The following is a 134777-nucleotide window of genomic DNA, read 5'->3' as shown; positions in this document are numbered from 1 at the left end:
TTTAATCAAATAATTCATTATAATATCTTATTTCACATGAAAAATTTTCATGCATATCACTTTTCTTGTTTCAATTATAAATTTTATAAAATTTACAATTTAATCCTTAACATCATGAAAATTTATTATTTATTATAATTTCACCTTAGCATTACTTTGTAATCAATTCACTACTTATCATAGTCTCAAATGTATGTTTGTTTCATTGAAAACAACTTTTGTGTAATATTTTCAGAAAATTTGTCAAACAATAAAAAATATTTTACACAGATTCATCCAAACACTAGAAAATATTAGCTTTTCTAGAAAAGTAAGTCATTTTTCGAAAATTATTTTCAGTGAAACAAATAGAGCCTAAGTGTTTAATAGTGTATGTGAGATTCTTTTTCTAGTTTGCGATGCGTTTTTTATTTGCCTTTTAGGGCATGTAAAAGGCTTTCATCGATGTAGTGGGCAGGGTGATTTAAAACAAGGTTTTGGCCACTGGGAGTAATATTGGAAAATTGAGTATAGGAACTATTATGGGACTTTAATTATGAGTATTATTTGCTTTATGGATTCACTTGATAGGATACAGGTTGCTTAAAATGATGCATTTATAGGTACAGGGGGTGGACTAAGATAGAATTAGTCTTGTATTGATAGTGGATGTCACACCCCAAAATAGGGCCTAGGAGTTTTAAGGGTATTTTAGGAATTTTAACCTTAGAGTGTTCGAAATTTTGTGACATGGCATATCGGTAATGTTTTCAATTATGATTTTTAGAAAATTAAATCAATTTCTAAAAATGAGTTTTAAATACCTTTAATTTTAAAAGTAGGACTGATTTGTAAAATAGTCAAAATTGGGAGTTTTTATGAAGCAATTTAACCAGATTTTAAAATTGAAGCTAAAAACCCGCATTTTCTAAATTATTTCATGTAAAAACAACCTCTAAAACTAGTGTTTGTCATCCTTTGTTCTTTCTTGCTATTTCAATCAATTTCAAACTCAAAATCCTAATTCCTTTTGATTTCTATCATCTCTTAAGTTATAAACCTCTATAAAAACCAAGAAAATCACCCAAAAACTTCATTATCTTCTCCAAATGTGGGTTTTTCCGGATGAGCGACAAAGCTCATTTTTCTTCCGTCAAAGGTAACTATTCAACTTTCTATGAGTTTTAAATGATATCTAGTCCCCTAAACTGAATTTGTAGTCATTGAAACACATGTTTTAAATAAAAACCAAAAATTGGCTTGTTAATTGTGGATTTCAGGATTTTGCATAAAAAACGTGGTTTTAAAGTGTTTTCCAATTAGTTTTAATCTAATTACAAGCTATCTAAACTTACTTTGAAGTTTCATTAAAGATTTCTTGAGTTTTAATGAATTTTTGAAAAATAGCCATAAAACATGTTAAAAAAGTCGATATATTAAATTGAGTAGTTTTGTGTAGTTTAAAGGTTAAGAATTAGTTGTAGGTGAATTATAAGATGAACAAAAATGATTTTAGGCAAAAAGATTAAGTATAGATCGAGATATTCAAATTTAAATTTTATGTTATAAGTTTTGGTTACATGAGAACTTAGCTTAGGCTTATGTTTGTATGCTTGTAATGAGTCATTGGCTGATTTTTGGATGTATTGTTGTGTGACCTTGTTGTGTTGAAGTTTCAAATTAGATAAAACTTTCTACGAGTAGAGATAAAGGCAAGAAAAAGCTAGTATGAGCTTTCGGCTTTTCGATGAGAGCTTAATTGTAGCCTAAGCCCCTACTCTAAATTTCGAGTGTAAGTTTTCTCATACCTATGTTATCTTGTGAATAAAGTGCTTATGTGTTTGTGAATATGTGAATTGAGATGATATGTTATAACATGTGATATGTTGTTATGATAACTGTTGTGAAAGTGAAAATATGTACATGTTATGGAAATGTTAAATGTTAGCGACAGTGTTTTGCTAAAGATGCAAATATGCAGTGATTGTGCATGGACAATCGGTAAGTACGTGATATATGTTTGACTTTGAATATTTTATCCTTGTGATATTGAAACCGTTGGATATAGTTGGCATGCCATAGGATTGTGAGTACTTATCAATATGTACAGTGATTTTAGGCGTTGAGGCCCAGGGACATGTTGGAAGGATAAGAGAATGTGAGCTAAGCTCCATTCGACGGGACATGTGAGGGAAAATAATAAGAGTGTTAGCTTTATGCTTCACTTTTGGGACATGTTTGACTCTATGAGTCTATGTTTGGTGTGTTGGAGATCTGCGTATCCGGTGAGTGATGATAGAGCTCACTTTTATGTTTCATACCTTAAGTGCTAAATTATCTTAAAATGTATATATGTGTAATGTGATATATGCCTAAATGAGTATGTGGTTGCTATGTAAACTATCTTAAATTATGAATATATGTGTATTGAGATATGTGTTTATATGACATGTGATCATTATGCAATTTATCTATGAAGATGCTTTAGAGTATTGTGGTATATGCTTGAATGTTATGTGATTTTATAAGTAAGGTGACATATGCTCAAACATCATGAAATCTTATGAGTATAGTGATATATGCTTGTATGTTAAATGATTATATGTGTAATATGGTATGTGCTTAAAAGTGAACAGGTTTACCATGTAAATGAACTAGAAAACAATGCATAAGTAAGTTTATTATGACACTAAAGATGGAGCTGTTAAGGTTGTGCTATATGGTTGTTTCGTTGATGTTTGATGAATTGCTAGCATGGTAGTTGTTCTAGGCATTCACTGATATTGTTAAGTTAAGCTGCTTCTTTTAAACCATTGTAGATCAGTAGTGTGCTGGTGTTAGCGGTGTGGTTCCGAGGGTGATCTAAGCAAGTCTATTTGTTACTTCGTAGGTGTTTTATATTTATTTGCGTTTTGGGGAATGAAATAATGTGGTAGACTTGTATATAGCCATGTTAACTTCTAGACACTTTGTTGGTTTTTGGTTCGGTTTATAAGGATTACATGTTATTTTTATGCTTGAGTTCATGAACATGATGACGGATTGATGTTACTCACTCAAACACGATATTGTGATATTGAACTATTAATTAGGCTATTGAATGATTAACTGTCGAAGTAATTTATTACTGATGTTTAGGAACTAAATTGGAATAGATTAATTGCTTATGTATACTGCATTTTTGATGTCTAGAACAGTGGTATCGATAATCAGGTTTTTAAATTGATACCTCTGTATTTGTAAAGTACAGGAAGTGTAACACCCCGAACCCGAGACCATCGCCGGTGTCGGACACGAGGGGTTAACGAGACAAATCCTCTTAAAGTACCGACTAATTTGGCATTTCCAGACAGGCTGGAAAACTGCGTCACTGTCGCCTTAAAAATCATATCTTGAGTTTCAAAACTCAGAAACTGATTCCGTAAATTTTCCCTAAATTTAGACTCATATATCCATCCATGGATTTATTTCTAGAATTTTTGGTTGGGCCGATTGGTACAGTTTATTAGTTAAATTCACCCATGTTACAGGGGTCGACTACACTGACCTTCGCGCATTACAACTTGAATATCTCTCTGTACAGGGCTTTAATACTGGCGCCGTTTGTTTCTAATGAAACTAGACTCAAAATGGAATCTGCACACATAAGGCATGACTTCTAATTCTTTCTGGATAATTTATAGTAAATTTTCAAAGTCGCGTAAGGGGACCCAGAAACCGTTCTGGCCCTGTCTCACGAGAACTTTAATATCTCTCGGTATACTGTTCATATGATCGTTTCGTTACTTTCATATGAAAATAGACTCGTCAAGGTTCTTTTGCATAACTTATTCACAATTTAATACCCTTCCTACAAATTTTGGTGATTTTTCACATCCACGTCACTGCAACTGGCAGCATCTGTTTTTAAGGTAGGCCTTACCTATTTTGTAGTTTCCATGGACCAACTATAGTCTAGTCATACATAGGTCCACCTATGATCATGTTTAGCCATTCAAATGGCTGATCATGTGACCAACACTCCCATTCCAATCCATAATAACATCATGAAACCATATAAAATTACAAACCACAAATGGTCTAATTCCGTACTCCACTTTTACGAACCATTTTCGCATGGCCGTACACATATACATCACAAAAGCACTTGAAAACAACCGAGGGTAGTCCTATACATGCCATATCCAAAGTTCAACTAAAAGAGTACCAAAGGGGGTTTGATAGTGTGGATGACTTCACTTCAATGATCCCGAATCCGATCGCTAGCGAGCAAAATCTATAAAACAGAGAGCCAAAGCAACGGGTAAGCATGTTTATGCTTAGTAAATCTCAAGCAATGAAATCGGCTTTAACTAAAGCATTACATTCACATAGCCAAATGAATCATTTCATTTATACACATTCACATAATCATACTTACTTCACACTTCATCAACATATACATTCACAAGATATCAACCAATTCAAGAGCTGAAAATTCGTTAGTCGATTGACGAATATTATTCAAACGTATCGACTTTTCCATTGTACATGTAAACATACCTTATCCTTTGGGCTTTTCGAGCGTACTAGTTAAATGTATTACAGCAACCAACGCTCACCTTCAACCCAAGCTTCTTCGGAATACAACCGGATATAACCACACGCACGAATGCCTTGGTCTTAGCCGGATATAACGACTCGCACAAATGCCTTGGTATTAGCCCGGATATAACAACTTGCACGAATGCCTTCGGTATTAGCCCAGATAAAGTCACTAGCACAATTGCCTTCGGGTCTTAACCCGGATATCATTCAATTGCTCATGCACACATACATCCATAATCATTACACATTCATGTTTCATTTTCGTTACTAAGGCTCAAACACAAATATAATCACTAGCGTAATTGCCTTCGGGACTTAGCCCGGGTACCATTCAAATACTCATACACACGTATATTAGTAATCATTACACATCCATAATTTCATTTCACATAATTCAAGTAGGGTCATCACTTGAAGACTTACCTCGGATGTTGTCGAACGGCTTCAACGGCTATTCGATCACTTTTTCCTTCCCCTTATCCAATTGTGGCCCTCTAAGCTCTTGAGCTAATTCAAACAAATTCAATTTATTAAAGTCTTGCTTGCTAGCCTTGGCCGAATACACACATCATTGACTCAACATCACATAACTAAGCACTTTAGTCAATTTTCTTTAATTACGCACACATTCGGCCTTAGCTCACAACAAGGTAGCCGATTACCTAAGTCAAGAATAGGCACCATTAAGCTTGCCTCTAACCGAATGCATGCACAATAATTCCCCTCATGTGGCCGATTATACTTAGTCATACTTGCACAATATCAACAATAAATTGCAAGATTTTCACATCATATGTGTACTAGGCCGAATGTACTTGCAATTTCACAAACATTCTTCAACACTTTCTTCTTTAAACAAACATATTTATCACTTACTTCATAACCAAAACATCATGTGCAAACATATATACACATATAGGTGCAAGGCCGAATTTCAAGGTGTCCATAACCATCCAAAACACAAATTTTAACTAACATGCAAGAAGCATAAACCATGATCATGAGCATACCATGGCCGAATACATCACACACCATACCCCTTTTAATTTTTTTGGTCATGGTTAAACAAAGGATTCAATGTCTTACTCAAGAATGCTAAAAGAAATTTCAGGAGTAGTCAATCCATCATTGCATGCATCATCAACAAGCTTCACATTTAGCATGCAATGGCTTTAACACAATATCAAACTTAGCCAAATACCATTTCCATGGCACAACAAGGATTTGGACCATGGGCTAACATGAACATCAAGTTAGCAACTAAAACATGCATGAATCTCATGACACAACCTCAAACATACCTTAATCTTGATGCAAGTATAGCCAAATCTCCTTCTAGATCTCTTCTAAACCAAAAATGGAGCAAAAATCCCTCCTTCTTCCTTAGTTTTGGCTCAAAGAAAGGATGAACAAATTTTTTTTCTTTCTTTCTCTACAACTCACGGCAATGGGGGGGAATACCACACTCACAAACATTTTTTTTTTCATTCTTTTCTTACCCATACTCCTTTGTTTATTATTTCTCCCTAATGCACCAACAAAACATGTTTATGACATGTTTTGCCCATCCTCTCTTGCCATGGCCGCCACCACCTATAAAAGGGGTATTTGACATGCAAGTCTATTGTTTTGCATGCATGCTTTAATTAGTCATCACACATTTCCCTATCATACTTTCAAAGTTTACTACTAGGCCCTTTCTAGTGAAATTCACATTTATAACACTAAATCAAATCATCAAAAATGTCACACACAATTTAACACATATCATAGGCATCAAAATAAATTTTAAATTATTTTTATGCCTCGGTTTTGTGGTCCCGAAACCACATCCCGACTAGGGTCAATTTTGGGCTGTCACAGGAAGTAAGAATAGAGATTTGGTATCGATACCTTTTCTCGAGTATCGATACTCGAGGTAAATTTATTGATACTTTACGAAAGGTATCGATAATTTTCAAGGTGGTATCGTTTTTTCAGGTGGTATCAATACCACATAGAGAAAATATGGACACCCTAGTGTTAGTATCGATACCTACAAACATATTTTGGGAATTTTGCTAAATGAACCTTATGCATGTTTAAAATTGTTTATAAGACTAATTGTTGTGATTTTAGCATGTAACAATGGTAGCTATCTCGAATAATTAACTTAAAACCTATACGAACAATAAAATGATAGACGGTTTGTTTACAATGAGCTTTCTACTTGATGTATATGACATGAGACGGTAGTATGACGTCCCATATTCGGGTTTGGTGACCAAGCTGGGTATAGGGTGTTACAGTGGGAATTGCAAGTGGTATAGTTAGTGATATGGTAGAAGTTGGTAAGTTAAAGAACTTATTTTGTTTGATAATTTTGAATGGCTACAAGGGTTAGCTTGAGTGGCTTTGGCTTCTTATTTTGTTGTAAAGGATTAGCATTAGTGTCTTTGACTTGAATTCTAAGAAAAGGTGAATTGAGTAATTTTTATGACATGATACAATTTTAGCAAGATGGGCTTATCTTCTTAGAGGATTTGGTTGCAGCTTTTGATTTTGGCTTGGTTGACTTGGTTTGTTGTTATATAGTGAGATTGATACCTCTTGTTTATAGTGTTGTTTTATGGTGCATTTGGACAGATTTTGGTACGTTATGATGTGTGATCTTCTTTGAAGAAATCTATCTTTAATAAATAGTCATTTAACTTGGGGAAAAAACTTCTCTCTAGGAAAAGCTTCTAATTTCTTTCTTTTAAATCCATTAACCTCAGCTGCCAATCAAGGGCAGCCCAATTGACATTTGGATTGGGTGTTGCCCATCATCCACCGTCAATTGTTACCCCTTCCCTACCATGCCTTCATTTCTCATTCGTTACTTCCTTGTTCTTTTCTTCCCTCTGTTGAATTTGGTGTCCTAAGTGTAATATATTCGTTTTGTAAATTTATATTTTTCGAAAAATTAGTTTAATAATAACACCCATTAATTACATTAATACCCTTTGTTTATTGTTCCCAATGTTTTTGCACACAAAGTAAAATGAAAGCAAACATTGACTCAATGATTATCTAATATTTAATTAAATACTAAACGATATTACGTGGGTGGATCACATACGGAGAGACAAATTGTATTAGTGGATGAACCTAAACATTTCCTTAGTCTAATTGGAAATTAACAAATCAATTGAAAGACTAGTATGTTATCTATCAAGTCCAATTGAAAAAATGCTTTGTCTTGTCCAATTGAAAAATTGCTTTGTCTTGAGCATCGGAGTGGATGACTCCCAAAATATAGAGACATAAATGTGACTAATTGGATTGACAGTATATTAGACAAGACCCAAGTAGAATAGATCCTAGATCTGTTTATGGATTTATTCACTTGTGATGTTCATGGTGTGGCATACCTTAATACTGAGTGGATGATGGACTATGTGTGCATGACTCGTATACTTTGATGTAAATAAAAGCTTGAGTTTAAACAGATAATGAACCATAAGCTAGTGTGTTGGGTATACAACTTTTGCAATATGTAGCATCATTTACAATAGTAGAATTCATAGTCCAATTAATGGGTAAATGATATCTTTTCATTGGCCTTACATGGTAGATGACAAGCAAACGTGATCACAAGTTATTTTTCTTTATGATAAATGACTTAATTTCTATTTGATAGTAATTTACTTTTTATTAAGAAAAATATAATGGTTATCATGAGATAAAATAGAATCATATTGGGGGAATAGATTTATCCTAAAGAGATTAAGGATATCCTCTGAGGGTAACACACTAATGATAAGGTCTGGATGAGCACTGATTAAGTAGCTTTTGTAATGGTATGTAATTAGAGAGAGCTTATTCACGATAACATAGTGGAATGACCAATCGGTCCAATTATAAATTATTTAAGCCCAAATTATATATGTTCAATCGATCCTTTCGCAAGCTCATTGAAATCATAATTGAATTGCATGTAGAACCAAATTAACATAAATGATAAAATTAGAGAAATAGGTCGCATTCACAAATGAATGTGTTTCCTCACTGAGATATAAATGAATTGAGAATTGATTTAAGATTTTCAAATTATTATTTAATTAATTATAATTAAATAATTGGAATTTGAAAATGGAATTAAATTAAGTAGTCATTATGAATCCATTGAAAATGGAATTAAATATATTTCATCATAGATTCTTTTACAATAAAGTTGTTATGACTTTAACGAAATTAAAATTGAGTTGAAAAAATCATTTAATTGAGAAATTAATTTAATTTAATTAATTAATTAATTAATATCTATTTTGATAATAGAAAACAAATATTAAGTTAAGTTAAATTATAAAGTGTTGGATAAAAAAATCCATAAAGCACAAATAATGGACCAAATACATGAAAGACCCAATTTCCCTTATTTTACATGTGAGGGGCGACATTCCTAGTTTTTTTATCTATGGTGTGTCGGCCCCCTCTTCTAGGTAGATTAAGAAAGTGTTTTTTATTTAAATAAATATTATTTGTGTCATACTTATTTAACAAGGATTCTCCTGTCTCTCCCTATAAATAGATGACACTAGTAAAATTAACACATAAGTGTCATATATTGTTATTTTTCCAGAAAGTATTGGAAATTTATTTTCTTAGAATAAATTTTATCTTCTAAAAATAACATTTTTTACTGGTTTATATTGATAGAATTACTTTTTTACTGAAAGTAATAAATTGTTTTTGATTTTGTGTTTGGTTCTTGTTGTTTGAGCTGATACTTTATGCAATGTGGGATACGAGGATAGCAAAGAAGACCGTTTGGTTGAAAGGCAGGAATATTTTAGATCTGTTTCACACAAAAGCACATGTACTTTTCAGTAGAATGTATATTAATATAAATATCATAAGTCGGCTCATATTTGAAAATTTTTAAACTTTCATTGTAATGGTAAACTGTTTTCCTAATCGAATTTTTCAAACACCTTCCCCTCTTTTCATCTTTTCTTTTGTCCTTTCTAGTCTTTTTATGTTTTTTTCTGGAAGGAAAATGTTCCCTCTTGAGGTTTTGAACCTTCCTTTTCTGAAGCAGGGTGGTTGCTTCACCAAAACCCTTATGGTTTGAGATCCAATGCATTAAAGTTGAGTGTACTTTTTAATGAATGGAACCTTTGTGTAATAAAAGTTCAAGCTTTGTCTCCTTCTAAAGTTTCAACGGTTTTCTTAGCCTTTGCTTTTTAGAAGCTTCTTTAGAAGGTATCAAGTTGCAAAAGTTTTTTTATTTTGTTTTTTATTGTGCTAAGTGGTTGTTGATGCCATTGTTGTGCCCTAATTTTCTATATTGACTTTGTTTCCTTTGCTTTGTCTATTGGATTCTTATAATCTCTAATTTTCTCTTCTATAATGAAGATTATATTTTTAACCGAATAAAACATTTAGGGTGTAACCCCCACACTCGATCTGGTCGCGAATCTGAGTATATGATGTCACATTACATTACCAAAGCAACTCAAACTAATCCATTTCATAATCATAAAATTTAAAACATAACATAGCAATTAACCAATTTAATCATCAATCATACTCACAATTATTCATTTATAATGGTTAAGATTCAAAATAATTGTTAAATGGAGTTAAGAAATGTCAAATATTGTGTAACACCCCATACCCGACTTGATTGTTAGGCCCGAGTATTGGATGCCACAAGAACCCGTTAAACTTTACCATACACCCATAATTAAATTGTACATTCAAAACAACTTATTCACCTAAGCCTATTCGCCACTAATACATGCACTAAGAAAATTCATAATAATTTCCTATGACCTTAGTTTTGGTATACTATTACAATGTTCAAGTATGTTTCTATTTTCCTTTCGTAAGCCTCAACCCCCAAGGCAAGACCTCTGTGGGTGCCATTCTATACACACACACAACTTCTACCTCTAACAATAGTATTATTAGAATGCAAGGTTACTTAGCATAGAGGAAACACAATTCACTTTCATCACAAGCAGATAGCTTCTCGACTACTCTTTAATAACAAATGAAATGGTTGACTACATGACAAGAAAGAGCTTGAAAGGCAATATTTTTAAGGCAAATTTTAGAAACGCCTACGACATTATTGATTGGATTATGAGGAGAATGAGGTTTGGTGATAAATGACGAACTTGGATTAGGAGTTGCATTTGCTCTGCTTCATTTTATATTCTCATAAGCTAATCTTCCGCAAATAAATTTTTTTATTAAAAAAAGGTTAAGAAATTGGTGTCTACTTTCGTATTTTTTATTTAATTTGGTTGTTGAAGCTTTAAGTGCCTTTATTTCCAAAGTTGTCTAGGTCAATTTGTTCAAAGGAATTAAGTTCAAGCACAGGGATGTGATTTTTTCACACCTTCAATACGCTAATGATGTGATTTTCTTTTGCAAAGTTGAAGAACAAGTTTTGAACCTAAAGATAGTGTTGCGGTGTTTGCAGGCCATATTTGAATTGAAGTTGAATTCGCAAAAATACAAATTGTTTGGTATTAATGTTGAGGATGATGTAATAAACATGTAGGCTATCAACATTAAGGGTTGTGCTAGATCTTTTCCTATAGGTTATTTGGGTATCCCGTTAGGGTATAAATCTAATATCTGCAACATTTGGGATCCTATCTTAAAAAGGATGGAAAAGAGTTTGACAACATAGAAAGCGAGTTCGTTGTCCATTAAGAGGCACTTGATACTTATTTAGTGCCATTGAGTCTTCCTAATTTTTATATGTCAACTTTTAAGATTTCAAAATCTGTTGAAACAGAGATGGATAAGGTGTTGAGGGAGTAGAGGATAACATAATGTTGCAAACATAGAGCATATTAAGAATATTAGCACTTATTCATCTAGGCTCTGATATTGATTATTAGGGACAACGAGTAATATCTTATACAAATGTAGCTTCAATATTGAGCATCAAAATTGAATTGGGAACACTAATATCAAATTGAAACTACCCAAGTGCAGCAAGTAAACCCGACAAATAACTATTGAATATTAAAATACGATAGAAAAATCAACATATGCAAACAAAATAAATAAATGAGAGAACACACCAAATTTACTAGGTTCGGAGAATTGCCTACGTCCTCGGGATACTAACATTGAATAATAACTTTACAAATCTATTATATATATAAAAGCAATAGTTTAGATAAACTTTTGAACTAACGAGAATGCCCTTTATTTCCTATCATATTACTAAATTTACATTTAAAAGTAATTATAATCTAATAGGAGTTCTAATAATTATACATTTAAAAATAATTATAATTTAATTTACAGCTAACCTTTTACTAATTTTAAAGTAGAGTTATTATTTGAAGAGAACTCTAAGCTTTTACAAGGAAAATGTTTTGATAATTATAATTATAACTAAAAATAAAAGTAAAAAAAGTTTGACATAAAAAGGTTGAGTTAATTTTGTTGATGTAAAATATAGTTATTACTTGAATAGAATTCTAAGCATATTAATTATTAGTTTATTAATCTTAGAATTAATGATGTTAATTAGTTATTATTTTGAATAATCTTACTTTACATGAATCTATATTATAAATTGAATATGTTAAAAATACTATAGTTATATTTAAAATTTTCTATTATAATATTTGAATTGATAAGTTAATGTATTTTAATTATATTTAATAATTTAAATAAGAATTATTATTTTACATTAATTATTATAATTAAAAATATAATATTTAAAAATTAATTAAATATTAAATATGTAAAATCACATATATTTTATTTGATATTAAAAGCTAGTAAAAAAATACAAACTAAAAAACACTTAACTAAAAGAATTCCCACATATACATAAGTATATTAATTTTTAGATGATCCAAATAAAGGATTAAAGCCTTATTATAAAAGGGAAGGAGGAGGTTTAATTTTATCCCATTTCAATGTGAGAAATTTTTTTCCCAGTTCAATAAAGTGTACACTTTCAATAAAAATTCCTTCTACTTTTTTATTGCCTTTGTCATTTTCTTTTCGTATTAAGTTTTTTTTTAAAAAAATCTAATAAATTGGTATCAGAACTAGGCTAACTTCATTATCATCTTGTTCTGAACTTGATAAATTAAGATCGAATGGCTAAATAATAGATGGTGACTTGATTAAAGTCTTATTATGAGCAACCGATGGTAAGTAACCAAAATGAACTTTCTTATGGCCACAAATGCTTGACCCGGTTGAAACACCTTATCACAAAACGAGCATTAGCAGAGCTAAGTTAACTTCATTAACATGTTGTTCTGAAGTTAGTAAATTAAGATCAAATGGTTAAAACTTAATGAAAATCTTATTATGAGCAATTGGTGGTAACCAAAATGAAATTTTTTATGGCTACCAAGTGCTTGACCCTATTGAAACACCTTATCACAAAATGGGCATTCAAAGAATTTTATTTTTTGTTAAAAAAGAAAAAACAATATAACTAGTTTTATGCAGTTTGAGTCTTAGTTATAACATGAAGCATATGAATGTTTTAAAGATGTATTTAGAAAATGCCCACATCAAAATATGGTTGGTTCGATTGAAATTGAAGCTTTTTATAACAAGTTATCTTTTTTGTATTGATCTATTCTCAGTTGTTGCATGATTTCTTTCACCTATCTATTTTTATTCATTAATATTTTTATTTTCTTTCTTTATGTTTCATACTTGCTTTATGATCTATATTTGAAATTTATGATTCTTCGTCTCCATAATTTTTATTTTTCATATTTTAAATAATTTTTATTACTTTTCGCTCACATTATGACTTAACTTGAGTCTTGACCATAAAATTGTTTTGGAAAAAGAAAGCCAATCTAATGGTTGTTGTCAATTTTAAATGGGAACGCGTTAAAGGAGGTGTAACATTGGTGCAACAAAACAAATTAAACAATTGACTCATTCTTCTACTCTAACTCTGCTTTCAGACCACAATTAAATGGCTATAATATTTTTCACCAAAAAAAATAGAGGCTATAATAATAATATTATTAATTGATTCCCTGAAATTTTCTTTTAAAATGTATTTATATATAACTCATTTTTCCATTTTAAAATCTAACTTCTTCCACCCATCTATTGGGCAAAGATTTTACATCTAATCTTATTCAAATTAATGTTTATATAATGTCGAAACCATTTTTGTATTTTAAAAAAAAATGGGGATCGACTTTATATTTTGAAAAGAAAACGAAAATTGGGAGTCGCCACCAATCCTTTTTGTTTAGGTGTGATCGGATCACCTAATAAAACATTTTGATTTATTAAAATATCGATTTTGGCCTGCGAAAATCAAGAAAATGGGTTCGGAAATCAGTTACGTACGAGGAAGGATTAGCACCCTCGCAACGTCTAAAAATTGGTACCAGATTGATTAAGTGCTGTCCTTATGTCTAGATTTTAGAAAAATTTTTGAAATATGGTTCCCTTTTAAAACATTTGTGTGGTTCAAGTTGGTCGTCAAAATTCTCTCGTTTCAAAGGTATATAGTGTCACATCCAGCACGATTGGACACGATTTTTCATACATTTAAAAATACGATTGATTTTTTGACCCCCAAAAGCTGATACGTTGAAAGTTACAAAAGGATGTCCAATTATTTATCCCAACGAAGAATCGAAGCCCAGCATGGTAGGGCGCGGTTCTTCGAATTTTCAAATATTGAACATTGCCTTATTTGAAAATTTTTAAATAAACCATTGTAAACTAGCTCAAAACGCATTGGTTTGACTTAAAATAAAAGGGAATAATTTATCTTAGAACAAAAAGTTGAAAATTACAAAGCAACATTTGCAAATAAAAATGAAATTATAAACATGGGACAATATGCACAAACAATATACTATACTTAGTGAATGAAAATAGTATAAACAATAAATCAAATTAATAAATATATAATAGCAATGAGCACACATCTTATTTTGGAAAACATTAATAATCATAATGGAAATTAAAATATAACTAATTAAAGAAACATAAATAAATAACAATTGAAATGATGATACAAAAATCTAATAAACAACATATAATAATGCTATATAAAATAATATGAAAATTAAAACACAACACCTAATATACAAAACAATACGGCACTAAGAGCCAATATGGTACAAAACAGTTTAAAAAAAAAACTATTTGAAAAGTTTACAAAAGAATAACACTTGCTAGAATTTGAAATAACTTATATGTATATGAAAACTAGTAAAATATAAATGATTATTAAAATATATATTATGTAAAATTTGAAATAAATAATATATAGAATAATTTCAAATAAAACAAATTGATTTAACTAATGATATATATGAAACTGAAAACCTAATATACAAATATGCTAATTTGTGAAAGTGTTTAATATAAATAAAATATACATAAATAAAGATTAGATAAATAAATTTAAAGGAAAATATATATATGCACAAATAAATGAATAAATAATAAAATAACAATAATACGAGTGAAAGTAAAAAATAAAATAAAATAAACTGATTATAAAAAAATAGACTGATTATAAAATAAATAAATAAAGAAAAAAGGAATTAATAAGCAAGTGAACAAATAATAAAGAAATAATACAATAAAAACTAATAAAGTTTAAATAAAAATAAATAAAGAAACTATTTAAATTAAATCAGCTACAAATTATTAAAGTAGTATTAAAAGAATTAAAATTAATAATAACAAAAAATAATAATAATAGCGATAATAATAATAAGAGGATTAATTTGAAAGCCAAACAGGTTTTAGGGTAAAAATATAAATAAAATAAAGCCAAAGGACTGAATTGTAATGCGTTGAAACTGACAAGGACTAAATGGGATAATATCCCTAGTCCTTAGACGTTGCGTTTCAGTTCAAAAGGCATTGGGTTAAATTAAAAATGAAATAAAATTAAAGGGCGAATTTGCGAAAATAAAAAAAAAGGGTAAAAAGACCAGATTGAGACGTGCGCATATAAGGAGGGACCAAAGGGGAGATTTACCCTCTCCTTCAAAACGACACCGTTCAAATGGACTATATTAAAAATGAAATAAAATCCAAAGGCAAAAATCAAAATAAAGGGAAAACTGGATTTAGAAAAATAGAAAATGCGGAGGGACTTGACGCGCAAATACCCCATCAATAAAGAAACACGCAGATCTAGTCTGCGGGTCGGGTCGCGCGGGTCGTGGCCTAAACGGTGACGTTTTGGCGTTAAAACACCCTAAGTAAAACGACGTCGTTTTGCTTAGGTTATAAAAGCTAATTTTTTTGACAAAAAAAAAAACTCATTTGGCTTTCATTCTAAAAAAAAAAAATTTTTCAGAAGCTCACTCTCACTCCCTCTCTCGCGCTCCCTGGTCCGATCAGGGACCATCGTATCGGCCATCGTGCCTCCGCCATGGACGGTGGTCGGAATCACGTTAAAGTGGGTTTTTTTAACCCCTTTTTGTGTTAGATTTCGAAGGTGGAAAAGGGACTCTCCGGCGTCGCGACCACGGAGAATCCGGTAAGTCTCCCTCTCTTCCCCTTTTTATTTATTTCTTTTAAAATAGATTTGAAACCAAAAAATAAGGAAAAGATCGAAAAGAAAAAAAGTAAAGAGAAGAGAATCCAAAATCAACCTCTTTTTTTTTTTGATTTCTCCAATATCCGTGTAATACAATCCCCTTTTTTGTATTTGAAAACCCCCCCTTTTACATTCATTCGGTGATGGCTTTTATAGCCAAACAAAAAAATTATTTCTTTTTCTTTTGTTTTCTCTTTTTACTACTGTTTTGGTTGTCCTTGCTGTTGCGTGTTTTGATTTTCTTTGTAGGACTGTGGCAGAGCTATTGACAGTTGACATGTGGGTGGCGGCAGAAGGTGCAGAATAGCTGGCTAACGTGGGGAGCGACGCCTGGTAGACTAGGGTTTCTATTTTGCTTTAGTTTTTGGGCTAGGTGGGCTAGGGTTTTTTTTGTTTGGGTTGTTGGGGTTGCGTTGTTTTTTAGGTTAGGGTTTGATTTTGTTTTGGGTTGTTTAAGGTTTGGGCTATTGTTATTAAGGCCCGGTCAAATTTGGGCCTCTACAACTGCCCCTTTTTGCTCGTTGTCATGTAACGAGAACGGAGCAAAGACCTTAAGAGGGCCAAAATTGCCTAGACCTACCGAGTCTCGACTTCTTTAGTGCTCCTCTTCTTCAAGTAGCCTTATTTTAACCCACTGCAACTTTAGTGAGATAAGATTTACAATATAGTAAATTTGATCCGACCTACTACAACTTCAGAGGTATAGGACTTGTTACTCGTAGCTTTGACCTACTTTACTGCAACTTCAGGGAGATAAGATTCACTATCTTCAGTCTGTTCCACTACAACTTTAGAAATATAAGACTTTAACTTCAACTTGCTCCACTATTACTTTAGGAAGACAAGGTTTGCTATGATCTACTCTATTGCAACTTCAGAGAGATAAGATCTATAATTTATAGCTTCAATCTGCTCCACTGCAACTTCAGGGAAATAAGATTTGATATCTTCAGGCTGCTCCACTGCAACTTCAGGGAGATAAGACTTGTAATTTCGACCTGCCCCACTGCAATTTCAGGGGGATAAGGTTTGTGGCTTCAATCTACTCCACTACAACTTCAGGGAGATAAGATCCACCATGGTAGATTTGATCTGACCTACTGAAACTTCAGAGGTATAGGATTTGTAGCTTTAATCTGTTCTATTGCAACTTCAGAGAGATAAGATTTGCTATCTTTAGTCTGTTCCACTGCAACTTCAGGGAGATAAGGCTCGTAACTTCAACTTACTCCACTGTAACTTCAGGGAGATAAGGTTTGTGATTTGTAGCTTCAATCTGTTCCACTGCATCTACAGGGAAATAAGATTTGCTATCTTCAGGCTGCTCCACTGCAACTTCAGGGAGATAAGACTCGTAACTTCAACCTACTTCACTGCAACTTCAGGGAGATAAGGTTTGTGATTTATAGCTTTAATTTGTTCCACTGCATCTTCAGGGAAATAAGATTTGCTATCTTCAGCCTACTCCACTACTGCTTAGGGAGATAGGATGGTGGCTTAAATCTGCCCCACTGCAACTTCAGAGAGACAAGATTCGCCGTCTGCGATCTGTTCCACTGCAACTTCAGGGAGACAAGATCTGTAAATTCACTGATGTTACTACACCATCCTCTAGGGACATGATCTGTAGAATCGGTTTCATGTATCTATGCTTATGCCAAATAATTAGGATGCTATGATCGAAATGAATCAAATGCTCCTAACTAGATGTGATGCTTATGTCAAATAATTCGGATGCTATGATCGAAATGAATCAACTGCTCCTAACTAGATGTGTTATGATATATGAATGCAGGAATGAAAATAATCCTTCTTTTTGTTAAAAAAAATGGCTTAAGGTATCATTGCTCGTTGTTCATCAGGACATTATCACTGACGTATTACGCTGCCATCTTGTTCGGCTGGTATTTTTGACAGAAAAGTCAAAGAAACAATCATATTCTGTTCAGCAAGCTTGCCCCACTGTAATTTCAGAGTCCTTTCCACTGTACCTTCTGGGACATACAATTTGTACCTCCCACTGCAACTTCAGGGGAATAACATTTGGTTTCTTCCATTCAGTCTGCTGCAACTCAGAGGTATAGGATTTGTATCATTTTCAATCAATTTGATCTGTTACACCGTTCCTTGGGTGTAATAACCATATGTATATGTCTGATATTTGCATGAATGCAGAGTATCATTTTTTTTCCCGAGAATAATCCCCTTTTACAGTTGGGTTGACATTACTCATTATTTGTCGAGGTGGCGTCACCGACAAAATACCTTCTTTTTTTAAACTGATATCTTTAACAAAGAATCTGGAGAGATGGCCACAATTTAGACTTCTATCTCTCAAATATTTCCAACCCTTAGGCTTGGTGAGTTCTAAATGATGCTCTTGTTTCAGGTTCCTATACTATTTAGAAGCTTCCAGAGTAATAAGCAAAGCTTCTTTTGTAAAAGTATTATTGGTCCACTAATCGTTATTTCAATGCAAAATGCTTGAAAAAGATCATAATAATGGACAAGCAGGAAATTAATTGAGAGCATGGCTCGAAACAAATAAGTTAATCAAGGATAGCAAATGCAGTTAAGAAGGATATTTATTGGGACGTATCTTGAAAAGAATAAGGTAATCAAAGACAACCAATTCAAAATGGGTAAAATGGAAAACTAAGTGCCCCAGATATCGCAACTTGAGCTTCTCTGTACCAACTTTTTGAGGATCATTTTGAGCTCAATCTGTGTTTAGGGGATCCGGATTACTTTGTCGATGCCCTAAGACATAACATACTTATTTATTGTTAATTCGGGCATTGCAAGACTGCTGTGTGGCCCATTTTGATCAAAATTTGAGCCACCCTTTTCGGGTTTTCAACTCGAATCCCCTTTGGTCACAAGGCACCCTTTGCGGGTTTTGGCCATGGCCTCTTTTTTTTTTTTTTTGGTCTCAAGACGTCCTTTGCGGGTTTTCACCTTGGTCTCTCACTTTCTAGGTGAAATGCTTTTTGACGGAATCCAAATTCACAAGATTGGGCAAGTTTTTACCATCCATTTCGACTAGAATTGATGCTCCTCTAGAACAGACCTTTTTCACTACATAAGTTCCTTCCCAGTTTGTCGTCCACCTTCCTCGGAAGTCCTTTTGTATAAAAAGGATCTTTTTTAACACCAGGTCCCCCTCGTGGAATTCTCTGGGATGAACATCTTTATTGTAAGCTCGCATTAGTCATTTCTGGTGTATTGGACCTCGACAGATAGTTTTCAACCCTCTCTCTTCAAATTCAACTAATCCTATCGGGGTTGGGTCCATTCTGCCTTATCCAACTTTAGCTCTGACCAGACTCGGAGAAAAGGAATCTTGTCTTCAAAACCGATTTTATCCCATAAGCCCATGAGAAATGTGTTGCCTTGATGAAGGTCCTGGCCGACATTTGCTGGTAACTTCTTTACGCCAATCTTTAGAAGTCTCAGTCATTTTTCATATGATCATTGTTTAATTATTTTTATTTTTTTTTGCTGCCTTTGCTGCACTGTAATATGACGCCTAATCTTTGAACAGACTGCAAACTTTTGACATTGTGCAGTTGTGTTAGACATGATCCTTTCTGGCATTCTTTGTTGGCATTTTTTTTTTTGAAATTTGATGACTGTTGACTTAGTAACATTGGCATATGAAGCGACTTTTACCCTCTTGGTGAAGTAATTGATGCTTGCTAGAAGCTTTTGACGAGATCGGCCCAGTAACCTTCGTGCCCTACATAGAGAAAGTCTATGAAGAAATTAAGGGGCACATGAGTCTTGTCTTCCTCAATCCGACATTTGTGGTATAACTGATGCAATTCCTTTCTACCGTGGACCAGCAGAACCCAAATCTAATGATTAGCTTGGCCATCGTAAACCCATTAGCATGTGTCCTTCTGACATACTTAGGGACCTCTTTTAACAGCATCCACAGGTCTTAGTAGCCCAGGTATATCTTGATATGGACGCTTCGTTTTGTCTTTATGGTGATGCAAGCTTCGATCCCTGCCTTTTTCTCTTCTCTTAGGCTTACTGTTCTTTAATTTTTGCAAGGTAAGATATGTTTTCCATCTTATTCTACCATTCTTAACAAATCAGGAGGTAGGTTACCATCTCTGTCATCTTCAAAGTGCTGAGATCCCTTTAGGCTCATATTTGCTCAAAAGGAGACTCAGAGTCAGTGACAGTGTCGCTCATGTCATTGATATCTAGGGACCTGTTGTAGGTATGAAGGCAGATTCCAAAGAATAAATGACTCCAAGGATGATTATTTGTATGGTATGATCATGAATGAAAAACAAAAGAATATTTACTCAAAAAGATGCATTTTATTAAAATAATGATTTTGGGCACAAGTTTATTTCACAAAAGGATTCTTATTGCTTCTAAGCTTAAAGCAAAAAGCGTGTTTTGAATATTACTCTAGATTGGCTCTAAAATAGAGGGATCTCTTCCATAGTCCTATTGTTCAAAACACTCCCAAGTATGCAATGGTTTGAAAACTTTTATTCTCTAGCTCTCTTTTCGGATATGTCATTTTGATTCCCCAATATTCCTTCTAGGCTTTTGACTTGTTTGAGGCATCGCAACTCTTTTGCCCCCACTTTCAAATCGCATTTACTGCATTGTCGGAGCGATTTGGTTCTGAGGAATCGTCAAACTTCACCACTCCCATTTCAATGAACCTTTCAACCAACTTTTTAAATGTAGTACAGTTTTTGATTGAGTGTCCCGTTATTACCACATGGTATTTGCATTGAGCATTATCATTATGCCATTTTGGGAACGAAGGTTACACGGGTTCTGAGTAAAACGGAGACACAACATGCACATCAAAGAGATTTTGATACAACTCCTTATATGACATTGGGATGGGTGTAAACCGGAGCCTTTCTGTATTCGGCCTCGAGTTAGATTCTTGCCTCGAAAAGTCTTAATAGCTAGTGGTTACAATCCTCGGCTGGCCTATGTTAAGCAATTTGGAAGGCATGCTCACGATGTTTATTTCATTTTCGTTGTTTCTCGGGGTTGACCTTTTAGCGCTTTCTCCCGCATCTATCTTCCTACTCTTGATTACATTTTCAATCATCTCGCCGAACATTACTATATCTGAGAAGCTCATGGTAGCGTTTCCCAACATATGGGTAATAAACGGGGCTTTCAGAGTGTTGACGAAAAGCATCGTAGTTTCTTTCTCCAGAAGAGGTGGCTAGACTTGTGTTGCTACCTCTTTCCATCTTTGGGAATATTGCCTGAAGTTATCATTTTGCCTCTTTTTCATATTCTACAGTGTAATTCTGTCGGACGCCATGTCTGTCATGTGGCTATATTGTTTCATAAAAGCCTGTGCCAAGTCTTTCCTTGAATGAATTTTGGCATGGCTCAGTTGGTTGTACCATTTGGCAGCTGGCCCAATCAGACTATCTTGGAAGTAATGAATTAACAGTTGATTGTTATCAACGTAACCTGTCATTCTTCAGCAAAACATTGTGATGTGAGCTTCAGGGCAACTAGTCCCATTATACTTTTCAAATTCTGGAGTTTTGAATTTCGGCGGGAGTACTAAATCTGAAACCAACTGAGATCTTTGGCGTCAACTGGGCAATGGTAATCAGTATTCTCTATTGTTCTAAGTTTTTCCTCCAACCACTTGTATCGATCTTCGAGTTGTTTTGGCAGTTCAACCATTGCTTTTTCTATTTCTGCCATTCTGTCTAGATTCGGAACTCCATAATTGGTTGGACTGTTCCTCAGATTGAAAACTGAGCCCGTCGGGTAGTTCACGAGTGCCGAGGTACCGACCTGATGTTGGGATCTGATAGCAGTAGGTGCACATTGCGGACATGTCCGATTATTTGTCGGGGTGAAACTCGGAGGGTACAGAGGTTCCTCATTGTCCTCCCCAGCATTAATCATAGAGTTTTTTCCTTTTTCTAGCCCCTTAGTCAGTAATTGGGATAACTGATTCATCATATTTCTTTGGGACTCTAGCATTTGGTCCTTCATATCTTACTAGATTTTAATCAATTACTCTTGCATCTGTATTTGCCTTTGCTCTATTCTGTCCAACCTTTGGTCCATGTCTTTTGTCGGTTCTGAAATAATTTTACCTAATTAGAGTCCTTTTGGGAAAATCTAATGCAAATGATGCAATGCAATGCAAATGTATGGAATGAATGTAAAAGAAAGGAAGGCGTTGATTCTGAATTCAATTTCATTAGAACAAATTTTTTAGAAAACAAATTCCTTTACGTAAAACGGATTACATATACGGCCTTTCTCTCATATTCCAAGCGAAGACACCAATCTTCCTCTTCATATCCGGATGTTATGGTCGAGTCTTGCAAATTTTCTAAAAGATGTCCCCATTAACTCCTTTTTACATGATCCAGGCTACGACTCGTTGCTCACTTATCTCCGCAATACTCGTCAGCTCCTTTAAGAAAGTCAAGACGTGGCAGCTCTCGAATAATCTTTGTCGGTTTTAATCTTCGGGCAATGAAGCAAAGTCGTGTATTTCTTCATGAGCTATCAGCCTTCTTTCATCGTGTTTACTTGGACCATATTTAGACAATCGTGTTATAATCCACTTTATTAAGAAATTCGTTTTCTTATGACAAACTGTTCTATTTAGCAATCAAATATGAATCAACACCTCCTTTCTATGATGATGTAATGCAATGCAATTATAAACAAAACAAAAACAAAAAATGTTAGTACAAGAGAAATAAATAACAAATAAAGCACCTATTTGGGTGACCACTAAATTTGGGCAAGGTTTTACCTAAGGTGGACCCTTAGGGTTCACTACATGTGGCTCAGTTCTAGAGAAGGTACCTGAACCAGCAGATTCCTCAATCCTCACCCATTATAGGCTCATATGAATCGAGTTTGGTTCAGGGGAATACATTTTCCTATGACCATGCGGAGATGAAAATCTCACGAAATCATAGGTGTCGAAACCATTTTTTAGTTTGAAAAAAATAAACTGGAATCGACTTTTTAAAACCGAATGTGGAGTCGCCATCAACCTTTTGTTTAGGTGTGATTGGATCACCTAATAAAATATTTTAAAACAATTTTGGTCCATAAAAATTTAAAAAGGGGTTCGGGAGCCGGTTACGTATGAGAAAGGGTGAGCACCCTCATTACGCCCAAAAATTGGTACCAAATTGATTCGATGCTATCCTTATATCAATGACTTTAAGGAAAAGATCTTTCAAAGCATGATTCTTTAAAAGGTGTGAATAGTTCAAGTTAATTGTCAAAATTCTCTCGTTTCAAAGATATGCAGCATCATACCCAGCACGATTGGATACGATCCTTTATACCTTCAAGAATACGATCGATTTTTTATTTTCAAAAAACTCGTACACTAACATTATAAAAGGTTATCCAAATATTTAGTTCACCGAAAAAATCATACCCAGCACGATTGAGCACGATTTTTCGAATTCCCAAATATTGGATATTGCCTTATTTCAGAATTTTTGAATACTAAAGAAAATTGAGAATTTGCTTAAAACGCTTTTATTTTTCTTGAAATAACAACGAAACTACTAATATCAACCAAAATATTGAAATTTGAATCACGATGCAACAATATAGGAAAAAAATCAAAGTTATAAACATGGATTACCATACGAAATATTATACAAGTAAACGAAATAACAAATTAACATAATTTAAATAATAGCGCAAAAGGCTAATAATCAATATAAAATAATAATACATGAAATAACATGAAAACTAAAGCGACACATAGTACACAAAACAATTTGGAGATAATTTAAAACTATTGAATATATGAAAACTTACAAAATGAATCAACGCATGATTGAGTTTGAAAGGATGCACATATATAAAATAAAACTAAGAATAAGTGAATGAATATGAAAATAAATATTGTAAAAGTAGTAATTTGGAGCTAATAACATGCAAGAATATTTTAAAAACAAAACCTATATACTTTAAGGTGTTAATATACATACAATAATAAAAATCAATAAAACAAGATATAATAAAGATATAATACCATAACAAAGGATAAACAATATACATGAAAGATGAACAAACCAATATACAATAAAACTATATGTACTTGAAAGAATCTTAACTAACGAAGAAATAATAATATATGTTTTTTTAAAGAATAAATTATGTATATAATAAATTTGAAAGGAAATACAAGTAGAAATTATATAAAATATCATGGAATTAAAATATAAATAATAAGATTAAATTAACTTTATCATAAGCTATATATGTAATATATTTTAACAACATAATTATATAAATAGATCTCTTTCTAAAAAAACTATATATTTAAAATAACATGATCAAATATGCACCAAGTATGTGAATAACAAACTAAAATATATATAATAAAATATAGGAATAGGTTTAAAAGAAATCGTATGTATAAAATAATATAAAATTAACAATATTCATGGAATAAAACCCTAGTACAAACAATGCATATATAAGAGGATGATAACATAGGAAAATATTTGAAACCAACAAAAATATATATATAATACCCAAAATGGATTTAAAAGAAACAAATAGTATATATATATAGGTAAAATTTTAAAGTAAAATTATATGAACGTGTTCAAAAAAATAAAAATTCAAGTAAGTAATTTGACATAAAATGTATATATGTATATATAAATATCAATGTATGAGAATTAATATTATATACATCTTTTAAATATAAATTTACATAAAGAAAATTTAAAATAATAACTTATATAGTAAAACAATTTAACAATATATAAATGAAAATTAACAACAAACTAAAACTAAAATGGAATTTTAAAAAAAATTCAAAATATTATGTTAAAACAATAGGTTTTTTAAATAATAATAATAATAATAATAATAATAATAATATATAAATAACTAAACAAATAAATCCAAAAGAATACAATCACATAGAACAAACCCGATTGAAATAAAAAAAAAAACAAAATTGGAAGGATAATTTTTAAATAGACAAATCATTAAAGATAAGCTAAGGATTGAAATAGTATGCGTACAAATGATTGAGGACCAAAATAGAAAATACACCAAATATCAGAACGTTATGTTTAGGCGCAGATTAGATTGCAATAACGCACAAATCTCAGGGAAAATGTAAAAATAAATAAAACCTAATTGAGACCTAATTAGAGATCAGTGCAGGAGGGGAGGGCTATGTGCGCAAATATCCCATCAACAAGGGATCCATTGGAATTGGCTTCACACGGTACGTTTTCATATTGTTTATAAAGGAAAAAAAAAACCTAAATTACTAACAAAGGAGAAAAGACAGAAGCATTCTAATTTGTCCCTCTCCATTCGGCCAATCTCTATAGCCCCTTATTCGCATGTTATTGCTTCAATTTGAGCAGTGGTGCAGGGGAGCCATGGAGGATCAAACCTCGAGAACTCTGCTTCAATTTCGAAACACTGTTCCTACTTTGATTGCGATGAAGAAGACGGGTCTCGACTACTAAGGTAAATCCATTTTTCTTTTATTTTAAAATTTCCTGTAAACCTAAAGAAGAAAAACGCAGAAAAGGAAAAAAAAAACTATCAGACTGAGAATCACCTTTTCAATTTTTATTCAATATACGTGTATCTTTTTGAGAAGAGATCCCCTTTTACATTGTTTTTATTCGGTTTTATAGCCAAAAAATAAGTAAATAAAATAAATAAAAATACAAAAAAATCTTTGCTGTAATCTGTTATTATTTGCTGTCATTTGCTGTTGTGGTTTTCGTTTGTTGTAGGTGTGCATGGCGTGGAAGAGTTATTCGTGGAGCATGGCACGAGTGGAAGAATTGGCTAGAGGCTGCGGTGGCTGAAGCTTTTAGGGTTTCTGCTGAAAATTCCATAGGTGTTTTGGGCCTGGGGTATTTTGGGTTATTTAGGCTAGTTGGGTTAAGTTCAATAATTTGAGCCTGTTATTTTGGTTGCTGGGCTATATAAGAAATGGACATTGGATTGTTATTTTTTTTATATTTTGAATTGTTTTTTTAGTTTTTGTGTAAGCCCGGGCACAAATTGGGTCTTACAGCTGCCTCTCTTTGCTCATTGTCGTGTAACGGGAATAGAGCAAAAACTTCAAATAGGGCCAATTTTGCCCAGTTTTGTTGAATTCTAACTATAAGGAAATAGGCTTGGTGACTTAAATCTGCTCCATTGGCAATACATGGAGATAAGATTCGTCATCCTCAATCTGCTCCGCAACTGCTCTAGGGAAATAAGATCTTTAATCTTCAGTCTGCTTCCTTGCCTCTTTAGGAATATAAGACCCAATCTTTAGTTTGCTCTCTTGCTACCTCAAAGAGATAAGGCTGATGGTCTAAATCTGCTCCATTGCCGATACATGGAGATAAGATTCTCCATCTGCAATTTGCTCTGCTGCAACTTTAGGGAAATAAATCTTGGGGCTTAAATCTGCTCCATAGCCGATACATGGAGATAAGATTCGCCTCTTTCGATCTACTCCACTTCTGTTTAGGGAGATAAGATCTTCAATCTTTAATCTCCTTCTTTGCTATCTCAGGAAGATAAGACTCGATCTTCAACCTGCTCTCTTGCTACCTCAGATAGATAAGGCTTGGGGCTTAAATCTGCTCCACTGCCGATACATGGAGATAAGATTTGCCTCTGCTGATTTTCAGTCTTCAGTCTGCTTCCTTGCTACCTCAGGAAGATAAGACTCAATCTTCAACATGCTCTCTTGCTACCTCAGAGAGATAAGGCTTGGGGCTTAAATCTACTCCATTGCCGATACATGTAGATAAGATTTGCCACTTCGATCTTCAATCTCCAGTCTGCCTCCTTGCTACCTCAGGAAGATAAGACTACAATCGCCAACCTGCTCTCTTGCTACCATAGAGAGATAAGGCTAGTGGCTAAAATCTGCTCCATTGCCGGTACATGGAGATAAGATTCGCCATCTTAAATCTACTCCACTACTGCTTAGGGAGATAAGATCTTCAATCTTCAGTCTGCTTTCTTGCTACCTCAGAAAGATAAGACTCATTCTTCAACTTGTTCTTGTGCTACCTTAGAGAGATAAGGTTGGTGGTAAAATCTGCTCCATTGCCGATACATGGAGATAAGATTTGTATATTGAGACTACTCCACTGCAACTTCAGGGAGATAAGGTTTGTAATCTTCAACCTGCTCCACTGCAATTTCAATGAGATAAGGTTTGTTATGATCTACTTTACTCCAATTGACACTTCAACCTGCTCCACTACAACTTCAGGGAGATAAGGTTTGTAATCTTCGATCTATTCCGCTGCAACTTCAGGGATATAAGATCTGACTTCACCGATGTTACTACACCATCCTCTCAGACCTGTCCTGTAGACTCGATTTCATGTATCATGCTTATGCCAAATAGTTAGGATGTTATGATCAAAATGAATCAAATGCTCCTAACTAGATGTGATGCTTATGTCAAATAATTAGGATGCTATGATCAAAATGAATCAAATGCTCCTAACTAGATGTGATGCTTATGTCAAATAATTAGGATGCTATGATCAAAATGAATTAAATGCTCCTGACTAGATGTGATGCTTATGTCAAATAATTAGGATGCTATGATCAAAATGAATCAAATGCTCCTAACTGGATGTGTTATGAATGAATGCAAAAAATGAGAATGATCTTTTTTCTTCTTTTTTTTTAACTTAAGGTATCATTGCTCGTTGTCCACCAGGACACTATCACTGATTTATTATGCTGCCATCTTGTTCGGCTGATATTCTTGACATAAAACCCAAAGAAACAATCATATTCTGTTCAGCAAGCTTGCCCCATCGTAATTCCAGAGTCCCTTACACTGTAATTCCTGAGACATAAAGTTTAAACTTCCCACTGCAACCTCAGGGGAATAAACATTTGATTTTCTTTATCCATCCTGTGACAAATCAGAGGTATAGGATTCGCATCATCTTCAATCAATTTGATCTGTTACACTATTTCCTGAGTGTAATGAACAGACGTATATGCCTGATATCTGCATGAATACAGAATACTATTTTTTCTCAAGAATAACCCCATTGCTCATTCTTTGCCGGGATTATAACACCAATTAATATCTTTGACAGAAAATCCAAGGAGATAATCTCAATTTGGGCTTAAATATTTTCAACCCTTAAGCTTGGTGAGTTTTAAACAATGCTCCTATTTCAAGCTCCTGTATTATTTAGAAACTCCCCAAAGTAATATGCGAAACTTCCTTTATGAAAGTATTATTAGTCCAAAAATCATTATTTCAATGCAAAATGCTTGAAAAAGATCATAACCATGGACAAGAAAGGAATTAATTGAGAACATAGCTCGAAACAAATGAGTAAATGCAACTAAGAAAGAAACTTATTGGGACGTGATCTGAAAAGAATAAGGTAATAAAAAATGACCAAAGGGTAAAAATGGAAAGCTAGGTGCCCCAGATATCGCAGCTTGAGCTTCTCTGTACCAACTTTTTAAGGACCATTCTGAGTTCAATCTGTGTTTAGAGGATTTCTTCCACAGTCCCATTGCTTAAAACACCCTCAAGTACATAAGGGTTTGGAAACTTTTATTCCCTGGACCTCTCTTTGGATATGTCATCCAGATTCTCTTTGATGATTAGTGGTTATAACTCTTGGCTGGCCTATGTTGACCAATTTGGAAGGCATGCTCATGATGTTCACTTCATTTTCCTCATTTATCGGGATTAACCTTTTGGCGCTTTCTCCCATATCTATCTTCCCATTTCTTATCGCATCTTCAATCATCTCACAGGACATTACTATATCTGAAAAGCTCAAAGTAGTGCTTCCCAACATATGATTAATGAATGGGGCTTCCAGAGTATTGATGAAAAGCATCATAGTCTCCTTTTCCAGAAGAGGCGGTTGGACTTGTGTTGCTACCTCTCTCCATCTTTGGGCATATTGCCTGAAGCTCTCATTTTGCCTCTTTTCCATATTCTGCAGGATAATTCTATCGAGTGCCATGTCTGTTACATGGCTATACTACTTCATAAAAACTTATGCTAAGTCCTTCCATGAATGGATTTTAGCACAACTTAATTGATTGTACCATTTAGCTGCTGACCCGATCAGATTATCTTGGAAGCAATGTATTAATAATTGGTCATTACTAACATACCCTGTCATCCTTCGACAGAACATTGTGATGTGAGCTTCTGGACAACTAGCCCCATTATACTTTTCAAACTCTGGAGTTTTAAATTTCCGCGGGAGTACTAGATCGGGGACCAAACTCAAATCCTTGGCGTCAATCCCACAATGGAAGTCAACACTCTCCATTGCCTTCAATTTTTCTCCAACCACCTATACCGATCCTCAAGTTGTCTTGGCAATTCCCTCTTTGCTTTTTCTATTTCATCCAGATCAGGAACTTCAAGATTGGTTAGGTTGCCCCTCGGATTGGAACCTGACCCTATCGGGTAATCCACTAGTGTCGAGGCACCGGTTTGATATTGCTGAGTTTTGATAACGGGTACACCTTGTGAATATGTCTTAGCATTTGTCGGGGTGAAACCCGGAGGGTAGAGAGGCTCATTATTGTCCTTCCCAGTATTAATCATAAATTTTTTTCCTTTTTCAAACCCCTTAGTTAGCAATTGAGACAACTGTTCAATATATTCCTTTGAGACTCTAGCACCAGATCTCTCACATCGTGCCTAATCTTCGCCAGTTACTCTTGCATCTCTCTTTGAAGTTTTTCAAGTCTTTCCAATCTTTCGTCCATATCTTTTGTCTTAGCACGGGTACCGTAACGACGCCTGGTTGGTAAGTTTTTATTGGTTCCCAGATTACTGAAATGATTTCAACTAATTAGGGACTCCTTTTATGAAAATTCAATGCAAATGATGAAATGATGCAATGCAATGCAAATGCATGGGATGAATGCAAAAGAAAGAGAGGTGTTGATTTTGAATTTAATTCCATTAGAATAACTTTTCTAGAAAACAAATTCCTTTACATAAAACGGATTGTATATACAGCCTTGCTTTCATATTCTAGGTGAAGACACTGATCCATTTTCTTCATGAAATCCAAATTTTGCAAGCCTCTAATAAATGCCTCCACTAGCTCTTCTTTGCTTGATCCAGGCCATGACTCATTATCCTCACGACTTTGATTAGCTCCGTTAAGAAAATTGAGATGCGACGGCTCTCGAACAATCTTTATCGGCCTAAATCTTCAGGTAAAGACTTGGTTTTCTCCATGAACTGTCAACCTTTTTCCGTCAATTCAGACAATCATATTATAATCCACTTTATTAGGAAATTCGTTTTCTTATAACAAACTGTTCTATTTAGCAATCAAATATGAATCAACACCTCCTTTCTATGATGATGTAATGCAATGCAGTTATAAATAAAACAAAAACAAAACACATTAGTACAGGTGAAATAATTATCAAATAAAATACCTATTCGAGTGACCACTAAATTTGGGCAATGTTCTACTTAAGGTGGATTCTCAAGGTTCACTATATGTAGCTCAGTTCTAGAAAAAGGGTACTTGAACTAGCAAATTCCTCAATTCTCACCCATTATAGGCTCTTATGAATCGAGTTCAGTTCAGGGGAATACATTTCCCTATGACCGTGCGGAGATGAAAATCTCACGAAATCATAGGTACGGATGTATCCCGGAAGCAATCCACTAGCCCATACAGAGGTGAAAACCTCACGAAAGCATAGTTTCTTACTCCCACTTAATAGGTATAACCGCAGCGGTCATGCAATGCAATGCCATATTATTTTACAAGACTCGAACCACAACAATCATGCAAACAAATGCAATTAAAAGAATCATGATTTTCAAAACAAATTTTCAATTCTTTAACAAAAAGACAGCAAATAATCAATTTTATGGCCTGGCTCTCTTTGTTCAGTCCCCAGTGGAGTCGCCAAGCTGTCGAAACCATTTTTTCATTTGAAAAAAAAAACGAGAATCGTCTTTTTAAAATCGAATGTGGAGTTGCCACCAACCTTTTATTTAGGTGTGATTGGATCACCTAATAAAACATTTTAAAACAATTCTAGTCCACAAAAATTTAAAAAGGGGTTCGGGAGTCGGTTACATATGAGGAAGGGTGAGCACCCTCATTACGCCCAAAAATTGGTACCAAATTGATTCGATGCTATCCTTATATCAATGACTTTAAGGAAAAGATCTTTCAAACCATGATTCTTTAAAAGGTGTGAATAGTTCAAGTTAACTGTCAAAATTCTCTCATTTCAAAGATATGCAGCATCATACCCAGCACGATTGGATATGATCCTTTATACTTTCAAGAATACGATCGATTTTTGACTTTTAAAAAACTCGTACTGTAATAGCCCTAATTTGACCCTAGTCGGAAAGTGGTTTCGAGACCACAAAACCAAGTCATACAAAATAATTAACTGTTATATTCTATGCTTATAGTATGTGTACATGCAAGTGTGAAAGTTTCATGCTTTAATTTTGTCATTTGTATGTGAAATTTATTAAATAGGACTTAGGTGAGACAATTGTGAAATATGTTAGGTTAATTTTAAAGTGGCCTATTAATGCATAAATACAAAAAGATGGACTTGCATGCCAAATATCTATTTTGTTGTGTAATGGCCAGCCATGATGTGGTTTTATTTAGAATACATGTATTGTTTATTAGTGAAGTGGCTTTATATTTTATAGTATTAATGTATAAAAAAATAATAGAAAAGAGGTGATGAAAACAAAGCCTCATATTTTTTGGTTCTTCTTGGCGAATTGAAGAAAGAAAAGGGACAAGATTTTCGGTCACTTTAAGCTTGGGGAAGGTTAGTAAATTATGTTAGTTTTGAAATTTTAAGCTTGATTTTAGTTAATTAGATAGTTTCATACATAGCCCATGTCAAAATTTTGAAATTTGGTGATGATTTGAGCATTCGGTTTTGGTTATTAAAGGAGGAGATTGGATTATAGCCTTTATGTTTTATGAAGAATTGTTGAAGAGGAAGGTTGGAGTTAGTTAAGTTATAAATTTTTAATACTCATGAGTACTATAGCCGAACATAAATTTACTTAATGACTTGAACAAATACCGTGTGGATGTTTGAAATGAATGAATTTGAGGTTTGTTCATATTAGGGATTCGGCTTTGTGCATAACTTTTAAGAGTTTGATTTTGAATAATTTGAGTATTGGAATGTAAGTAATGTTATGCATAGGTTAAATTTTTGTATTCGACTTTTGTAGTATATATGTATGATTAATCCATTTTTTTTCTTTTCTTTTGCAAATGATATATATAGGGTGATAAATATTAAGACTATTGTTGACTTGTGTTTAGTGATATTCGGCCAAGGACTAAATGTGCTTGCTTATTCGGTTTAAGTAAAGTAAATGTGATTGGTGGATATGATTAGGTTGTGGTTTATTATAGACTTGTTTTGATTGTATAAATTAGCTTATAAATTGGTTCGGAAATAATAAATAATGAGCATGCTTTGTGGCCATAAGGATTATATGATAGTGTGTCGTGATATTAACTTAGCTAGTCGAATGGATGAGGAATGAATTTGATATATATATAGGTAACATTGACGAGTTGTTTAGCATATGGGTTTTGTATATTGGTTCGGCAACTAAGCTAGAAAAATAATTTTCGGTAACATGGTATCTATGCATATATATATATATATATATATATATATATATATATATATAGGTATCTTAAGTATATTTGTCCATTTGATAAGGTTGACTAATAGTTCAAGTAAGGATTACTCCATTCGATATGTACATGAATTGAAATAATAGGTTCGAGAATCACTTATGACATACGGGTAATATCATATGTCCGATTATAAGTTAAATACTCGATAGTTGTGGTTCATTGGATATAATGTTTGAATATTGTTTTGAAAAAATTGATATTTGTATTTAGTAAAGTTGAATAAGTCATTAAATAAATCTATTTGTTTTAATTAAGCTTAAGAGCAAAGAGGGTCTAAATCGATAAGGGAAAGGAAAAAGCAATCGAGTAGCCTATCCAAGAATGCTCAAAATATCCGAGGTAAGTTTTGAGTAGTTTCCTTTAATATATAATTGATGCTGGTTTATAAGAGTATAATAGGTGAATTGAAATTCAGTTAGCACTTGTACAAAGTTGTTTAATAAACAATGCGTGTATATGACTTTGAGGTCGATGGTAACTTTGAGTTTAAGCTTGAATGGCGAAATGATTGTGTGATATTAGGTATAATTTTTGAGTTGAAATGTTAATCATGATGTGCCTATTGAACTTATATCCGAATGTATTAAATGATTACTAAGTGATAGGTTGATTGAGATGTGTTAAATATATAACTAAGTATGCATGGTATTGGAAAAATATCCGGACTTGAAGTCCGCAGGCTTTATGCTGGAGATATATCCGGACTTAAAGTCCGCAGGCTAAGTGCTGGAAAAATATCCGGGCTAAGTCCCGAAGGCATTCGTGCTGGTATTATATCCGGGCTAAGTCTTAAAGGCATTCGTGCTGGTATTATATCCGGGCTAAATCCCGAAGGCATTTGTGCTGGTGCTATATCCGGGCTAAGTCCCGAAGGCATTCGTGCTGGCGTTATATCGGGGCTAAGTCCCGAAGGCATTCGTGCTGGTATTATATTCGGGCTTAAAGTCCCGCATGCTTTGTGGTGGTGATTTGATTTTGGTTTTAAATCTTGCAGACTTAATGCCGATGATTGGAGTAAGATTATGATTTCGAATGTTTGTAGTAAACTACCATTGAATATGTTCAATACATTAAGTCGGTCAGGTATGTATTATATACTTTTATATGTTAGATTAATAGGAATTGAATCATGAATGCAAAATGAGAAGTGTATGTGACAATCTCATATGTGTATGTGTGTATTCGGTTATGGTGAAAGGTTATATGAGATTGATTTGGTGATATACATGTTAAATAATATGAATCCAAAGAATGGGTAATAAATCTGCTTGGGACAGCAGCAGTAACGTGATTTCGGAAAATCACCATAAATTGTGGAAGTTGAGTTAGAGGCTGAATAAATTATGTCATGAAATCTTAATGAGTCTAGTTTTTATAAAAGAAACCGTGTAAGCAAAAGAGTTGCCAATAATAAGATATTTGAAGTGGCATGGAACAGAGTCAAAATGACTTCGAGGTCCCCTGTTCTGTTTTCAGAAAATCATTATAAATGGTACAAAAATGGTTATAAGATAAAATTTATACTCTTAGACTCCCTAATGAGTCTAGTTTCAAATGAAATAAACGATAACATATTTCGAATTCTTTATAATGAGAAATTTGATTCGTAGTGAAGAGTGGTCAGATTAGTCAAACAGTGAAACAGGGGAAACTTCAATAAAAACCTGGTATTGATTGGTCAAACCAAAAATTCTGAAAATTTGATGGATGAAAAATATATGAGTCTATTTTCAGGGAAAATTAACGGCACTTGATTTGGTGGTTCTTAGCTCCAGTTATAAATAATTTAGTGACTGTTGCTCAGGAAGACAGCTTGTAGTGAATTTGTGATTTTGTTGCAAACATGGTTAAAACTTGTTAATGAGATGCTTTTCGAGTTCTTATGATCTTATTTGAAATTTCAATATTTGGTTTTAATTGAGTTCAGATTCAAGTGAGGTGAATTTGCTAAATATGCATTATGTTCATGGATACTTGGCCAAAATGGCAATTATCTAGGAATGATTTCTTGAAAATTTGAATAATCGATCTATAAGTAAATTAATTGTTTGCATTGCTTAAAACTTACTAAGCATTGAAGCTTATTCGTGTTCTCTTTTCCATTTCTTATAGGTATATACTTTAGCTCGAGTTGGAAGGGCGGAGATATCATCACACTATCTAGTCATTATGTGAGTTGAGAAGATTGTATATCAGCATGGTTTAAGGCATGTATAGGATAGACTATAGGTAGAATGATATTTCGACTTTGTATACATTATAGCCATGCGAAGATGGCTTGCTCATTTTGTTTAGAGAAGCCTTATAATTGAACTAATGTGGTGAAATGTTTTAGTTATAACTTGATAGTAGTTAATTTGTTATTAGATATTCGGTTATGTTTTGATAGTGAGTCATTTTAGAAATTTATAAGAGCTCTTATGGAAAATCAATGAGACATGTTTGCATTGTTGATAATTTATATCTGGTAAGTATCTTTGACTTTATAGAAGTTTTGTTTAGTCAAGTAATACCTCATAACCTTATTCCGGCAACGGATATAGGTTAGGAGTGTTACACATACACTAACATTATAAAAGGTTATCCAAATATTTAGTTCACCGAAAAAATCATACCCAGCACGATTGAGCACGATTTCTCGAATTCCCAAATATTGGATATTTCCTTATTTCAGAATTTTTGAATACTAAAGAAAATTGAGAATTTGCTTAAAACGATTTTATTTTTCTTGAAATAACAACGAAACTACTAATATCAACCAAATTATTGAAATTTGAATCACGATGCAACAATATAGGAAAAAAAATCAAAGTTATAAACATAGATTACCATACGAAATATTATACAAGTAAACGAAAGAACAAATTAACATAATTTAAATAATAGCGCAAAAGGCTAATAATCAATATAAAACAATAACACATGAAATAACATGAAAACTAAAGCGACACATAGTACACAAAACAATTTGGAGATAATTTGAAAACTATTGAATATATGAAAACTTACAAAATGGATCAACGCATGATTGGGTTTGAAAGGATGCACATATATAAAATAAAACTAAGAATATGTGAATGAATATGAAAATAAATATTGTAAAAGTAATAATTTGGAGCTAATAACATGCAAGAATATTTTAAAAACAAAACCTATATACTTTAAGGTGTTAATATACATACAATAATAAAAATCAATAAAACAATATATAATGAAGATATAATACCATAACAAAGGATAAACAATATACGTGAAAGATGAACAAACCAATATACATTAATAAAACTATATGTACATGAAAGAATCTTAACTAACAAAGAAATAATAATATATGTTTTTTAAAGAATAAATTATGTATATAATAAATTTAAAAGGAAATACAAGTAGAAATTATATAAAATATCATGAAATTAAAATATAAATTATAAGATTAAATTAACTTTATCATAAGCTATATATGTAATATATTTTAACAACATAATTATATAAATAGATCTCTTTCTAAAAAAACTATATATTTAAAATAACATGATCAAATATACACTAAGTATGTGAATAACAAACTAAAAAATATATAATAAAATATAGGAATAGCTTTAAAAGAAATTGTATGTATAAAATAATATAAAATTAACAATATTCATGGAATAAAACCCTAATACAAACAATGTATATATAAGAGGATAATAACATAGGAAAATATTTGAAACCAACAAAAAAAATATATATAATACCCAAAAATGGATTTAAAAGAAACAAATAGTATATATATATAGGTAAAATTTTAAAGCAAAATTATATGAACGTGTTCAAAAAAATAAAAATTCAAGTAAGTAATTTGACATAAAATGTATATATGTATATATAAATATCAATGTATGAGAATTAATATTATATACATCTTTTAAATATAAATTTACATAAAGAAAATTTAAAATAATAACTTATTTAGTAAAACAATTTAACAATATATAAATGAAAATTAACAACAAACTAAAACTAAAATGGAATTTTAAAAAAATTCAAAATAATATGTTAAAACAATAGGTTTTTTAAATAATAATAATAATGATAATTATAGAAATAACTAAACAAATAAATTCAAAAGAATACAATCACATAGAATAAACCTGATTGAAATAAAAAAAAAACAAAATTGGAAGGATAATTTTTAATAGACAAATCATTAAAGATAAGCTAAGGATTGAAATAGTATGCGCACAAATGATTGAGGACCAAAATAGAAAATACACCAAATATCAAAACGTTGTGTTTAGGCGCAGATTAAATTGCAATAACGCACAAATCTCAGGGAAAATGTAAAAATAAATAAAACCTAATTGAGACCTAATTAGAGATCAGTGCAGGAGGGGAGGGCTATGTGCGCAAATATCCCATCAACAAGGGATCCATTGGAATTGGCTTCACACGTGCACTGCTTTCATCTTGTTTATAAAGAAAAAAAACCTAAATTACTAACAAAGGAGAAAAGATAGAAGTATTCTAATTTTTCCCTCTCCATTTGGCCAGTCTCCATAGCCCCTTATTCGCATGTTCTTGCTTCAATTTGAGCAGTGGTGCAGGGGAGCCATAAAGGATCAAACCTCGAGAACTCTGCTTCAATTTCGAAACACCGTCCCTACTTCGATTGCGACGAAGAAGACGGGTCTAACTACTAAGGTAAATCCCTTTTTCTTTTATTTTAAAATTTCCTGTAAACCTAAAGAAGAAAAACGCAGAAAAGGAAAAAAAAACTATCAGACTGAGAATCACCTTTTCGATTTTTATTCAATATGCATGTATCTTTTTGAGAAGAGATCCCCTTTTACATTATTTTCATTCAGTTTTATAGCCGAAAAATAAGTAAATAAAATAAATAAAAATACAAAAAAACCTTGCTGTAATCTGTTATTATTTGCTGTTGTGGTTTTCGTTTGTTGTAGATGTGCATGGCGTGGAGGAGTTATTCGTGGAGCATGGCACGAGTGGAAGAACCGGCTAGAGGTTGCGGTGGCTGAAGCTTCTAGGGTTTCTGCCGAAAATTCCATAGGTGTTTTGGGCCTGGGGTATTTTGGGTTATTTAGGCTAGTTGGGTTAAGTTCAATAATTTGAGCCCGTTATTTTGGTTGCTGGGCTATATAAGAAATGAACATTGGATTATTTTTTTTTTATATTTTGATTTGTTTTTTTAGTTTTTGTGTAAGCCCGGGCACAAATTGGGTCTTATAATAGGTACAGATGTATCCCGGAAGCAATCCACTAGCCCATGCGGAGGTGAAAACGTCACGAAAGCATAGCTTCTCACTCCCACTTAAAGGTATAACCGCAATGGTTATGCAATGCAATGCAATAGTATTCTACAAGACCCGAACCATAACAATCATACCAACAAATGCAATCAAAAGAATCATGATTTTCAAAACAAATTTTCAACTTTAGACAAAAGGATAGAAAATAATCAATTTTATGGCTTGACTCTCTTGTTCAGTCCCCAGCAGAGTCGCCAAGCTGTCAAAACCATTTTTGTATTTAAAAAAAAAACAGGGATCGACTTTATATTTTGAAAAGAAAAACGAAAATTGGAGTCGCCACCAATCCTTTTTGTTTAGGTGTGATCGGATCACCTAATAAAACATTTTGATTTATTAAAATATCGATTTTGGCCTACAAAAATCAAGAAAACGGGTTCGGGAATCAGTTATGTACGAGGAAGGATTAGCACCCTCGCAACGCCCAAAAATTGGTACCAGATTGATTAAGTGCTGTCCAATTGTCTAGATTTTAGAAAAAAATTGAAATATGGTTCCCTTTTAAACATTTGTGTGGTTCAAGTTGGTCGTCAAAATTCTCTCGTTTCAAAGGTATACAGCGTCACATCCAGCACTATTGGACACGATTTTTCATACATTTGAAAATACGATTGATTTTTTGACCCCCGAAAGCTGATACGTTGAAAGTTACAAAAGGATATCCAATTATTTAGCCCAACGAAGAATCGAAGCCCAACACGGTAGGGCGCGATTCTTCGAATTTTCAAATATTGAACATTGCCTTATTTGAAAATTTTTAAATAAACCATTGTAAACTAGCTCAAAACGCATTGGTTTGACTTAAAATAAAAGGGAATAATTTATCTTAGAACAAAAAGTTGAAAATTACAAAGCAACATTTGCAAATAAAATGAAATTATAAACATGGGACAATATGCACAAATAATGTACTATACTTAGTGAATGAAAATAGTATAAACAATAAAACAAATTAATAAATATATAATAGCAATGAGCACACATCCTATTTTGGAAAACATTAATAATCAAATAATGGAAATTAAAATATAACTAATTAAAGAAACATATTAGAATAAAATATAACAAATTTCCAAACATAGATAAATAACAATTGAAACGATGATACAAAGTCTAATAAACAACATATAATAATGCTATATAAAATAATATAAAATAATAAAATAACAATAATACGAGTGAAAGTAAAAAATAAAATAAGCTGATTATAAAATAAATAAAAAAGAAAAAGGGAATTAATAAGCAAGTGAACAAATAATAAAGAAATAATACAATAAAAACTAATAAAGTTTAAATAAAACAAATAAACAAACTATTTAAATTAAATCACTACAAATAATTAAAGTAGTATTAAAAGAATTAAAATTAATAATAACAAATAATAATAATAATAATAATAGCGATAATAATAATAAGAGGATTAATTTGAAAGCCAAACAAGGTTTTAGGGTAAAAATATAAATAAAATAAAGCCAAAGGACCGAATTGTAATGCGTTGAAACTGGCAAGGACTAAATGGGATAATATTCCTAGTCCTTATACGTTGCGTTTCAGTTCAAAAGGCCCTGGGTTAAATTAAAAATGAAATAAAATTAAATGGAAAATTTGCGTAAATAAAAAAAAAGGGTAAAAGGACCAGATTGAGACGTGCGCATATAAGGAGGGACCAAAGGGGAGATTTACCCTCTCCTTCAAAACGACACCGTTCAAATGGACCATATTAAAAATGATATAAAATCCAAAGGCAAAAATCAAAATAAAAGGAAAACTGGATTTAGAAAAATGGAAAATACGGAGGGACTTGACGCGCAAATACCCCATCAATAAAGAAACACGCGGATCTAGTCTGCGGGTAGGGTCGCGCGGGTCGTGGCCTAAACGGCGCCGTTTTGGCGTTAAAACACCCTAAGTAAAACGACGTCGTTTTGCTTAGGTTATAAAAGATAATTTTTTTGACAAAAAAAAACTCATTTGACTTTCATTCTAAAAAAAAAAAAATTTCAGAAGCTCACTCTCACACTCTCTCTCGCGCTCCCTGGTCCGATCAAGGACCACTGTAACAACCTAATTTTCAGTGGTATCGGAACAGTGATTCGAGATCACTAAATCCGACAAATGAGTAGGAAATATTATTAATTTAGTGAGTATAATTTAAATGTGAAGTTAGGAAAAATTTTGAAGTAGTGAATAGTGTACTAAAAATAAATATTAAAATAATTAAAATCGAAAACGAGGTATCGAGACCTCGGGAATTTTAAATCGAGCCATAAATATTTTTATAAATAATTATGGAGTGTTAATAAGTCAGTATTAAAGTATCGTCAAGAAATTTTAAAGTTCTGATAGTTAATTGAACAAAAAGGACTAGATTGTATTAAATGCAAAATTTTGGGAAATGATTAAATAGCTTAAATGATAAAATAAAGAGGGTTTAAAAGGGGAATAGACCCAAGGTCTCTTTGGGCTGGACGGCAATGGCATGAAATCAGCAAGAAAATAAGGAGAATTAAGGGCAAAATTGGAAAATTGCAAAATTTACTTAATAAAGCTATGACTAAAGTGGAATTATCTAGATTTCTCTTTATTTTTCTGCATTCTCATCAGCAAAAACACCATGGAAGAGTTACCTTAAGCTGGTTTTTCATATTTTTACTTCAAGTAATTTCAATTTTTGATTATTTCTTGAATTTTTTGTGTTTTTGTGTCTTTTACAACTAGGTCCACTTGTTAAATTCATTAGTTTTTGATTCTATGAAATAAATTGAAAGTTTCTATGAATATTTTCTTGAAGTATATGATGATTTGGCGTGGAATTAGAGTTTTAAATTGTTTATATGCTGATTTTATTGAAAGAATTGAATAGAAAGTTAATGTTTGGGACCTAATTGTAAAAGAGTTTGAAGTTAGAGTTTTATGTAGAAATTATGAATTTCAATAGTTATGAAATAACTTATAATGTCTAGGAAAAGTATTAATTGAGAAAATTATCTTAATTGAGGGGTTAATTGAGCAAGGACTGAATTGTATGAATTGTGAAATTTGGGGCAAAATGGAAATCAACATTTAGCACTAAAACTGTTTTGGACAGTAGCAGTAGTTTAACTTTGAAAAATCACCAAAAATTTTAGAAATGGAATTAGAGGATGAATAAAATATTAAATTAAATCTTATTGAGTCTAGTTTCTTATAGAAGAAATGATGTAAGCAATGTAATTGTAAATCATGAGATATGATAAATTTTGTGAGATAAGGTCAGAACGATTTCGGGTTCTCCTGTTCTAAATTTTTAAAATCATAAAAAATTGGATAAAAATAATTATAGGCTTAAATTTATATTTTTAGAATCCTGAATGAGTCTATTTTCAAGAGAAATAAACGAGAACATCATTCGAATCCTGTACGAGGAGATAATTAATTTTTAGTGAAGAAGGGTCGGTACTGTCAGACAGCAGAATAGGGGAGACTTCAATGAATAAAATGTATTAATTGGCCCAACCAAAAATTATCAAATTTTTATGGTAAGAAGATATGTGAGTCTATTTTCAGGAAAAATTATCGGATCTTAATTTTGAGTTCCGTAGATCCATATATAAATAATTTAGTGACTACGACACGGGTGGATAGTCTGAATATTCACATTAGTAATTAGTGAAAATTATGGATAAGGTTACTTACAAGTGTGTTATTTATACCAAGGATGTGGATGGAGAGGAGGAGGAGGAAAAATATATGAATGACTCGTGTATAAATTGATCACATGTCCGATTATAATCGATAAGTGTTGGATTAGAAATGATATAATGTTTTATTTGGAATATTTATTATAAAATTATGATTATTGTTATAATAAAAAATTGAACTTGTGAGTTTATATGGCTAAATTTTAGTGATTATTTGTTAATTTTATGAATTTTCATGATGTGTTATTTCATATGTATTGATGATAAAATCGTGAATAATGTAAAAGCATGAAAATTGAATAAATGATCAAGTTGAGCATTTCATTCAAAGGACAAGATGAATTGAAGGAAAATACCATGGTTGGACCATGGCAACAAGTGATAAGTGATAGCTTGGCTACACTTATCGATCAAGGACAAATGAAAGTGATAAGTGATAGCTTCGCTACACTTATCGATCAAGGACAAATGACAAGTGAAAAGTGGTAGCTTCGCTGCCGATCGATGAAAAGTGGTAGCTCGGCTACTTGATCGATGAAAAGTGGTAGCTCCACTACCGATCGATGAATAGTGGTAGCTTCGCCACAAGTGACAAGTGATTTTCGTATAAGACCATATCTGGGATATGGCATCGGTGTGATATATGCTACTGTATAAGACCATATCTGGGATATGGCATCAGTGAGATATGTGATTCGTGTAAGACCATAGCTGGGTTATGGCATCGATATGTGATATGTGATTACGTGTAAGACCATAGCTGGGCTATGACATCTATGTGTGATATGTAATTACGTGTAAGACCATAGCTGGGCTATGGCATCGATATATGAATATGTGTAAGACCATAGCTGGGCTATGGCATCATTATGTGAAGATGTGTAAGACCATAGTTGAACTATGGCATCGAGAAAATGAAGTACTCAATTCCGTAAGACGTTCACTAATTTGATAAAGTTTGGTAAGTGTTACATGGAATTATGTGATATAAGGAAGTACGAGTTGATAAGATATGAGTATAGAACTTGGTTGATAAATGAATTCATTTGTGATTATATAATTGTTCATCTTGAATGTAATGTCCATATGTATTGATAATTCAAATGTTTTAATGAATAAAGTTCCTACATGGAATAAATTGAACACGAGGAAAATAATTATGAAATTGAACTCGGAATTCATGAAAATGACGGTTATTGATATATGGAGACATGAGACATTGATATATGAATATGGAAAATGTTTGATAAATGCGTTTATTCATAATTATGGAATTATATACCTCATGTGTACTATTTGCATAAAGATGATATTTCAAATACTTTGGTTATTTAAGCTTAAATATGAAATAGTATGAAATCAAGATAAGTTGTTATGAAAATATATTTAGATTACAGAGATATGGCTGATATATGTTGTATGATTACAAAACGTGAAATTGTGTATATATATATGAGAAATTTAATGAGAATTGAGCCCATACACGTTTCTTGTTATTTATATGAAGTATACGACTGACAAGGGTGATGAAGTTATAAACAGAGAGTTACACGGGTTGAAAACACGAGCTTGTGACTCTCCAAAGTGTGACAATTTTCTAAGTGTGACAAAAGTTTCATATGTTTACGGTTTGATCCCGAACCACCCTGAATGTATGTTTTGGGCCCCGTAGGCCCATATAAGGGACGTTAAACATATGTATGAAAGTTTTTAATTTAGAAGAAATTTTATGGCTGATTTTTACATAATTAATCATATTAAGTTCGGTAATGCCTCGTACCCTATTCTAGACTCGGAATACGGGTAGGGGGTGTTACATTTATTGGTATCAGAGCTTCAGTTTAGCCGATTCTCGGAACGAATGAGATGTGTAATGTGTCTAGACATACATGTCATATAAATCTGTGATAGTGTGATGTGCATGATCCGATCTAATCTTTGTTTTACATATAGAGAGAAATACTTTTCAATCGAGCTATTTTATAATGTGTTAAAAGTGACACTAAGGTGTCTGAGTAAGAATGTATTTATGATGAGTCGAAACTTGAAAAGGTATGAAGAAGAGTTCATGATATGGATGTGATGAGGTACGAAATGAAATAGTCATAAATCGAGAAATATAGGAAAAGTGAAATGAAATGGAAGTTTATCTTGTGATGAGCGCATCTATGTTTATGTTACATTCATATGATATTATGTGCCTGACTTGTTTGATTAAGTAAATGCTAAGAGTAAATTTACTCAAAATTCATGGAATGTATGTTTAAGTACACTTGTTTGAAAAGGATCATTAAAAAATTCGGGTAACATAATTATGTATGTTAATTTGCTTGAAGTGAATTATGTAATTGTGAGGATATGATGTTAATGATAAATGCTAAGTCATATGCGTGTATTTATGAGAGTCTAGTTAGAGGCTTTACGACCTTACCCCCTTATCAATGTGGTATTTTATAACGAAAATTCACGAGAATTTTGTTGAATAGTTCACAAGTGTGAAACTAAAGAGTACAGTAGTGGAATAATTAATAATGCAGACGGAGTTAAAAATAGTTTGACAAGTGAATATAGTTTTGAAAAAGAGATCAAATTATTTTAAAGATTATTCAGATTACGTAATGTCACGGTTAAAGAAAAAGTTAACCTCGGCTAATCGACTTATTCAGATATGATGTCTAAAATATGTGTTTGCTGAAGTTTTTTCCTGAATTGGTTTTCGTTAGTGAATGGAATGATGCAGGGTTCATGATGATAGAATTAGTTAGAGAAATGATAATTGAGTAGTAAAGATGTCTGTGTGTGTGACAGTTATAGTTGAAACGAATATGATGATCTTTTCTGGGTATTATATATATATTCTTTTATCCTCAGGTATATGTGTGTGGTTGTTCAGTTTTTGATGGAGTTCTTATGTTGTGAGAATGCTAGCTAACTATGATGTTAGACAAAAGCCCTGTTGGTCTCGTCGGTTTATGATCAGTATTTCTTCATCTCTTTGGAATTTTATTCTAATATGTTGGAATGAAGTCGATGGTAAAAAAAAAATTATATGAGACTAATATTATGTTTCTACTGATTATGACTTTATTTTATTTTATACATGCGGGAAATATATTATCTTTGTTATGATGGAAGTCCAGAATCAGTAAGCAGTGTTTTTCTTCTGGCTATCTCTGAGGAATTATCAATAACTTTATTATTTTCTTGTGTGTTAGATGTACTAGTGATTGCAAGAGCGTTACATAATATTTTTGAATTCAAGTTCAAATGTCTATTTGCTAGCAAGCAAGCCGAACGTCAAGAGCATTCAGGATTATTGTAGTAAGTGATAATACTAGTGTGATATGAGATAGAATGACTATAGATTTCGAATTGGGATTGTCATTAACATCAGAAAGGAAAATGTTATTTAGTTTATGGTTAATCATTTGACAAAGAAAGATCTGTATGATCATTTCAGTAGGTACAGAATTTTTATTTGATAGATCAACTAAGTATATGTGTTCCTAATAGGGTAATTTAAAATTTGGCAATAAGTTCCAACATTTATTCTAGAGTTTAAAGGTGACTGGAAAATAAATAAATAAATAAATAAATATTCGAGGTTAAACCGAATTATAATTCTGAGAAGTTAGTAAAAGTGTTTCATGAGTGTTGAAAGCAACTTCTTCTGATAAGATTTTCGGGGACGAAAATCTCTAAAGGGGGGAGAGTTATAACAGCCTAATTTTCAGTGGTGTCGGAACAGTGATTCGAGATCACTAAATCTAACAAATGAGTAGGAAATATTATTAATTTAGTGAGTATAATTTAAATGTGAAGTTAGGAAAAATTTTGAAGTAGTGAATAGTGTACTAAAAATAAATATGAAAATAATTAGAATCGAAAACGAGGTATCGAGACCTCGGGAATTTTAAATCGAGCCATAAATATTTTTATAAATAATTATGGAGTGTTAATAAGTCAGTATTAAAGTTTCGTCAAGAAATTTTCAAGTTCTGATAGTTAATTGAACAAAAAGGACTAGATTGTATTAAATGCAAAATTTTGGAAAATGATTAAATAGCTTAAATGATAAAAGAAAGAGGGTTTAAAAGGGGAATAGACCCAAGGTCTCTTTGGGCTGGACGGCAATGGCATGAAATCAGCAAGAAAATAAGGAGAATTAAGGGCAAAATTGGAAAATTGCAAAATTTACTTAATAAAGCTAGGACTAAAGTGGATTTATCTAAATTTCTCTTTATTTTTTTGCATTCTCATCAGCAAAAACACCATGGAAGAGTTTTCTTAAGCTTGTTTTTCATATTTTTACTTCAAGTAAGTTCAATTCTTGATTATTTCTTGAATCTTTTGTATTTTTGTGACTTTTACAACTAGGTCCACTTGTTAAATTCATTAGTTTTTGATTCTATGAAAGAAATTGAAAGTTTCTATGAATATTTTCTGGAAGTATATTATGATTTGGCACGGAATTAGAGCTTTAAATTGTTTATATGCTGATTTTATTGAAAGAATTGAATAGAAAGTTAATGTTTGGGACCTAATTGTAAAAGAGTTTGAATTTAGAGTTTTATGTAGAAATTATGAATTTCAATAGTTATGAAATAACTTATAATGTCTAGGAAAAGTATTAATTGAGAAAATTATCTTAATTGAGGGGTTAATTGAGCAAGGACTGAATTGTATGAATTGTGAAATTTGGGGCAAAATGGAAATCAACATTTTGCACTAAAACTGTTTTGGACAGTAGCAGTAGTCTAACTTTGAAAGATCACCAAAAATTGTATAAATGGAATTAAAGGATGAATAAAATATGAAATTAAAACTTATTGAGTCTAATTTCTTATAGAAGAAATTATGTAAGCAATGTAATTGTAAATCATGAGATATGATAAATTTTGTGAGACAAGGTCAGAACGATTTCGGGTTCTCCTGTTCTAACTTTTTAAAATCACAAAAAATTGGATAAAAATAATTATGGGCTTAAATTTATATTTTTAGAATCCCGAATGAGTCTATTTTCAAGAGAAACAAATGGGAACATCATTTGAATCTTGTACGAGGAGATAACTAATTTTTAGTGAAGAAGGGTCGGTACTGTCAGACAGCAGAACAGGGGAGACTTCAATGAATAAAATGTATTAATTGGCCCAACCAAAAATTATGAAATTTTTATGGTAAGAAGATATGTGAGTTTAGTTTCAGGGAAAATTATCGGATCTTAATTTTGAGTTCCATAGCTCCAGATATAAATAATTTAGTGACTGCAATACGGGTAGATAGTCTGAATATTCACATTAGTAATTAGTGAAAATTATGGATAAGGTTACTTACAAGTGTGTTATTTATACCAAGGATGTGGATGGAGAGGAGGAGGAGGAAAAATATATGAATGACTCGTGTATAAATTGATCACATGCCCGATTATAATCGATAAGTGTTGGATTAGAAATGATATAATGTTTTATTTGGAATATTTATTATAAAATTATGATTATTGTTATAATACAAAAATTGAACTTGTGAGTTTATATGTGTAGCACCCCAAACCCGGCCAGACGTTATGACCGGATCCGACATGCCACATCGAAGCGTTCAAAACATTTTATATTGTTGATCCAGAAAAAAAAACTTACTTAGTGTTTTAAATGATAATTTCATTATAGGTTAAAATGAATGGAAGCTGTGCACCAGGTAGGAAACCGGAAAATAGGTGGTGAGTCCATCGGACTGCTTAAGTACCAAGCTCTCTTCGGATCCAATCCTAGACATGCATACCGCCATTGCCACACCTTAACGTCATGGATATTTCTAGGAAACCGATTTTGATTAAGTCATTTTTAGGAAAAGTGATTAATTTTGGAAAATACTTTCATTGCGGAAGCTTTGCTTGTTGTCGTGTTATTTTGAAATCAATTGTTGTTTTTGAAAACGAGCCCTAAAGCTATCCAATTTCAACAGTTAAAATAAGTAATACCTATCTTAGTAATACATATTAAAACCATCAAAAATAATTAAGCGGCCTTATTACATTTAAAAACCCAAAACTTCAAACGTAAATAAAAGGATGTCCATTTCACCAGAAGAAAATCAAACTTTCAGAACGGGTGGCCACTCCGAATTCCCTCACAGCTCCAAGCCCACTATGGTTGGGGATTTCCTGCATGGATGAAAATAAAAGGGGTGAGTTTGGGGAAACTCAGTGTGTAAGGAAAACCCATTCAAAGCCCAAGTCAGCTCAAGCCTATTGGGCCTAAGCCCATTCAGTATGCAGTGGTATTGGGCGAGCCCTTCAGATTATAATAAAGCGGGCCTTAGCCCCTTATTCAGATAATAATGATGGCCCATAGGCCCATTTCAAAATACATGCAACATCAGTAAACATATGCAAGCCCATTTGGGTAACAATGGTAATGGACCAGCCCTTTTCAGACATAATAAACCGGGCCTTAGCCCTTATTCAGATAACATTATGGCCCATAGGCCCATTTCAAAATACATGCAACATCAAGAAACATATGCAAGCCCATTTGGGAGACTACTCAACCCACCAACCACTACACTCCACCCGTACCAGCCATACACTCCATGTGGGGAATAGCTCAACCCACCCAAATTTAACACTCCACGATTCTAAAATTGCCGCTCGCTTATCAAAGAATTGAGGCAAAGCCTCCAAGACGTGGACAAGCCACTTTCAAGATTCCTCCGTCAATATCCCAAATCCCATGCATCGATAATAACAACATGGCATGAAGTAAATAACAACAATCAAACATGCATTTAGGTCAATTTAACCCTAAGGGTATTTTAATTTATCTACTAGGGTAAAATTGTAAATTTTTCACTTTTAAAGGTATTTCAGAATTTATCTATTTTAGGGTTTTTATGCATATTCCTACTTTTCACGTACTAACAGTAATCACGCATCGAGGGTTCTTACGAATTGGGCCCGCTGGCCCATCATTCCAATTTTGGCCCATTAAGCCCAAAATATCGAGGGCACAAAAATCATGCACTTTGCAGTCCAAATTTTGCAGCTTACCAAAAACATTAATCGATTTACCTCACGAGCATTCAGACATCAAGAAATTTACAAAATACCGGTTTTCGGTATTTCGCTTTCGACTTTTGCCGATCCGGACTAAGAAAGAGGGTGTTAGTTACACACCTATTTGCGACGATATCTTGATGAAATCCACACACCTAACAGCCTACAATTGGATTACTAACACGTTAATCTAACTATTCAAATACAAACTACGTATTAACCCCTTACAATATTCGGCCAACCACACCTACAGATCATAGTAAGCTTATAAGAAAACAATAAGCAACTCATTAACAAATTTTTGTCAATGTTTACCACATAATCATAATTTCACTGCAAGCTGTCTTCCTGAGCAACAGTCACTAAATCATTTATAACTGGAGCTACAAAACTCAAAATCAAGTTCCATTAATTTTCCTTGAAAATAGACTCATATATATTCTATCCATAAAATTTTCAGAATTTTTGGTTTAGCCAATCAATACCAGATTTTTCTCAAAGTTTCCCATGTTTCACTGTTTGACTAATCTGACCACTCTTCATTATGAATCAAATTTCTCATTGTACAGAATTCAAAATATGTTCTCGTTTATTCCATTTGAAACTAGACTCATTAAGCTTTAATTACATAATTTATGCAGCTTCTAACTCATCTCCCACAATTTATGGTGATTTTCCAAAGTCACGTTACTGCTGCTACCCCAAGCAGATTTATTACCAAATCACTCTTTCACACCTAACTTGCATGCTTGTTATTTAAACATGTATATCACCAATCAATCATCACATATCTATGATTTTACTTAATTATAATATCCATTTCATCATTTTAAAGCACAACATGTTAGCTGATTTTTCCCTTTAACATCTAAGGCACATGCATGCTCATTTGTTTGGCTCAACTTCACCTATCTTCCATTTTTCATCAAAAGAACATGAAACAACAACCATTTCCTTCATTTTAATTCATGACCAAATGCTCACAACACAACCAAAAACCAAAATATGCTTCAAGAGTTAAGGTAGAATCAAGAAGAACTCATGAACATCAAGATAGAAGCAAACTACCATGAACTTACCTTCAATTTTCTTCCCCAAGTGACCGAACATTCAAGAGCTTTCTCCTCTCTTTTCTCTTCTCTAACTTTAGGCTATGATGAACAAAGATGGACAAAAATTTGTTCTTTTCACCCCTTTTTCTTTTAATAAAATTTCATATTTCATCCATTTAATTCTTTAATACAAAAAACATGACATTCCCATCATGGAACATTTACCTAAACCATTATCATGGAACATTTACCTAAACCATTATCATGGAACATTTACCTAAACCATTATCATGGAACATTTACCTAACCCATTATCATGGAACATTTACCTAATCCATTGTCATGGAACATTTACCTAACCCATTATCAATTTGTATCAATTTGTACCATAAATTATGGATATCAAGTGCTCATATTGTCTACAATAACATGATGGCTGGCCACTTCATGTAAAATGGGAGGTTTGTCATGCAAATCCTCCTATTTTGCACTCCTATTTATTTGGCCACTTCAATTTAGCCTATAGCATTTTCAAACATTTTCACATAGGTCCTATTTCATAATTTCACTCCCTTTTTCTTATGGAACAAAAATTAACTAAAATTACCGGGTTCTATCTTAAGCTTGGGCCTTCTAGAGGCCCACTAACATAATTAAACCTATGCCAACATTCACAGAATTCCCAAAAATTGGGGCGTTACAATATGGCTAAATTTTAGTGATTATTTGTTAATTTTATGAATTTTCATGATGTGTTATTTCATATGTATTGATGATAAAATCGTGAATAATGTAAAAGCATGAAAATTGAATAAATGATCAAGTTGAGCATTTCAGTTCAGTGACAAGATGAATTGAAGGAAAATACCATGGTTGGACCATGGCAACAAGTGATAAGTGATAGCTTCGGCTACACTTATCTAATCAAGGACAAATGACAAGAGAAAAGTGGTAGCTTCGCACGATCGATGAAAAGTGGTAGCTCGGCCACCGATCATGAAAAGTGGTAGCTCGCCACCGATCGATGAATAGTGGTAGCTTCGCTACAAGTGACAAGTGATTTCAGATAAGGCCATATCCGGATATGGCATCGGTGTGATATATGCTATCAGTATAAGACCATATCCGGATATGGCATCAATGAGATATGTGATTCGTAAGACTATAGCTGGGTTATGGCATCGATATGTGATATGTGATTACGTGTAAGACCATAGCTGGGCTATGGCATCGATATGTGATATGTGATTACGTGTAAGACTATAGCTGGGCTATGGCATCGATATATGAATATGTGTAAGACCATAGCTGGGCTATGGCACCATTATGTGAAGATGTGTAAGACCATAGTTGAACTATGGCATCGAGAAAATGAAGTACTCAATTCCGTAAGACGTTTACTAATTTGACAAAGTTTGGTCAGTGTTACATGGAATTATGTGATAAAATGAAGTACGAGTTGATAAGATATGAGTATAGAACTTGGTTGATAAATGAATTCATTTGTGATTATATAATTGTTCATCTTGAATGTAATGTCCATATGTATTGATAATTCAAATGTTTTAATGAATAAAGTTCCGACATGGAATAAATTGAACACGAGGAAAATAATTATGAAATTGAACTCGGAATTCATGAAAATGACGGTTATTGATATATGGAGACATGAGACATTGATATATGAATATGGAAAATGTTTGATAAATGTGTTTATTTATAATTATGGAATTATATACCTCATGTGTACTATTTGCATAAAGATGATATTTCAAATACTTTGGTTATTTAAGCTTAAATATGAAATAGTATGAAATCAAGATAAGTTGTTATGAAAATATATTTAGATTACGAGATATGACTGATATATGTTGTATGATTACAAAACGTGAAATTGTGTATATATATATGAGAAATTTAATGAGAATTGAGCCTATAGACATTTCTTGTTATTTATATGAAGTATACGACTGACAAGGGTGATGAAGTTATAAACAGAGAGTTATACGGGTTGAAAACACGAGCGTGTGACTCTTCAAAGTATGGAAATTTTCTAAGTGTTGCAAAAGTTTCATATGTTTACGGTTTGATCCCGAACCACCCTGAATGTATGTTTTGGGCCCCGTAGGCCCATATAAGGGACGTTAAACATATGTATGAAAGTTTTTAATTTAGAAGAAATTTTATGGCTGATTTTTACATAATTAATCATATTAAGTTCGGTAATGCCTCGTACCCTATTCTAGGCTCAGAATACGAGTAGGGGGTGTTACAACCACCGTGTCGGCCATCGTGCCTCCGCCATGGACGGTGGTCAGAATCATGTTAAAGTGGGTTTTTTAACCCCTTTTTGTGTTCGATTTCGACAGTGGAGAAGAGACTCTCCGGCGTTGCGACAGCGGAGAATCCAGAAAGTCTCCTTATCTTCCCTTTTTTATTTATTTCTTTTAAAATAGATTTGAAACCAAAAAATAAGAAAAAGATCGAAAAGAAAAAAAATTAAAGAGAAGAGAATCCAAAATCAACCCCTTTTTTTTATTTTTGCTTTTGATTTCTCCAATATCCGTGTAATACAAATCCCTTTTTTGTATTCGAAAACCCCCCCTTTTACATTCATTCGGTGATGGCTTTTATAGCCAAACAAAAAAATTATTTCTTTTTCTTTTGTTTTCTCCTTTTAACTACAGTTTTGGTTGTCCTTGCTGTTGCGTGTTTTGATTTTCTTTGCAGGACTGTGGCGGAACTGTTGTCAGACGATATGTGGGTGACAACAGAAGGTGCAGAATAGGTGGCTAACGTGGGGAGCGGCGCCTGGTAGACTAGGGTTTTTGTTTTGCTTTAGTTTTTGGGCTAGGTGGGCTAGGGTTTTTTTTTGTTTGGGTTGTTGGGGTTGTGTTGTTTTTTAGGTTAGGGTTTGATTTTGTCTTGAATTGTTTAAGGTTTGGGCTGTTGTTATTAAGGCCGATTAAATTTGGGCCTCTACATATAATATAATTATTTGTTTAAAAAATAAACTTAAAAATTGATATTAATTGAAATTGTGATGTTGAATATTTGAGCTAACTCATAAATATTTGTACAATCATGATCCTATATATATTAGAAACTGACTGAGTCAAGTTGACTTAGGAGTCAACTGAAATTGTTTATGTATTAATTTCTAGAAAGAGATGAGAAAAAAGAAAGGTGAAGTCCTCCAGCGTGGGTGACTAACCAAAATCCTTGTTAAAAAGAAAGCCATCTTTTCTTATTATTATGGACCATATTCTTTATTTATATTACATTTAGTCATTTTTTAGTCTAAAATATGGCATTTAAAGTCAGGTTCACATTTAACAACTCCATCACCTATATTATTTACATACATCTTTTTAGTTTAAATTAGTTGGCCAATAAATTATTAACTTACAACTCAATGTCTTTGTTAATTCAGAAACCCCATTAAAATGATTTAGCTAGGAATTATTTTTTATTTTCTATTTTTCTTGTTTGCAAAAATATTCGCATTGTATTTAATGTTGGACTTTTTCATCTCAATACTTTGTTATTTTACTGGAAAAAAAAGTATTTGTCATATATACCTTGAGCTAATGATGATGTGATATATACCTAATGTATTTTAAAATATAATTTATAAAATATGAAAATTTAAATTTAAATAAAATTATACAAAAAATGAATCCTTAGTTTTGATTTAGAAATTTTATATGTAAGAATATGTTTTACATAATAATGACTAATAGTTAATCTTGTATCCCTTTAATTTTGAAAGAGGAGTATTTATAAAAGAGAAAACAGTTTGGAGTGCTTAGATCTAAACTAGTGTATCATTGGTTGTATTCCATTGTAGAGTTAGTAAACTTGAAAAATTTAAAGAATTAATGAGATTAAATCTAATGTGATGACAATCCTTGATAATATGGAACCACGTAGTTATTAGTCTTTTAAATAAAAATTATATTGACAAAACAAATATACTTAATTGATGCTTCTATCTTTATCATTTCTAATATAAATTGATTAATATTCTTTGATACAAATGAAGCTAGAAAAATTTTTAGGGGCGGATGAAATTTTAATTTTTTATAGTTTATATCTTTATAATTTGTAAAAGATTAAATCAATTTTATAATTTTAAGGGGGGTTAAAGTACAATTTTATCTTTACTAATTTAAAATTTTTTAAATTTTTTAAAGGCTTAAAATACAATTTTACATTTTAGGTGGGCCGAGACCCATGCTGGGGCCCATGCCAGTCCCCTGGCTTCACCCCTTCTTTGATAGGTGTTATTTTCCTATCATATAAATTATTAACAAATCAAAATTTATAAAAATATATAAATAAAAATAAATATGAATGAGTATGACAGTCAAAGAAAAAAGAGTTAAGTCAAAGAAGTAAAAGTTGATAGTCGACGGGGTCGCCCTTTCCATAGCAAAATCAACAGTTCCTCGAACTTTTAAAGAAATGCCCAATCGAGACTAAGCATGATCTTTGTCTACAAGACGCCACTTATAAATACCCCAACAAAGCGTTTGCTGCCATGTCCCATACAAAACACATAACCACTTTTGTTCCTCGTTTAACTTCTTATTCTTCTTCTTCTTCCAAACATCTTTTTGTCTTTTTCTTTCAAAAGGTAATAGATAATCGCCACCATGAAGGTATGCAAACGAACCATATGGATTAATGTCTGGTAATAAAAAAGTTTCCAATTTTTTTGAAAATTTTCTTCTTCTTTTTTCAGCAAAAGATGGTAGTGAAGGTTTCCATGAATGGCGACAAATCCCGCTTCAAGGCATTGAAAATTGCAGTTGGTCTCTCAGGTAATAAAACGAATTCCAACCATTTTTTTCAAGTTACACTTTACTAGTTTACCAACTTTGATTTAATTTGGGGAATTTATGCTAATTGTTGGGGTTTTCTTTTTGGAAAAGGGTGGAGTCGGCTTCGTTGAAAGGCGATGACAAGAGCCAAATAGAGGTAACAGGGAATGGTGTGGATGCAGTTAAGCTAGCAAGTCTGTTAAGAAAGAGCGTGGGGTTCGCCGAGCTGATGAGCGTCAGTGCCGACGGTGGTGAAAAGAAGGAAGAGAAGAAAGACGATCCGAAGCCAGAGCCACCGTTCTGCTATGTATCGCTGTCGTTTAATCCATCGTACCATTATTATCAAGCGATGCCTTCGTATGAATATGTCGACAACTATGGCCCCTCCCCCTCTTGCTCCATCTTGTAATCACAGACGCAGAATTTTACACTTCACAACCGACAACAATAAATGAGACAAATATATTACCTGACTTAAGTTCCTCAAATTTTTTAGGTCATAATCATGTCAAATTTAGAGCTCAAATCACTGTACTTTCACATGCAATTCTTTTTTTTTGTTTGGTTTTCATTTTTTTAAATATATATATTTGAAGAAACCTTGTGTTATAGCAAAAAGTTTGTCAATATTATACCAAATTTCCTCTCTAGATTATGTGACGAATAAATAGTTAGTATATTTTTTTTTAATTATTAGAAAAGGATAAAGCCTTAACAACAATATTATTGGTACAACTTAAACTCAGTCACACTTGAAACGGTGAACACCCTAACCATTAAGAATTCTGATATGTTTTTACATTAATAACCTAACCTATTGTAATGAATAAACTTTTTTTACATTATTACATTAATACCTAACGAAACAACATGCACATAAATTTCTCCTGATTTAAAGCACAATTAACTTGGCAATTGACATGTTACAATTTCTCCTGCAGTGAAGATCTCATCAACATAAAAAAGAAACCCAAATCAAGAGTTATGGTGTCATTCAAACACAATCTATACAAGCAACAAAAAGCTGCTACCTTCTAAGGAAATTCAGAAACTGGAAACTATAATGGACTATGAAAGTGGTATTTTGAAGTTTATAAACAGACTAAAAAGAGGTTATTGAGATCGGGTTTTATGGAACATGAAACTATTGTGGAGATAAAAATGGTAGAGAGAAAATAGAAAGTGCGGTGCGAGGTTGGCTGCCAGAATCTTGAACCCATCTAATAGTCAACATCGGAGATTAAAGCGTTGGAGCTTTAAAAGTCAAGTTGGTAATTTTGTGACTTTTGTTGGGTTTACTGAGAAAATAAAATGGAGATTTGGGGAACAAGGGATTAAGGGGTTCTCTATAATATGTAATATCAGCTTAAAAGGTATTATATATGTATATATTAATATATATACACACCCCACAAACTGCGTACATCTTAAGCTAAATAGGATCGTATCATAGCATCAATGTGGTGTAATTATATGTTGTGAAAAATAAAATGTTGATAATGACAATATATCTTAAAAAAAAGAAAGAAAAATAAAGAATACATAAATTTTTACGTGGAAACCCTTTCGGGAAAAACACCACGGGTAGAGGAGAAGATAATTCACTATGTCGAATTCGAATTATTACAATAAGAGTAGACTATGTCTATTTATAGGTGTGTAAAACCATATTCTAATCAAAATAAAATAGAAGTAATGCAGTAAGGTTAAAACACCTTACTCAAATCAACATTAAACAGAGGAAGTATACTTCTATTCGAACTTTTCTTGCACACTTGTATTTTACCACTTGTATTTTATTTTATCATGAATTTAGGTCACATCTTTAACAATCTCCACCTTGACACGAATTATTCAACAAACAAGTTCATCGTGAACTCTTAAGGAACAAGTTCTCCACCTCTTCCATAAAACCCCTTAAGGTTTTAATTTCAACAATGAACACCAACCAAGTCTAAGCAATGCTCAAACTTGATTATGGGAAGTGACTTAGACATCATATCTGCAGGATTTTCATGAGTACTAATTTTTTTCACAACAATATCACCACAAGCCATAATATCATGAACAAAATGATACCGAACATCAATGTGCTTTGTTCTCTCATGATACATTTGATATTTTGTAAGGAAGATGACATTTTAAATGTCACAAAATATTGTACTGATTTGAAGGTCTTCATTGAGTTTACTAAATAGTCCTTTCACCCAAATGACTTCTTTACAAGCCTCAGTAATCGGCACGTACTCAACTTCAGTGGTAGACAAAGTGATTGTAGTTTGCAAAGTGGCTTTCGAACTGATTGCACAACCTCCAATTGTAAAGACATAACCTGTGAGAGATCTTCTTCTATCAAGGTCTCTAGCAAAATCAGCATCAACATACCCAATGACTCCATCTCTAGTTCTTCCAAAATGTAAGCAAACATCAGTAGTACCTTGTAAGCATCCTAAAATCCACTGAACTGTTTTCCAATGTTCTTTATCGAGATTCACCATGTATCTGCTAACTAAACTGACTGCATATGATAAATCTAGACATGAACAAACCATAGCATACATGAGAGATCCCACTGCATTAAATATGGAACATATGACATGTACTCAATCTCATTATCTGATTGTGGAGATAAAGCCGATGAAATTCTGAAATGGGCTGCTAAAGGAGTACTAATAGGCTTAGTACTCTGCATATTGAACCTGCAAAGAACTTTCTCAATGTACCCCTTCTGACTTAGGTACAATTTACTTGATTTTCTATCTCTGAGAATCTCTATACCAAGTACCTTCTTTGTTGGTCCCAAATCTTTTATCTCAAATTCTTTAGTATGTTGGGCTTTGACCTGTCTTATATTTCCTTTATCTTTGCTGCTATCAACATGTCATAAACATAGAGGAGTAGATACACAAAAGAACCATCATTGTTTTTCTTAAAGTAAACACAATTATCAAAGCTATGTCTTTTGAAATCATGAGAAGTCATAAAGGAATCAAAACTTTTATACCACTGTCTTGGTAACTGTTTCAAACCGTAAAGGGACTTTTTCAGCAAGTAAACATAGTCCTCTTTTTCTGAGATTGTAAAACCCTCTAGTTGTTGCATGTAAATATCCTCCTCAAATTCTCCGTGCAAAAATGTAGTTTTTACATTTAACTGCTCAAGCTTCAAATCATGCATGGCCACAATACTAAGCAAAGCCAGAATTGAACTATGCTTCACAATTGGGGAGAACATATCCAGAGGCGAAGCTAGAACAATATTTTAGGGTGGCCAAATGAAATTTTAATTTTTTATATTCTATATCTTTATAATTTTTAAAGGATTAAATCAAATTTTATAATTTTTGGAGGCTTAATTTTCCATTTTAGGAGGACCGGGGCCCATGCCAATCCCCCTTAGGTCCGCCTGTAATAGCCTAAATTTTCAGTGGTGTCGGAACAGTTATTCGAGATCACTAAATCCGATAAATGAGTAGAAAATATTAATAATTTAGTGAATATAAGTTAAGTGTGAAGTTAGGAAAATTTTTGAAATAGCGAATAGTGTAATTTGAAATAAAAATTTTAAAAATTAGAATCGAAATGAGATATCGAGAGTTTGAAAATTTAAAAGAGCCATAAATATTTTTATAAATATTTATGGAGTGTTAATAAGTTATTATTAAAGTTTCGTTAAGAAATTTTAAAGTTTCGATAGTTAATTGAATAAAAAGGATTAAATTGTAACAAATGTAAAATTATGGGAAATGATTAAATAGCTTAAATGATAAAAGAAAGAGGGTTTAAAAGGCAAATAGACCCAAGGTCTATTGGGGTAGGACAGCAAGGTGCATGAAATCAGCAGGAAAATTGATGAATTAAGGGAAAAATTAGAATATTGCAAAATTTACTTAATAAACTAGGACTAAAGTGGAATTATCTAGAATTCTCATTATTTTTCTGCATTCTCATCAGCAAAAACACCATAGAAGGGTTTTCTTAAGCTGGTTTTTCATATTTTTACTGCAAGTAAGTTCAATTCTTGATTATTTCTTGAAATTTTTGTGTTTTTATGACTTTTACAACTAGGTCCACTTGTTGAATTCATTAGTTTTTGATTCTATGAAAGAAATTGGAAGTTGTTATGAATATGTGTTGGAAGTATATGATGATTTAGCATGGAATTAGAGTTTTAAATTGTTTATATGCTGATTTTATTGAAAGAATTGAATAGAAAGTGAATGTTTGGGACCTAATGTTGAAAGAGTTTGAAGTTAGGGTTTTATGTGGAAATTATGAATTTAAATAATTGTGAAATAACTTATAATGTCTAGGTAAAGCATTAATTGGGAAAAATTAGCTTCATTGAGGGATTAATTGAGCAAGGACTGAATTGTATGAACTATGAAATTTGGGGCAAAAATCGAAATCAACATTTGCACTAAAACAGTTTTGGACAGCAGCAGTAGTCTAACTTTTAAAAATCACCATAAATTTTAGAAATCGAATTAGAAGATGAACAAAACATTAAATTAAATCTTATTGAGTCTAGTTTCTCATAGAAGAAACGATGTAAGCAAGGGAATTGTAGATCATGAGATATAATAGATTTTGTGAGACAATGTCAGAATGATTTTGGGTTCCCCTATCCTGACTTTGGAAAATCATAAAAAATTGGATAAAAATAATTATGGGCTTAAATTTATATTTTTAAAATCCTTAATGAGTCTATTTTCAATAGAAACAAACATGGACATCATCTGAATTCTGTATGAAGAGATAATTAATTTTTAGTGAAGAAGGGTCGGAATTGTTAGATAGCAGAACAGGGGTGACTTTAAAGAATAAAATGTACTTATTGGCTAAACCAAAAATTATAAAAATTTTATGATAAGAATATATGTAAGTCTAGTTTCAGGAAAAATTAGCGGATCCTAATTTGGAGTTCTGTAGCTAAAGATAAAAATAATTTAGTGACTATGGTACTGATGGACAGCATTGGAATATAGATAAGTAAATAATGAAATTATAGATAATATAACTTATAAGCGGGTTGAAGATGAAGTCAATACTGATAAGTGAATGATTTTACAATGATAGATCGAGAACCCGAAGCAAGTCGAGGAAAAGAAAAAGTAGCTGATTAGTCCCTGAACTTTCACAAATTTTGCAAATCGACCCAGGTAAGTTCATATGGTTGAAGTTTAATGATTATATGTTAATTTTATGAATTATATAATGTAATATGTATGATGAAATATATTTATTGATAAATAGAGAATAAAATAACAACACGAAAATTGAATAAATGATTAAATTGAGCGGAATGTCGGATTTGAGTACTTCTGATCAGTGACAAGTGATAAGTGGTAGCCTCAGCTACACTTATCTGATCAGTGATAAGTGACAAGCGACAAGTGACAAGCGATAAGTGATAAGTGGTAGCTTTAGCTACACTTATCTGATTAGTGACAAGTGATAAGTGATAAGTGGTAGTTTTAGCTACACTTATCTGATCAGTGACAAGTGATAAATGTGATCAGTGTAAGACCGTGGTAGGACTATGACTTCAAAAGGTGATTAGTGATTATACACAATACCATAGTTATATTATGGCAAAGTGAAAGTGAAGTACTCAATTTTCCGTAACCATTCCCTAATTTGGTTAAAGAATGATATGTGACAAATGGGCCCAAAAGAATTAAAGGAAATGGATAAGTAGTAGTAAGTTTATACAAGGGAACTCACCAATGGCTGTGGTTGACAGGTGAACTTAATAATTGTGTATATTGTATAAGTGTATAAATATTTGGTAAGATTTATGTTTTATGCCTATGAACTTACTAAGCTTCTATAAGCTTACATGACTGTAATCAATGTCTCTTTTAGATTGACGTGGAAGTATACGGAGGATCGGATCAACACAGAGGATCACACTATCCAGATTATCTCCTAGCTTTTGTAAATTTCTTTTGATTTATATGGCATGTATAAGGTTTGATGATTATATAAATACTAAGACTTGTTTAAGACATATACATTAAAGTAAAGAATGATGAATATGTTAAATAGTATAATTATAATAGTAGTATAATTTGGTATCAAATTGATTGAAATGAATTGGTTGGTTGGATTGGTCTCGGTTTTAAAATTTGCAGGGAAGGTTAGATATTTATAAAGGGGTTATATTGAGCAAAAAAAACTTTGGGATTTTGCGAAAAATTCCTATGGTTTCGATTTAATTCGGTTTGGTCTCAAAGTATGTTTTGGGCTTTGGAGGCCCATCTAAAGGACACCATGACATGTTTTAGTAAATGAATAGTATTTAACTCACATTAATGGAAAATTAATTCAGAAACTCCGTAATGCCTCCTACCCTATTCCGGCGACGAATACGGGTAAGGGTGTTACACCGCCTCTCAACACATCTGTGAAGTCCACTCCTGGAATTTGACGATAACTGTTTGCAACAAGCCTTGCTGTATATCTGGGTTCTTCAACTCCTAGAGTCCCTTCTTTTTTTTTAAACACTCATTTACAACAAACAACCTTTTTGCCTTTAGGAAGTTTCACAAGATCCCATGTTCTGTTTTTGTGAGTGATTCCATCTCCTCTTGCATAGCAAACATCCACTTTTCTAAGTCTTCACAGTTAACCGCCTCAGAATAAGTAGAAGACTCTTAGTTTGCATTTATATCTTTAGCTATATTTAAAGCATAGGCAACTAGATTAGTCTCGGTATGCCTCTTCAGAGGTTTAACCTCTCTTTTAGTTCTGTTTTTAGTGATAGAGTATTATGGTGTAGAAGAAACTTTATTATGAATTTTGTACTGGCTTGAGGAGTTGACTCTGTTGTGGATTCTGGATTAATCTGATGCTCTACCTGATTTTTTTGTTATTTATTGGAAGAGTATTTAAGAGATAAGTTAGGTAGCATAGCAGTTTCATAAAAAACAACAGCTCTACTAATCACAACTTTTCTATTTTCAAGATACCTTAACTTATACCCTTTTACACCAACTTTATAACCAAGGAAAACACATTTAATGGATCTCAGTTCTAATTTTCCATTATCAACATGAGCATACGCAAAACACCCAAAGATTTTTAAATCAAAATAATCAGTAGGATTACCAAACAATACCTTTTGTGGAGACTTTTTCTCAATTGCAACAGATAGAAATCGATTGATAAAAAACATGTAGTAGAGGCTGCTTCGGCCCAAAACGACTTTGGTAAGTTGGCATTCGACAACATACATCGAACCTTCTCCATGATCGTTCTGTTCATTCATTATGCAACACTGTTTTGCTGTGGAGTATGACGACTGTCAAGTGTCTCATGATCCCTTCTGACTTGCACAATTCATTAAACTTATCAGAACAGAACTCTAAGCCATTATCTATATGAAGGTGTTTTATTTGTTTTATTTTCTGTTTTTCAATTATAGTTTTTTAAGACTTGAATACGGAAAACACATCGCTTTTCTGCTTCAAGAAAAATGCCCAAACTTTTTTGGAAAAATCATCAATAAAAGTTAGGATATAATTAGCTCCACCTCTCGAAGGCACTCTGGATGGCCCCCATAGATCAGAATGAATATACTCTAATGTTCCTTTTGTGTTATGGATGCCTATGGTGAATCAAACTCTCTTTTGCTTCTCAAAAACACAGTGCTCACATAAATTCAGTTGCAAATTCTTTTTCCATCAAGAAGTTCTTTTTTGTTCAATTCTGCCATGTTATTCTCACTCATATGCCCTAGGCACATATGCCAAAGTCTAGTAATATTATCATCTGATAAGAAACAGGAAGCGATAATTGCATCATTAGTAGCCATAGAACTCTGCAAAATATATAACTTGATAATTTTTCTATGCCCTTTAATCACAACGAGGGAACCTTTGGGAATTTTCAAAACCTCACTTTCAACTGTGCATTTGTATCCTTTTGAATAAAAAATACTCAACGAAATCAAATTTCTTTTCAATTTTGGAACATGTCGTACGTCACTAATGTAACACTCCTAACCTGTGCTCGTCGTCGGAACAGGGTTTCGAAGCATTACCAAAAAATTCTAAACATTTTTCCATTAATCTACGTAAGTTACTATTCATTTACCGAAATCATCCATAACGTCCCTTAATGGGGCCCTCGAAGCCCAATACAAGCATTAGAATTGAATCGGGACTTAATTGGGACCTCTAATAATTTTTTGAGAAATTATAAAATTTTTCCAAGGTGCAGGGCTCACACGCCCGTGTGGTCTAAGGGACACGCCCGTGTTGGAGGCCGTGTTTGACCCCGTATAACTCTTTGATTTGCACACACAGCCATGCCACACACTTGTGTGCTAGGCCGTATGGTTAATTAATTCAATTTGAAATTAGGTACAGGTTTCACACGACCAGGTCACATATCTGTGTTCTAGGTTGTGTGGCACACACAGCTGAGATACATGCCCGTGTCTCTGCCAGTGTACTCAATTCTGAGCATTCTGTTTCTCAAAATTAGGATGCAGGGGACACACGACCTAACCACATGCCCATGTTACCAGCACACGGTCTAGACACACGCCCGTGTGTCTGTCCGTGTAGATAAAATAGAGCCATTCCTAGCTTCATTTCTCACCCAAAATTTCACCTAATACCTGCACTTGAAACACACAACCAATACCAACCATTTCAAGCATTCAAATAGGCAATTTATAGCATTCACAAGGCATATCACTACAAGCATACATGATCGCAACCTTACCTTAGTAATCATATCATAATAATCTATTTAGTCATTCCAAAATGAACCATTACTAGCCATTCCAATGGCTAGGTTACTAAACATCATTTTCAAGCCACTATTGGCCAAGTTGTCCTATACATGCCATTATACCAAAATAGTTTTCGCTAATTATACCCAAAATGACTAGTCGATAGTGTGATGATGCTTTAGTGATCTCCAACCCTCACGAGCTTCCAAGCACTATAAAACAGGGGAAAATAAAATGGAGTAAGCATTACATGCTTAGTAAGTTCGTAGAACAAAAACTAAACTTACCAATCTTGCTTATTAAATCTAGGCATACAATGTTATGTTTCCATCCATTTGGCTAAATTGCCTAATCACATACATTCAATCAAATATGTTAGTCACCAAAATCTTCATATCAATCAAGTAACATAGATGAGCTTATCAAGCAATATTCTTTCAAGTCATTATCATAACGTCTCAAGATTTTCATGTCATGTCAAAAGTTTCATGTCCGTTGAATCATTGAATTCCAATGGATGCTTAAGTAGTACACTCGAAGTGTACGATTCAATAATTCGTCATTTCCTTATTCAAGGGTACCCCTTAGGGCACTTAACCAAGAAACACTCTCTCGAGCCACATATCGTATAACAGGATTACCAGTCCAGGTTAAATCCTTTATATAACGTATGCTTAGAGGAGCTCGATTAGGATTACTAGTCCAAGCTAAACCATATTCATAACATATGCTCGAGAGGTATTATATTGAGATTACCCGTCCGGGCTAAAATCCTTTCTAAAACAAGGTCAATGAGATTACTCGTCCTAGCTAAATCCCGTTCGCAACAAATACAGGACTTTATTAGTTTCGGGAAAGCGCATATAATCATCGAAATTCAACATTTAATCGGGACTTAACCCTTTTATCAACATTTCAAGCATGTATCAAATTTTCTATCATAATATACAAGTAAAACACATCAATGTAAATCACATTGCACATAAACACAACATTCAATTAACATAATTACATGCTTGATTAAGTTACACGAACTTACCTCGACACTTGTTTGCATAAAAAGTCTACTAATCCGGAACCTTTTCTTTTTCTCGATCTAACCTCGAATTAGTGTTGTTCAGATCTATATAAATGAATTTAACTATGAATTTCACACATTTCATATTTAAATGGACTCAATTTACGTCCTAGGAAAAATCATCATTTTACCCCTAACTTTTCCATAAATTTTGATTTTGTCCCTAGGCCCGAAAAATGAAACTTGTGCAAATTATTCCATATTCCAAGCCTAACCAAAGCCCATTACAAAATTTTCATCACATGTATTCATAAAATTTTAGAAGTTTTCATCAAATTTTACAACTTTTCATTTTAGTCCCTAAATCACGTTTTCATCAAAATTTGCTTTGTAAAAGTTGTTTATCTATGAAAAAACTTTCATTTTCTACCAAAAATTTGCATATTCATCCATGACCCAAGTTTCATACCTTGATAACTTTTCAAATTAATCCCCTAAATAGAGAGATTAGACTATCCCAGTTTTAAAAATATAAAAATTATTAAAAACAGGACTTGATTTCATTGTTTTCCTCTCTCCTAAGGTTTCCATGGAAATTTTGGGGAAGATGATATGAAATTAGATGATTATTTATTTTTATTTAATTACCATATTTTAATTTTAGTGATTTCTAATTTAGTCTTTTGCCTTTTCTAATTTTTCCATGGATGAGTCATCAAGAAAAATTTACATACTTTTTGTAATGGTCTAATTACCATATAAGGACCTCTAGATTTGAATTCCATAACTATTTAATCCTTATAGCTACTAGAATTTAACTTTTACATTTTATGCGATTTAGTCCTTCTGTAATTAAGCACTTAATCGATAAAATTTTCATATCAAAATTTTCATACAACATATCTACCATATCATGGACCGTATAATGAAATAAAAATAAATCATATTTTTGGGTCCGATTTGTGGTCCCGAAACCACTGTTCCGATTTCACTGAAAAATGAGCTGTTACAATTAAGTGTTCTGACAACTCCGTCAAACATCTTAACTTTAATCGTTCCAACACCTGCAATTTTACATGAATTATTATTTCCCATGAAAACAATACATTCTAATATTGTTTCGTAAGTTGTAAACAAATCTTGATTGGGACTCATGTGGAAGGTGCAGCTTGAATTAAGGATCCACTCTTTACTCACTTTAGAATTATTGACAGAAGCGACTAGAAGTTCATCGTCGCTATAGTCTTCTACAACATCAGCTTCATCAGATTTTTCTAGTTGTTTGCTCTTTTGATTCACAGCCTCCCTTTTGATCTTGTTTTGCAGCTTAAAACACTCAGATTTAATGTGTCACTTCTTCTTACAGAAGTTACAAGTTTTACCTTGGTTTGAAGACTTCGATATTCCTTTAGATTTACCGTGAAGATTTCGTTCTTGTGTCATTCCACGATCACCATCAACATTCTGATCTTGTCTCCCACAAATAATGAGACCCTCTCCCTGAGAGTCAAGTTTAACCACAAGATGCTTCATCTTAACATACGAGATCAAAGAATCATAAACCTCATCAACTATGAGAGACTAGCGACTATAGCGACTATACAAAATCGTGTCTCTAAAGGTTGAATAAGACGGAGGCAACGAACAAAGCAGAATCAACCTTAGATCTTCTTTATCTTACTGGACCTCCATGGCCTCAAGGTTTGAGAGAATTTCTTTAAACACTATTAATTGTTCGTGCACAGACGCACTTTCCTCCAAATGATGAGCATAAATGGACTGCTTCATATGCAGCTTGCTGGTTAGATTTTTTGACGTACATAGTTGCTCCAGCGTCTTCCATAATACAGCAACAGTCTTCTCCTTCATCACATCTTGCAAAATTTTGTTAAACAAATGTAGATGTAATTGCGTCAAAGTCTTTTGATCCTTACGCTTCTTCTCTTCATTTGTCAATATCGAAGGCATCTTATCTATCCTTAGCAGGGCATCCTTCAGATCCATCTGCGTAAGAACTACCTACATAATAATTTGTCATAACACAAATCTGGTGTTGCGATCCAATAGCGAAATTTCATACTTCATTGATGCCATTACCATGATCAAGATAAGCAACCCGGAAAACTCTGATACCAATTTGTGAAAAATAAAACATCGATAATGACAATGTATCGCAAAGAAAAAGAAATAAAAATAAAGAATACATAGATTTTTATGTGAAAACCCTTTTGGGAAAAACACCACTAGTAGAGGAGAAGATAATTCACTATGTTGAATTCGAATTATTACAATAGGAGTAGACTATGTCTATTTATAAGTGTGTAAAACCATATTCTAATCAAAAGAAAATAGAAGTAATGCAGTAAGGTTAAAACACCTCATTCAAATCAATATTAAATAGAGGAAGTATATTTCTATTCGAACTTCTCTTGCACACTTATATTTTATTTTATCATGAATTTGGGTCACATGTCCAACATATGTATTTCTTAAAAGAAAAATATTTAAGCTATATCAATGCTTTTAAATCTTAAAGTTATACATAAAACTTTAATTTGGTTTAAATGTACATTTATTTATTTTTATTTTGATGAATATAATTATTTTTGCACATAATATGTAAACATAAAATGATATTACATCAATAATATATTAGTAATTTGTGAAAATTAAAAATTAAATCAAAACTTCAAGTATAAAATTATATAAATGTAAGTTCTTGTATTACATTACACATTAAATCAAATTTTAACTTTTATTAAAATCCAAATAGATTGTTAATCAATCATTTATATTTAAATTATTTTTTCTTCTCAGTCATCTCAACTATTGAATACTGATTTGGTGTTAAACTTAAAAGAAGTAGTTTTTATGGACAAAAACAATAATGAATGTTAGTTTCTGTGGTGGATCCGAAAAACACTTTTTTGTCATGTTTAGTTGTTATTATTAATCATGACTTGCTTCTTACAAAACAAATGAATGCCAGAACAGTTATGAAAAATAATGTATCTACTTTAATAAATAATTTTTAGATAAAGTGCAACACAAAGAACGTAGGGTGGGAGGAATAAAATAATTTTTTAAATTTAATTTAAAAAGTATATCAATTAATTTTTAATTTCATAATTTTTAGAATCCTTATATTTTTAGATTATATAAATTTTTATATATTTATTTTATATTTTTAAGGTTTATATCAATTTAATAAAAGAAATTTTATATATTTTACAGAAGAACTCCAAGTGGCACTTTTTCATTGGCTAAAAGCGCCAAACAATTTATTTTCAACTTCTATTACAAAAATGGACTAAAACCATAACAAATGCAGATTGGCCAATAAACTGCTTTAAAGTGGCTCCGGATGACCTTGAGGGTCAAAGGCCCCGGTAAGGTGTAACAAATTGGGTAAAAAAAAAAGGTACCAAAGTGGAAAAACAAGTATACTTTAGAGGCCAAATTGAGAATTAAGCCTTCTAAGAAATATTAATTGTTCACCCTCAGTCTTACATGAGTTAGGATTCCTCTCTCATTGTATGATACGAGGTAGTGAAGGTGAACATACCTTGGCAAGAAAAGGAAAATGTGAAACCCAACATTAATTATTTTAGTCAGCTACTGACATTATTCCCAAATTTTGCAAGGAAGAGAATAAGTATATTTTGCCCAAAGAAAAGCAAGAAGTAAAGAGTTTCTTGTACATTGTCGAACTAGTGCAACATAGAGAATGCTAGCATGACATGCCTTGTCAAGAGAGGGTGAGCACATTTCTTTGATCTTTTTAAGCATATAGTCAGTAGGCAATTTACCTAAATTATATGAATCAATGGATTGTTGACATGCTTTTTGTAGCACCCCTTACCCGAAGTGAACTAATATATCACTAACAAGGAATGTCACATTTGGAAACTAAGGGAATGTCACATTTGGAAACTAAGGCTACTCCACTCGAACATAAATTTTAAAACTTTTTTGTAACATAAATAGACACTTTTGAAGTTATTTAAGTCATTTCTACGCTTTCTTTAAAGTTTGGTTACAAACATGGATGAATCGGGGCTTATTCAAGTCAAAACAGGGAAAATAAGGTCAATGTTGCGACACTAAGAAGTGGGTGTCATGACACTGATTGATGTTGCGACACTGAGCTGTTGGTGCTGCGACATTGGAGAGAAACTACTAAATAAGGTCAATGTTGCGACACTAGGATGCTGATCTTGCGACACCAAAAACAAATTACTCTAACTGCATGTCTAATGTTGCAACACTGGTTTCTAATGTTGCAACACTGGAGACAAATTACTCGAAACATGTCTGAAACGTCTAAAAACCAAGTCTCAACTATCATCATCCATTCCAAATAATTTCTAAACATTATAAAACATAAAATCTCCATCAAAACGTCAAAAAATTCAATATATAACCCATTCAAAGTTTAACAAGTTTGTAAGGTAAACAAAATAGTCAAGATTCTTAAAGTATTTTCACTAGAAATCTTGTCCATATGATTTCCATTAACCTATGTACATGTCATAACCTGTAACTAAATTATCAAAATCACACTCTTTTCCAAGCTTTGAGATGTGATGAGTTGAGATGATATCTTCCCTTTAAAGCTTCAACTCGAATCTCTACCTATGTGTTGAAAATTAACGTGTTAAGCTTATAAAAGCTTAGTAAGTACATCAAGAATTAAATTTACCATTGAAATTAACCAATGTTAACATAATGAATCTATGTTTTAATAATTACATGCAATGAAGCTAAATAGAGAATAATTATAGTGGAATCTCAAACTATCATTCTATAAGCCATTTACTATAACATTCTATACCCTACCTGCTTGCCAGGTCCGAGCTATAGTGTGCTACATTTATTGCCAAAGCAGCTACGATTAAAAAAAACATAATTCAAGCCATTTAACATTCAAATGCAAACATTATAAGCAAACAATAGGATAAATATACATGCTCGGGTCTTATATGAGCTTAAGAAAGCTCTAATGCTAACCCGAGATTGAATTAGGATTGAATTGTAAAGTATTCAAATTACAAAGTTAACATCATGACGTCATATTTTCATGTCAAGATGTCGTCGCACAATTTTTCACATCACAACGTCAAGCCACTTGATGTTGCGACGTCATTTACTATTTTTGCCTCATCAAGACAATGGGGTTCCTTGTCTCAACATGACATTATAGGTAATTTCTCGTCGCGACGTGGTATACTCGACGTCACGATGTCACATATTGCTTTTGGAAAATCTAAGACCCTTAACCTGTAGTTTCATCCATTTAACAAATGCACACATACATTTCATCATCCAACTAAACCATGCTAAAGTTCAACACTCAAGACATGATTCACATTACCTTGATACAACAATGTATTAAACCTTAACAATTTCAAATAGGTTAACTACTATACTATATTTATGCTTTTGTCAACCATGCCAAATTTATCCAAAATCAATTTCAATGCAACATTATACGTATTACAAACTTATAATCTACTTATGAGCATAACAACACTATCAACTAGATTCACATATACCAATTTTCGTAGGCTACACAACATATTTCCTTTAACTCCATTTTCGTAAATCAGTTCATATTATATCATTTATTTCAAAAGTAGATGGTAGTGGCTTAACATGAAAATGACCCATACCTCTTTTCCCAGACATATAGAACTCAGAGTAATAACTCTAGATAGATAATCATTTGTCACACACACATACACTGATAATCCTTTACAGAGTAAAAATATTTACCTTATAATATTATAAAGTAAAGATAATCACAACACAAAGTAAGAAGGAACTCACTAGAAAAATAACAAAGTTTAAATAACAGGTCATTTGCCTTTGTCATTTGGACCTTCTGTAGTGTCTTGAGCTAAAAATAATGTTATTTAAACATATCAGATTACTACTTCATCGAATCGTTAACATTTAACTCAGAACCAGAAAGTTTCTTTCCTTACACACCAATTTGACACTTATGCATGCAGAATAAAAAACACGTAAATAGCCTTAAAAATAACCTAGGGTTCATCAACAATTACAAGAGAGTTATGACAAACATATAAGTTGGCTGACTACAACGAACCCAACTTCAGACAAGTTTTCTGGACTTTGGTTTTCAAAAAATGCAAAGAAGATCAAGGAGGAAGATAAGCACAAAGAAAACGTAAAAATTTCCAATGAAGGCACAACTATCCTTATATATTTAAGTACGAACACAAGGTTTAGTGAAAAAATCAAATAATTCCACTAATACTTTTGATTCTCATGATTAAGCGCGTTTATCAAAAATTAAGTCTTTTCATCTATAGTAGTTTACTTCCATTCTATCTAAGTCTCAATTTAACTAACTAATTTTCCTTATTTATTAATAAAAAAATCCATTCAACAGTAAACCAAGCGAGTTCACCAAAGCATTTGGGTGGCATGCACTTAATAGAAGAGCCCACCAAACCATAGATATTTGCCAAACTAAGAGTTTGTCAAATGACGCATACAAAGAATTCTATACTAAACCAAAACAAACAATTTACTTGCTCATCTCTACACTTAATTCACCAAAACAGTCTAAAACAATAGTCAAACACCAAAACCTCACTGAACGAGTTTTTACACTTATGCTAAATGACACAATACTATTGTCACTAGGTTAAGAAATTGTTGGCCAAACTAACTTGATTTTGTTAGATACAAAGAAAGAAATTTCCAACAAATTAACACTTCTATTGTCATTATCGCATATATGTATGTAAGAGAGAGATAGGGTTGTCTTAGAAAGCTATTGAAACTGTCTATATACAAAATAACTTAAGTTTAGTGTGATTTCTAAATTTTTTAAATTTTATTTTCTATTTTCACTTATGAAAATAATTTTCATTTTTTATTTTTTAAAATTAAAAATACATTTGATAAATATAAACATAAACATATTTGATACATGTTATTCTATAATAGCAACATGTGTAATAAAATAAAAAGACTTACATTTATAAAGATTTTAACAAAGGTAAAAGAAGTTTGATATTAAAAATTGTTCATATGTATTTGAATAAGTGAATTCAATAATTAAGTTTAAAGTTTAGAATTTTTATTTTTAATATTTTTAATTTTTAAAATACTTTTAATGAAAATAATTTTTTATTATTTTTAAATTTTAAATATTTTCATTTCCAAAATTATTATTTATCATTTCTCTTTTTCTATTTTCAAAAATAAAAAAATAACATCTATTTTTTTTCCGAAACCAAATAGTGTATTGATTTCTACAATGAGAATGCATTCCTCCAATGAGAGAAGAAGAAAGAAAGGTCAAGTCCTCCATCGTGCATGACTAATCGAAAGCAACCAAAATCCTTTAATTTTATTCAATAAATAATATTTGCTTATCTTTCTAGTTATATTGTAGACTTAAAAATAAGTAAAATTAAAGAAAGAGTAGGGCAACCTCAATTATTTAATTTATTCTTACTGCATTGCACTTCTAGGATAAATATTTAGATTATATATGAATTTTGATTTTGTAAAATTCTATATATGAAATTTGAATTTGATTTAATTTTCACTAATCACTAATAATATTATCAGATTGATATTATTTTTCATTGATAAATTAGCTACACAAATAATTATATTAATCAAATATAAAAATAAATACATGTATTTAAATGCGTATAATAGAATTAAAATTAAAGTTGTACATATGGATAAAACCACAATTTAGATTTCGTTTATATAATTATAGAAAATCAATTTACACATTGAACTTCTTATTATATAAAATCTATTTTTCATGTAAGAAGATTAAGCGAGGTTCACATTCAACAACTCCATGCTCCCTTAATCATTTTATATTAGTTACATACATCTTTTTATTTGTTGGAACTCCTTGTCATGAGGAAAGCAAATTATTAGTTTATAGGTAGAACTTAGATGTAAAAATATCTCTGTTAATTGAGCAAATCTTATGAATTAAATTTGATATTCCAATTTGTTATTAAACTTAGTACTTGGGTTGGGTAGGGTCACCTTAGGAAGAAAATCAAAGTAAATGAGTTGAACTGACAAAGTAAAAGTCTCTATGGTTTGGCTGCAGGTGCAGTGCCCCTTTCCATAGGAAATCAACGGTTTCTCGAACTTGCAATGAAATATCCAGTGGGGAATAACTGAACTCTGTCACCCTTTATAAATACCCCAACAAAGCATTTGCTGCCATGTCCCATACCATACATAACACCAAGTAACAACTTTTGTTTCTCCTTTAACTTCTTCTTCTTCTTCTTCCTCCAAACATCTTTTGTCTTTTTCTTTCGATTTTAAGCGATAAACGTCACCATGAAGGTATGCGACTGAACCATATGGATTAATGTGTGGTAATAAACTAGTTTCCAATTTTATTGAATTTTTCTTTTTCTTTTTTTTTTTTCAGCAAAAGATGGTAGTGAAGGTTACCATGAAGGGCGAGAAATCCCGCTCTAAGGCGTTGAAAATTGTAGTTGGTCTCTCAGGTGATAAAAACCAACTGAAACCAATTTTTTTAACTATAAGAATAAATCATTATAAATACTGAATTGAATAATTTACACAGTAAACTACTTAAACTAACTCGTTTTCACGTAGTTTACCAACTTTGATTTCCCATGATTTAATTGTGGGATTTTATGCTAATTGTTGAGTATTTTTGGAAAGGGGTGGAGTCGGCTTCGTTGAAAGGCGATGACAAGAGCCAAATAGAGGTAACAGGGGATGGTGTGGATGCAGTTAAGCTAACCAGTCTGCTAAGGAAGGGCGTGGGGTACGCCGAGCTGGTCAGCGTCAGTGCCGCTGATAAGAAGGATGATAAGAAAGACGAGACGAAGCTACCGCCACCCTTCTACTATTATCAGTGTCAACCGGTGCCTCCGTACGGATACGTCGAAAACTATGGACCCTCTTGCTCCATCTTGTAATCACAGACACACGAAATTTTACACTTCACAGTCGACAACAACAAATGATATATATATATATTACTTGGCTTAAATTCCTCAGTTCCTGTTCACCTCAAAATTAGACCTCTAATTTCTGTGTTTCCTATGCAATTATTTTTGTTGTTGTGTTTTCATTATTGAAAAAGAGAGATTGGGTTTCAAAGTTAGAAATACTTTTTCCATCTTCAAATTTTTACAAATATATATTAAGAAAAGGATAAATTATACCATTAGACACTAAGTTATGGGTAAGTTTTCATTTTGGTCACTAAATTATTTAAAATTTTTCATTTAAGTTACTAGACTATTAAAATCAATGCTACATGACTTTTTTTGTTCACATTGCTTGCACCAATAAAAAAACTCTCTTTCCCTTTTGTCTTTTACAGTTCATTTTTTTCATGAAATAGTTTTTGATGTCATGAATTTACAAACTAAAGTTCAAACAACTTTTTTCACTAATATTCAATATTGACCGTTAAATTGACTTAGATTTAAAGTATGTTCTTTTACCTATCAATGAATATTGATTTACTATACCAATCATTGAATTATTACTTGAAGCTTGATGGGAGAACTTAAAAAAAACTTAACAATCTAGTAACTTAAATAAAAAATTTATATAGTTCAATTGGTCAAATTATATATTTTTTAATTTAGTGGTTAAAATAAAACTCACTGTTGTATTTATAGCAAAAAAATTATGATTATATTATACCAAATTTATATGAAGATTTTGTGACAAATAAATAGTGGATACTCATGATAACATTAACATGTAGTTTGGCAAACACATAAGGATATTGTTGTTAATACATTTTCATAAAAAAAAATTCTTAGTGCCGACTTTTAGATGCTTATATTTTGAAATATTAATAAAATTATAATTTAATTTTCAATGTTCTTTAATAATTATATACTGGAATTTTACTGTTAAAATAATCATAAAAACTTAAATTTAAACGTATATTAAATCGATTGTAGATAGCAATAGAAATCATATAACATTAAATCGATTAATGCGTTAGATATTGTTCATCATTTTGATATTAAAATCGTTAAATTATATGATTTTTAACATCACATTTTTGGGTTGATCAAACTTGCATTTTATTGGGAAAAAGAAAATCCTTGAATTGACTCTACAATTATTGAATTAAAGTAGTAAACCATTTTTTCTTAAAAAATTATCTTCAAATCAACGCACAATAAAAGAATGCTCAAGTTGGTAGGCGTCGATTTCAATTAAATTAAATAATATTATTTTGTTTTATAAATATATTTAGATATTGATATTAAACAAAGAGGAATAAAACTCAAAGTTGGACTAAGGGATCGGAATTCATTGACATTATGGCTCAACCTTCTAGATTTTTATTGTAAATTTGTCTTGTTTAATAAAATTAAATCTTGATTTTTAATAATTATTTGTTTTAAATAAATTTGATAAATTTTAATTAAAAAATATATTTCAAATATGATTTAAGGAAAACCAACATCTTTAACATTTAAGTGATATCATTATCTAACACATTAAAAAAATTTATTGTCAAACACATCCTTTGATAAAATAACAAAAAACCAAGTACAAAAAAGAAAAAAGGTATTGTGTATTGCGTGGGCCTTAGTTAATTGGGCTTCCTTCGGACAAGTTTTGCCCTACTTCAGATGAACTTGTACTTCCACTGGATTGTCAGTGTTTGCAACCAATCACAAAACTTAAAAGAAGAAACGATATATACATATATCCACTAAATGAAAAGGTGAAATCAATTAAGGTTATGATATGAAAATGGTGAGAAAATAAATGAGGACCTGCTTGACTCCTCTGATGCCAACTAGGAAGGGCCAATCCATTTTTGACAGCATCCATAGTTGGCATGCAGGGAGCCAGGCAGATCAGATTAGATTACAAACCTCATCGTTTCACTGGTTTTTTTTTTTTTCATTCAATTGCCTGAAATCATTTACCCTCTTCATTTTGTATTGAAAAAAAAAAAAGAGAGAGAGAGAAAGAAAATACCTTATGAATAGACCAGGGCTGAATAAAGAAGCTGTCATCTGAAAGTGAACTGAAAACAGAAATTTTGTAACGTAAAGAGAAAAGAAGTTTACATGTTGAAGAGAATGCCACAAAGTAACGTATTTATAGATGTTACTTGGGTTTTGCAGTAAAAAAGTAAAAAGTCATAAAGTAAGAAAGTAAAAGATACGCATCCAACTATACGTATCATATACAAAACATTGAAAGTGATGCATTTTCAAGGATGGATTTACTTACTATAAAAATGGTCTGTTATGGTAATCACGTTTTTGGTAAGGTATAACAATAATGGGAAGAAAAATCCTAAAATTTAATGCAAAATAGAATATATCATTTTAATTTAATTCCCGTGATATATACATATATATCGGAGGAAGTGGTCACGTACAGTTCAATCATGGCTGACCGGCGACTGGTGCAAACTGCAGAAACATGCTGCTGCATATAGTTGAGTTGAGTTTAGCAGTGCTCTCTCTATCAACCCATAGCACATAACTTAATTGGAAACTTCATTCATTTATATGGGATTTAAGGGTTGAGTAGCTAAGAAAAGGGACAACGACAAGTCCAGGGAAAGAGATAGGAGAGTACTATAAAACCAGACGGCAATTGCAAACGATTGGATTATTATTATTTTCTTAAATAAGATGTAAAAATTAATTAAAGGGAATAATAATATACTAATTTAAAAACCCGAAAATCAAGTATACTATTGGTTTTCCAACTTCCCAGATCTTGGTTGTTGTTTTTTCTTGCTAAAGTAAAGTGTGGAGCAAAGAAGAATAAGCAATGAGAGGCATTGATGAGAGGAGAGGGAGGTGGGAAGGCCAAAGCATGAGACAAAGTGACAGCCTCGGCGTGGGTTGTTTGCCGGATTATTTGAGGTCGTTTTATATCCAAAGATTTAAGCACATGCTGCGAATACAATAAAAATTGGAAGCAAAGATTTGATAAAAAGAAAGCGAGGAGTGGGGGACCCCAAGTGCATGTGGGATCCATTTTGGGCAGAATGGAGGCCGTGATGAGCTCCAATTTTCGCTTTTCAGACGATTTAACTGACTTTGATATTTCGACTTTTCTTTAGTTTTCAGCTCGCCACACCCTTTGTCGGCGTCGCCTGACTTGTTAACCTCACTCGCCGCAAAAATACCTCAGGTTATCCGCTCGTAATATTTCGGTCAGTCCCTCTTGACTTTGTTGTCTTAACGGATTAGTTAAATAAATTTCTTTAGTACAATTATCGATTAGAAGATTTAGCTTATATGAATTAGTATTGGTTTAATACTAATAATGGTAATCGTTTCGATTTGGTAAGGATCCGTACGGATGCGTATCTAAAAATTCGTTAATATATTAATATTTAATTTGACTTCTAAACCATAACTAAATAATCTATTCAAAAATTAATAATAGTTCTAAAGAATTTATTAAAATAAAAAATCTAAAATTTCATAATTCATTTTCTGAAATTATATATATATTTAGAAAATATAAAATGTATATAATATCTAAATAACTTCAAAAATCCAAAAATAATTTCTGCTCATTCATTTATGGGATCACTTTTATAAAAAGCTGAAAAATATTTATTTTATTTGATATAAGCTCTTTCCTCAAAATTTACGAGAAATCATATATATTGTTATTATTATTGAAAAATTATTTAATATATCTAGCAATAATTTTTTATTTATTTCATTTCATATGAGTGTAAAATTACGATTTTTAATCTTTGTTTTTTGATATAATGTCTAGATTATCCATAGCCACTCTCGAACCCTTAAATAGGAGGATAATGCGCTTCAGTATAGTTGAACTACGTCCTCTTGCACTGACAACAATATCTATGCTAATCGAGCTAAAACTGAATTGACTAATAATTTTTTTTTTTTAACTTTTGGTAATGTTGCACGTAATGATAATCATAGGTCAAAGACAAATATTGATATGATTCTTTAAATTCCCAAAATTTTAGTAACTAAAATGGTAATACTAAATGGCAATTAGCCATAAAAAAAGGCTACAATAGAAGAAAAATAATAATACTTAAAAAACAAAAAATAAATGGTCCCCAATGACGAAATGGAACCAAGTGCAGCAAATAATAATTGGACAGTTGGCCTTAGGGGCAATTTATTTATTTTTGCTCTTCTTATTCATGCTTTGCTTTATCCTTTTTTGCACCTTCTTTTGATTCATCAGCCTTCCCAAGCACACTGTCATTAGCCTTTTGAGCAATCTCTTTGGCCAAGCCCCATGCATTTTGCCACTCATATCTTACATTTCCTACTTCACCTATCAAATTCATTGCTACAAAAGTAGTAGCAAACTAATTAAATATAGCATAATCTAAAATAGAACACCAATAATAGTTAAAACCTCGAAGCTTTCACACATATTGGTAATATATGAAAACCTAAAAAAAAAATTGAAGTACGAATTGTGGCAGAAATATTAGTAACTAATCCCACACCGATTCTAGTTTGAGCACGAAAATACAGAAAAGATATTAATTAGTTGGCTAGCAGTTGCATCACTCATTAGTCTTAGATTTCATGTTCTTGCGAGCCTCCTTCTTTCATATTTCTTTTACCTTCTCACATGCTTCAAAGTTTGAGTCGTGTGGGATGATGCGGTAAGTTCAAAAAAATATTTGAAGTTCTTTTAGAAATTTATATATATATAGGCATTTTAGATTTTCATTTAACTTTATGTACATTTTAAATTTTTTATAATCTCAGTAAATAGATTATGAGTATTCACACATATATATATATATATATATTAAAAACGATACTTTTAGAATTTTTAAAGAATTATAATTAATTTTTTAAAGTACTACATTGAATATTATAACTATAGTTCAATGATCATATTAGATATTAATTCTTGAGTTAATGTGTTATATCTTTATTCTATTAAGTGGGTAACAGTAATTAATGGATAAGTGATTAAAATATTACAATTTGATAATATGGGTAGTCATATAATAACATTTGATAGTTAGGCAAAAAAAAAAAACTTAACCATAGTTTAGTGACTTTTTTTTGTAGTTTATCTAATTTAATTTATGATTCAAACTCTTTATTATTATTTTGAAATTACAAAAATTTAATGAAATAAAATTAATTAACTGATTAAGATAAATTTAGAAGAGAACACACAGACTTGAACTTGTAAACCTTAAACTTCCTAGAGCCTCAACCTTGCTTTTGAATCAATGCCTAGAGAGATAAGCATGTATTATTTATTTATTAATAATATCTATATCTATACTAATATCTAAAGTTTGACTATGTTGGTGTCACATTAAGTTTAAAATCTCCTTAATTTTATGAAGGGTAAATATTATATTGAGATTATTTTTGTCTTTTATGTTTTTTATATAAAGTCTAAAATATATATACATTTGATGAGATTTGAACCGAAAACATCATAAATATAATTCTCTCAATTTTCCATCTCAACTAAAAACATATTTAGTATTAATTTATATATATTACAAATTCATTATATAATTGTTTTCAGTCACATAGTGAGTGCACCATAATTTAGTATTTATAATGTTTTTCTACAGTCTATATTTATAAATATAAAAAGTATGAATGATATAAAATTTTACTTTTATTGAATATTAAAGTCCTAAAGCATATCAAATTTCTTATCTTAATGGACATTCATTTTATAATAAAAATATTTATAACACTCCATTTGGATGTCCAATAGCTTGCTGAAAAAGTACTAGGCCCAATACCTTGTAGGAGAAATCTTAATGAAGGAAAAATAGCACTGGAAAACACATTAGTTTGTTGTGAATATCACTAGATTGTTTGATATCGCGTTTAGTCATAGAACTGAGCAAACAATAAAAATGAAACAGAAATAGCAAAAGTAGAGAGAGGTTTACAAATAATCGTTTACTTATGCAGTTCAAAAACAATCTTACTTTGCGGAGTCTTGCTAAGTGAATAGTCTCTTATTCCTAAATTGATCCAACCTACTATTGGTATAAGCTTAAACTACCCTTCTACAAGATGTATTTGTAGCACCAATAGCTTGTCCCAACTAATTATAACCACTCATCTAAACCTCACTTACAAAAGTTTAAATTCACTCACAAATAATACTTGCAATTGAGTGCGAAAACAAACAAAGAGAATAATTAGCCAATAATATAATTCACAACTCTCTACCCAAATAATAATAATACCTTCGAATGTACGATGTACTGCCTATTTATAGGCATCCTAGGCAACATAGATAAATACCAAGTAATCAAAATAAACTTAACTTTGTATTCAACTAGAGAAGTCCTAGGTAAATAAAAAAAGCCCTCCTTGAAAATATCCATCGATGACGTCTTTGAGGAGAAAAAAAATTCTCTCTTTAATCTAAGTCGAATCCAATCTCTTCACATACTGCTCCTATTGATAATTTTATTTTTTGAGAACAAGAATGTGACTTTCCATGAGGTCCATTTCCATAAATGCAGGCCCATGTCAAAAAGGTGGACACATAAAAATGCCCAAGCTGCCTCATAACGTGACTGACCAAGTTCATGATTGATCAGATCACAAAACAACCATGGTTGAACAACCTTGGCCATGACAAGTACAATATCTTTAATACATCTAATATGTTGTCTAATAAAAACCTTATTAGGAAAATTTAGTGAGATAAAACCTTGATTAAGAGGAAAAGAGTACAACACGTATTTACTCTCCCTCATGACTATATCACATAAAATCTTAGACTCCACGCATTTTAATTTTGAATACCAACTTTTCAATTATCACTTTAACAGGTTTGCTAATTATTTATATTACCATTCTTCTAAAGATTTTGAGAAAATTTTTTTTTGAGAAATATATTTCGTTAAATATCTTTTAATATATATTTTTTGAGAAAGAAAAATGTCTTCATTCACATCTAGTGATGCATTGGTACACAGTGGATGCTAATTGAATCTCTATAATATCCTTTCTGTAAATGCTTATTTATGGACAAAATTTTCATATGTTAGGTGCTCGATTTACAAGCCATGAGAAAGCTTTATTTTCCAATGTCCTTTTTATCTCAAATCTTTTCTGCTTCCTTTTGAAATATTTTTGGAGTTCATAACATCAATATATTCGCATTAATAAATATTTTAATCATGATCTTTTATAAAAATATACGGTTTTATAATTTTCTTTGAATAAATATTCATTGAATCATTTATATCATATATATTCAGATTGTTTCAATTCTTCTAAGAATATTCAAGAACTTTTAATTCTCTTTGGTATTTTAAATCTTTAAAGATAAGATTTTTATAAAATTTCACTAAATAGTGATAAGGTTATAGCAATAACTATTAAGAGAGAATTTTTATTTATGTCGACCTTTAAACTTGACTACGTTTTCATGTTGATACTTGATATTTTCAAATCTAAATTACGACTTGGAATTATTTCTACGGTAGAAATAAACCCAAAATGTTAACTGTGTTTTAACGAGAAAATTTCTAAAAATATTAAAAATAAGAATTTCTTTTATTTCCTTTTCCTTATGAGCAATAGCACTAATTAAAGAGCTCTCACTTCCTTTTCTTGTAAACACCTTAACCTATATACCTATGTATTTGCATTTTTATTGTTAATAGTTCATGGTGGAATTTTATTAAAAATAGTAAATGAAGTTAAATTAATTCAATTTTAAATAATAATAAAAAAAGGCAATGCCATGAAACACAAACGGAGTAAACATTTTCAAGTAAGAACTTATCCTATGATTCGGCCCAATCAAAATCAAACAAAAATGGGCTTATTTTTTGTTTTAGAAGGTTAATTCACGATTTGGCCTTTAAAGTAAATTTATTTTCTCATTTTAGTATTTAAATTTTTTATTTTAATTTGGTACCTAAAATATCAATCACTTTTCAATTTGATAATTAAAGTATGTTTTTGTTATATTTTTAGTCCAATTTTTTACAGACATTAAAAATATCTAATAACCAATCGTAAAGCACCTCATGAGGATTTTATGTAAAAATATTTTATTAAATGTCACACATTAAAGAAATATAAAAATATATATAAAAATTTCAGAAAAAAAAATATATATATATATATAATCTAGAAAAAATCAATTATAAAAGAATTTATAAAATAAAATTTACAAAAAATATGATAATTGAAAAGAAATTAGTTGGAATTAAAAATATTATTAAAAATGTAAAAGAATTAAAATTAGAAAAAATTAAAAGTTTAAAATATTTCTTTATAAAATTCTAAAAGGTATTTGAATTTCAAATTTTTTTTGCAATTACTTGAAATTTAAATACTTCTTTAATTTTTTAACAATTTTAAATTTTTATATATTATTTTGAATTTTAAAATTTATAATTATATATTTTATAAATTTATAATTTTAAAAGTTTTTTATATATTATATATGTTTTTTTACATTTTTAATCAAAATAATATATATAACATTTAAAAAATAAAAAGGACATGTGATTTATTCTAATAGCGCCATGGCAAGTCAACACTGATCCATGTTGATCAATAGTCAGCCAAAGTCAATAGCATTTTTTAATATTTAAATATTTAATATTATAATTTTTAATTTAAATTTAATGTTTTTATTTTAAATAAATCTAATTGCCTTGTGACTTTTTTTTTTCATTTGGCCAAAAATAAGTCACGTGGCACTTTTCTATTAGCTAAAATGGCCTAATATACTTTTTTAACAGTAGTTCCAAAATGAACTAAAAATAGAGAAAATTGATACTTTAGGTATCAAATTGGGACAAAAAAATTTAAGTATCACAGTGAAAAAAATAAGTATACTTGAGAGGCTAAATTATAAATTAAGCCTTTTCAGAATGGTAACGGCAGATAATTGAGAATAAAAATCCTATATGTCCATTTTGGTGCCCCTCCATGTGTATTACATAGTGGCCGTTAAGGTTAGAATCTTAATCCCCAAAAATAAAAGGTCAGATTCCTGTTTCCTTCTCCTTGTGTTAGACCAAGAACAGATTGTTCTTAGCTAGGCTGAGAGTTGAGGCAGCCAGTGATGTTGAGATCAGTTCTTCCCTTCATCTCTGTCCGCATCGAAATGGGGTACTGCTTGAGGTGCCTTAGACAATTAATCTCGTTTCCTTTCATTTAATCTTCTTGTTATGCATGCTTATCCTGAAAAAAATTATAAAGCATGTAGGGTTTTATTTAATAAAATTCCTTTGCAAAGTTGGGTCTAAGTATTTCTACGTTCTTTGCCATTGCCTATGGTTATTTGAAAAAGTGGAGGCTAAAAGCCAACCATGGTTGGATTAAAAACAAAAAGAAGACAGACGTTGATCTTGTTGTCAATCTTTGCCAAAAACCACCCTTCACTTGTCTTTCTATAAATTAGATTACCCAAAGCAAAGACAATCTTCAATATTAGCTTTCACATAATTATATTATAATTTCTTTCTGAAAATTGTGAAATATTTGAATTAAGTATTAAAAAATTAATTATATCCTTAAGTTACATGAATTAAACATTAAAATATTTGATTTTTGGATTTGCATTATAGCTAGACTAGAGATTTTCTTTTTCCTTTAAAAAAATTCTATTAAAACCGTAAGCTACTAAAAAAAAATCTAATGCCATCCTTTCCTAATTCCCATCACACATCCAACACATACATACATTATATGGTGTTTGTCAGTTCATAATTGTTGAATCAAGTTAATGTGTCAGCCAACAGATTGGATACAAGAAAGGGCTAAAACACTAGAGATTCCTCCGATCTTCTTTTATCTTCTTCAAGTTTAGCAATTATATTCATCCATCAAAGTTCACTGTCAAGGTCCACATGGAAGTCCCCACATTTTCTTCTTAACAAACTCAGAATTAAGTTCACTTAATTACATTATGCATACAAATTCACATCTTTCCAACACAATCTCATATATCGTGTATATATATACAAGTCCCACAGCCCTGTTCCATTCGTATCATATAAAGAAACAGAACAAGTATTAAATTCCCAAAAGAGGTAGCGGGCAAAGCAATGAGGCTTTCTACCCTCTCTTTAGTTTCTCTCATGGTTTTCTTTCTTTTGCTGAGACCTGGATTTACCGCTCAAAAGGTAAGCATTTCAATACCCTTTGGGAAATTTTAGTACAAAAAACATGATCAAAGCATCTTTCCTTATTGGCGGTTCCTATAATTATTAAAAAAAAAAATCACCAAAGAAATGTTGGTGTATGTTGATGTAGTCATATGTAATATACCTGGGAGAACACTTACGTGGACTGGGATCTGCATGGGTTAACGTGGACGCCGTGACGGAAACACACTACGAGTTTCTGGGCTCATTCTTGGGAAGGTTTAAAAGGATTTTTCAGCTCCTCCTCATCTGTTATGTTGAATGACAATATGCGAGCTAAGCTTTTATTAACTTTTTGAATTTGTATTTTCAAACAGCCGGGAGGATGCACGACAGGCTATCTTTTACTCTTATACCAGACACATCAATGGTTTCGCTGCAAATTTAGCTGATGAAGTAGCCTCTGAGATTGCAAGTGAGTCCCTGTTTTTGACTTAACAGTTTTCTCCAGAACAGGGAGTAACAGTGTGGAATTAATGTAATGTGAGGGAATGCAGGGCATCCTGAAGTAGTTTCAGTTTTCATGAACAAGGGAAGAAAACTACATACAACTCGATCATGGGAATTCCTAAGATTGGAGCAGAACGGCGTCGTTCCATCGAACTCAATCTGGAACAAGGCCAGATATGGTGAAGACACGATCATCGGAAATCTTGACACGGGTGAGTCATTTTCAGCTTCCCCTTCTTCCTTTTCCTGCGGGATATCGTATCTGGACAAGTCAGTTTGTCTTTTTTTTTTTCTTTTTTTCAGTTATTTTCGTCCCTACATGACTCTTAAGCATGCAAGTACAACATGTTTTCTTAAATTTATAACAAGTGTTCATATTAGATAGGTTTGCTAGTGTCAACGAATTTTACTATAAACCCACTCTCTTATGAGATGGCAACTTCCTTTAAACGTAACTCATTAAGGTATAAATTTATATTTAAATAGCATTATTAATATATTGTATATGTAAACTTTTAAATTTGATTAATGTTAAAATTTTATTGTTAAAAATTAATAATCTAACTCAAATAATTAAAATGGTTTAAATGATTTCATATTATAAAATAAAAACATAATATTACAGGAGTAATTCAAACTTTATCAAATTAAAATATAAAATCTATAAAATGAAACTAAAATAAAATAATTTAGAAAGATGACCAGCATAATTATGTTAAATGGAAATATGATAATATAATATATATTAATAGATAACAAAAAGCTTAATACTTTATTTGATACTTTAATTTTACACTTGTTTTTTAATGAGATATTTGTATTTTTTCGGACCAATATGTTACTTATATTTATGAGATAAAATTAGGAAAAAAAACCCAAATCCACCTTATTTTATTTATTTTAAAACAGTTATAATAATAAAAAAGTCAGAATCAAACATTATAGTTTAACATAAAATCTGAAATATGTAGATGTGGATTACCCTTGTTTTATTATCACTACTAATTTGGATTAACCTAGTAAGCATAGGATTGCAACGCACTGCAACAAAGATGTGAAATCACTATTCACCCATATCTATATATTTGATTTTTGCTCCCAAAGACCTAGTTTTAAGTATAAGATGTTGTCACTTTCATTAAATTCGGATATATATATCACAAGATATAAAAGTAAGTGTGCACTGATTATATATGTATCAAGTAAATTAATTGAGATTCTTTGAAGGCATAATTGAAAACTGATACGAAGACCATGTGAGTAGTAAAACAAATCAATTATAACTTATGCCATGAACTGGGTGGAGTCGGTGACAGTTATTGACATTGTAAGCGAAACGCATGCTTAATGGGATTATGGTAGGTGTGTGGCCTGAATCAAAAAGCTTCAGCGATGATGGGTATGGACCGATTCCATCCAAGTGGAAGGGCATTTGCCAAAATGACATTGACACCCGATTTCATTGCAATAGGTCAGTTTTTCTTCTCTTCTAACCCCACTTTTCACCTTTCCTCCATGCCTATCTTCATCCTTGTCCGAGAATGTGCACGCACTACTCATCTTGGGTGATTTAGGATCTTGATGGTGGGGGAGGACCAGTCCCTGAAAATAAGCTTATTTATTCATTTCCAATTTTATGGTACCGCTTTTTATCCGTAAGCGTGGAGAAAAAGATTATTAGCAGACATTTAACCTTAGCTTAGCTGAAACGGTATCTAAACCTGTTTTATGAAATATGTTACTTGTATTATATACAGACCAGGGTTTAGCGCCTACCTAAAATTGCTGTCTTCATGTTAAAAGGAAGCTAATTGGAGCAAGGTACTTCAACAAAGGTTATGCTGCCATTGTTGGCAGCAAATTCAACTCTTCCTTCAATACACCACGAGACAATGATGGTCATGGAACGCATACTTTATCCACTGCTGGGGGTAACTTGGTAGCCAAAGCAAGTGCTTTCGGCTTTGGTAAGGGAACAGCAAAAGGAGGGTCACCTAGAGCTAGAGTAGTGACATACAAGGTGTGCTGGCCACCCGTTGGAGGAGAAGAATGTTTTGATGCAGATATATTGGCAGCTTTCGACATGGCCATTCATGACGGTGTTGATGTTCTGTCTGTGTCACTAGGAGGAGAACCCATTGACTTTTTTAATGACAGCATTGCGATTGGCTCTTTTCATGCTATCAAGCATGGAATTGTTGTGGTCTGCTCTGCTGGCAATTCAGGACCTGCTGATGGTACGGTTGTAAACATTGCTCCATGGCAGATCACTGTTGGAGCTAGCACCATGGATAGGGAGTTTCCTAGTATTGTTGTCCTCGGCAATGATATGCACTACAAGGTTTACTTTCCCCGTTGTTTTGGTGTTTATGAAATATGTTGCGACTGTTTTCTTTTCTTAAATGCTCAAATTGAGTGAAAGTAAACCATAACTTAAGGTCTACTGGTCAATAAAGTGTAATACTTGCACATGTTGGCAACTGGGACTAACAAATGCTTATTTCCTTCGTGAAGGGACAAAGTTTATCAACCAAAGTTTTACCACACCAGAAGTTCTTCCCGCTGATAAGTGCAGCCGATGCCAAGGTGGCTAATGCATCAGTTCAAACCGCGTAAGAATTGAATACATCTCATTAGTGATACTTTTGTTGCACATATACAGTTATATACCAACCGTTTCTAACACTTTCAGTCATTAATGTATGCACTTCCACGCTCACAACGTCCTTCTGCAGACACATGCTGATTTGTAGATTCTTGCAGATTGTTCTGTCAGGCCGGAGCCATTGATCCCAAAAAGGCAACAGGAAAGGTTTTGGTATGTCTTCGAGGGATGAATGGAGGAGTGGAGAAGGGTCAGCAAGCAGCTCTGGCTGGTGCTGTGGGCATGATTCTTGCTAATGACATTTTCACAGACAATGAAATTTTAGTTGAGGCTCATGTCCTCCCTGCTTCAAATATCAATTACACCGATGGTCTCACTGTTTTCACTTACATTAATTCAACAAAGTAAGTCTTGGAACCAAATAATATATGTTAAATTTCACCTTGACATTTCAGTGACTGTGTATGGATATCTGGAATAGGAATCCCACTGCTTATATTACACCTGTAACCACTCAAATTGGCAAAAAGCCAGCCCCTGTCATGGCAGCATTTTCATCCAAGGGACCCAACACAATCACACCCGAGATACTCAAGGTATTTGCTATCAGTATGTGCATAAATTTTCCAAATCCTTGGCTAATTTTAGTATCCCACATTCAGCCTGATATCACCGCACCAGGAGTGAGTGTAATAGCTGCGTATACAGAAGCAGAAGGGCCGACAAACGAGGATTTCGACAAGCGCCGAGTTCAATTCAACTCTTTATCGGGCACTTCGATGTCGTGCCCTCATGTTTCAGGCATTGTTGGCCTACTTAAAACCCTTTATCCTAACTGGAGTCCCGCGGCCATCAAATCAGCTATTATGACCTCCGGTAAGAAACGTGTTTCTAAAGCAAATAACTTTTGGTTTGAAGCTTTTTAAACTTGCTTTTTCTTTGGATGCAGCAACCACATTGGATAACCTGAATGAGCCAATTCTAAATGCATCAAACATCAAAGCAGGACCATTCAGCTATGGAGCCGGACATGTACAACCTAATCTTGCTATGGATCCCGGGCTTGTTTATGACTTAACCCCCACTGATTACCTAAACTTCCTATGCGCTTTGGGGTACAATGAAACACTAATTTCACTGTTCTCAAAGAACACCTACAAGTGCCCCAACCCAATCAATCTTGCCAACTTAAACTATCCTTCAATCACAATCCCTAACCTTGGTGGATCCATTACAGTGACCAGGACCGTTAAAAATGTTGGTTCACCAGGTACTTACAGAGCTAAAGTGATGAGACCGATGGGAATTTCGATTTATGTTAAGCCCCGAAAATTGAAGTTCGAAAAGGCTGGTGAAGAGAAGACATTCAGTGTTACACTCAAGGTTAAGAATGCTCAGGCAATTAAGGAGTATGTATTTGGAGAGCTGATATGGTCAGACAATGTACACTATGTAAGGAGTCCTATAGTAGTGAAGGCAGTCTAAAAGATAGTCAAAATTTGCTTGAGCTAGCATTTTAAGTTTTAATCCTTGGATTAACCCTTTGATTGCTGCCAAGCTATGTACTTTGCCATGGCCCTTTATGTGTTCTATATAGTCAAGAGAATTTAAGATAATTTGATTACTATTTATGTATATGAAAAAAGTTGATAAAGAGATGAAAGCACTACATATACATAAACAAAAGTTACAACTTTATATAAAATTTACCAGGCATTCAAAGGAGACCTTTCGCCCATAAAAATAACAGTAGCTAAATAAAATAAAACATAAACAATATGATTCTCAGCCTTCATTCTCGACCCTACATAGTAGTTTCCGAACATGGATCCACATTCAAAACCAATCCTCTTTGAAATTCGACATAGGGGTATGCTATAGGTTGATCCTCACCTTCTGTTTTCCACCTACAAAATTTGTCACTATGTTACAGTAAATTGGGATTTTTAAAGTTGAAGAAGAAAATAGCAGTAGTGTTGATTTTATTTACTGGATATACATAAAAGAAAATCACCTGAAGTTTTGAACAAGGTGGTGGAGGAAGAAAGCAACCTCAACCTTGGCTAGGTCAGATCCAGGACAGCATCTTGACCCACCTCCAAAGGGTGTAAATTTTTTGCATGTGGGATCCTGGCTCTGCATCAAAAACATGGAAAATAATCTTTTATGTTTTCCCCACAAAAGAGTCCAGGTTGACTTGAACTCGAACTTACTAAATGTCACCTGATTACAAGAACCGAGTTGAGCTCGGGTTTGAAAGATCATCTTTCATTAACAAAGCATTTCAACTTCAAGAAATTTGATAGTTGAAAGTTTTGAAAAATCAACACGGGTTTCTGAAATGCAACAAAACATGTTTCTTTATTTTGTTTTAGATGGTAATGAATGTGTAAATCAAGAAGTTGGTCAATCGGATCCATTGTAAGGTATGTTAGGTTTGGTGTACCAAATATCTGTCATGGCCATAAGGTACAGTGAAAGGCTATTTTAATGAATCTAACAAAAAAAATGGTGCGTATCTCCCAATTTCTGATGAAAAGTCGTCACTTTGTCCTACAATTTATAAGGTCCCCCACCCCCACAATTTCAACAAAATAATGCTACAAACAGATCAAAATTTCCAAGGGATGGCCACCAGTTTCAGAACCAGAACTTCATTTCAACAACTTAAAAATTAGAAATATATAAAAAAAAAAACTTTTACTTTAAAACATACTATAATCATCATTATTATTAGTATTATTTTTCTATAGGGGAATGATTATAAGTGATCACTTTTATATTTTGACTTCAGATTTTGGAGGAGCCCAATATGAACATATGAAAGTAGAAATAAAAAAAATAGGATAAGTTTTGAGTGAAAGTTAGGGACACGGTCCCTTTCAGCCATTACTTAGATGAGGCCATGGGTACCCCATTTTAGGGCATGAGATGAGTAATTTACCTCCCACCGCCATGGATGGAACTGGGGAGCATTTGCATGGAGAGATGGGTCTAAATGAACTGCAGTGAAAACAGGTAGGACCTTCCATCCTGATGGAATTAGGTAACCTGTTTCAACCCAAAACTTTGGGTTATATATCTTATAATGGAAGTATAAATTACAATATCTATAAGATCATGCACTGCATTTTTATATTGAATCACGAATCATATTGCACATTGTTATTTTAGAACTAATAACATTTTTATATCGAAATAAATAAATAACAAAACCTTTATATTTGACATCTTTAAGAGCCTTTCGGTGAACGAATTTGACAACGTTGCCATATCTGAGAGCTTCATTGATGACCTACAAGCATGAAAAAGAAAAGCAAGCATGCATTAGAAAAAAAAAAAAAGGTTATAAAATCACATCATTATTCCAAACATGCTAGAAAAAGGTGTATCAGAACAAAGTTGTATTTTTTTTCTTTGTTGGGGTATTAGAAGAAAAAGTTGTGTTCTATTTATATATTAAAGTATGAAAAAGAACATATATATATATATATATAGAAAATTTCTTACATATTGAGTGAATTCCATTTTCTTATAATCCTCCCAGTCCAAATGATCATGTTTCTGCTTCATGCTCCTTATTTTAAGATGTTCTTGCTGTATTTTTGGTTCAAAACATAATTAAAAAGTTTTAGAGACTAATAATAGAAGATCTGCATGAAATTGATGGAAATTAGAATTAAGGGTGGGGTTACCTTTAACTGTTGCAATGCAGCTGGGGAGTGGCTTAAGAAATGAACCACCATACACATCAAAAGGGAAGTAGTTTCGTAGCCACCCAATAAAGAATCCAAAACAAAGCTCACTTTTTCATCTTCAGATAAGGTATCAACAGATAGAAGGATTTCTAGGAAATCACTGTTTTTTTTAGAATTATTATTATCATCATCATCATCATTATTATTTCTTCTTCTTGCTCTTCTTTTCTCTACAATAGCTTTGACAGTAGAAGATATTCTGCTTCTAGCCTGTAAAGATAGTCAAAGGTAAAGTTGATGATCACATGCTTCCTTTTTGCAGCCAAAAACAATAAAAAGAAAAAAAGGAGTGAGATATATAGAGCTAAGTTAAGTCTCTCATAAATCATTTATTAAACCACACCATAATTATTATTGTTTCATTTAATTTAATAAACAAAGCTATCAATACAGTGCTTTTGTTGAGTACCTGAACAGCTCTTGCATATGGGGTTCCAGGAATATAGAGAGGGAGAGAGATGAGGCCTCTCATAAAAGTGAGAAAATCTTCTAGAATTTCTGAAGTCTCTGGCTCTTGTGGTGTCAACCCTAACACTTGCTTTACTATTACATTGAATGTGAACTATACATGGAACCAAAAGTTGACAAAAGGAAAAAATAAAAAAGTAAGAAACATTCCATTAGAATTTTATTAGATTCTTTAACATTATTATTTATTAATTACTAGTGGTACTATACCTTTCTAGCCTCTTCACAGAAGATGACTTTTGGTTTATTTTTCCATGAGTCCAGAATTTGAATGGCTATGTTTTCAATGTCATGGAGAAACTCAGGTTTTGATTTGGTAATGGTGACCAGTGAGAGTGCTGCATTTCTGAGCCTCTTGTGAGTGTCTCCCACTGCCACAAGCATTGAAACCTTGCCCAAGATGCCATGGATAGGCTTTGGATAACTACACTCGAACAGCTTGCCTTCAGTTTGAAGTATGAAATAGTTTAGCTCTGGGTCACATGATACCACAGTGGGGGAGAAGAACAAATGGGATTTGAACACCTTCCCATACCTGAAATTTCAATACCATTTTTCATTTTAGATTACTCCACGCACACACACATATATATATACATCACAGCTGAAGGAGTGAAAAATCATCATACAAAAGGCATATAAATATGTGATGTAAGTTATAAACTTACCTAGAACAATGATCATGAAGAAACGCCCCCACAGAATTGGAAGAGTGAGGCTTTAAGAAGCTAAATGTTTCCCCAAGTAAAGGCCATCCAAAACTCCCCTTGGGGACAGTCCCACCCTTACCCTTGAAGAGCAAAGGCCAGAAATGGTTCAACACAACAACTAGAATAAAACCAACAACTCCCCCAACCAAAACAGCCACCCAGCAAGAATCACCTTCAGCCATAGACTAAAGAAACTAAACAAAGATATTTTATGTTCTAAAACTTTGCTGTCTAAGAACTCTTAAAGGTCATCAATAACTCGGACTTTTTTATGAAACCGAACGTGCAGCCTACAATTCCTATTTATAGAGAAAGAGAAAGAGGGGAAAGGGGGTGATGCCCTTTGCTTTGTAGTTGTAGTAATAGACTAATTGTATAAAATATTTTAAAATTTAATTTAAAACCAAAGTGAAGAAAAAGCAAACAGGCTTTTCCACAGTTTGTTACAGTCTGTAAATTTACTTTTTTCAGAGGTAAGGCATAGGAAATGAAATCCTTCTATCTAGTCTAGGATCTAGACTATTTACCATATTCTTAGGGCTGTAGAAGATGAATAGTGAATAATCAATATTATATTTACTTGGTTTTTCTTTTTAAAAGAAAAAAGAGAACATATTTTTTTTTTTAAATGTGTTTTCTGGTGGGGAATATGCTAGATAGGAAAATAATCAAGTTTATTCTGTGCATAGATAATTGGATAAAATTAAAGGTTAAACTCCACCATTAGATATTAGGTAATATTTTTAATCCATTAATAAGAATTACGATTTTGTTATTTAACTATTCAAAATTTCATATTTAAATTATCAGATTACTAAAATTAATGTTATATGGTTTTTTAGTTTGTATTGTCTAAACTAATCGAAATTTTTTTCCTTCTTTTCTATAATTTAATTTATAAAACAGTTTTGGACGTCATAAATCTATGAACTAAATTTCAAACAGTTTTTTTCTTCGATCTCCGACATGAACCATCAGATCGACTTAAATCTAAGGAATGTTCTTCAACTCATCGATGAGCACTAATCCACCGTTTTTATAATCGAATCGTCACTTGGAGCTCATTGGCGGAATAGTTTAATGACTTAGATAAAAACTTTTGCATAATTTAGTGACTTAAATGAAAACTTTCGAATAATTTAGTGACTAATTTGTAACTTTTTTAATTAAGTGAACAAAATTAAAATTTACTCATAGTTTAGTGATTAGTTTTGTAATTTATCCTAAAATACATGTGCAAGAACAAATTTAGTTTTTTAATGTTTAGTATTTTGGTTTTAATTTATTATTATTACTTTTCACCCTTAACTTTTAAAATTTCATTAAATTTCTTTTTGGATAAAATTTAATTATTAAAATTTTAAGTATATTGATAGTTATTGAGCTAACTATAAATACGACAAAGGTAAGCACACATATCAAACAATAGAATAGTTATGGTGAGTAGGGAATATCATATCCACGAGGACTAAAGGTACTAGTAATTACCATCTTCTTATTATCTAATCGACAAATTGGGGTGATGTGTTTTAATATAAAATTACTAAACTAATTTATCTAAGTACGCAATAGAGAATGAATCAATGAAATAATCGAATATTAACCAATGAGATTAACAATTCTCAGGAAAGAATCCACCTAGACTTCACATTTTATTATGAATCTGAATTAAACGATTTATTCACTTGTGTCTTAATCCATAGAAATTCCTAAATTATGTTAATATCTCTTTCGAGAATAAGAACAACTGACTCTAGATTGACTAATTGAAATATCTTTCTAATTAAAACCCCTTTTATTGCATTACCTCGATCTATGGATTCCCTTATTAGATTTGACTCTAATCCGATAGATTTTTGTAGTCCTATTTCTATGATTGCATACAACTCTACTAAATTATGCTAGATCTACTCTTCAACAGGGAATTTTGCTCCACAGAAATAAGCACATTAGATATGAATTAGTATCCCGAAAATATTAAAACAAGAAATAAACATACATAATTAAGAACAAGAATCAAGTATTTATCACGTAAAAACAGAAATTAAAATTAGAGGATTCATCATAAGTTTTATCCTCCCTAAGTATCTAGGGAATTTAATTCATAATTTTGAATGAAAACATCTCTTCGATCTTAATGGAGATCCACTTTCGAGTTGATTCCGATGGTGTTTTTCGAGTGTTTTCTTCGATCTTCTCTGATTACTTCCTTCTCTATTCTTCTAATTGGTATTTATAGTATTTAGAATGCTCAGAAAGCCTAAAAATTGGGTTTCTCGCATATTTGGGAAGCAAGATGCGAAATCGACACGGGCTGGCACATGGGCGTGTGGCCAACCCGAGTGGAAATGCCCAACTCGTGTGAATCTTAAAAACAGCTCTTTTTGTCCGATTTCAGCTCGTTTTTCGCTCTTTTCACTCTCAAATGCTCTCCTAAGTATAGAAACATGAATTTAAATGATTAGGAGCATCCAATTCACTAATTTACATCATTAATCATCCAAAAACACATTAAGAATGAGATTAAAATATGTTACTTTTATATATTATCATATATTAACATGGTAGCTCATATGATGGTTTACATATACTTTATTACTAATGTGGATAATTTTAAAGTTTTAATAAATTTGTAAATAACTTTCTATATGTTTTTAATTTTATAAAATACACATAGATTGTTATGCAAGTTGTAACTTCAATACCATTAAAACTTATTATTATGCCTAAAATAAGTAAAAAAATTATCATTAAGAGTTAAAATAAGACCAAAGTGATAATAAATAAATATTAATAGTAAAACTTATTATCCTGTATGAGTTATAATATTGTCAAGTGTGCTTCAATTATAACTAGATTAGGGCACACCTATGAATGGAAAAAAATCAATTTATAAAATATATTTATAAAAATTTTGTATTAAGACCAAGTGATGCCTTTATTGAAATTGTTAAAAGTAAATTCCACTAAAGGTTACTAAACAATTAGTAAGTTTACATTTTGTTCACTCAATTTCAAAAATTTACGAAAGTGTCACTGAACTATTTCAAAGTCTTAATTTAATTCACTGAACTATTCAAAAAATTTTATTCAAGTCATTGCACTATTAAGTTTTTTTAAAAGTCCAACTAGCAAGCTCCAAGCAACGATTCGATGATCGATATGGTGGATCAGTACCCATCAACAAGTAGAAGAAATGTCACACCCAAAAATGTTAAAGGTTTGATATATCGAAAATTCTGTTAATTAGAAAAAGGTTTTGTTTATGTGGATTCTAGTGTGATTATGAGAATTTTGTGGTCTAATTTGTAAATAGTTAGAATTCAAGTTTAGTCTCATTACATTAGAACCAAGAGTTTTCTATTAGTGTCAGCATTATGATTAAGGATATTAATAGCACTAATCGACTTGGGATTAAGGGAAACGGTAGTGGAAAGACTATATATGGGAGAATTCTTTCATACTGATATTCATTTTCTTTCTTCCATCTTCTCTAGTTTGTTTTGAAAAAGAGAAAAGTTAATAAGCGATATGCATGGTGAGAGAAATTAATGTATCAGCTTAAGGGATTGAGGATTTAGTAAACTGTTAATCGATAAGAAGGAGGCTCAGGTGACAAGGAAAAGCTAAGCAGATGTAATCAGTACCACATTTTAGGTATTTTGCTGGTGAGTTTCTAAACTCAAATTGTCTGTGGTTGTTATATATATCAACATAGTGTTATTGTGTTATGTTTGACTTCATGTTCTGTTGATAAATAGTTGAATAATTTTTGTAGGTTGTTTTGTTGTACGATTGACTTATGTAAAGTTATGATTTACAAATGCATGTTTGATTGTATGTTTCAGTTCGTTGTTTTGATTAACTTTCACTATTAAAATAATTACTGATGAAATTACCATTGAAAATATCTGATTGATGATATGTTTGACATGATTTGTATTGTGTTATTAACAATATGTTTAGTTGAATGCTTGTTATATGTTCGTCGTGAACATGAATGATATGTGGAGTATGAAGGTATGTATGGTGGATGAAAGATGAAGAAATGTCACGTTGTGCACTCTGTGCCACTGTTATTAGGCTTTGCGGAGGTTCGGGAAGATTGTATGAAGAATGTATATGCATGATTTTTAGTTTTACGAAAGTTTGGTTGGAACGTACAGAGATATATGCGCACACGTATATGATACCCCTACGTGGGTTCTGAGTATGAGACTCTACGGAGTTTAAGGCTTAAAGCCTTGTATGTGGAAGCAAGTTTATGGTAATGACATATGCAAGTGAAAGTCCGTCGAACTTGTTCTTTAAGTTTTTCATCAAAAGCATATGTGGGAATTCACCATACCAAGTTTGCGACAAAATTTGCATATGAAAGTCCGCCATATTCATGAATCTTCTTCTAGGAATCTGTATGCATGAAAGCCCGTCAGACTTGTTTTTTGGGTTTCATGACAAAGTTATACATGGAAATTCCTTCACGTGAAAGTTCGTAGAGTAGCCCGTGTATAGGAATTTGCTTCTATATGTTAATATTTGTTTATGAATTTGCATGTATGAGTCTTCTATATATGAGTTTGCACCTATAAATCTTCAATATGAATCTATATGCACAAAAGTCCACTGGATATATCTTTATGAATTAAGGTATGGTAGTTTGACGATCTTGCATCCATGTTTCAAGTTTAAGAGTTCAAAGAGGCTATCCTTCATAAAAGTTAGCATGGGCTATTACCAAGTAAGTGATCATAGAAGCTTGTCCTTATGTTCAAGATAAGAGAGTTCATATAAATTGTTTTCTCAAGTCAAAGTCCGCAGGGATTTTTTTTTACGTAGGAGCCTGCCAAGGATTATTTTTAAACCAAGAGTCTACAATGAATATCTGCCAAACAAAAGTCCAGCGGTAGGGTTAAAACTAGTCGTGGTTGGTATTCTAGGTGTGTATTATAACCTTTTTCACGAACATTAATGGAAGAATCAACCTTATCATGTTGATGTTAGAACTAATAGGGTTTTGACATGTGTTTAACTTTCTTTTTACTTCAATGTTTAGACGGAGTTGTTCTTGGGATTGTTGGCATTGTTGCTCATGCCTTAATTTGTTGTTACATCATTTAGTCTCTTGAGGCCCTTATATCTTTTTTTAGTTCCAAAAATTGTTGGGAAGAAGCTTTGGGGTTGTAATCGGTGTTCTTGGTTGTTTGTTCATCGGAGGTCAGTATTAGGCATATATTTGGTGGCAAGGGGAATGTATTATTATACCTAGGTTGTTGATGATACCGATTTTCATATGCATCATTGTAGGGGTTGTAAGGATGTGCTGGATAAGGATTGTTGGTTTAGCTAGTGTACTGGGTGGTAGGAGTGGTGGTTGTAGTAGGATTTTCGAAGATGTTGCAATATTTTCAATATATATCTAGTGTTCCAATAATTATAAATGAAATGGTGCAAGTAATCAAACATTACAACTTTTGGTTATTAATCAAGGGTTATGACTATTCATAATAATGAGTTATATCTCTTAAATATGAAAAGTTATATTACTTAGCTTTATAACAAAGTTATTCAGGAAATAAAAATATTAAAAAGTTATGTCTCAAGAGAATTTTTATAAATAGGAGTGAGATTTCATTTGAATAAGATACCAAAAAGTTCTTAAAAAGGTTTTTCTATTCTTCCTCTATTTTCTACTATTCTTATATTGTTCTATAAAGAATTATTGCAGAAATTCTTTATAGAAATTGATTTTCTTGTTATACTCTGTTCAGTTCTTTGTGGAATATTTTCGTCAATATAAAACACAAGTAGTCATTGGGTTTTATTGTATCTTCGAGATTCATTTGCTTGAAACTCGTTTGCACACCACTCGTTTGCACACCAAGTATAGGTGGGGCGAATAGAACCTTAAAGATAGTGACTTAATATACACATTGGAGTCTTAACCTATTGATTGGTTTTTTTCTTCAAGAAATTGTTTGTGTTTCGATCGTGTGTTTGAGATTTACCTCACCAACAATTCAGAAATTTCGTGCCAACAGATGGTCTCTTCAAGATGAGTTATGTAGTCCATGTTCATTATAACAATTGTTGAAGACCAAAAGAAAAAGTAGAAAGACAAGGCAGTTCATATGGTAGTGAGGTGCTAAAAGTCACTAGATGAGAGGGTGGAGCAAGTGTGATATTAAAGAGAGGTTGAAGAAGAAATCTATTTTTCCAAGGAGGGATATTTATTGGCGAGGATGACCACCCTTTACTTTAGGCTTTGGCACATATCAACATTGATTTTATCATGGTTGACCCCTTCAGCAACATGATAAATCTTCTAAATAAGCAATGATGAGATTGATGTGAACCTGGTGAGGCTCACGTGTGCTTTACGTATGTTTCCTGCAAATAAATAACTTAACACTTATCTTCAATGAGGTAAATTGAAAGCACACTCTACATATGTACACTTAAGAAGGCCACAATTGACAAAATGTTGTTCAATGACTAAAAAACAAGTTCAAAAATATAAAAATAGAGATTAATCAACTAATTTTTAAATTAAAATTCTCCTTTTAATAGAAAACAGCCCCTTTTATTTGAATACTCAATTGCATTTTAACTGAAATTTTTGTAAATTATTAGATTAGGATCCAATGAATTTTGAGTTCGAATCTATCTTAAATTTGTGCCTTGATGTTTTACAAATTTTAAAATTTAGAAGTTCTGTTTTTTAAAAAAAAATAATATCCCAATTTGAGCACTTAATTTCAAATATAAAAAAGTAAAGATTAATCGATTGTTTTTAAAATTAAAATTCTCACATTGAGCAGAATAAAGCTAATGTTATGGAAGGCAATGTCACCTTTCAAAGTCGCAATCTCTCTACTTTTTGGCTTAATTTGTACCGGAACATTTTAAAAATATTTATAATATTCCAATAGTTATAATTGAAAAGCTACAAGTGATTCAAAAAATAATCACGCTTAATAATTAAGTAAGAGTTATTACTATTCATAGTGATCAATTATGTCTATTGTCACAAAAAGTTATATACTTAATTAATAATAATGGGTCATAATATATATGTTTATTTGTTAGGAACTTTTTTGCATACCATATATAGGTAGGGGCGAATAAAATCTTAAAGAAAGTGGCATTACTACACGCCTTGAAGCCTTTGTAAGTTTATTTTTATCCTCATGCACCAACAATCTGATATCTAAAGTATTCTTTTGTTATTGGCAAAAAAAAGTACATTTTTGTTATGCTTTTTTTTTTACAATTTTTGAAGGGAGGTTAAATGAAATTCTGATGGTTGTATTAGCGAATAATAAAAAAAAAAGGCTATATGACCCTTTTTTAAGGGTATAAAAAGCCCTCAAATTTTTCAGAAAAAAGCAATTAAACCTTTTTTTTTTACTTAATTGAGTATTTAAACTTTCAAAATGCATCAAAAAGGTCCTCAAAATTTTTCAAAAAAAGTAAGTAATCTCCTTTCTTTTTTTTTTTACACTCAATTGGGTACTTGAATTGTCAAAATACATAAAAAAGATCCTTTGACAATTAACTTTAACAGTTGATCATTAAAGTTAACTTTCCCTAATTTTTTCAGTTAAAGTCATCCCGTATCACAACCACAGCGTGATATGTGACAAAAATTATAAAAAATAAAATAAATAAAAGTTATAAAAATGATAATGCTCTAGAATAACGTATTTTTATGTATTAATCATGTGTTTATTCTGAGCTTGATCATACTAATTTGGGCTATTTATGTCGTTTTATCTTTTAGGGACTGGTTTGGAGGCAAAAGCAAAATTAATGGATAAAAGTACGAATTTGGAGACATATTGGGCTGATATGTGACACAGGAAAAAGATTGTGCCAAAAGTGCGAGCGTGGAAGACACAAGGACTAAAAACGCAAAAAGAAGAGATTTTATTCTATAAGACTCCATTTTATTTATATTAGGATAATTAATATTAAGATAATTATTAGGATTATTCAAATTTAGGATTTTATTTTAATTATCTTTAATTAAATGTATTTATCTTTTTAGAATTTAAGTTCAATTAGACTATTTCCCTAGCACTATAAATAGGGGTGAAGTGACTCTATTTGGGGTTCATCCTTTTCTGTAAACATTCTCCCCCTGAAAGTCTAGGCTTTTGTTTCTTCATATTTTCTTTCAATAAAATCCCCTTTTCCATTTTTATGTTTATTTTCTTTTCCACCATTACCATGAGCCACTAAAACCTATCTAGCCGAAAGTTGTCAATATTTCCCAAAAAGGGTTCTTGAGGCCTAGAATCCGTTTTAGCCTTCTCGCCAAGTATTCATCGTTTCAAGACTACTGGCCGACGCTTTAGTCCATAGCCCTTAAGAAGTAAGATTTTTAGCATATGCAAAGGCGACCGCTTTATATGTTTTGGAAGGATTACACAGTCGGTTCGTTAACTTACTGCGTCAGAGGTTGGCAAGACAAAGAGACAAAATGGCGTGGGATTCGCCATTGAGAAGCGTTGATCTAGCATAGATTACGGGCTAGAGTCAGGTTCCCTAAAAATCGTAAGTCTAATATTTGGAGTTGGTGGTCGTAGGCGTTCTCTTCCACTATAACTGGCTTACTTGAGTTGAGAATGGTTATTTAAAAGCTGATGATTGAACCTAAGGCAAAGTGAGACAACTGGAGGCTGGAATCTACCAATAAGATTTCTTTTCCTTTAACTCTCCTTATTTTTTTTTTATATTTTCCATCTCAATTTTCGTCATTTATTTAATTTCGTAATTTCAATTTAATTTAAATACTATTTTTATTTTTCCAAATCGAAATTTTTAATTCTGTTTTTTTTTATTTTTTTCAGGAACGCAAGTTTCTTGGCCAAGAAATTTTCCAAGATTTCAAGAAATGAGCATTCGTACAATCCGGTCCCTGAGGATTCGACCCTACTTCCCCTTTCCTGTTATTTTTATTATTTTACAGGGAATAGGATATTTTTGGTGCTCTCAACGACCGCATCAAATTTTGGCGCCGTTGCCGGGGACCGGTAACGTACTAATCTTGTTTTTTGTTTCTTATGACCCGATCTGCTCCAGGAACTCTTGCGTTTGATTCAGAGATCGAAAAGACTGCGAGAGCTAATCGCAAGGAAACAAAGCTAAGAAAAAAGCAGTCAACGGTGGTTGGAACTCAAAGTAATCCACCGCCAGAAATCAGAATCGATGACGAAGCAGAGTCTAGGGTTAACGAAAACCCTACTCAAACTTTTGAAGGCGAAAAAGTAGAAATCGATTCCCCAGAAGAAGTGCTTAACGCTAGGGTTGACGTAAACCCTAATTTAGCATTCAACCTATGGCTCAGACAATTCGGCAATTGGCCGAAGTGCCGACAGAACAACCGCCACTATGCATCGCGTATCCTACTATGGATATCGATTTGAAATAAGTCGATTGATTCACCATCGCCAACTTTTCGTAGGTTACAAAATGAAAACCCCCATAAGCATTTAAAAGAATTTCATACGGTTTGTTTGAGTATGAAACCTCAAGGGGTAACTGAGGATCAAATTAAATTATGCTTTTCCTTTTTCCCTAGCGATTCAAATAGGAATGATTATTTTATTTACCTCCTGGATCCATTACAACTTCGGCTGATCTATCTCGCTTATTTCTTAACAGGTTTTTCCCTGCATCACGTGCAGTTGAGTTAAGAAGAGAAATCGTGGGCATAAGGCAAAAAGACGCAGAGACTTTATACGACTATTGGGAGCGATTTAAGAAGTTGTGTGCAAGTTGCCCATAACACGGTATAACGGAACAGTCTTTTCTCCAGTACTTTTATAAAGGCCTGAAACCCATGGAGATGAATATGGTAGATGCCGCGAGTGGAGGAGCATTAGTCAACATGACTCCCCAGCAAGCAAGAGACTTGATCTCCACGATGGCTGCAAATTCTCAGCAATTTCGAGCCAACCCTGAACCCCCTAGAAGGGTTCATCAGCTAAGTAATCCAACCTTAGAAGATAAAGTTAATAGAATTGCTAATATTTTGAATTCTCTTGTTGCAGAAAAAGTAAAGACAGCCCGGTTATGCGGAATATGTGCTACCCCTAAACATACAACTGATACATGTCCCAGTTTGAATGATGATACTATGGCCCATTTAGATGCTGTGGGAAATTTTCCTGGGCTACCACAAAGGCGATACAACCCTTACGCAAATACCTACAACCCAGGATGGAGGGATCACCCTAACTTAAGTTATAGGGCCAACCCACGATATAACCAACCATACCAGAACCGAGTTCCACAACAACTATGAGATTCAGGTAATTCTCTAAAAACTTTAGTCAATAAATTAGCAGCTAACATGCTTGATTTTCAACAGAAAACTGAAGCGTCAATAAGAGAATTGACCACGTCAATTGAGAAGATAAACTCTCAAGGGAAGCTGCTATCGCAAACAAAGCCAAACTCGACGCAAAATGCAAATGTAGTAACGTTGAGAAGTGGAAAGGTGCTGGAACCAATTCCTGGCAGAAATCTTGGCCAAGAAAGTGCCCAGGAAAAACCCGAAAATGATGAACAAGTCCCAGCGAAACCCCCACTGTATAAAATCCAACCTCCATTCCCAAGACGATTAAATTAGTGTCAAAAAAGTAAGGAAGATAAGGAGATCCTCGAAACATTCAGAAATGTCGAGATCAATTTACCACTGTTAGATGCCATCAGATAGATTCCACGGTATGCCAAGTTCCTCAAAGAGCTTTGCACTAACAAACGAAAACTAACAGGTAATGAAAAGGTAAGTGTTGGTGAGAATGTTTCCGCAGTGCTACAGTGGAAAATGCCGGTTAAATGCAAAGATAGGGGTATGTTCGTTATTCCATGCAAAATTGGCCATTTAGGAATTAAAAAGGCTATGTGTGATTTAGGGGCCTCCATAAATGTAATGCCTTATTCTATTTATGAATCACTTAACGCGGGTTTTTTGACAAAGACAGGTGTTATTATTCAATTGGGGGACAGGTTTATTGTGCATCCTGAAGGAGTCCTCGAGGATGTCTTGGTAAAAGTTAATGAACTTATTTTCCCTGCAGATTTCTACGTAATAAAGATGGAGGAGGACAACACTGCTGGATCTTCGGACCTCCTATTGGGCCGACCCTTCCTTAATACTGCTAGCACCAAGATCAATGTCTGAAGCGGCACTCTTACGATGGAATTTGATGGGGAGATCGTGAAATTTAATGTTTACGATGCCATTAGCCATCCAAGCGAAATCTTAAGCGTAAACCGTGTCGACATGATTGACTCATTAGTAGACAAGACTTTTGAGTCAACTTATGAAGACAAATCTGAATATAGATCTGATGATTATGAATTTGTTAATACATTATTGTCCCCATCAGAAACTAAACTTCTACCTTCTGTTGTGTAGGCTCCAGATTTGGAATTGAAACCGCTTTCTGCGCATCTTAAGTATGCATTTTTAGGAAAAGGTAATACCTTACCCATTATAATTTCAAATAAACTCTCTAAACCCGAGGAGGAAAGTTTGATCCAGGTACTAAAGAGTCATAAGGAGGCGATTGGCTAGACCATTGCTGACTTGAAAGGGATAAGCCCTTTGACATGCACCCACAATATTTACTTAGAGTATAACACGAAACCAAGGAGAGAGGCACAAAGACGTTTAAACCCTAATATGATGGAGGTGGTAAAAAAGGAAATAATTAAGTTGCTGGATGCTGATATCATTTTCCCCATTTCTGACAGCAGATGGGTAAGTCCGGTACAAGTCGTGCCCAAGAAAACGGGCGTGACAGTAAAGAAAAATGTTGAGGGTGACTTAGTACCGGTCCGAGTGCAGAAGGGGTGGCGTGTCTGCATCGATTACAGGAAGTTAAACGCTTATACTAGAAAAGATCATTTCCCTTTTCTTTTTATAGATCAAATGCTTGAACGTTTAGCTGGTAAAACTCATTTTTGTTGTCTTGATGGATATTCAGGTTTCTTCCAAATCCCTGTTGCGCCAGAGGACCAGGAGAAGACCACTTTTACATGCTTTTTTGGCACATTTGCATACAGAAGGATGCCATTTGGACTTTGCAATGCACCAGCTACTTTCCAGAGATGCATGATGAGTATATTTTCCGAATATGTAGAAAAAATTATTGAAGTTTTTATGGATGATTTTATCGTGTATGGAAACTGTTTTACTGAATGCCTTGAAAACCTTACGATAATTTTGAACAGGTGTATAGAATTTAATCTTATCTTAAACTATGAAAACTATCATTTTATGGTAGAAAAAGGTTTGATTCTAGGTCATATAGTCTTATCTAAGGGAATTGAAGTTGATAAGGCCAAAATTGACATTATAAATTCTCTGCCATATCCCTTTACTGTTAGAGAGATACGTTCTTTTCTTGGCCATACAGGATTTTATAGGCGTTTTATAAAAAACTTCTCAAAAATAGTTGAACCATTGTGCGAGCTGTTGCAGAAAGATAAGAAATTTGAGTTTGACCCAAAATGCAAAGAGGCTTTTGATACACTTAAGCAAAAGTTGGTAACCGCCCCTATAGTACAAGCACCAGACTGGAACTACCCTTGGAAATTATGTGCGATGCAAGCGAACGCAACGTGGAAGCTGTATTGGGACAAAAGATAGTCAAGGAGCCTCATGTCATCTGCTACGCCTCAAAGACCCTAAATGCTGTACAAAGCAACTACACAACCACAGAAAAAGAACTTTTAGCTATTGTGTTTGCTTTAGATAAATTTCGGTCATATTTACTGGGATCTAAGGTGATTATTTTTTCTGACCATGCAACTCTTAGGTACTTGATCGCAAAGAAGAAAGCAAAGCCAAGGCTCATTAGGTGGATTTTACTGCTCCAAGAATTTGACATAGAGATTCGTGAAAAAAAGAGGTGTGAAAACCTAGTGGCCGACCAGTTGAGTAGGATAAAAACTCCATTTGATGATGTTCCCATAAAGGATGAGTTCCCTGACGAAAACTTATTCTTAACCAAGGCTCACTATCCGTGGTATACAGACATAGTTAATCTCTTAACCACAGGATCATTGCCCACTGAGTTAGCTCGATCCGTAAAAAACAAGCTTAGACGTGAAGCTCGAAATTACATATGGGATGACCCATACTTGTGGAAACATTACTCAGATCAGATAATACGACGATGTGTTCCAGAAACCAAGGTAACCTCTATCCTTACTTTTTGTCATATAGAAGCTTGTGGAGGTCACTTTGGCCCTAAGCGGACAGCTCACAAGGTATTGAAGTGTGGGCTATATTGGCCCACAATCTTTCGCGACGCGTTTAACTTTTGTAAGTCTTACGATAAATGCCATCATACAAGTAATATCACTAAACGAAATCAAATGCCCCTATCCCCGATTCATGTATGTGAGATTTTTGATGTATGGGGCATTGATTTCATGGGCCCCTTTATTTCTTCGTTTGGAAACATATATATACTTCTTGTAGTAGACTATGTTTCTAAGTGGATAGAAGCAAAGCCTACTTGCAATGATAATGCTAAAACTGTTGTGAAGTTTCTAAAACGAACTATTTTTTCTAGGTTTGGCACACCTCGAGTTTTGATCAGTGATCGTGGTACCCACTTTTCCAACAAGGTCATGGAGGCACTATTATCAAAATATGGATTTCATCATCGTATAGCAACAGCCTACCATCCCCAAACGAACGGCCTAGCAGAGGTTTCAAACAGGGAGATCAAGTCAATTTTGGAAAAAAACGGTTCGACCCAACCGTAAGCATTGGAGTCTTCCGTTCAATGACGCACTTTGGGCCTATCGGACGGCGTATAAGGGACTAATTGGCATGACCCTGTATCGACTTGTTTTTGGCAAAGCGTGTCATCTACTAATAGAGTTGGAGCATAAAGCTTATTGGGCTATTCGACAATGTAACATGGAGTTAGAGCCCGCAGGGAAGGCAAGGAAATTGGACATTCAAGAATTGGAGGAAATTTGCAATGATGCCTACGAGAATGCTCGAATTTATAAAGACAAAACAAAACTGTTTCATGACAAAAATATAGTTCAGAAGCATTTCTCGGTAGGACAAAGAGTTTTTCTTTATAACTCCGTATTAAAGCTATTCCCAGGTAAGCTTCGATATCGGTGGCAAGGACCTTTTATTGTGACTGAAGTATTTACGCATGGCACAGTCGAAATAGAAAGTGAAGAATCAGGAAAGCGGTTCACAGTCAATGGTCAATGGCTGAAGCCATTTTACGAGAATTTCCAGGCCCACACGGTCGAGAAAATTCAGTTAGAACCACCATAAAACCGTTCAAGGCGTCGAGCTAAAGACGTTAAACAAACACTTGTTGGGAGGCAACCCAATTTTTATTTTTCTATTTTTATTTTTATTTTATTTATTTTATCTTATTATTTTATTATTTATTATTTTCAGATACTAATAAAATTCTCTTCTTTTATCTAGGTAAACTGAAGCAACAATAGGGAGAACTCATTACCATAATGCGCGAACGACAGTAACTACACGGGGAGTTCTTCTAAACTTTTCTTCTACCTATTTCTTTATTTATTCCACATCGAGGACTATGTGGCTTAAGTAGGGGGGAGGTGGTTGTTCCTATCGTTTTAGCTGCAGAATTTTTGTTGTTGCTGCTGGTTTGGTTGTTGCTATTGTTGCTGGCTCACTATTTTTTTGGAATATCTTGCCTCTTTTCATGCCCAAGAATTTAACCATGACTTTGCCACTGTTTGATTTTCATGCATGATTCTTGCCTTCTAGGAAGGTTATGATTTTTCCTATAATTGATGCCATCTCCACTGTTTTATTTTTATTAGGCTAAAAACAATTGTGATTAATAGAGTTAACTCTATCTTGCTTTTTGTAAAATTGATCAAGTTTAATCTAAAGTGAACACTTAAAATGATTGCATGCTTAATTAATGTTCATGGCTATTAGGTGATTATTGAAACTTGTTCTTGACACTTAAATTGTTTTTCCCGAAGTTCTCAAAATTTTAATTTCATTGTTAATAAATTTTTCCGTAGTTATGAGTACAGCTTAAAACGTGACTGATTGAGTAACCGGGGTAAGGTGCTTGGGTTGTCATTCTACTTCGCGTCAAAAGGTTGTGTGATGTGATAGTTAAAGCTCCGCTAATTGGAATTAATTCTTAAGAATGCGTTGGGCTGAGTAACCGGGGTTTGGTGATTAGCTGTCATCACTCTTTGCGTCAAAAGGTTCAACATACATACACACATACATAAAAAAAAAAGAGAAAATATATGTAAATAAATAAAGTTTGGGACTAAGGAAGAAACAAAGAGGATGTCTTGGTAGGTTTAGTAATTCTAATTTCCATGAAATAATTCAAATCGATTTTAATTTCTGTGTGTATTAATTGGAAAACTTTTTCTATTTTACCTAAAGCAAGCTTAGGGTTCTATTTATTTTTTATATGCATTTTTAACTAATTCTTATAAAACTTTGGAGTGGTATTTCTTTTATGGCAGAATCTAACTTTCACAGTGGATAGGAACCGTACTTAAGGGCAAGCATGGGCTAAGTAGGGGGGAATTTGATAATGCTCTAGAATAACATATTTTTATATATTAATCATGCGTTTATTCTGAGCTTGATCCTACTAATTTGAGCTATTTATGTCTTTTTATCTTTTAGGGACTGATTTGGAGGCAAAAGCAAAATTAAGAGACAAAAGTGCGAATTTGGAGACACATTGGGCTGATATGCGACACAGGAAAAAGATTGTGCCAAAAGTGCGAGCGTGGAAGACATAAGGGCTAAAAACGCAAAAAGAAGAGATTTTATTCTATAAGACTCCATTTTATATATATTAGGATAATTAATATTAAGATAATTATTAGGATTATTCAAATTTAAGATTTTATTTTAATTATCTTTATTTATCTTTAATTAAATGTATTTATCTTTTTAGAATTTAAGTTCAATTAGACTATCTCCCTAGCACTATAAATAGGGGGTGAAGTGACTCTATTTGGGGTTCATCCTTTTCTGTAAACACTCTCCCCCTGAAAGTATAGGCTTTTGTTTCTTCATATTTTCTTTCAATAAAATTCCCTTTTCCATTTTTATATTTATTTTCTTTTCCACCATTATCATGAGCCATTAAAACCTATCTAGCCGAAAGTTGTCAATATTCCCTCAAAAAGGGTTCTTGAGGCCTAGAATCCGTACTTAGTCTTCTCGCCAAGTATTCATCGTTTCTCAGCACTACGGGCTGACGCTTCCGTCCATAGCCCTTAAGAAGTAAGCTTTTCAGCATATGCAAAGGCGGCTTTGTATGTTTTGGAAGGATTACACATCGGTTCGTTAACTTATCATACGAGGTTGGCAAGCCAAAGAGACAAAATGGCGTGGGATTCGCCATTGAGAAGCGTTGATCTAGCATAGATTACTGGCTAGAGTCAGGTTCCCTAAAAATCGTAAGTCTAATCTTTGGAGCTGGTGGTCGTAGGCGTTCTCTTCCACTATAACTGGCTTACTTGAGTTGAGAAGGGTTATTTAAAAGTCAAGGATTGAACCCAATGCGGAATGAGACAACTAGAGGCTGGAATCTACCAATAAGAATTTCTTTTCCTTTAACTCTCTTTATTATTTTTATATATTCTCCATCTCAATTTCCGTCATTTATTTAATTTCGCAATTTCAATTTAATTTAAATACTATTTTTATTTTTTCAAATCAAAATTTTTAATTCTATTTTTTTCAGGAACGCAAGTTTCTTGGCCAAGAAATTGTCTAAGATTTCAAGAAACGAGCATTCGTACAATCTGGTCCCTGAGGATTCGACCCTACTTCCCCTTTACTGTTATTTTTATTATTTTACAGGGAATAGGATATTTTTGGTGCTCTCAATGACTGCATCAAAAAATTATAAAATTTTAATAAAAATATAAAATTTATAAAAATTAACCATAAAACTTTTTATAAAAAATTTCCCGAAACAAACAAGTAGGAAACAAAAGTTGAAACATAAATCATGGATCAACTAAGCCCTCTCGAGAACTTGCTTAAGAATAAGAAAGATGACTCTCATGTAAATACCATGGAATAATGGTTGATCCTATTCATGAGAATTCCGTAAATATTCCCATTCCAAAAATAGAAAGTTCAAAACAATTGAGATTTTTTTGGAGATTGGATGCAATTACTAATTCATGATTTGGCATGTACAAAATGAAAACTTCATTCTCGATTCTATGAGAATTTTTATGAAAACCTTTCATCTGCTTCTCTTCGATGGAAGTTTTACTTTCTCAGAATGTATCCTAATTTTTAGCCTAATTCTTCTTCTGATATTGATTCAACCTCTGATAAAAAAATATAAATTGGTTATATTTCATTTCTTCAACAAGTTTAGTAATGAGCATAATGACTTTATTGTAAAATTTTATAAAAAACATAAAAAAATTATAAAATGCATCAAAAAGGTCCTTTAACCGTTGACCGTTAAATTTAATGACCCCTAATTTATTTCCAGTTAAAGCCAGGGGCGAAGCCAAAACAATCTTTTAAGGGGTGTCGAATGAAATTTTAATTTTTTATAGTATATATCTTTATAATATTTAAAGGATTAAATCGAATTTTTATAATTTTAAAGGGGCCAAAGTACAATTTTATCTTTACTAATTTAAAAATTTTTAAAAATTTAAGAGATTAAATAACAATTTTACATTTTAGGGGGCCGGGCCCATGCCAAGCCCCCTCTAGATTCGCCACTAGTTAAAGCCATCACGTGTCGCAACACAAGTGACATGTAACGAAAAATGATAAAAAATAAAAGTCGAGAAAAATTATAAAATTATAAAATGCTTTTTTGGTACGATAATTTTTATAAATTTTTTATGAATTTTATATTTCTTTACATTTTTATAATTTTCTTACGACTTTATAAAATTTTATAATTTTTTTCTATATTTCTATATATTATATATATATTTACGATTTTTAATATAAAATTTAATACTTTTAAAAAATTTTAAATTTTTTTAAATTTAAAATTTTATTGATTTTAATTATTTTTTCCACATGTCATATCATAGTTGTGACACATAATAATTTTAATTGAAAAAATTAGGAAGCTTAATTTTAACGGCCAAATAACCTTTTTGATGCATTTTAACAATCCAAATATCTAATTGAGTGAAAAGAAAAATAAAGACTTAAATGTTTTTTTTTTAAAATGTATAAGTGTTTTTCATACCCTTCAGTTTCGTTTTTTTTAAATCTTATAAATTTTTTCAAATATAAAAATATTTAAAAGAGGGAGAAAAATATCTAAAATCTGTATATAATTTTATATTACAAAGTCTAAACATATACTAAATAAATATATAAAATTCATCAACATGTAAACAATCTATATATATAAACTCTAAAAAATTATACTTTCAAATATATATATGAAATAATTAAATGTTACTCAACAAAAAAATAAAAAAATTTTGATTTTCTTCAAAAATATAAAAAATAAAAAAAAAGGTTTTTTTTATTGTTTGGCTTGATGACGATCTGCGCATTGTGTTCTGCGTGTCATTCAAGATATTATTTTTTTCACAGAAGAAATCAACACCTAAACCTTGTTTCAACTAGTTCAAGCCCACTTCTAGCCACTAACAATTCTTTATCGTCGTCGTCGGATAATCCTTGTTTCCACCTGATCCAGCTTCTGCTCCAAACCTAGGAATCTCTTGTCTACCTGCATACCACCATCCATGGGTAATAAATCTAACTTCTGAAACAAACACGTTTTAAATAATTTTGCATATCAATATTTTACGAAATATCAGAAAATAAAAACCAATTTAATTAAACTTTCACTTTCAATTTTGATATTGAGCAATTTGATTAATTTTATTTAATTGAAACAATTTAATTTCTGTCAATTTCGAAAGTAAGGATAATTAATCACCTTATTAATATTTTCTATCAATTGTATACAATTTTGATTGATATAATAACAAATTTATGTCTCAATGTTTATATATTTTATGTAAATGTTAGGTAAACTACACCCATGGTCACTTTTGTTTACCTTATGTTACATTTTAGTCACTTATGTTTGAAATGTTACGCTTTAGTCACTTACGTTATCATGTTGTAACATTTTAGTCACTGAGCCGTTAATTGTGTAACAGTAAGTTGACGTGGCACGTTAAATTATCATTTCAAACAAAAAAGTTAGGTTAAATTATACAATTGGTACCCGTAATTTTTCATTTTGAGTAATTTAATTCTTTTATGTTCTTTTAACTTTCTTTTTTTTTTTTTTCCAATTCTCTTTTGCTTCTCCCTCTATTTTCCTACCTTCTTTATTTCTTTTAACATACTAGGAAGTCGAATTGGCAATGAAGAAAGAAGCATGATATAGGTTTATGGGTTTTGGTTATAGGCAATAATAACAATCAACTTCCTACTTATTTTTTCACTACCAAATTGACTTCCTAATATGCTAAAAGAAATAGGAAAGGTACGAAAATAGAGAGAGAAACAAAAGAGAATGGAAAAAAAAGAGAGGAAAGCTTAAAGAACATAAAAGAAAAAAATTAAATTGCTTAAAACGAAAAAAAACATAGGAATCAATTGTATAATTTAACCTAAAATTTTGTTTGAAATGATGATTTAACGTGCCACATCAGCTTACTGTTACACCATTAACGACGATTAACGGCTCAGTGACTAAAATGTTACAACATGATAACGTAAATGACTAAAACGTAACATTTCAAACATAAGTGACTAAAACGTAACCTAAGATAAACAAAAGTGACCATGGGTATAGTTTACCCTAAATGTTAATAGAATGTGTAAATATTATAGACTAAATTTGTTAAATTAAGATTAAAATTGACAAAATGTATAAATATTGTGAAATAACTTTGTTAAATTAAGAGCAAACCGACAAAATGTATAAATTTGAAGGCTAAATTTATTATTATATCAATAAAAATATTAAATTACGATTAATTATCCTTAATTATTAGTATTTGAAATTCATAAGGATTAAATTAGTCAATTTCTATTAAAAGGATTAATTTATTTAATAACATCATAGACGTACGTTACCTTTTTTTTTTTGGCATGAGACTTTGACTGTAGGAGATTCGCTTTTTGATATGATAGAAATAAAAATAGAAATATATACAATTAAATATATTTGATTCTTTATTAATGTATAAATTTAAATATTAATAGTGAATCACACGATGTTATTTATTAAAATTTTAAAATAATTTTAAAGATGCATAGAATTAATTGTTTGCTTATTAATGATTTGGTAGCAATTAAGAAGAAATTTTTATTCAATTGAATTTTTAAGCAATAAATTAATATATGTTATTAAAATGGAAAGTCTACAATCTTTTCTTTTATTTATATATGTCAATAAAATAAAACGTTAATTATTGCTTAACTCTTTCCAATTTTTGTGTTTTTTCTCTATTTTCTCCTTTTCTATTTTTAATATAATTTTTTATACTTTTGTTTGTTAAAACTAGTTTCTATACTTTTATTTTTTGAACAATTTAATTTTTTCGAATGAGACGAGTTTGTGAACTAGTTTTAACAAATGAAAAATATAGAAAAATTACGTTAAAAAATAAAGAAGAAAGGCAAACAGAGAGAGAAGCATAAGAGAATGAAAAATAAAGGAAAAAAAAGAGAGTTAAAAGAATATAAAGGAGAAATATTAAATTGCTCAAAATTAACAAATATAGTTAATCCTAAATTTTTCGCTTTAAAATGATGATTTAACGTGTCACATCAGTTTTTGGTTATACTATTATCGTTTTAGTGACTAAAATATTAGAATGTGATAACGTAAGTGACTAAAATATAACTTGAGACAAATAAAAGTGATTATTTTAATAGGTTATCTTTAAAAATAAAATATTTTATTTAAATATTAAAAATGTAAAACTAATTTATGGAAATATGAAAGTTAATTAGCGAGAAGATGAATAGATGATATGGATTCTGGCCCCTCGGTGCAGCACTACAGCCCCATTCGCAATTTGGTGATATCAATAATCTGACACAAGTCTAACTCCAAAAGCTTAAAATATGCCATGTAATCTTTATAAATTTAAATTTAAATTATTATTCTTTTATTTTTTATAATTTTAATTTAGATTTAACTATTAAAATATTTTTATTTACTTTACTTGGAATAGTGCTTATTAATGCATGCATGCATGCATGCATGAGTCGAATAAGGAATAAAGCTCCAAACTGAACTTCCAAGCAAATTCACAAGTGGACGACAACGCTCCACGGATTCCAGAACACACATGCTGCGGACTCCATGGGATAATAACCCTTTTAGTCAACTCAACATTTGACCGCCTATGAGGGGTCTCCGAGGGAGGATTTTATTGGTAAAACAAGTTCAAATTTTTATGAACAACTAAAAGCAAAAACAAAAGTTTTGGGGGCTAAAACTGAATCACAAAGTCTTGGGGAGACATTTTATTATTATACCACTTTATAATATTTATAAAATTAAAACGTGTTAGAAGTAAGTTAACTATTTTGATGTTATGAATTGAGATATTAGTTGATAAAGAATTGATATATGAATACCCTATAAACTGTTCAGGTAAAGTCAGATATAGTTGGCATGCCATAGGATAGGAAGAGTTTAGGGTTATTTCGACTAAGAGTCGATGAGGCACTAGGTGTCAAATTACTTCGGTTATACCGATGAGCATTGGGAGCAACTTATTACTTCGGATTTATCCGATGAGGCACTCGGTGCTAAACTGGTGTGATTGGTTGGATCTGAGTATCCGTCCAAGTCTGAGTCAAGTTAATAGGGAGTTGAAAATATGAAATGAAATAACGATATTTAAATGAAATTGATATAAAGTGTGATGATATACATTGAAATCGAAAGTTGGAAATGAATGAAAAATGTAGAAATTTCTTTACCGGAAATATATGTATTTGAAGCTATGATAGTAGTAAAAGGTTATGAAAATGGTATGAATGGACATTTAAATGATATATGCACCTTATGATCTTCAATCTATTATTTATGCAAGATTTTATATTATGATTTTATAATAGAATTATAGTTACACCACCGACTTCATACTCAGTGTGAAATTTTGTTTTCCATATGCAAGTTAGGTTTTAATTTTGCGTTTGCTTGTCAACATCAGCATTCAGCTACAATCTCGGATTCAAAAAGTTGGTGATGTTTTTCTTTGTAAATGGCATGTAGGAGTGTCTTATGGTTATACATTGCTACAGTTGTGGATGATGTTTTGGTATTTTGGTATGGTATGTTATATGTAGTAGTTGGTTTATATTGAGATGATTTTAATGAATGTCAAATTGTCATTTTAATGTTGGTAATGAAATGGTTGAATGATATATTTGAATTAGAATGTGCAATAGGAGGTGTCTTTGATAACTGATTAAGGTATATATGTTTAATAGTTAAATAGTGTTTGAGTGATATGCCATGAATAGGTTTTGGCTACATAAATTGGGTGATGGAATGGCAAGACATTTGAGTTGAATTTGTATGTGTTAGCAAGTTTGGTGTATAAATTGTGGAAATGAGTTGTGAGTCATATTGAGATTATGTCTAGTTGGTTGTTTTGAGGTGCCATTTGAGGCATATTGGTATTTTGTATGGTTGAGTTAAAATGAGTCAAACTAGTATGTTTCTATTGAGTTTTAAGCAGGTTTGGAATAGACATTAAAATGCGTTTGAACATAGGATATGTTTGAGACATGGTTAGGTATGAATTAGGTCCTTAATGACACATTTTGAGCCACATGGTTTGGCCATTAGGGCGTGTGTCACACACAAATCACTAACATGGTCATGTGCCACTAAAAAATAGCAGGTATAAATTTCACACTGTCTTAGATTGTTACATGGGCTGGCCACAGGCCCGTGTGACTAATTGTTGGTATGCTCGTTTAGTTTTGCACGACATCATTTTGTTACACAGCCAGCGACACGATCGTATGACTATTATTGAATAATTGCATCTTTAACCCACACAGCTATAGTGGGTTACACGGTCTAAATACAAGACCATGTAACTCCAGTTTCACACTGTCACATCTTGCTACACGGCCATGTGACCTTTGTTTGCATGATTTCCCTTTTTTTTTTTTGTAAAAGTTCCAAAACGATCATTGTTTGAGGCCGAGTCATTTCTAGAGCTTTCGCAATTTAAACTCGATTTTTTTTAGCATGATTTATATGAACATAAGTAGTTATTCAATGTTTAATTTAATTTTTAGGAATTATAAATTGTAACACACCTAACTCGTATCCGTCGCCAGAACAGGGTTACAGAGCATTACCTGAATAAACAAATCAAATACAGACATTTCATATTTTTTAACATTCACGTCAGATATTATTCATAAAGTCCTTTATATGAGCCCTCGAGGCCCAAAACATACATTAAAAACAAGTTGGGACTAAACCAAGTACTTAAAAAAATTTTCGCGAAATTTCAAAAATTTTCCTAGGTGCAGGGTATATACGCCTATATGGTCAGGCCGTATAGCTCACATGGCTAAGAGACACGCCCGTGTCTAAGGCTATGTAGGCATTTAAATAGGGCACACGGCTGTGTCCCAGCTTGTGTCTGTACCTGTGTAACTCTCTGACTTGGGTCACACGGCCAAGTCACAGGCCCGTGTGCTAGGCCGTGTGTAGGCGCATGAGTCACACGGCCAAGCCACATGCCCGTGTGCTAGGCCGTGTGATTAATTCTGAGCATTCTATTTTGAAATTTTAAAAATGTAAGGGGCACATGGCCACAACACACGCCCATGTGCTAGGCCGTGTGTCACATACGGTTGAGACACACGCCCGTGTCTCTGCCCTTATGGACAAAATAAGGCCATTTCCAAGCCTTATTTCTCACCCAGACTTGTCTTCCACCTACATTAACACTTAAACGCATTCCCAATCCAATATAAAACATTTGAATCAAGCCATAACCAAGTCTTATGCATATCATATCATCTTATATAATCAAGTATCCATGCTTAACAATTTGATCACTTACATATATATATTCATATCTATACCAATTATACCAACTCAAGCCGTGTTACAAATTGCCTATTAGTTAATCATCAATCAATTATACCAAAACACATATCAACCATGATAAGACCATATACTTATATATATATATATATATATATATATATATATATATTAAAATGTATCAAACATAAGCCATTCAAATGGCTAATCACAACAAAACATTTACATGCCATCAATGACGAAATTAACCTATACATGCCATTATACCAAAGTTGATTTAATAAATATACCGAAAAAGGGAGATTGATAGTGTGATGTGGCTCCGGCCAACTTCTAACCTTAATGAGCTTCCAGGTTACTATAAAATAGAGAAAATACACGAACTTACCTCGACAAGTGTTCGTGTACGAAAAATCTACTAATCCGACACTTTTTCTTTTCCAAGATATATCTTTCTATTTGATCTATTTGAATATACAGGAATGAATTTAACATAAATTTAATTTAATTCAATTCAATTCACATCTTTGAAAAAATTACTATTTTACCCCTATACTTTTGATTAATTACAATTTCGTCTCTAGGCTTGGAAAATGAAATTCATGCAATTTAATCCTTATTCCAAGCCTAGCAAATTTTTACATATATCATTTGCAGCTCATGTATTTCACAAAATTTAGAATTTTTCCTTGAATTTTACATCTTTTCAATTTAGTCCCTAAATCATAATTTCATCAAAATTTCCTTTACAAAAGTTGTGTATCTATCAACAACCTTTCATTTTCTACCATTAACCTCAAAATTTTAGCATACTCATCCATGGAAAAATTTAATATTTTGATAACTTTGCAAATTAACCCCCGAGATAGCTAGATTAAGTTATTACGATCTCAGAAATAAAAATTACTAAAAATGGGACAAGAATGCTTACCTAATTAGGCCAAATAAGTTTCTCCTTCTTCAATTCTCCATCGCTAGGGTTTTCATCTTTTTAATTTTGGAAAGATGATGAAATAAGATGATATTATATTTTAATCATCTTTAATTATTTCTATTCAATTAAGTCATTTTCTTTATTTAATTTTCCATGGATGAATTATCATACTTATTTACTAACTCCTCTTAATGGTATATTTAACATATAAGGACCTCAAATTTTGAATTCCATAGCTATTTGATCCCTTTAGCTACTAGAATTCAACTTTTGCACTTTATGCAATTTGATCCTTTTTATTAGATTAAACATGACATCAATAAGATTTCTTAACGAAATTTTCATACAATATTTCTATCATACTGTAGACCATAAAATAATTTTAAAATAAATTTTCTTTCGGACTCGGATTTGTGGTCCCTAAACCAGTGTTCCGATTTCATTGAAAACGGGCTGCTACATGAATTGTGTGTAATTGATCTGTAAATTGCTATAACATCTTATCACTTGGGTCTGGCCACCGGACTTGGTGAGGGGTGTTACATTTAGTGATATTAGAGCTATAGGTTTAGCCAATTCTCGGACTAAATTGAGCTCAGAATTGAGTCTAGAGGTACATGCCAAATTTGAGTGTTGAGATTTGGATGCTAATATAAAATTTCTTTGTTTTTATAGCTAAAGATGTCTGGAAAATCTAAAAATGAGTCGGATAATAAGATGCTTGGCAACAATATATAATACACTTAGAGAGGTTCAGTAGGTTTAGTCGTGAAAAACTGGGTGACAAGAATTTACTCCGAGTTATTGTGAACGCTTTGCAAAGGATGACAACTACTCAGGCAATGGTACCAGTGCCAGTAGCCCGTCGAGCACCAATAAAAGAATTATGAAAATATGGTGTTATCGAATTTTTGAAATTTAAGGGGTCGATCCTTCAATGGCCGAGTTATGGCTAGAATCAACAAGTAGAGTACTACAACAATTAAAGTGTACCTCCAATGAAAGTGTCACTTGCATCGTATCTCTGTTACAAGGCGAGGCTTATACCTGGTGGCAGACTATTACACACCAAATGATATCCAATTAGTCATAGTATGTTTTAATTCTTTAAATTTTTGATTGATCAAGTTAAAGTTAAGTAAATTTCGTATAGATTTACTAAGCATTCAAAATGCTTGCCCATTAATCCCTTTTCTCGTGTAGATCTTTGATTTACGGAACGTGTCGGTCAGATCATCACGAAACTCATACTATATTTCCATAGATTTGGTAGTTTTATGCTCGTTTTAGTTTCATTTATGTGGCATATACATAAGGTTAATATATATTTTTATTTTGGGATGACAGTTTTGGTTTGAACCTTGATGAATGCTTAATTTTAAAATGGTAAAGGATATATGAAAATGTGTAGGAGATGGTAACTTTTTGAATGAAATATGTATAACTTGATTGGAAAAATTTAGTAGTCAATGGGCATGACTAAAACGTTGGTATGAAATGACTTATTTGATTGTGTAATGGTAGAAATTATCAAAGAAATGGTATGGTTTTATCATGTATTTGGAAAGGCTTGAAATGAATGAAAGATTAGTTTGTATTGAAATTGGTATGTAATGTTGTGAAATGGTGCCAAATTATGGCATATTGGTGGGATGAAATTAGGACTTTATGATGAGTGTATGGTAATTGTGTTTTGAAGTGATTTTGTGCAGGTTATAAGGATACCTAAGGCATCATTTGGTTGTAAGTTGATTTGGACATGGAATGGGCATTTAAAATGGATTTTTTTTTTACCATTTTTGCAATAAGGTATTGATACCTCCATAATGGTATCGATACTTAACATTTTGTCCAAATAGATTTTCAAAACAGAATGCTAATTTGGTATCAATACTAGGGTAAGGTATCGGTACCTACAAGGAAGTACGGGTACATTGATCTAAGTATTGATACCTTATGATTTTAAATTGATTTTATGAACATCGAAGCTTGAAATGGTATCGGTATCTAGTAAAGGGTATTGATACCTGTTCTGAAATTTTTGAAATTTTGAAATTTTGTAATTTAGCCCTATTTCATGTTCTAATTTAACAATTAAGTCTCTTAAATTTAATAGTCTTAAAAAAGGGTTTAATTGTCATTTTTTTATTGTAATTGTGAAATATTCGTATGATTATATGGTTTAAATTTTGATGTTTATCGATACTTGATTACAACTTTGAAAATTTTACAATTTGGTTCCAATTTACGTTCGGGTTAATAATTAAGCTTTCGTAAGCTCAATTGAGGCTCGATTTTGATTGTATGCCATAATATGCATGGAATTATGTCATGAATTGGTGAATGAATGAATTAATTACTGTGAATTGCATGTGATTAGCTCTAGTAGTTGTGGTAGCATCTTGTAGTTTGGGTCTGACGGTTGGACTGGGCTAAGGGTGTTACACTACCCCTCAGATTTGCCCCTGAACCTAGAGGTTATAGGTCTAAGTACACTTAAGCACGTAATATCCTTCAATTTAAAAATTTAAAGAGTTATTAGTACTTTAGTTAATGTATAAAAAAATAAATAATTACAATTGTTGCAAAAAAATGCAATTAAACAAATAATTATATAGTAAGAAATACATATTTGACAGAAAGGTGACAGAAAAAAATACTTTTCATAGAAAAAGGATTAGTCTATAAATTGGTATCTAACTATACGTTTTCCCATCTTAGTACTTAATTTTTGTAGGTAAACTACACCCAAGGTCACTAAACTATTAATAAGTTTATGTTTTGTTCACTAAACTTGAAAAAGTTACAAAATGGTCACTAAACTATACGAAAGTTTTCATTTAAGTCACCGGGTTATTAAAATTGCTACTGTATGGGATTCTTTGTTCACATCGCTTGCACCAATCGAAAACTCTCATTTCCCTTCTTTTTCGCAGTTCGTTTATTTTATGAAACATTATTGAACATCACAAATTTGTGAATCTTAAGGTATGTTCTTCTCAAATCTTTGCACTAACCGTCAAATTAACTTGGATTTAGGGTATGTTCTTCTACTCATTGATGGATATTGATTCGTCATTCCAATTGTCGAATCGTTGTTTAGAGCTCCCTAGCTGTTTTTTTTTAACTTAACAATCTAATGACTTAAATAAAAACATTTGAATAGTTCAGTGACTTAATGAAAAATTTTGAATAGTTAGGCAACCATTTAACTTTTTGAAGTTGAGTGACCAAAATGTAAGTTTACGAATAATTTAGTGACCTTAGGTGTTGTTTACCTGTTTTTTTTTTAATCAGAAGTGGTACCTAAACTACTTTTTTTTCCTAAGTTGGTCTATTTGTTAGTCAAACCGTTGAGTTGATTTAAAAAAAAAAGTCTTAATCCACAAATTAATACCTAAATTATGTTGTTTTTCCTAGGTTGGTACCTAATTTTTTTTTATCACAGGTGGTATATAATGTATTCTTTCATTACCATTTTACTTTAAAATTTTATATCTGTTAAAAATTTTAGCCAATAATAGACTATCACGTCATATAAACTTTAAAAAAAATTAATTTCTTTTTTCTTTTACATTATTTCCTTTTTATTTTTTATTTTTCCTTTTTATGTTTTATTTCTTCTTCCTTTATGTCTAGAAATGCCAGCAATGCTCAAAATTTGCCCTTTGAATGTTGAGACGCTGGCGATTAATTTTGTTTTTGAACTTCACCACTTGCTTACTTGAATTGATAGGATCGCATAAGTTCTTTGATTGATCAAAACTAGTGTTCCCAAAATTAAATTGGCCGATCAAATTGGTTGGATCGAGAACCAATAAGGGTATCAAACTAGAGATAGGGTTGAATAGATTGACCTTTGAACTGTCACTAACTGATTGAATTAAGCTAAAAAATCGGTTGAACCAAATTTCCCTATTTTAAATATTTCAATTTTTATAAACTTTTTAATAATTTATTTGATCAACCTTGGCAAATCGATCGAATTGGGAACTTGTGGCATGATCGAGTCGGCCATTGATTCAATTTTAAAAAAATTGATAAAAAAAGTGAAGCTCAAAATGCTCACACTTGTAGTAAAAGCCCAAGATGAGAGGAAGAAGAAAGAAAGAAAGAAAAAAAAAATGAAGAGAATCTATCTATATATAAAGAGAGAATAATACTTTTGTCTATTTTATTTCCACATGACAATTTTTAATTGATTATCTTTTTTAAATAGACTTAACAATTTGACTAACGGTTGAACTAACAGAGATACCAACTTGGAAAAAGAGTTTAGGTACCACTTGTGACCAAAAAAATGCTTAGGTGTCAAATGGGAAATATGCATAGCTTAGGTACCAATTTGTAGGCTAAGCATTTTCTTTTAAAATAAACTTAACGGTTGGGCTAACAAATGTATTGATTTGGGAAAAAAATAGTTTAAGTACCACTTGTAACCAAAAAAAAAAGTTAAATACCGAGAAAAAAAATGTTTAAATACAAATTTGTAGGTTAAGCATAAAAAAAATATAAGTTATTAAAGTGATATCGAGCAAAAGTTTAGAAGTGTGGTAACGAAGCTTTGGTTAAAATTATAAATTAGAGGTTTTAAAAATTTTGATGTCTTATTTCAAGTTCCATTTTGTGTAAATATTATGCATTTTTTTAATAGATTTATGTGTAGATCCTATCTAACTTTATTCTAATTTAGGCCTAATGTATTTTCGCTTTCACTCTAGTTGTATTTTGTATTGATTTAATTTTGTTATATAGTTAAGTAGAAATATATCATTTGAGATTTTATTTGTAAGTTGTAAACACTTTCCAAAAATAGGTTGATGGGTATTGGATTTATACTTCTAAAATGACATTGTCAACATTTAAATTAAATTTATTTTATCCTTCAAAAATTAAATTTATTTGATCAATGTTTAGAGAATATTTTTAATTGAAATTTAGATAAATAATTATTAAATTTATAATAGCTTGTATAAGTTTAATTCCAATACAATTTTTAAAAAAAATTACTATCATTACAATAAAATTGAGTATTCAACTAAAAATCAATTCAACAATTAATTCAATTCAAACTAATTAACTAACCAAAATAACTTTAAAAAGTCTACATATTTGCTTAAAATAAAATCCAACATAAAACTAGGGTTGACTAGTCAAATCTTATCATCTTAACTCTATTTGAAAATTTTCAAATCAAGTCAATTAAAATGAAATTTAAATCAAGTCGAGTCGAAATAAATTTTCGAGTTAAATTAAAAAATTAAACATGTCAAATTAAAATATTATTACAAAGATAACTAATTTTATATTAGAGCACATAATTTTGAAACCATATATATTTGAAAACTTTTTCAAAGCAAAATAAGACAAAAAAGTTACTTTAGTTTGATAAATTTGAATTATTAATTAACTTATTTAGGTCCCAAAGTTATTATTTTAGATAATTTTAAAATTTCAACTTTCTTTATATATTCTTTAGTTTTTTAAATAAATTTTGAAATTTTCATAAATATTTTGAATTTTGAAAAAATATTTTATTTCTTTTATGTAAATTTTGTTGTGAGAGAGACTAATTGACTCATTTTCAAAATTTATCGGGACTAAATGGTATTTACATTAATATATTATTTGAAGTATAAAATTCGACTAAACTTGAACTCGAAACTCAAATTGCTTATTCGAGTTGACTAAAAAATTAGAATAACTTAAATAACTATATTCGAATAACTTAAAATTTAAAAAAAATCAATTTTTTGAATTAAATTGAGCTATAAAACCCTAGGAAATTCTCGGAAGGAAAGGGTGGAAATAGATATCCAATAGACATTGGTAAGACAAAAGAGAAAGTAAAGAATTGGATAGCTAAGAAATAAATGGGCAAATGCATCCCTAGGTCATCGTAATTAAATTTCAGCATGAGATGTTTGTTCATAAAATTGACTAAACAAAACTTGCAGATGCATTGCATGTACAAGTGAAACAGAGACATCACCAATTTAATTCATGTGAGTCCAACAAACAACACAAATTCCCTAATCTTACCTAACATCCTCACCCAAATCTAAATTCCATCCTTCTCTGAACATACCTTAAAACCTTATCTTTGGAATGCTGCTAACAACAATGATTAAACTTCTTGTTAGTGATCCAAAATAAAGTTTAACCTTTGTTTTTTTTCATCTTCGTCTCTTAATTTTTAACAACATGAAGGGTAATGAATAAGTAATCAAGTTCAACCTCTATTTTTATCATTTTCCACTCCTAATTTGTAATATACATATAAAAAAATGACAGCTCTTTTTTTCATTTATCAAAAATATTAAAAGTAGGTTTCATGATAAAAAAATATGTTTATAATTTGAGTTATGGTATTAAATAATGAGGAAATTCTTTTAAATAAAAATTGGAACGATAGTTAATTTTAATAAGAAAATTAAAAATATTTACCTAAAATTATTTTTTTATAACATAGCAAAACGGAATTAAACAAATTAAAACAAAATAAACAACACACAGTTTAAGGCCATGTGCAGTGGATCTTGTAACAAGCAGCAACTTGAGCCATTCTAGTAACTTGCCGATGACACCTTTCAGATTCATGCAAGTGTTGATCATGTATACTCTGTCCTACAACAGGTGATTATAAGCGCAAACACTTACTAAATTAGAATCACATTTTTGTACCTAAGATATAAATTACTCTTAAGTTTTCAAGGCACTCTAAAGAAGCATTGCTTAATTAACAAAAATAATTATTCTCATATCAATATATCACTATACAAGTCTCCTCAATGTATAAAAAATTAGGACTTGCTAAAATACTAGATCAATTACAATAAATCTTTCCATTAAAACAGTAGGTTTTCAATAAGTCCAGGATAAGTCTTGAATCTTTATAATATGTTACCAAGTTACCTGATCAAATCCAATCTCCTCAAAATGAAGACGTCAGTTTGCTTGATCCAATCCAAACCAATCTTCTAGATATATTCCTATAATCGGTTTGGATATCATAGACGGGCTTGCACACGTCCACGTAATCAATAAAGATCACAATCCAAAGATTTTGTTAAAAAGAAATTCCAAGCCCATATAAGGCAAGTTAAGAAGCTAAGCAATGTCAGATAGCAATAAGTACTGCTCGTGACACTCCTTATAACTGACTCAACAATAAAACCACTATCAAGGTTGAACAAGCCTTCCATATTTAGAACACAAATCCTATTTAAAGCATTGCATTATAAGTGATTGAAGCAGTGCCCACTGATTATAGCACACTACTATAGAAGTGTTGCAAGTGCATATAGCTTTATTGACTCATAAATTCAAAAAGACTTTCAAATACCAATCAAAACAAAGCCAAAGGTTTGGAAAATTAAAGAATCTTCAACAAGGAAGATCCAAATGAGTTATCATTAATGAGGAATTTTCTAGAGACAATAAGAAGGGGATTCAATACCATAGATGTCATGGCTATGGGAATATTCAGGTAGAGTGTGCAAACACCCTAAAGAAGAAGAAAAAGTAAAAGAAATCATTGTGTGGCATGTGAAATGATTAAGACTCAACCAACTGCTCAAATTCTGATGAGGAATATTTGAGTAACTAGGTGGTATTTACCTCCAAGGTGGACATGGAAGAATTTGAGAGTGACAATGATGAAGCCACTGAGGCAGTGTCTGATGCTAAGTTTTTAAACACTTACAAGATTATGATTGACAGATGGGAAATTATCTATAATGTTAAATCTCGATTGGTGGCTAAAAATAGTGAATTAAAAGAGGACAATCTGAAGTTGAGCAGACAAGTAGGCAAATGAGTCACAACTAGCTGTTGAAATAGAAAATCTAAAGAAAACTAAGAAAGTACTTGAGTTAGCTAAGTAGATGCTCAAGAAATTCAATGTTAATGAAATACTAGTTGTAGGAAGAAGGAGCCCTGGAAAAGGTGGATTGTGTTATGTTGAGCAAAAAGAGAAAGTTGTGGTTGAAAGCACCATGGTTTTTGTCAAAGTTACTGATGGTTCTCATGGTGAATGCTTAACACGATCTACTGTGACCAAAGTTGAAAACAAGGAACACATTAAGCGCATGATTATTTTTCATTATTGTAGAGCACATGTCACATTAGACCAAGATGCTTTAAGATGCTCTATAATTTGAGATTGAAGCAAGCAGTGCCTATATTAGTGCCTACTAGTTTCAATACTGCTATATTGCCCCTCTCAGCAATAATTTGTCCAAAGTTCGAACATACATTCTCCATTGAGAGTAGAATATGTCTTACCATTGTACTCAACACTTAATATAAAAATATTTCATTCAAAGATATAATTAAAACATTAAATAAATAATTTTTATGGATAATAAAAAAGTTTTAAACCCTTTTATTCTTTATACACGTCATCTCAATTGGACCTATAGTAAAAGTGTATTGAAGTATATATTGGAAGGATTATGGACATACAATTGCAATGTCAACTCTTTTCTTTTTTGATAAATCTCCATTTAAGATTTGGTTTAAGTATTACGATTTTTTAATAAAACAAATACTATAGTCGGTTGAATAGAATTTTTACATTTTTTTAGATTTTTTATAGAAAATTATATCATTTCAACAATGGTTTCATCTAAGAATCTTAAGCCACATTAGCATTTTTATCATGAAAATATCGAAAAAATATTTTTATAGGAGATAAAAATTTTAAGGTTTTAACATAAGATGGAGCAAATTTCTATAGTAAAATAATTGGTGATTTTGTTAATTTTATCAAAAGATGGATCAAATTGGTGATTCTGTTGATTCTTCTTCTAAGGATCGGAACACTAAGAAAGTTCAATTTAAGGATAATGGCGGTGATGCAATCTTTAACATGGTGGTGGATTTGTCTTCGGCTTGGAATGTTTCGTGGAGAGACAAGGTGCTAGGAAAATGAGCCAATGGATTTAGGGATGCATCGGATTTGGTTGATTCGGAAGAGATTAAGGAGACAGAATTTTTAAAGGGCGATGTTCTAAAATCAACAGTGGATGGAATTCTGGCAATTAACTTCTCGGATTGCATTCAAAAATTTTGGTGAAAGATATGGCGAAGACATTAGTGATTAAATTGCTCGAACGGAGTATAGGTTACAATGCTATTCATAATAGGGTTTATGTTCTGTGGAGACAAACAAAATCGTTTCAACTTATGGATACTGAGAACGGGTAGTAGTTGGTGAAATTCTAGTAAGTAGTGGACTTTGATAATGTCCTAACTCAGGGCCCTGGATTCTCTTTTGTTAATACCTAATCGTTCAACCATGAATGCTAGATTTTAATCCATTACAACCATACCCAAGTGTTGCTTTGTCCCGGATTAGATTTCTTGGTCTTTTGGGTCACCTATGCAAGAGGAAAATACTAGAGGAATTTGGTGGATTGATTGCAAGAATGGTGAAACTAGACTATAATATAGTGGGACGTTTCGCCAGAATGGCCATCTATATCAACCTTGATAAGCTACTCGTATCTTAAGTGTAGATCAATGGAGAAATTCAGAAGTTGTGTATGAATCCTTACCTACAGTTTGTTTTACATGTGGATGATATGGACATGGGAAGGAACCTTGCCCTTCGATTTTAGGGAATTAGAGTCAAAAGAAAATAACGGAGCCGGTGGTAGACTCCGTAGCCACCATGGTAGACATGACGGTAACTCCTATGGTGTACGGACCTTTGATGCAAGTTGAAAGGAAGAACCGTCACAATTTGAGGGATACTCATAATATCAAACTAAAAAATCATGGAAAGGAAATCTTGGGATTAAAATTTTCGGTATTACATGGCTTGGTTGATGGTGACGAAGGAAATGAGGAAAACATGTCTGATATTTCGAATAAAAATATTGTGAATTTAGGGCAAGTTAATCAAGGGAATTGTGAGGAGATTTAGGGGATAAAGTCGAGAAGGCTGACCCAAATGGTAAAAAGATGTAGTTCTTTCAGTTGGTGGGAGTAGGTTGGCTTTGTTGGAGTTGGGGAAAACTGATAAAATAATAAGTAAAAATTCATAAATTTTCAAAGGGTTGGAAAACATGGGATTTGTTGCTAAGCTGCTAAAAGAGCATTCTATTGGTGGAAGTGGGTCGACTTTGTTGGACACACAAAATGCCGAAAAAAAGTTTGGGTAAGGAAAAAATGGTTTTTGCTAGATTGGAAAATTTTGATTCACCTACTATTGCTGAAATTAAGGACAAACACAAAAATTCTCTTAATCGGGAGGGAGGTTCAAGGGGCTCTATTCCCATCGGTTTAATTACACATTTTAATCCTATTTTTGTTGAAGCATCTAAAATATTTTTGAATATTATTCCAGGTGTTTTAGATCCAAGAAAACACTTTGTCGCCACCTTTAAAGAGAAAAATGCAACTCATAATATGATTCTGTTTATATTTTCGTGAAATTGTCAAGGGTATGCTAGTGTTAAGTTCCCCCACATCTTTAAAGAGTAAAATGTAGATTTCAAGCCTGATATTGTGAGTCTGCTAGAAACATGAGTTAGTGGTGTTAAAGTAGATAAATTCAGAGCCAAATTAAGGTTTCAATATTCTTATCAGGTGGAGGCTGATGGTTTTTCTAGAGGAATTTGGATAGGTTGGAAAAAATCGGTTCAAGTAGAAGTGGTTTGCAATCATCCTCAATTTATTCTCAGTAGGGTAATTGATTTTTCAATTGATAATCCAATATATGTTGCTTTCGTTTATGGAAGTCTAGATAGATAGAAAAGGAAGAAACTTTAGGAAGGATTAAAATTGGCTCTCCCACTTAGAGGAGTTCCTTAGATCGCCATTGGAGATTTTAAAGCTTTGCTTTCTTTAAGTGATAAAAAAAAAGGGACAGACATGTAAGAGAATGTGTCCCCTCTTTGGTAATTTTAAGGAATCTGCTGAGCTTCAAGATTTGGGCTTCAAAGGACCCCTTTTTACATGGCATAGAGGAGGGGTCTTTGAGCATCTTAACAAAGCTATTGGTAATGATGCATGGGCTAGCTTTTTTCCATAAATGTATGGTAACTCATCTCCTTGAGGTTAAAATCAGACCATAGAGCTCTGCTGTTTAATTTAAATCTGAGTATTGCATCTACTAGAGGTCGACCTTCTAGATTTTTGGCAGGGTGGGTCGGGCATTTGAGTTTTGCTAATTTTTGTTATAGATAGTTGAAGATTTAATGGAAGCATATCTGAATCTCTTGATCAATTTACCTCCAGTATTAAATCCTATAATAAATTTGTTTATGGTCATCTAAGTATCTAGAAAAGACATATGGATATTTCGGGTATTGGCCATTGAACTCAGTTAGAAATAAAGGTAAGGGGAAGCTAGAAAAAGTTTTACACCATAAGGAAGTATTGTGGAAACAGAAAGCTAAATGTGATCGGTTGACTTTGGGGATCGTAACATCAAATTTTTTCACAGACGTACATTGCAGAAAAATAAATATAATCGAATCACTGCCTTGAAAAATGAGAAAGGGGAGTGGATCTTTGAAGAAGCTAAGCTTCAACTCGAGTCGGTTAGATTCTTCCAAAAATTATATAGTGAGCAACTAGTTAGAATTAGAGATTTATCATCTAGCATGTTCCCAAGGTTTGATCACAGTGACATTCTTTTTCTAGGTAAGAAGGTTTTTACAGATGAAATCAAGTCAGCTTTGTTTGATATGGGCCTACTAAAAGCACTAAATTGTGACGGTTTTCACACTTACTTCTTCCAGAATCAATGGGACATGGTTGGTGATGCTGTGTGCAGGTGGGTTCAAAATTTTTTCGTAGGGCAGGCTATTGATTCAGAGTAGAATAACACTTTGCTAGTTCTCATCCCTAAGATTACAAATCCAAAAAGCTTTGTTCATTTCAAACCTATCAGTTTGTGCATTGTCTTATATAAATTGGTGATGAATGTGATAGCTATCTTGTTCAGAGTTATATTTCCAAAAGATATTGTACTAGAATAGGCAGGATTTGTTGTAGGAAGGAACATTACAGATAATATTATCATAGCCCCGGAAGTGATCCACTTTATGATAAGTAAACAAAAGAATAAAAGCTAGATGGCATTAAAAACTGATCTTGAGAAAAACTATAATAGAATTAGTTGAAAGTTTATTGATGTTTCTTTATAGGCAATAGGTATTCCTAATTTCCTTTGCAATGTTACTATGTTTGTTATTATGGGTTCTTCCATGCAGGTATTGTAGAACGGGGTCCAAACTCAAAAGTTCAAACTAGTAAAAGGTATTTGTCAAAGGTGTCCCTTGTCACCATACTTGTTCGTTCTCAACATGGAATGGCTTAGCCTTAGTATTACATCAATAGTAAACTTAAGACATTGACGTCCAATCTGCCTTTCACGTCCAGGTTCGTCTCTGTCACATCTATTTTTTACAAATGACTTGGTTATTTTTGGACATGTAGATATTGAACAAGCCAGGAGGATTAAATCGATATTGAAATAGTTCTGCAATTATTTGGGCCATCAAATCAATTTAATGAAGTCAAAGGTTTACTTCTCCAATGGGGTTAAGGATGGGTTAAAGTATCACATTTTTTAGCTGCTTGGTTTTTAGAGAGTATCAAATCTTACAACTAATTTGGGTGTGCTTTTATTTTATGAAAGGGTAACTAATAGCTCTTTGAGATTTGTGGTGGATACGGTTTGAGCTAAGTTGCAACGATAGGATGCTAAATAATTATCTTTAGCAGGAAGATTTACTCTAGCTCAATCGATCCTACTTTCGATTCTCAGCTACTTTATGCAATTTTGATAATTCTGCAAGGGATCTGGGAGGAGATTGATTGCATGGTTCGAAACTTTATTTGGGGTTCCTTGAATGAAGGGAAGAAGTTGGCTCTGGTAAGTTGGAACTCTATTTGTCAACCTCGCTCTTGTAGTGGCCTTAGGTTAAGGTAAATGAGGGATCAAAATACTTCGTTCATGTTTAAATTGGGCTTTAACTTAGCTTCTAACTCATCTGCATTGTGGGTATGGGTATTTCAATCTAAGTGTAGGATGAAGAAAGATCTGTCGGACGATATTGCTAAGGATAAGAGCTCCTTTTTATAGAAGGGACTTTCTAAAGTTTGGCCTCTATTTCGAGAAATTTGTTCTAGTCAGTAGGGAATGGGAATAAGATTACATGCTGGCATGGTCATTGGATTTTGGGTGTTGGATCATTGGTTAATCAAATTCCTTAACATTCTAATCTTGATTAGTGTGCACCATTAAAGAGTTGGTAGTTGAGGATGGGTCATGGAACCTTAATATGTTTAGATTATGGATTTCAGAAAAGATTATTAAACATATAGTTAGTATTCCTATTCCGCATGATTTAGTGGGACCTAACAAGATTACATGTGTTAGAATTAAGTGACCCAAATTCTTATTTAAATAAAATACGATGGAAAATAAAATAAAAGTAAAATCCATATAGAACTAGACTTCTTTTATTTTATTTTAGAATAAAGTTTTTAAAACCTTATTAAACTCCATCTATTTTATATTGATTAGGATAAGGTGTTTCAATCCTACTAGAATATGGCTTTGCAAGCCTATAAATAGACATAGTCTATTCCTCTTGTATTTGAGTAAAAATTTTTCGACATAATGAATTTTCTTCTCCTCTTGCCGTGGTTTTTTTCCGAAAGGGTTTCCACGTAAAATTTATGTGTTCTTTATTTTATTTATTTTATTCTATTTTATTTTTCACAAATTGGTATCGAGCTTCCGGTTATTCATCTCGATCACGGTAATGGCGTCTTTGAAGTATGAAATTCATTGTTGGATCGCAACACCGATTTGCGTTGTGGCAAATTAAGATGCAAGCGCTTCTTGCACGATGGATCTAGAGGATGCCCCGCTAGGATAGATAAGATGCCTTCGACATTAATGATGAAGAGAAGAAGCGTAAGGATCGAAAGGCATTAACACAATTACATCTCGCATTTGTCCAACGAAATTTTGCAGGATGTGATGAAAGAGAAAACCGCCACGCATTATGGAAGAGGCTAGAACAAATATGTATGTCGAAAACTCTAACAAGCAAGTTGCATATGAAGCGGTGTCTTTATGCTCATCGTTTGGAGGAAGGTGCGTCAGACACGAACACTTAATGTTGTTTAAAGAAATTCTCTCAAACTTGGAGGCCATAGAGGTTCAAGATGATAAGGAAGATCTAGGGTTGATTCTACTTTGTTCGTTGCCCCGCCTTATTCAACCTTTAGAGACACGATTTTATATAGCCATGAGTCTCTCACAGTTGATGAGGTTTATGATTCTTTAACCTCGTATGATAAGATGAAGCATCTTGTGGTTAAACCCAACTCTCGGGAGAGGGTCTCATTGTTCGTGGGAGACAAGACCGAATGTTGATGATGATCGTGGTAGAACACAGAACGGAATCCTCGTGGTAAATCTAAGGGTAGATCGAAATCTTCAAACAGAGGTAAAACTTGCAACTTCGCAAGAAGAAAGGGCACATTAAATCTGAAAGTGCTATAAGCTACAAAATAAGATTAAAAGGAGGTCATGAATCAAAAGGAAAACAAATGAAAATTCCTGAAGCCGATGTTGTAGAAGACTACAATGATGGTGAACTTCAAGTTGCTTCATCAATGATTCTAAAGTAAGCGAGGAGTGGATACTTGATTCAGTCTGCACCTTCCACATGAGTCCCAATCGGATTGGTTTACAACTTATGAAACAAAGATTCAAGGTGTTGTTTTGATGGGAAATAATGCTTCATGTAAAATCGCAGTGTTAGAACAATTAAAGTTAAGATGTTTGATGGAGTTGTCGAACACTTAGTGACGTTCGGCATGTTCCGAATTGAAAAGAAATTTAATTTCGTTGAGTACTCTTGATTCAAAAGGTACAGATACACACCTGAAAGTGGGGTTTTAAAGATTTCAAAGGGTCCTTGTTGTGATGAAAGGGCAAAGAAAGATTGCCAAGTTATATGTTTTACAGGTTCTCTCATTCTCGGTGATGCAATTGCCGCTTCTCTTCCTTGTCGATGATGATATTACTAAACTTTGGCATATGCGCCTAGGGCATATGAGTGAGAATGGCATGGCGAATTAAGCAAAGAGGACTTCTTAATGGGCAAGGAATTTGCAAACCGAATTTCTGTGAGCACTTGTGTTTTTGGGAAGCAAAAGAGAGTTCGATTCACTAGAAGAATCCATAACACGAAGGAAACGTTGGAGTATATCCATTCGATCCGTGGGGCCGTCCGAGTGCCTTCGAGAGGTGGAGCTAATTATATGCTAACCTTTATTGATGATTTTTCCGAAAAGTTTGGGCGTTCTTCCCAAGCGTAAAAGCGATGTTTTTCCACATTTAAGTCTTGGAAAATTATGATTGAAAAACGACGGAAAAGCAGATAAAATACCTCCGCATGCATAATGGCTTAGAGTTCGCTCGATGAGTTTAATAGATTGTGCAAGTCGGAGGATCATGAGACACTTGACGTTCGTCATACTCCACAAAGAAAGCGGCGTTGCGAACGAATGAACAGAACGATCATGGAGAAGGTTCGATGTATGTTGTCAAATGCCAACTTACCAAGTCATTTTGGGCGTAGCGACCTCTCATCGCATGTTTTTGATCAACCGATCTCCATCCATTGCCATTGAGAAAAAGACTCCACAAGAGGTATGGTCCGTAATCCCGCTAATTATTCTCGATTTAAAGATTTTTGGGTGTCCTGCGATGCTCATGTTGATAATGGAAAATTGGAACCGAGATCCATTAAATGCGTTTTCTTGGTTATAAAGTGGTGTAAAAGGCTATAAGTTATGGTGTCCTGAAAATAGAAAAGTTGTGATTAGCAGAGATGTTGTTTTTGATGAAACTGCTATGCTACCTAACTTATCTCTTAAAGACTCTTCCAATAAAGAAAACCAAAAGCGGTGGAGCATCGATTAATACGTAATCAACTCCTCAAGCCAAGACAAAATTGAGAATAGAGTTGCTTCTTCACCGCAATACTCTATCGCCAAAAACAGACAAGAAGAGAAATTAAACCTCCAAAGAAGTATGCCGAGGTTGATCTAATTGCTTATGCTTTAAATGTGGTGAAGATATAGATGCTAATCAAGAGCCATTTAATTATTCTGAGGCGATTAGTGTGAAGACTCGAAAAAGTGGATGTTTGCTATGCAAGAGGAGATGGAATCACTCCACAAAAACAGTAACATGGGATCCTCAAAAACTTCCTAAAGGTAAAAAGGCATTCGTTGTAAATGGGTGTTTAAAAGAAAGAAGGGACTCAGGAGTTGAAGAACCCGGATATAAAGCAAGGCTTGTTGCAAAGGGTTACATCAAATTCCGAGTGGACTTCACAGATGTGTTCTCTCCAGTTGTTAAGCATAGTTCGATTCGAGCTTTGCTTGGTATTGTGGCCATGCATGATTTGGAGCTTGAGCAGTTAGATGTAAAACCGCATTTTGCATGGAGAACTTGAGGAAGATATTTACATACAACAACCGAGAGGGTTTTATAGTCTCGAAAAAGAGGACTATGTTTGCTTGCTGAAAAAGTCCCTTTACGGTTTGAAACAATCACCAAGACAAAGGGTACAAGAGGTTTGATTCCTTTATGACTTCTCATGATTTCAAAAGAAGTAGTTTTGACAGTTGTGTCTACTTTAAGAAAAATAAGGATGGTTCTTTTGTGTATCTACTTTTTATGTTGATGACATGTTGATAGCAAAGAAAAGATAAAAGAGAGATAAGAAAGGTTAAAGCCCAACTAAGTGAAGAATTTGAGATGAAAGATTTAGGACCAGAAAGAAGATACTTGGTATGGAGATTCTCGAGATAGAAAAGCAAGTAAATTGTACCTAAGTCGGAAGGGTACATTGAGAAAGTTCTTTGCGAGTTCAATATGCAGAGTGCTAAGCTCGTTAGTACTTTCATCGGCCTTATCTCCTCAATCGATAATGAGATTGAGTACATGTCACATGTTCCATACTCTAGTGCAGAGGATCTCTCATGTATGCTATGGTTTGTTCACGCCCGATTTATCATATGCAATCGGTCAGCTTAGCGATACATGGCGAATCCTCGGTAAAGAACACCGGAAAGCGATTCGGTGGATTTTAAGATACTTACGAGGCACTACTAATGTTTGCTTACGCTTGGAAGAACTAAAGATGGAGTTATAGGGTATGTTGATGCTGATTTTGCTGGAGACCTTGATAGAAGAAGATCTCTCACAAAGTTACGCCTTTACAATCGGAGGTTGTGCAATTAGTTGGAAAGCCACTTTGCAAACTACGATCGCTTTGTCTACCAATCAAGTCGAGTACATGGCGATTATCGAGGCTTGTAAAGAAGCTATTTGGTTGAAGGGACTGTTTAGTGAACTCAATGAAGACCTTCAAATCAAGACAAGATTTTGTGACAATCAGAGTGCCATCTTTCTTACAAAAGATCAAATGTTTCATGAGAGAACAAAACACATTGATATTCGGTATCATTTTGTTCGTGATATTATTGCTCGTGGTGATATTGTTGTGAGCAAAATTAGCACTCATGAAAATCCTGCAGATATGATGACTAAGTCACTTCCTATAACCAAGTTTGAGCATTGCTTAGACTTGGTTGGTGTTCATTGTTGAAGTTAAACCCTTAAGGGTTTTTGGAAGAGGTGAAGAACTTGTTTATTGAAAGTTCGCGATGAAGAACTTGTTCATTGAGAATTTGTGTCAAGGTGGAGATTGTTAGAATTAAGTGACCCAAATTCTTATTTAAATAAAATACGATGGAAAATAAAATAAAAGTAAAATCCATATAGAACTAGACTTCTTTTATTTTATTTTAGAATAAAGTTTTTAAAACCTTATTAAACTCCATCTATTTTATATTGATTAGGATAAGGTGTTTCAATCCTACTAGAATATGGCTTTGCAAGCCTATAAATAGACATAGTCTATTCCTCTTGTATTTGAGTAAAAATTTTTCGACATAGTGAATTTTCTTCTCCTCTGCCCGT

The 134777-nt window shown here is 32.3% G+C and overlaps 4 protein-coding genes and 1 long non-coding RNA gene across 5 annotated transcripts; 3 read left to right on the top strand and 2 right to left on the bottom strand.

Annotated features, from left to right (window-relative positions):
* Positions 1–47665: 47665 nt before the first annotated feature.
* Positions 47666–50128, bottom strand: LOC128283457 (uncharacterized). The gene is made up of 2 exons (XR_008273805.1): positions 49988–50128; positions 47666–48017 (listed from the first exon to the last, which is right to left on the bottom strand). It is a non-coding gene; the product is annotated as an uncharacterized LOC128283457 (long non-coding RNA).
* A 4375-nt stretch (positions 50129–54503) lies between these two features.
* On the top strand, positions 54504–55385 carry LOC108471623 (heavy metal-associated isoprenylated plant protein 16-like). The gene is made up of 3 exons (XM_053021236.1): positions 54504–54624; positions 54708–54786; positions 54898–55385. Exons 1-3 carry the CDS (start codon positions 54504–54506, stop codon positions 55193–55195), a joined length of 498 nt encoding a protein of 165 aa, XP_052877196.1. The 3' UTR covers positions 55196–55385.
* A 17375-nt stretch (positions 55386–72760) lies between these two features.
* On the top strand, positions 72761–73713 carry LOC108473148 (heavy metal-associated isoprenylated plant protein 46-like). Its single transcript, XM_017774692.2, has 3 exons — positions 72761–72913; positions 73002–73080; positions 73262–73713. The coding sequence occupies exons 1-3, from the start codon at positions 72908–72910 to the stop codon at positions 73519–73521; spliced, it is 345 nt and encodes a 114-aa protein (XP_017630181.1). The 5' UTR covers positions 72761–72907; the 3' UTR covers positions 73522–73713.
* A 9759-nt stretch (positions 73714–83472) lies between these two features.
* LOC108472542 (subtilisin-like protease SBT5.3) lies at positions 83473–88403 on the top strand. The gene is made up of 11 exons (XM_017774081.2): positions 83473–83711; positions 83842–83951; positions 84050–84147; positions 84230–84394; positions 85545–85653; positions 85986–86523; positions 86697–86794; positions 86946–87191; positions 87269–87383; positions 87450–87663; positions 87737–88403. The coding sequence occupies exons 1-11, from the start codon at positions 83634–83636 to the stop codon at positions 88270–88272; spliced, it is 2307 nt and encodes a 768-aa protein (XP_017629570.1). The 5' UTR covers positions 83473–83633; the 3' UTR covers positions 88273–88403.
* LOC108472771 (cytochrome P450 724B1-like) lies at positions 88394–92021 on the bottom strand. Its single transcript, XM_017774328.2, has 9 exons — positions 91682–92021; positions 91224–91548; positions 90955–91107; positions 90483–90755; positions 90298–90384; positions 90004–90082; positions 89732–89838; positions 88802–88923; positions 88394–88694 (listed from the first exon to the last, which is right to left on the bottom strand). The coding sequence occupies exons 1-9, from the start codon at positions 91903–91905 to the stop codon at positions 88592–88594; spliced, it is 1473 nt and encodes a 490-aa protein (XP_017629817.1). The 5' UTR covers positions 91906–92021; the 3' UTR covers positions 88394–88591.
* Positions 92022–134777: the final 42756 nt, after the last annotated feature.

Source organism: Gossypium arboreum, chromosome 11 (assembly GCF_025698485.1).
Source record: "Gossypium arboreum isolate Shixiya-1 chromosome 11, ASM2569848v2, whole genome shotgun sequence".
Lineage (NCBI taxonomy): Eukaryota > Viridiplantae > Streptophyta > Magnoliopsida > Malvales > Malvaceae > Gossypium > Gossypium arboreum.
This window is presented reverse-complemented; position numbering and strand designations above follow the sequence as displayed.

Bases quoted from the DNA above. Each gene is read 5' to 3' on its own strand.
- LOC108471623 (XM_053021236.1), top strand. From the start codon at position 54,504: ATGTCCCATACAAAACACATAACCACTTTTGTTCCTCGTTTAACTTCT. The intron at 54,625-54,707 runs GTATGCAAACGA...TTCTTTTTTCAG, and splicing joins AGATAATCGCCACCATGAAG to CAAAAGATGGTAGTGAAGGT. The intron at 54,787-54,897 runs GTAATAAAACGA...TTTTTGGAAAAG, and splicing joins AATTGCAGTTGGTCTCTCAG to GGTGGAGTCGGCTTCGTTGA.
- LOC108473148 (XM_017774692.2), top strand. The intron at 73,081-73,261 runs GTGATAAAAACC...ATTTTTGGAAAG, and splicing joins AATTGTAGTTGGTCTCTCAG to GGGTGGAGTCGGCTTCGTTG.
- LOC108472542 (XM_017774081.2), top strand. From the start codon at position 83,634: ATGAGGCTTTCTACCCTCTCTTTAGTTTCTCTCATGGTTTTCTTTCTT. The intron at 85,654-85,985 runs GTCAGTTTTTCT...TCATGTTAAAAG, and splicing joins ACCCGATTTCATTGCAATAG to GAAGCTAATTGGAGCAAGGT. The intron at 87,192-87,268 runs GTAAGTCTTGGA...TATCTGGAATAG, and splicing joins ACTTACATTAATTCAACAAA to GAATCCCACTGCTTATATTA.
- LOC108472771 (XM_017774328.2), bottom strand. From the start codon at position 91,905: ATGGCTGAAGGTGATTCTTGCTGGGTGGCTGTTTTGGTTGGGGGAGTT. The intron at 91,108-91,223 runs GTATAGTACCAC...TTCCATGTATAG, and splicing joins TCTGTGAAGAGGCTAGAAAG to TTCACATTCAATGTAATAGT. The intron at 90,385-90,482 runs GTAACCCCACCC...CCAAAAATACAG, and splicing joins CTGCATTGCAACAGTTAAAG to CAAGAACATCTTAAAATAAG.